This window comes from Chaetodon auriga, chromosome 22 (assembly GCF_051107435.1).
Source record: "Chaetodon auriga isolate fChaAug3 chromosome 22, fChaAug3.hap1, whole genome shotgun sequence".
NCBI lineage: Eukaryota > Metazoa > Chordata > Actinopteri > Chaetodontiformes > Chaetodontidae > Chaetodon > Chaetodon auriga.
Genome location: NC_135095.1, coordinates 1,292,681 through 1,416,518, shown reverse-complemented (window position 1 = coordinate 1,416,518; position 123,838 = coordinate 1,292,681). Strand labels below are relative to the sequence as shown.

The window sequence follows — 123,838 nt, the reverse complement described above, 5'->3', positions numbered from 1 at the left end:
TGTTTTTAAAAGCAGCAAGATGATAGGCTCACAATGACTGATGAGAACAACTGATATCTCAATTGACAGCCCCAGACAATGACGACAAAGAAATTATGAGTGAGTACGTGTGAGAGCAGTGAATGCAGGATCGTATGCGATATAAACTACAAGTTTAAGCATGTAAAAGAATAGTCTTCCTGACTGAACTTTCTCTAGAGCTTCATCTGTCAAATGAATAAATATAATTGGGGTAAAGTGATGCCAGGTAAGAGGAGAGGGACTCATTGTGGTCAGTATAAGTGAACCTTTGTGCTACTTTTTGATCAATTTTTTTTACCATTTTACTTTACTGATGCCAAGTTTATACAGTATGATCTTTATCCCGTAGTCCTGCTGTTGGGATATTTGAGGCTGAAGAGGCTGTGGCTTGACCCGACTGTAAATGAAATGAGAACAGAGAGAGCAGAACACCCAGTTTATCAGCTCCCTGGAGTCTGGCTGTCCCCGGTAGAGCCATCCCTTAACCTCCCTTTAATGAAGGTCCCACAACACCATTTGTCTTATCGGATAGGCTATTAAAAGTTTTAGTGGAGCCGCTCATTAATTCAATTTAAAATTTAATACATGAATTTCAGCTGACTTCAGATAATAAATTCAGAGGATTGGTGGAGGTCAGTCTTGCAGTGATGTACTGTGGCTTTTGATACCAAAAGGGCAGATTTTAAGGCTGCGCCTACAGCACTGTTTGTTTAGTAAAACAATGCACATTGACAAGCTAACTGGAGCTTTAAAAGGAAACCTACATATTGGCAGGTTGTCATTCTGATAGTGGGGAAACCTCTTGTGAGATGTGGCCTGCAAAGCAATTCATTGCCACAAAAAATAGAAATATAAAAAAAATCTCTAGACAGCAATTACTTTTTTCTGCAATAAAAGAAAATAACATAGAATAGTCGACTGACATGCCCTTCTGGGTGGTCCCTGAATGTAACAAGCACACGGAGAGGTTACATATCATGCCATACATCATGGCAACTGTCAAAAAAGAAAAGTAGATGCAGAATGTCACCTTCCATCATTTTTTTTTTCTCCAAGTAAAAGGCAAGTTAATCTGCCTGAGCTGTGGGGACACACTGACAGTGATGAAAAAGGCCAACCTGGAGCATCATTACAGATAGAAACATGTTAAACTGGATGACTTGCAAGGACAAATGCACTTGAATAAAGTCAATGCTCTTCAGCAGAATTTGGATGCCCAACAGTCAACTTTCACCAGACTACATTCTGACAGAGATGGTAGCCATGTTTTCATCTATTGTCAAGCAAAATTTAAGTGCGATTTTGAAATTTTGCAAAGAAAAAAAAACAAAGAAAATGTGAATGATCATCGATTTATGAAAATAAACTGGTTTGAGTGAATAATAGTGAATAGTGAATAAATAAACTAGGTTATTTAACGTTTAGTCTGCGGTATGAGCTATGTTACACATGACTGTATTAAACACAGAAGAGGAAGAATGGTGGTAACCGGAAACAATACTAATCACCTTAGCCACCTCAGAGAAAAATGGAGAGAGTTCTGCAGGAATTTGTTTCATTTGGGCAAGTTGTATTTGTTCTTTCATGTCAGCTAGTATTGGCCCTGTGTTCATGTCCCTGTTGTTGATAATGCCAGCCATGTTATGGAAATATCTAGAAGATGATGATGGAGGAAACAGCTTCTTTTTCTTTGGATTTTCTAGCAGAAACTGCTGATCAGTCATGCGAGTTATGTTCGTGTTACGTCGGAACTTATTCAGCAAACGTGTTTCCTGAAGCACATTGATGCCTTTTCAAAAAAGGCAAACACCACCTCAATCAAGCGTAAAAGCTTTTTTTGCAAAACTGAGTTTTTCAGTTTTTCAGAATTTTGGTGTTTCATCAAGCTTTTCAAATGAGATATATCGAAGTGTGCATAAAAACACCTTGATGGAAACACGGCTAGTGTTATACAAGTTTTGTGGTAAGTGAGTGTAGCATTATTGGTCCTAGAGATTGCTAGGACCAGAGCCTAGGCTCAGAAGAGTAATTTTGTTACTACAACTCAAGAATAACAGACCACAGACCAAGGGGTAAGTTGAACTGCCAGCTTATTTATGTAGACATACAGATAAACTGGCAACACATTGCACACATCACACGCAAAGGAATTGTGTATTCGGTACCTTGAGATCCTTCAAAATAAAGCCCAAATCTGAAAAAAAAGCATAAGCATTCTCCCCTATTTTATCTCAACCATGTTCTAGGTTGAGTCAATTCTGAGTTCTCATATATATATTGGTCTTGGTTGGTCTTGCAGAAGCAGACGCCTATCCAACGTGACTTCTCCTATGGGTGGCTCACCAACCTTATTCTCCAGTTTTGTGTGTGCAAACAAGTGAAAAACCTGTAGAACCTGGCCTGGTGTACAACAGTGGACAGGACCCCCAAAATACAAGTAAATTGTTGGTTTAATCTGAACCATACCCGATAATGGTGGCGCCATCCACCTCGCTTTGCTAACGAGGCTAAACTTGACCATGCCTGTAGTACATAGTTTCTCAATTTGCTTTACACAAGAAACCACAAAACATATCATAACATAAAACTTATTCACACTGTCTTAGCTTAGATACTGGCTATTTCAGCTGCACATTCATCTTGAAAAACAAAGAAATTGCATGCTAATTGAGAAACAAAAATGTAAAAGATAGTTGTCGATTACCAAATCCTTGTTCGAAACAAAACAAAATCCAACAACGTAATCAGGTGAACCCAAAATCCTTCAAAAGTGTTTTTCTTCGTTTTCTTCATCCTTCATTACCTGTTAAAGGTCATTACCATCCATAAAGCACTGTAAACCTGTGTATATATGTTTAAGCCTACATTTTTAAAAAAATTTCTGGCTAACTTAGGTGAAGCATAAGCTAGCTGTTGCAGGAGTTCTCATGGCTCCACTGTAGAGTCCGTCATCGTTGCTATTTAAGCTAGTCACTGTTACATTGCTATATTTATGCTGTAAGGTCGAAGTGCTTATTTTATAATTGTAAAAGCCTATTTCATACAACAGCAAAGTAAGTTAAAACGTTTTTTTTTTTTTTTTAAAAAAAAGTATCTCATAATTCAGATTCCACATGGTAACTACAGACAAAAGAAGGTGAGAGCTGCATGTTGTTTTCGTCATCCTTTTATCATCCAAGTATTCCCGCAGTTAAAGGGCACAACATACTACTTATAACCCTGCTTATATACAAAATGCTCCTGTAAAACAGCACAAATCAGGAAGAGTTACACTTAAATCATGAGGAAAGATAAAAAACCAAAGGGACGTGATAAATTTGATATGGTGGTCTCGCTGGTGGCTGCAGGTCCCTCAGCAGATGCTCAGCTCGCTTCAGCCTCAGGCCAGCTGTAGTCTGAAGGAGGACTACATCAGGGACACACACAGCCTTCGAGAGCCGACAAACTACTGCGGCTTTAAGAAGCAGCTGATTAACAGCAGGATGTTTCTCACCCAAATACTCTCAGGAGGGACCAAATCTCATCAACATTTATTCACAGGACTCAAACACAGAAAGCAATTCATTCAAGACAAAACATTCAATTTTGATCATTTTACCAACTCAATAAAGAAAGGAAGTCAATGCTTGCTTTCCTGCTTTTTTCCAACACACGGTAAGCTTTACAGTCTACAGACAAGAACAAAGTTAATTTATACTCCTATAAAAGTGTTTGTCATATACGCCAAATAGTTTGATTGATATTGTGCTTTATATGCTGCAATTAATGTTATTCCAATCTTGAATGTGAAAATGGCAGTCCGTCTTTATGTTCTCTGGTTGTTTGGTCTCATATTGAATCATGAGTCCACGCTGACACCTAGTGGTTATCTTTTAGGCCTCTTCTTTCAGCATATGAATTTACAGTGTGAACCATAGCTCTAATGCATTGCTGCTGACATTGAAAAAATACAAATAAAATCCCAAATCTTCACAAAACAGCAAAAATTTGCTCCAAATGCTGTGCCCCTGAAAACTTTTCATACAATGTCAACCAAAGCACATCATGTCTAAAAGGAAAATGCTGCATCAAAAAATTTAACTCACTAAAGTGTCATCAATGAACAAAAGTTGGCCCGGATTCCCATCTGAGACCAAAGACCATCATTGAACAGAGATCATTTCAAATGATATATGACCATCTGGTGAGTTGCAGCTGCACCATCTCCATGACAACTGTCCACTGATAAAGACTGCGAGATATTGTCCAAGGTTCCAAAGTTAGTAAGTGGACCTTACATAAAGGTTGTGTGACAAAAATTATTCTAACTGTCACATAATAGCTTTTTTCCTGACCTTTAACCACATCTGAAGGTCTCCCGCAGATGATACAGTTGTCATGGAGATTATGTTACATACTTAGTTGACCTGGTGCTTTTTTGTCAAACTGTTTACAAGTTACATTATGGTTATTTTGTGAAAGACCTAAGTTATAATACAGAATTATTCTTGAAGCATTGTGGCATATCTTGAAACTAGTGTGAGATTCAGAGTCCATATGAGGTTCTAGATCATAACTACAAGACACAGAGGTAATAATTATGAAAAAACATGTCAGTTTATTTAGTGAAGCAGTGTGCTTCCTAGTCTGGTAAGACTATGGCAATACAATCAGTTTGAGGAAAGGGGGACATTGGGGCAACAAAACGTGTTAAAGCAAAATTAAATTTAGACTCTGTTTCTAGAGTTTCCTGTAGAGAAAGAAAGAATTACTGAAGAAAAGCTGAAGACAACCAGCAGCACTGCAGCTGAGGTTTCAGCCCCACCGGGCGTCACCACCACCCTCCCTGCCTCTTACTTGGTGAATGTTTAGAGATGGTCTTGATAGAGGTAGGTAGGGCAACAGCAGCATTACGCTGGGTGCTGTCTCCCAGAGGGACAAGCACAGTCTCCTCACATAGAACCATAATGGATATTGTCTGAATCGGATCAATTGAGGCAATCAATCACCGCCTGCAGGCCTTCCCTCATGGACAGCACAGCTAACAGCAACATGCCCACAGTTTATTACCACAGACAAACTACTCCTCCTACATCACATCCCATAGGAGTCTAGGATCACCACTTCCTCCTAATTCACTGATTTGTAATAACTGAGACAGTGTAATTTTAATCCCATATGGGTTTTTACAATTGGTAAAGTTAGAACAAATAAAATCAGCTTCCACACACTCAGCTGACAGAGATTACAGACATTCATCAGACTATGCTTGTATTAGTATCTGAGAGATTGCTTTGACATTTTATGACATTTATTGTATGCATGAATACATTTCAATATACGGTGTATACAGCCTGCTTAGGTTTGACAGCTGACATAGACGATATGCAAGTTTTCCAAAAATAGTCTTTATTTAAACTCTAGCATATAGAATTTATATTGTGTTGGTACTGTCACAACTCAGGAAATGCAGGATTGGACCCAAACATAGACAATGGAGGCAGAGCAGTAGAGTTCAGTGATTTGCTGTCGAAGCCAGGAAGGTAGGTAGACAAGAATAGGCAGACAGGCAGCCAGGTGCAGTCACAGGTAAAGGGGCAGAGTAGGGTTCTGGTTCTGGTTCAGGGAGCTCAAAAGCAAAAAGCACATGGCAACTTTGACAATCAAGCAAGGAGCGAGTAGAAAGCAGAAGTTTGTACTGTGGAAAGTAACTGTGGTTTTTTGTTTTTTTTGTTTTTTTTTCATACAGTGCTCACACCTGCCCGAGGGGAGAAATTAGAACAGGTTGTGTCCAGGGTGTGTCTACAGTGATGTTTCCCGACTCCTGATGCAGAAGTCAGAGTGGGATGATTGATTTTCTCTGCAATCCTGACTGTCCATTGTAGTCTATTCCTGTCCAGTTTGGTGTAAGATCCACCAGTGTTGGATGTGCAGAGACCAGACTGGATGATTGCAGTGTAGAACTGGATCAGCAGCTGGCAGTCTGTCAGGATGGTGGATCTGACAAACCTGAAGCCACTCCCTTCTACTTCCCTCCAGTCCAAGTCATCTGACCTTCCACTCCCACCTGCCCATCTGTGTCTCTTTTCCCTTGCCATTCACTCTTTCCCCAGCCTCATCTGCTACCTCCTGACTGTCAGGAAAGGTTATGATCCACTGGTGAAGGTTGTCCTGTATTGAGGACTGGGAGGTTTGTGGAGCATTTGAAGCAGAAGGGGACTTCTCACAGCTGAGTGATGTGTTGAAGATATGTGTGAAGATATGGGCCAGCTGATTAGCACAGGCTTTGAGACAGGAGGGTGGATTTGGATTGCCGTTGTGCTTATTCTTTTGATAGTAGCCAATTAAAATATTTTTCCTATACATATTGGCTTCTTTGAAGTACACTGCAGTATGCTGCTATTATGAGCCATTACATATTATGTATACCTAAATAGTAATCTAGTAGTAAATTTTAAAAAAGTGTGAAAATAATATAGAAATAGTAAACCATTGCCTATGAAACAACATTAATCATTAAATAAATTAACAATCAGTTGCATTCATTTCTTATGGTTTTATCTGCAGCTTTCCATAGTAATTTCAAATGAAGACATTTTCCCACAGGCCAACAACAGCCAAAAAATTATTTCCTTTAAAGAAAAACCAAACATGTCCAAAGAGAGCAAGAAGTCAACATATATTAAACCCGAGTTTGCTGCTCTCTGATGCACACTAGTCTAAGCCAGATACTTGAACCTGGAGCTAACACATCTTATAAGATCTAGCAACATTAAATAGAAGAAAAATCAGTTGCATTCATTTCTTATGGCTCTTTATGCAGCTTTTCCACAGTCATTTACCTGTCCTGGTGTTTCGTTTCATAGTATCTTCTTACATTATATTATTTCATTACAGCCACACTGTCTCCGCACAGGAGACAAACAGCTTTGCCCTTCATATCAGTGAACATTTTTTGGGGAGAGGCTAGCTGAAAGTTGACCACAGGTAACTGGCTCCATCAGGCTGCTGATGACTGAGTGAGGCAGGGACTTGCTCATTCATGGGCCTTAGATTGGTGTGCAAACACACTGGCAGTGCATTGTGGGACTTGTAGTACGTGTGGTGAGTGCAATATACTGGCGGGCCAGCTCTAATAATTATTAGATATTATCATTCGGGCCGAAGATAATTCCATTGCGGGCAGGATTTGGCCCGCGGGCCTTGAGTTTGACATATGAATTAGTTGCTCAGATCAGTAATCTACATTTGCACTTTAATTTTCACTATCACCGTGCTTGCAAAATATTACAAGTGGGGTGTTACTTCACATTGCACTGGTATGTATACACCAAAAAAGTCTGCTTTTTCTTTGATTACATTGATAATCTGACCCTCCTCTCCTTTATGCATTAAATGAACACCATTTTACTGAACTGGTTCAGGCACCGATCCCAGGACAAGAGGGAAAGTTAAGATGGTTGATGTTAGCTCAAACCTTTTGCCACAGGATTAAGAAATCATTCACAGGTTCAATACTCAGTCATGCTACAGCATGACGTGAGACTTTGGTTTTAGGCATGCAAAGAGGACATCATAAACCAGATCCAGAAACGATGTCACCTTCTCTGGTCCTGAGCTCAGGAGAAAGGAGAAAACTGTCCTTTGGTCTGACAAGTTAAAATTTGAAATTCTATTTGAAAATCATGGACAACATTTCCTCCTGGCTTAAGAAAAGAGGGACCATCCATCTTATTATCAGTGCACAGTTCAAAAAGCAGCATCTGTGATGGTATGGAGTTGCATTAGTACACATGGCATGTGTAACCTGCACATGTGAAGGCCCCATTAATGCTGAACAATACATAGAGGTTTTGAAGCAACATATGCTGCCAAATTGTTGACTAACTCAACACATTCACTGACTATAAATGGTTCTGTTGTGAGCGGCACCAAATGTCTGGGTGTGCACATCACAGAGGACCTCTCCTGCACAATAAATACTAAATCACAGGCCAAAAAAGTCCAGCAGTGCCTTTACTTCCTCTGCAAATTAAAGCCAGCAACAGCGACTGCACCCATCATGTGCTCTTTCTACTGAGGCACCATTGGCACTGCCTACAACCGCAAGACTCTGCAGTGCATAGTGAATACCACTGGAAAAATCATTGGTGCCTCACTCCCCGCCCTGCTGAACATCTACAACACCCACCCGGGATCAGATTGCACAAATCTATATGTCTAGAGCCATGTGATGTGATATGCTAAATGACCTGTCATGCCAGAATTTTTTTGTCTTGACACACATAGTGTGACATCTCCCACAACGTGTTTCTGAACAGCTCCCATACCAATCAGCTGCTCACTCCAGAGCGCTGTCAGGTAACCATGGCGAAGAGGAGGATGAGGAGGGATGCTCAAGTTGCTACACAAGCCATCATCACACACAGCACGTCTGTCAGTTTGATTGGCAGTTGCTACACCCACCTCACTGATGACAGAATTCATGCGTGATCATGAAGGAAGACGTGCCTTGATTGGTCAGGGTCATACATGTTGTCTTGCCAGTTACATGATCAAGACACAGTGAGAGTTTACGGCACTGAGATTGTTGGATATGACATGGTGACCATCATCAAAAACAAAAAAAATCATGCAGTCTGATAGTCTGTTCTCTCTCCCACCCCTCCCCTCTATACCCAGATAGACTGGACTGTAACCAGTCTATATACAGTGCATTTGGAAAGTATTCACACCCCTTCACTTTCCCAATATTTTGTTATGCTACAGCATTTTTCCAAAATGGATTAAATTCCTTTTTTGCCTCTTCAATCTACACACAATACTCCATAATGACAAATTGAAAAGGTTTTTTTTTTTTTTAGAATTTTTTGCAAATTTATTAGAAATAAAAATTGAGCTCAGGCGCATCCTGTTTCCACTGGTCATTCTTGCGATGTTTCTGCAACTTGATTGGAGTCCACCTGCAGTAAATTCAATTGATTGGACATGATTTGGAAAGGCATAAACCTGTCTATATGAGGTCCTACTGTACTCAAAGGAATTGTCTGTAGACCTCCGAGAAAGGATTGTATCGAGGCGCAGATCTGGGGAAGGGTACAAAAAAAAATTCTGCAGCATTGAAGGTCCCGAAGAGCACAGTGATCTCCATCACTTGTAAATGGAATAAGTTTGGAACCACCAGGACTCTTCTTAGAGCTGGCCGCCCATAACTGAGCAACTGGCAAAGAAGGGCCTTGGTCAGGAAGGTGACCAAGAACCTGATGGTCACTCGGACAGAGCTCCAGCATTCATCTGTGGAGATGGGAGAACCTACCAGAAGCACAACCATCTCTGCAGCACTGCACCAATCAGGCCTTCATGGTAGAGTGGCCAGACTGAAGCCTCTACTTAGTAAAAGGCACATGACAGCCCGCTTGGGGGCAGGCAACCATCTCTGCAGCACTGCACCAATCAGGCCTTCATGGTAGAGTGGCCAGACTGAAGCCTCTGCTCAGTAAAAGGCACATGACAGCCCGCTAGGAGTTTGCCAAAAGGCACCTAAAGGACTCTCAGACCATGAGAAAAAAGATTCACTGGTCTGAAGAAACCAAGATTGAACTCTTTGGCCTGAATGCCAAGCATCATGCCTGGAGGAAACCAGGTACCTCTCATCACCTGGCTAATACCATCCCTACAGTGAAGCATGGCGGTGGCAACATCATGCTGTGGGGATGTTTTTCAGCAGAAGGAACTGGGAGACTAGTCAGGATCGAGGGAAAGATGAATGGAGCAAAGTACAAAGAGATCCTTGATGAAAACCTGCTCCAGAGTGCTCAGGACCTCAGGCTGGGTCAAAGGTTTACCTTCCAACAGGACAATGACCCTAAGCACACAGCCAAGACAACGAAGGAGTGGCTTCAGGGCAACTCTGTGAATGTCCTTGAGTGGCCCAGCCAGAGCCCAGGCTTGAACCCAACTGAACATCTCTGGAAAGACCTGAAAACAGCTTTGCAGTAATACTCCCCATTTAACCTGGCAGAGCTTGATAGGATCTACAGAGAAGAATGGGAGAAATACTCGAAATACAGGTGTGCCAAGCTTGCAGCATCATACCCAAGAAGACTTGAGGCTGTAATCACTGCCAAGGGTGCCTTAACAAAGTACTGAGTAAAGCGTGTGAATACTGTACATGCAATATTTTAGCTTTTTATTTTTAATAAATTTGCAAAAATTTCTAAAAACCTTTTTCACTTTGTCATTGTGGGGTATTGTGTGTTCAATGATTGATCCTGATACAGGAATGTAATCCATTTTGGAAAAAGGCTGTTACACACAAAATGTGGGGAAAGTGAAGGGGTGTGAATACTTTCCGAATGCGCTGTATTTAACACACCAACACTGATGTTTTTTTAATTTTAAATCTATGGATAAAACAGGTGAAAAAGAAAAAAGAAACTCGAGAAACAGTTTATTTCTGATTTGAAAGGGAAGTTTTTAGGGAGCAGATGTCTGAAACAAACTTACTGCAACAATATTGCTTACAATAATGCTCATCAAGTAAAGAACAGTAACATTCTGATGCGACAGCACAGTCTTATGAAATCACAGAAATAACAATTTCTTTGTGACTGAAGGGTTGCAGTATTCAGGCCTCATCTGTAGCCACAGAGACAAAGTGGTACACCTAACACAGGTAAACTTGCAAGATGTGACATGTTCATATTTAAGTATTGCACAGGGTGGTAAAGTCATGAAGTAAGTAAACCTGATTTTTATGTCTGTTCTAGTCAGAAATCCACTCATCATTATCATTATGCCAGCTTTATTTAATGATACAATCACTCGTCGTTTTCAAATTATATACCTTATTTTTCGTCCCCAGATTCCAGCTCATATATAAAAGAGCTCGGCCTGTACCAGGAAAGTGTCCTGAGACAACTTTTGTTGTGATTTGGCGCTATACAAATAAAATTGAATTGAATTGAATATACAGTTGGATCCTGTTGACTTAAGCTTTTGGCAGTTGAGTGAGTGCTGCAAGTTACTCAGCATTTGTGGACTGATAACAAAGTCCTATTTCCCTGTGAAAGAGCACAGCGGAGCCTGACTGTTTTCATGCTGTCTGAAGTTACCTCCAAGCACTGCCAACTAAACAAAGGGGATATATTGTATATTGATGTAGGCCTATTGTCAGCTTTTTGTAGCTTTTGATATGAGCCTAACAGTCACACATAACTTGTTATTGGAATGCATTGCTTCAGTTTGTGCTTATCCTATATTGGGTTTGTCTTAGTTTTTAATGAAGAGGATTTTATGCGTAGGAATAATGCATGTAGAGCAGAAAAATATGAAAAATGCAGTGCAATGATTTACACAAGGATGAAAAAGAAACAGTAATGTTTCAAACCCCAAAAGCTAAAATCTATACAGCTGCACATGCTTTATGAACATACTTGTATGGTGCTATACTGTTGTTGTGATATGCTGAAATACACATATTCTGACTCTTCAATCAAGTGTTTATGCGTACACACACAATAGCCACTGTGGATGACACAAAAAGAGGATTTGATTAATTAGATTTTGATGATTCAAAACATCCAATTTGAATGGATGAATAGGTACTGCAGTTCTGGCAATGGTTGTGTTACTAGGGTCATATGGCTCTGCTGGCAGTAGCAAGTGTCACAGTAGAATTTTTGCTTCTTCAAAGCAATATGTGTGAGCCAGGCACTCCCTGTGGAGGCATTGTGGGCCTGTTTTCCAGTGTTTGAGATCCTGTGGACAAAGTGTTCGGTGAGTCTTCTGGGTCAACAATGCCAGAGGGCAGGAGTTGTGTTCCACAGAGATGGAGGACCCAGAGGGCACTGAGGAACCCAGACAGGAGGCACTCATGGTGGGCTGTTGAGCGATCCAAGAGGGTTGACACACTGTTGTTGAGAACAAGGGAGGAAGGAGCAGAGATCATGGTTGAGCTACAGAGTGAAACATGTGTCCATTGGTGTTGTATAAACCATATGTACAATTATAAGCAGACATCATGTTCCTTTGAAGTAATTACCTTAGAGGCCCACAAACTCTTTCAACACAGCTATATACCATGGGTACAATGTTCATGTGTGCATAGTATCTAAAGTTACACCCACTTGTAACCCATGTTTGCTTAATCATTAGCGTGCATATTTTTAACAGACATTGAGGATGGCCTCATTCAGAATAACAGGTGAGCAACACTAAGAGTCATGCTAACAGCTCTGTCAGGCTGTACTTAGTCACAGCTGAGCTTTAAGCTATGTGCTAACATCAGCATGCTAACACGCTAACAATTGTAAGACGTTAATGATAAGAAGGTATGTTTACCATGCTCAACATCTTTGTTTAGCGCATCAGCATGCCTACATTTACTGTTGGGAATTTACAGCAGGGAAAATAAGTATTGAACGCATCAACATTTTTGGCAGTAAATATATTTCTAATAATCCACAAATACAAACAAATCAAAACAAATAAGTCCATAAATTAACTAATGTGAAATAAAGTGTAATGACACAGGCAAGAAGTATTGAACACATGAAGAAGCGGAGGTGCAAAAAGGCATGGAAAGCCAAGAAACCAGCTGAAATCTGTCAGTATTTAGAATGCAATCCTGCCCCCTATCACTGCAAATGAATATCAGCTGTTTTAGTCATCATTGAGGACCTGTAAAAAGGTTTCTCATTACCAAGGTGTCACACAAGAAGCATCTCATGATGGGTAAAAGCACAGAGCTCTCACAAGATCTTTGCAACCTCATTGTTGCAAAATGTAGTGATGCCATTGGTTACAGATGAATTTCTAAACTTCTGAACGTTCCAGTGAGCACTGTTGGGGCCAAGTACCCAGAATTGGAAAGAACATTATTTCACCTTAAACCAGCCACGACCAGGTGCTTCTCGCAAGACGAGTCAAAAGAATAATCCGAAGAGTTGTCAAAGAGCCAAGGACCACTCGTGGAGAGCTTCAGAAAAACCTGGAATCAACAGGTATACTTGTTTCAAAGAACACAATAAGTAATGCAGTCAACTGCCATGGCCTCTATGCAAGCTCACCATGCAAGACTCCACTACTGAAGAAAAAACATGTTGAAGCTTGTTTGAAGTTTGCTGCACAACATTTGGACAAGCTGATGAAATACTAGGAGAATATAGTGCGGTCAGATGAGACCAAAATTGAACATTTTGGAGGTCACAGCACACACCATGTTTGGAAGAGAAATGACACTACAAATCAACCCAAAAACACCATACCAACAGTGAAGTTTGGAGATGGGAACATCATGGTGTGAGGTTGTTGTATCAGTACATGGTGCTGGCAGACTTCATATAATTGCAGGAAGAATAGAGAAATGTATGGAGACATTCTTGATAATAATCTGCTACCATCCACCAGGATGCTGAAGCTGAAGCGAAAGTGGACATTTCAGAAAGACAATGATCCCAAACAAACAGCCAAGGAAACTCTCAGTTGGTTTCAGAGAAAGAAAATGAAGCTGCTAGAGTGGCCCAGTCATTCACCTGACTTAAATCCGATTGAAAATCTATGGAACAAACTGAAGATCAGAGTTCATAGAAGAGGCCAACGGAATCTTCAAGATTTGACAAGAGTTTGTGTGGAAGAATGGGCCAAAATAACACCTGAACAATGCATGTGACTAGTTTCTTCATACAGGAGGCATCTTGAAGCTGTCATTACCAACGTAGGCTTTCCTACCAAGTATTAAATCATTTTCATGTAGTGTGTTCATAAGGGCTTGCCCCGGGGAAGACCCAGGACATGCTGGAGTGACTCTGTCGCTCGGCTGGCCTGGGAACGCCTCGGGGTCCCCCCGGATGAGCTGGAGGAAGTGGCCGGGGAGAGGGAAGTTTGGGCATCCCTGCTTAGACTGCTGCCCCCGCGACCCGGCCCCGGATAAGCGGGTGGAAATAGATGGATGGATGGATAGTGTGTTCAATACTTTTTGCCTGTGTCATTCCACTTTATTTCACATTACTTAATTTATGGACTTTTTTTGTTTTGAATTCTTTGTGTTTTTGGATTACTTGGGTTGTTACTGACATCTGGTGAAAAATTCATTTCAATAGCCCCTTTAGAAATATGTTTACTGACAAAAATGTTGACGCGTTTAATACTTATTTTCCCAGCTGTACATGTCTCTGGTGATAAACCAAAGTACTAGACTAATTGAAATTTTCCTCTACTGATGGCACTAGATTAAATGTTTGAGGATCATCAATGGTATTTCAGTTCTTCCTGAGAGGAACTTCAGTGTCTGTACCAAATTTCACAGCAATAGATTCAATAGTTGTTGAGGCATTCAATCAAAACAACCACTGTAAATGTCATGGTGGTGCTATGGGAAAAGTCAAGGGATCGCCATGGTCAGTGGGACGCATCCTCTGGGGAAAATGAATGTCTCCACAAAATTTCATGGCAAACCATCCCATAGCTGTTAAGGCATTTCTGTCTAAAGTGGTAGAGTGACCAACCAACTGACAGACAGGCAGTATATGGCAGCAAGCTGTTGTCTAATATCACAGTAATATAATATGAAATGATACCATATATAATAGAATTCCTTCCTCATTATTCCATTTTTCATTAAAAAAGCTAATCGTCCTTGCAATAATTATGAGATTTGGATTTTTGTATTTTAAAGCAGCATTCAACTGGTCCTCAGACTCACAAGACAGTGTTTTTCAAATCTGAGTGAATGTGTTCTACAATCAGAGAAAAATGGGACAACTTGTGGCACAAGATGGGAGATGTGAAGAAGGCATTGAAAATGTGTCCCTAGAGTCTACTGGTAGTGTGATTGTGATGTTGCTTTTACCCATGAAAGGAGCTGAGGAGGCTCAAACTCTCAGCTGTGGGGAGGGTACGAGGAACGGCACTGTGGCAAAAGGCTACTGACGATCTGCAAGAGACTGACACTGTTAGACACAGCACAGATATGCACTGCAAATATTTCAGATTTAAACATGAAAGACAATATAGGCTTCTCCAAAAGAAAGAAAGCAAGCACTCAACACTTACCTACACATCAGTAAGGTTAAGGTTGAGTTGGATTTTTTATTGTGATGGAAAGTTCGTCCTCTTTTTTGAGTTTTGTTGTGTTGAAGGGCTATATTGCTAAGTATACTGTACAAACTTAAACTTATGTCTACATAAGAGATATTATGGAAATAAACATTCCTAGTGTGGAATAATGGAAGAGAATAATGATCAACCACCCATTCACAAAATATGACACACAAGGTAGAAATTCATGGATATTTAGCGTATATATTAACATAACACTGTACAGTTAAAGCTTTAAAATACTTGGTATGTACACGTGCAAGTGGTAAGACAGCAAACAGGCATCAGACACATTTAGTGGTATGGCATTTAACAGTCTGGATGCTTGCACAGCAGGGCATTAGCTCAAAGGTGCTGCTTACAGTATGCTAGGACAGAACTCCCAGCGAGAAAGGTTTGATCACAGTACAACAAACCATGATTCTATAGTGTTGTGTGATATGGTCAGGATTGTAAGGAGACAATTTTAGAAAAGATTGGAGTTTTAGCTTGACAGACATTTCATTAATTTTTTTTACTTTTAAATCCAGTAGGTATAGCCACAAAGCCATTTTGTCTGGCAAAGCAAGATTAGGCTGAAGACCAAGAATGATGCAAGGAAAAAAAGGAAGAAAATTACAGTACATGCAATGTTAGCCCTACAGAAAAACCCAAATTCATTTACTTTCCAGAGGTAGGTGGGGCTCCTTACCATTGGTCCATTATGATCCAACGGTCATGTCATCATGGATGTATCTCACAATTCCAGTCCAAACAGGGCAATTTGTTCCAATCAAAGCTAAAGTGGAGACCGTCTTTGAATTGTGATAATTTACAGTTGGTGTTATGCTAACCCTGTGGGAATGCTGTTCCTGTTGCTCACCAATGCTGTCAGTTAGCAAAAGAGCTTAAGTCCTGTAGTCATCTAATTGTTTCACATTGTAACACAATGCAATCTTTTGCAAACTATATGCCATCCTGTTAGGTTTTCCCTTATCCACGATACCAACCCAACTCTCTCCTTTTGCCATCTTTCCATTTTTTACTTCTACTTACTACTACTTTTACAATTACCCCCTTCTTTTACTTCCTATTGTTACAGCCTCATGTGAACTGACACAGCCAGTTGACTGGCCTCAGGTCAATCTACAAAGGTTTTAGGATTGTGATGATGTTTGTTAAATAATAGAAAAGTTCTAATCCTTGTTGAGACACTGCTGTCGACATACTGTATAGTTGTATATTTAACAGTATAGTTAATAGGGATGAATTTTTTGCCATTTGTGTTATGTGTGATTTTGACAGATGTTTCCTTGCATACGCAACAGAAGCCAGGATTTGCATTCTCACTTTGACACTCTATACTGTTGCAGTATTACTCCTGCTGAAGAGAACAACTGCCAATGGTGTGACCAATCTTGGCATTTACTTGTACTTTGTTCAGTGTGATGAATTTTGCTTTCCAAGTTATTTTAGCTCATTTTCTTCCTTTCTTTTCACTCCATTGTATTTACAGGATTCAGCAATATGTGGCACTTTTTGAGCAATGACAGCTTCAGTTTCTTTCATTTACAGACCAACTGTGAGAAGACCCAAATAGATAAGGTATCTGGTTCCTTCTATGGCTTCTACAATCTTGACAAAGCTTTGTTGGTTATCAAGTTAGTGAGTCTAAAGCTCTTCCAAGATATTCAACTGCCACAGTCACAAAATAAGGAAGAGGAATTTGCTATATGTTTTAGTTAGACCTGAACTTATAGCATTGACTTTGACCACTTTCTTTCGTTCTGAAAAAGTTGAGTTTTGATTTGATCCATTAAAGTCAAACCCAATAATAAAATTATTTCTGACACAACCAGTTGTTTTGATTTCATGGAATGTCTGTATGGGAAAACTCCTTTCATTTGACCATGACAAAGTCAGGTCTTCAAGAACACCCAATGGGCTGTTTGCTTCAAAAGCAAAAATGGAACATTTTTGGGAAAGCAATCACAAAAGCTGTGAATGGTGGATAAAATGAATACTAGGGATAGTACTTCAATATCAAACTGAACAAATACCTTTAACTCTAATATTTCCAAACCTACTTGATTACATGTATTTGCCATATCATTCACCCCAGGGATGGCTGCCAACACCAGAACACCATTAAGCACATGAAACTGCACATCTAGTCTTCCCGTAGGTGTACCATGGGGCAGAAAACAACATTTGACAGACCTCAGGTTTCTCTTCATTGGTAAAATTGTCTCCTAATCAAAATTTAGGATAAGTTGATATGTTGGCAGAGAACATGGAAATGTGTGTGAGTTGTATATATCTGTCTGGACAGAGCAAGGGTATCACAGAGAGGAGATCACACTGGTTTCCATCTTTTACCTTAGCCAAAATACATAATACACTCACACAATATGTTCCTATTCCTTCTATTTAAGTTCACTTTTGAATCACCTCAACTTTTCCTGAACAAATAAAATCTTGGATGTCAATCTGAGTTTCACATGCAGATAAATATACCATAGTATAGCCACTAGTCAGTGATAATCCTGCAGTGTTGCTGACAAGCAGAGACAATGACAGCAGAGACTAAGATTTACCAAAAGCATTCCAACCAGATCGAGAACCATCTCAAACTTCATATGCATCAGATTTTTTTTTTTTTTTTTTCTTTTTCTTTTCCTTAGAAAGCAGTGATGGTTTTGGACCATTAACAGAACATGACTCAAGGTATTAAAGCTCATCACCATTTCTCCTGACAAATCTCAAAATCTCACAATTTTTGAGCCATTCTTTTTTTTTTTTTTTTTTTTTTTTTTTTTTTTTTTTACATCAACTTGGAGTTATTTGCATCATTACTCAGCCACAACGCAACTGACAGGAAATGAATGCTGTTGTATATTAAAAATATAAACTCACCACATGGCATTCTTAATGACCTGTACAGCAGGGAAAAAAAAAAAAACTATGTGCAAACGCATAAAAAAAAACATGATTTACTGACATACATGATACTATATAGTAGAGACAGGACAAAATATTGATGCAGGAATATACTGTTTAACTTCCTCTTGCAATACATTATCATGATGCCAAATGTCAATATTTGTATTAAAATGCAGCAGCAGCAACAGATTCCCCTGCCAATTACACCAGAAGTGGATGTGGAAAAGTTGCATTCAGTGTGTGTGTGTGTGTGTGTGTGTGTGTGTGTGTGTGTGTGTGTGTGTGTGTGTGTGTATGTGTGTTAAAGAGGCACTGAACTAAGACAGTGGGGCAGTAAGCCAGTCAATGCTGTGCTTTGCGTAGATCACATGATGAATTACAGGACTGATGCTGTCTCCTTTGCCTCTGAGGTAAGCATTTGAATGGCAGAAGCAGAAAAACGCATGATTACAGGTTCTAAAATGTAATGGACAGAAATATCCTCCATCTGTTTTCTCTCCATTTTGTGGTCAATCAATGTTGCCAGACCCCTGATAAAGTGATTTTAAAGCTAATGCTTGATAAAGCTAATGCCCCTGGTAAAGCTATTGTAAAGGTAACGCTTGATAAAGTTAACACCCCTGATAAAGCTTGAGACAACTATTTTTAAATGAACCTGTAATTGTGCGTTTGTCAGTCAAAACTGACGGTCGATTTTTCTAACACCAATTGGCTGAAATGAGGTCAGAGACATTGGAGTGTAACAATACGATATAGAGTTTTTGGTATAATTCACGTCATTTGCGACAGTCTACAGTGAATCCTGGCCTTGAACAAAATCTGATCAAATATGCTCTATATTAGTTACATTTCCCTTTTATTGTCAGTGCAGGACTCCATCCCCAATGTCCGTTTTTTATTGCAGTGGCCTTGTCTGTATTTGACTTGCCAGGTGTTTGAAAGTGCCTTGTACAGCTTAGCTATTTCTTTTTTTTTTCTTTTTTTTCTTTTTTAATTTTTACATTAATTATATTTATTAATTATTAATCAAAATAGTTGTTGTGAGGTGATTCCCACCTCTACTGTACATTATTTACACTAGAGGGCAACCATTTTCTTCAGTGAAATAGCACTGAGCACACTGCTGCTGAGCAAATAATAACTCTAGTCTCATCTTTCAGTTTGCGTGGTTTATATGGGCTGTAATATGACTCGGATAGAGGAAACATTTCTTTTTCAGGGTAACTCACATCTTGGAGGTAGTTGAGAATATTTTCTACCATCATACGGGTTGTTATATTTAACATTCTTCCCATACATTTTATCAGCTGCTAAATAACTGATATACCAAAGTTCTGGAAGACCATTACATGTAGTATGGCAGTTCTAGATGAGGACCAGCAAGTTTCTAGTAACTGCTTGTTAATTTAAACACAGTGTAAAAAAGAAATCAGTAGTTGAGAGGAAGAAAAAACACACAAATCTGAAACTATGGAGCATTTTTTAGAAAATGTGCACAATTTGGATTAAATTGTGCAAACAAAGACTACCTGTGTCATCACATAAGGGAAGTGTACATTTCCAGCTCACTAGGTTATCTGATTCAAATTACACATCAAAGTGAGGCTTCAAAGAAATTGATCATCTGACTGTGAGTGCAGTTAAGATCAGCGAGAAACCTGGAGATTGTGAGTCTCCCCGTGTCGGGAACCACGACTGCCTCTGTGGGGGTGAGCCATTCGTGTCTCTAAAACATTTTGTGGTCATACTTTCTTCCAAACTTTCTCTCTAATTCCACAATGCATCATAGCCCATGGACCATCACCTTCATGTACACAACTAATATGTTTAAGTTTGTGCTCATGCCATACATGATTGGAAAGCTAAGATTTTTGTAATTCAATTGATACAAACCATTTAAAGATACAATCACAACAGCAGGTACAATCAATGCCAACAACATACAATTATAAAACTGCAGCAACTCACCAATGTCTCACAGTAATCCACTGATTGATAACACACAACAAAAAGTCTTGTTACATTGGCAAAGGTCCAGATGATCCTATCCAGTAAAATATTTAGCCAAAAACAAGACGATAATCCATGAAAAGCTGTTTTATCATGTCAAATTTGTTGGTAGATGTGCAGAACTTCCACGTTGTCTCTGTTATAACTTCAGTAAGTGTGTAAACAAAGGTGATATGTTGGTTTCAAATGTACGCTGCACTTTTACCTTTTAACAGATACCTCACTTGAACAATTAGGATCTGTTCCTCATTATCTGTTTTCATGTAAAGACTAGCTAATTGCAAATGAAGATGACTGCCGCTTCATATAGCTTATGAAATTGGTAAAAATATATGTAAAATATCCATCTTCTGTATCATCTATATTGATAGCAATTTTTACTGAACTTGGACTAGGGTAAGGCTTCATACTGTGGTCCCATTGTGTTTTCCAGCTAATAAGGCCCAGATCATCTGCAGGCATCAATGTGCAAAAAAATATTCAGGCAGAAATAAAAACCTTATACTACAGTTACATCTCTTACTCAACGTCAGTAGCAGTTTCTGACTGCGGGGGATAAAACTTAAGCATGTGACATTTCAGAAAAGACCAAAATCAAGCATGTACTCCAGATGGTTCAAGAACAGCTTTCAATTTACTTTGGGTTTGCCTTGGTAGGTGTTTTAGGCTAATTTTACAGGAATTTATTGGAATGGAAAGTGGTTGGAAATCACTGATCAAGCCGTAGCATACACAAAATATGAAGAAGACTCCTCATCAAATGCCATTTGCTCCTAAAAATCAGACTGCAGACACATAGCTTCCATGATTTACAGTAAAAAAAAAGGAGCAAAGCAGAAATCTGGAAAAGAAAAATACTGTCAAATGAGTTTTTGCCCCATGTTGCATATTGAAAAACCTGCGTGGAGTAGTCAAAAGGGTGCAGCCATTTACAGTGTTAGACAAAAGTCAATAGTCAACAGACAACAGTAATAGTCTGAAGTAATAGATACAGAAAGAAAGACAAAATGTGGTGATTAAAGGTTCCAGTGATGTCATTGGGGAGAAAAGGAATGTGGACATTGGAGAAAAGTTGAAGGGGACATGGGCAAGTATTAGCCAAGTCTGTATTCTGGACAGCACCCAGACAAAGAAATATCTACTAACAGTTACAAGTAGTTTTTGACTTTGCTGAGTCATTCTCAACCCCACTGGAAGCAATCAGTAGGGTGCAAGCCAAAAAAACAAGTACAAACAAAACCAGCATTTTTAGATTGAGGTGCAGGTGCAGAAATAAAAAATAAAGTAAGCACATTAAAAAAAAGTTTTGTTTTCAGACAGGCATTTGTTCTTAGGCTACACTGTGTACATACTGTATAATAGGCTTTGTAAGGCATACACAGACACAGGGAATACGGTATCATGTGTGCTGAACTGGTAGAATCTCAGATATGATGTTAGATAACAGTTAAAAGTCCATCCCAAAGCATTTTAAGAAATGAGATTGCTGTCAACTCAGGTCAAATGAGAAGATCAGCATCAATTGTGAGTCCAATACGGAGGGGTGGATATACTGGTGACTAGCTTGTCAGCTAACCACATATGATGGGTAAACAAACCATTCACAACACCCTTCTAATTCCAAGTCAAAGATATCAGGAATTTCTGACAGCTACTGTATATCCCAATTGGCAGAAAGAACTCAAAGTGTCAACAAGCCAGTGGCAAAATGGCTGCTGCCATCACTGGCAGTAACAAAAATAAAATCCAATCTGAACTCTTATTCAGCCAATTCAGCAAATTTATTTTAGGGTTGTCAACTATTTGGACCTGTCTTCACTACAAAAATGGAAGACAATAAAATTAACTAAGAAGGTTTGGAAGGCCCCCAATTAACAGGAGGTTTTTCTAATTTTCCCATTTTACCGATGCTGCATAAATGCAGTGCAAAAGTTAGTACTTATCATATCAATCTTCTCATGTGACTCTGGGTACGAAGTAAAACAAGTACATTTCTTCACATTTCAGAATTCCTTTAACTTGACAAGAATTTAATTCTGAGCTTCAAATCTAATTTGATAGATCTGTACTTTCAGTCAAAACGTTACCATTATCTTATACTCATTCTAGTTTGATTGTTGACTAATTCAAGGTTGGATGAGGTGTACCACGTTCCCTGAGTTTCGTGCAGTGCCGCAAACAAGCCTTCATGTAACTTGATATATCCCTTCTGTGTTATCAGACAAACCTCTGCTGATGACCTCAGAAGAGGGTGCTACATTGTGAGTTTATAAGTCTAAAGTCAGCCATGATGGTGAGTCAGAATAGTCTTGAATCACTTCCTCTTCCTGTCAGTGTGTGGATATATAGATACAAAATCACGTGGTTACACTTTCTTGAATCACCTGTTTGCTGAGTAAATTCCCTAATTTCATGGTGGGGTGGGGTGTGGGGGGATGGGCTGAAAGCTGATATACAGCTACTTCAGACTGCTGAGACAAATTGCAGAGCTAACTCCAAGTCATATTATGTATTTGTACAATGAATAGACTGAGATTCAGAGACACACTAGTCATATGCCATGTTTGAGTGCCCTCCACCTCCTTTCCTCTTGCCACAGCCTCCCACTCTGCACCTCTATCAAATCAATTTTTCATATGGAAGGAGAATGTAGTATAAGAGCATCCAAACATGGACATGCATAACTGTGTACATGGCTATATAAGAACAAAGCACTAGGTGGTGCTAGAGATTAACAGAAACAGAAATTGCTAAAGGTTGAGCGGATGGAGGCAACATCTCTGGACAAGAAGTTAAGGTGCCCCATCCTCATCTACAGCTGTCTCATCAGTATGTGTGTGAAATCAAAGCTGAAACACTAAAGGAGTCAGTATGCTTCAAACTAAGTTGTTGGAAGGCCAAGCAGCCTCTCACAATCCTCACCTCAAACCCTAGCAACACTGGAATTTGGGGGGCTGCATCCAGCATTTTTTGTAACTTTTCAAAACTGACAAACCAACAAGCATGCCAGCTTGGCATGACTGCAGCGATTAGCCAGCTGTGCATAGCTCATTTTTTGTAATTCTTCACACAACTATTACCATCACAGATTGCAATGCCATGAATTCCTTTGAGGTGAGATCATCATGTCTCACCCTTCTCTACACCAGACATCTCACCCCACTTTTGTGGGGTGGCCACCCAAAACAGCTATAAACACTTTTGCCTTAAGACATGTTTGGACAACATTTTGTAGATCCTAATTTGTTTGAATCATACTGAACCCCAAAACATCCAAGGGCCTCATCAACAAAGGAGAATGCTTGCACTAAAAGACATGTGGTACCGTGTTTGTGTATACAGTATATGAGACTCACTAACATTTCAAACAGAGTGGATTTTACATTGAATATAGAGGACAATATTTAATGTGTCATGGCCCTCATTTGAACCTATGAAAGTGTCCACCAAGTATCCAGTCAATATCTGAATGTCTCTGTGTTTTAATCAATTCATGCATATGTGGTCTCAACCTGAAGAACCTAAATGCTAAAAACTCTCATTAAAAAGCCTCTATTAATGTCCTTCTGTGGACCAATCAGCGGCCTCAGAATAAAAGGAAGGTGGGACCGCTTGTGCTCCATTTGTCAAATCCCTGAGCAAAGTCACTGAACATTCAGAACCCATTGGCCAAAGCTTAGGCACAGGAAAACAGGAACTGGGAAACAGGAAATCACTCTGTCCTCCTCTCTGTGAGCCCACACTCTTTCAGGTGACAAAAAGAGAAGGATGATGAGAGTTGCAGTTTTAGCGTCAATAAGGAGCCTGGTGGAAAAGCCTTCAAAAAGGCTACAGTAAAGGACTTACAGTAGAGCGTCAGTACCGGGGCTGGTAAGAGCTGTAGTATCTGGGGTAGAGGGGTATGTAGTGGTTGGAATGGTTGTACGAGGTGGAGGTACCCGAGGTGAGGTAGGAATTAGAGGGGGTAAAAGCAGGAGAGGAGCTGTAGTAGGCATGGGAATAGCTGTGGGAGGAAGAAGGGGAGTGGGGGGAGGAGTAGTGGGGCGATGAGGAAGGAGTGTGGAGGACAGAAGAGCGTGTCAGGCTGGACAAGGGTCGAGTTCGGGGTGAGGGACTCCACAGGGAGCGCCTGAGCCCCAGAATTGGGGACCGGTAGGGAGAGGCAGGAGCAGATCCTGGCTGGGTGGGCCTGGTGGTGGTGGTGGATGGAGGAGAGGTATGAGAGTCTGGGCTGTAGTGCCTGGACGGGCCAGAGCTACGGGGCAGAGAGGGGGATAGGTTGACACTGAAACTCTGGGAGTCAACCACAAATGTCCGCACCCCCAGGGTCCACTGCGAGTGAGACAGCCTCAGAGGGGTTGAGGGCGGGGTACGTGCTGACGGAGAGGAGGGGGCCTCCAGAGATGGGGGGTTCTCTGTCACCGGAAGGCCAGCCAATGAGGTGACCACTGGTGATGATGGACTGCGAGGGGGTATGTGTGACGTAGGTGAGGCCAGAGCTGAGGCCAGAGCTGCAGCAGCTGCACTGACCGCAGATGTGCTAAGGGGCACAGTGGAATCATCGGGAAGAACTGACGTAGGACTAGTAAGGCCTGAAGAGGGGAGACTGACTGGGGCCAAAGTTGAAGTGGAGCCTTGGGCTAGGCTGGAGGCCGAAGCAGAGGCTGGAGGACTTACTTTGGGGGTGCTGGTCTTTCTGCGGGTCAGCCTGCCCCCACGGGTACGATGGGTCTGCTCTTGATCGAAGGCCAAATCTTCCAGGCGCTGGGTGAGGGCCAGTTTCTGCTGGATGGCCATCCGCAGGAGGGAGTTCAGAGTCTTCTTCTCATCCTCTGCTGCAGCCAACTGCCTCTGCATCTCATCCAGCTGGGTTACATACTCGTCACACCTGAAGAGAGCAAGGTTTCAGCAGTTTGACAGAGAAACAAAATGAAAGAGAGTTAAAAAGGAGCAAGTACAAATGTGGAAATGTCCACAAGAAAGGTAAAAACAGGCTATCAATTTTAAGTCAAGTAATTTAACATTATTGACTTATTTGCTGTATAGTTGGATGAGAAGATTGATATTATTTTCATGTCTGTGTCTTGAACGCAGACTGTAATGTCCTGAGGACCTCTTTAAACATTTAATTTTTTATGTCTTTGAACAGACAAGATATAACAAGTGGAGTTTTAGAGGTGCCAGTAGGTGGATTTTGTTACTTTTTACTACATTTTTAAGACAGAACCAGCCTAGTCTTCGTGCTAAGCTAAACTAGGCAGCTTCAGGCAATAGCTTTATTTACCATGCATACACAAGAGCCGTGGAGTCGTCTTCCCACCAAACTCTTTGCGACAAAAGCAAACAAGCTTTCTTCCCAAAATGTCAACCCTCAACTTTAAGATTGAAAGTTTGTTGCTGTTTGGGATTGAGGGAAAATGTACACATACTGATACATTGAGAAATTATATCAGCAGTACTGTACAATTGTGTTTTCCTGATTATAACAGTAGATGCCTTGTTATTACAAATTTAAAGGTACAATGTGTAGTAATTGGCCACTTGTCAAAGGTTGCTCCTAACAAATAGAGGACAGCATATCACCAGAGTAACCTTTAACTACTGCTCACTATACTCTTTGCTGTAGCTATCTTTGGCTGTAGCTACAACCTGCTACTCGCTAATTAGTTCAGTTAATGCAGCTAGTGGCCGTATTAGCTGACTGGAGCTACTTAAAAAGCCTACTCTTGATCCAGAGGTTTTAGCCAACTATAGACCAATATCCAACCTCCCTTTTCACTTAAAAATTCTTGAGAAAGCAGTTGCTAATCAGCTGTGTGACTTTCTACACAACAAGAGTTTATTTGTGGATTTCGATTTAGAAAGTATCATAGCACAGAGACAACACTGGTTAAAGTTACAAATGACCTTCTAATTCCATCAGACAAAGGACTTGTCTCTGTACTAGTCTTACTAGATCTTAGTGCTGCATTCAACACCATTGACCATGGTATCCTATTGCAGAGACTGGAACACTTCATTGGCATTAAGGAACTGCACTAAGCTGGTTTAAATCTTACTTTTCAGATTGCTCTCAGTTTGTACACGTTAAAGATGACTCTTCCTGTGCTCACTAAAGTCGGCTACGGAGTTCCGCAGGGTTCTGTGCTTGGACCAATTCTATTCACCTTATATATGCTTCCTTTAGGGAACAATATCAGGAAACACTCAATAAATTTTCATTGCTATGCAGATGATACTCACCTATATTTATCAATGAAGCCAAAATAAACCAATCAGTTAACTAGACTACAAGCATGTCTTCAGGACATAAAGACCTGGATGACCTGCAATTTTCTGATGCTAAACGCGGACAAAACTGAACTTATAGTAATAGGCCCTAAACACCTTAGAAACTCACTTTCTGATGACACAGCATATGGATGGTGTAGTAGGTTGAAAAGGCTACATGTTTATTTTCGTGTGGAAACAGACACCCCCTATTTTTTTTGTTAAATATTTGAACTGATTTAGCATGTACACAGTTGTGGTATTAAGTTGATACTTAATAATGACAGTAGATGGCAATATTGTACCAGTGTGCATACCCTAGGCACTAGGCAGAGTTGTATAACTGCTCTGCTCATGTGCAGCTCAGAATTAAATGAACAACGGCTGGAGCAAGACACAAACTTGTGTTCTCTCTCTCATTAATCCACAGGTATGTTTAAACTTGCTTTTCCAAGATAAGCTCTGTTTGATAACTAATGTAAGGTTATTACAAGTAGTTTTGTGTTATTTAGAGATGATGTTAAGATGTGTAGTGACGAGAGAAAAGTGTATTTGTAATGGCATAGTGAACGGGCAGCACCAAGACCCGCCATTTTGAGTGTTTACTTGCAATGGTTAAACTGTTATAAGAGTAGTATTTTAAGTGAATGTTACAGATGTTTATTACTAGAAATATGCAGAAATGTTTTTTAAGGAATGTTACAGAGTTCAAGTCAGTCAGTTAAAAGTAAATTTTAAACAGAGAAACAGCATATTCAAACTAGTTCTGTTGTTTGTGAAGCATACTCGTGCCATAAATGCCAGATGGTTACGTGCAAAGCTAAAGCAGTGTTATGGTCATGAGAGAGAGATGATGTCTGACTTAGAAACACCTCTTCCACATTCTTTCAGGGGAGCAGAAGATACAACCAGTTCAACTTCAAAGGTTACCTTTCACCTAGAGTGTCTCCCACAGAGATGCTAATTCTTCTTTACAGCTCCACAACAGATACAGACAATAAAACCATCTGGTTGGACAAGTGCCAGGCCCCAGAAGAACCTCCAAAATCAGATAATGCTGATAGATTGTAAATTAGACATTCCTGAAGCAAACTGTTTTTGTATGACTGTGTGCTCCTTTTCCCATCACACCAGGATAATGAAATCTATGTGTTTGAGTTCACTTTGGATCTTCTTACAGGATTACAGTATTTGCAGTATTTTTTTTCGGTGTTTCTAGCTTATAAAATGCCAAAACTGTGATTTTAATTCTCCTAAAAAGTTTGTCTGAGTTTCTACCATGGAATCATACTGCCATCTAGAGGTTCGTAGTGGTTAGGTTGTATATGCTTGACATGAGACAATTATTAGTAGTAACAATAATAGTGCTAATCATTTCGGCAAATATAATCTGCCTTTCTTTATGTCTTTGTCATATTAAGTTAGTTATACCCTTAGTCATCATGTATATTTGGATGAGTATTAGAAAATGTTATCATGATTATTGTTAAATGTTGTCATTATTCATCCAAGGTGTCTGACACATGTTGTGAACGATGTTGAAATGTCTTTGAAAATTGATCATTTAGAATATATGTGATTGACCATAGTGAGAAGCAGATGAGTCCCTCGTAGGAATCATTAGTTAATTCTCGCTCTATAAGGTGAGATCACATCGCTCTCCTGAAGGCCATCCCACATGCACGGCAGCCTATTGGTGATTAGACATGCCCTGGAGCAAATATACCGTCTGCAGCATGCAGCGGATGCTCAGTCAGTTTTCGTCTTTTGTTAGTCTCAGTCTCAGTTCTTTTCAAGTCGTCTTTGTCTTCTGTTTTGTCTTTAGTCTTGTTCAGTTGTTTTTCCGTTCCGTCGTTTTCTCAGTCTTTTGTTGCTGCTCATAGTAATGCTGAGTAGCTTGATTTCGTTCTTCAGAAAACGTACTTTTCTAGTTTTTCTCTTCGTGAAACTTTAATTTTTGCTCGTCACGTTAAGCCGCATGATTTTTTTTTTCTTTTCTCAGTCTTATTAATCTAAAGTCTTGCCATTCGGTCACCAACTTAACCAAAGACCTGCAGCCAACTACTGACCCACTGGTTCGGGTTAAATAACCATCAGACGAAGAAGAAGACACCAGAGATCTTCACCTCCTGAAACATCCCTGTCCAACATCGGTTCTCAACCATGGTTTGCTTGATTCGTCGAGCCACGGACGGCAGCTTGGAGCCCTTTGGGCCAGTTCGGAGCAGATATCTACAGGAGCGTTGCTGACAAAGTAGGCATGCTTAAGCGGGTTTGAATAAGAGTTGGTCCGTGAGGTTATGATACTGTGAGATTGCTTAAATTCTCTCAATCATTCATTCAAGAAACTAACCTTACAATTGCGTCCCCATTTTTCCCTTAAAACTACTTCTCACTATTGCCAAACTCATTCTGCCATTATTTTGCCATAAGTTTCTCTCTGCAGTTGTTTGTGGTACTTCGTATCACTCATATCCTCTGTCGTGCTATTCATTATTCATTCCCATTATTGTGCTTAATTAATAATACTTTTCATACAAGTCATGGTCAGACGGTGTCCTTTTGAGCTGGATATAAGCAATCCCTGTATCGAGAATTTACGCTTCAGATTATCAGACTGGTCTACTGTTGGATCATTTATTATAATTACATCAGCATTAAAATAAATGATAAATGAAATCCCTCTGAGCTGAGGAAGGTTGGTGCCCTGTATTTTATTAATGAATGCAACATTAACTTAGAGGTTTAATAAACTGATTCCCCTACATTATTGTTCCTAAAGTCTCCAAAAGGAGAGCAGGAGCCAGAGCATTTAGCTATCAAGCTCCTCTCCTGAGGAACCATCTTGCAGTCTTTGCCCAGGAGGCAGACACTGTCTCTACATTTAAGAGTAGGCTTAAAACTATGCTTTTTGATAAATCTTATAGTTAGGGCTGGCTTAGGCTTGCCCTGGACCAGCCCCTAGTTATGCTGCTATAGGATTAAACTCTCCGGTGACCTCCAAAGATACACCAAGCTCCTCTGTTCTTCTCTCCCTCTCCATCTGCACGCTTTCACGTCCTACCACGGTGTGTTACTAAATTAGCTTCTTCCCCGGAGTCTTTGTGCTTTGTCATCTCGCAGGTTCCCATGGATAGTGGCTGAATCTGGATTGTGGATCACAGCTACGTCTTCTGCCATGGCCCTGCCTGACACCCACTGCAACTGCTACAACTATTATTACATCCACTGTCACTGTTACTGTGATTGCATTTCTATCTGTCTCTGTCTGTCTGTCTGTCTGTCTGTCTGTCTGTCTGTCTGTCTGTCTGTCTGTCTGTCTGTCTCACCCAACTGGTCGAGGCAGATGGCGGCCCACCCAGAGCCTCGTTCTGCCTGAGGTTTTTGCCTGTTAAAAGGAAGTTTTTCCTCGCCACTTTTGCCAAGTGCTTACTCATGAGGGAATTGTTGAGTCTCTATAGATAAAAGAGCTTGGTCTGTACCAGCTCTATATGGAGAGTGCCCTGAGACAACTTCTGTTGTGATTTGGCACTATACAAATAAAATTGAAATTGAAATTGGAGTCTGCCCCAATTGTGTATTGTTGTTGTATAAACCGCAGGCAACGGAACCAAGCTCAGCAGCCCTGCAGTGAACATCGAAAGACTGGGACTGACCACAGCCTCCAAGACAGAGGGAGGCCTGTTTGACAACAGGGAAAATGGTGCTAATGTGATTTACAGTGACTCTGATCACTCTGGAGACATGGCAGGCCATGACAGGAGAGCCATGAAGAGCAGAGAGAGGAAGGTCAGTCATCATCAGTGTGGAAAAGCAGCTTCTAGTGTCAGAATATTTCTCTTTGAGAACCAAACTAAAGTTGGTGATTTTTGGACGCTGGACAGACAAGTGAGTTTTATTTTGTTTCTGTTGATTTTTGAGGAACTGTATTTATATAAGGTTTTTCTCGTCTAATGACCCCTCAAAGTGCTTTTTACTACATGGCTACACCTGTTCATTATAACCATTAACCACACATCACATGCATGGCACAGCACACGATAAGGAGCAATTCTGGGGTTCAGTATCTTGCCCAAGAATACATCGATGTGTAGACTGCTGAGGCCAGGGTCGAACCACCGACATCCTGAGAGGTGAATGATCATTTTACTTCCTGAGCCACAGCCGCTCAGAAAAACACAGAATATTTCCTTTATTGGCACTTTACTTACTTTTTTAGACTAAAAAAGCTAAGAGACCTTGTGAAACATAGTTCATTTTTTACACATTTTAAACTAAAATTCTGGCCATGTCTTACACATTGCACCTTTAAAGATAAATTAATTGATATTTTGGCAGCTCAAAAGTAGAGAGGGGATCTGCTCTCTGGTGTCATCACTGCAAACAACATGATTCACATTGTCATTGTTAATCTAAAAAAATATTGAGTAGTGGACTTTAATGTCTCCTGTTTCATCTCTGACCTGGTGGCAAACATGGCCCGCAGAGAGGAGAAAGTGGCGGCATCCTCCTTAAGGGCCTTCAGCTCGTTCCTCAGCTTCATCATGGTGTCAGTTACCATGGACTTCTCCGCCTCATACTTACTCTTCAGGTTGGCCAGGGCACCCTCTGCCGTCTGAATAAAACACACACACACAAATCATAAATTCCTCACTTCAGTTTCTGTTTCCCACCATCCCATTTAATCATATGAAAGCTACACTGTACGTATCTGCTGCTATAAAAATCAATGCTTACAGTGAAGCTGGTACATACAACAGCTCTTCAAGTGAGTATTTAGTAGTCTGTACAGGAAGTGACTCACAAGTCCTGTGCAGGCTGACTGATTGTGGCAGTGTAATTGTCCTTTCCGAGACTATACTTTGCACTAAGTGTAAATCCAAATCAACATGTGTCAGAGTTCCGTTTCATGAAATGACTCAATCGATGATGTTAGCTTAGTCTCTGGGAGAAAGGTTTGAGACTGCTGAGTAAGTCCTTTAATCAATGTAATGGTGTGTTTCAGGGAATAAGGATGTGAAGATAGCTTTTAAACTGGTAAAAAAAATATCTATGATTTGTGCTTTTTGCCTTATTGGTTACAAATTTAACCATGACCATTAATCATTTTCTTTCTTTGCAATTTATCATACCCACCATGTGTTCCAGGAACAAAAGAAAGGGGCTGCCTGAACACTTCCTGTATTCATACACTGAGTGACATCTCAGCGATGTCACTGGGATAGACCAGTTATTGCAGGGGTAGTAAATTAGGTTAAGTATGTGTTATTTATGTTGATTGTGATCTCTGTATGTATGGTTGCAATTGTTTGGTATATGGTAAACTACATCAAGTCGTTTGATGTCAGTGAGAATGAATAACTTCATCATTGTAGTCACCCGCCTCATGCATGGTTCCTAATGATGGAAGGGGCTACTGAAATAGTTGCTTTTTGGCTGTTGGGAGGGTTGGATGTCAGAGTGTAGCTGTATGCACATGATGTTAAATTAAGTTGCAATTGTATCAACCTGCCTCTGTTAAAATGTTGAACCAACAATCATACCCAAAACATTGGCACGTTATTCACCTGACACAGTCCAAAATACTGGAACACTTGTCACTATCGTTCAGCTACACTTGTAACATGAACACCTCACATAACTCACCTGTTTGTTAGCCTTCAGCACCAGTCTGAGGGTTGCTATCTGCTCTCTCTTGGTGCTGAGCAGAGACTTGAGCTTCAGGATCTCCTCCACACAGCTTTCCTTGTCCTTGTCTAGAAGAGGGCCCACTTCCCTGGCTGCAGCTCTCTGTCTTGACAACTGCAGAGACCTGTCTACTGCGCGCTGGAGGTGCTTCACCTGGAGGCGGAGACGAGAGAGACAGAGGACTGAGGACAAGAGTGGATAAGAGGATGGAAGACATCCACTTAATTTTGTTGGTCTTTAAAAGGAAATGTGAGAGGTGAAAAGAAGTGATAAGGGATTGAGAGTGGAAAGAGAAATTATGAGAAGGCTAAAAGGATGTATTTCATCTGAGGGAGAAGACAGGAGAGGAGAGATCAACAGAGAGAAAGGAGGGGGACGATAATACACAGCTTTAAAAAGAATAAAGCAGACCATAGTTTTCTAATGTGCCATCTCTTAGGCAAGGACTCAAGAGAGGTAGAGTGGAGAGGAAGGAAAGGGAGAAAATAAAGGGGGGGAAAGGAAAGGAGGAGGGTACGTTGACAGAAAAGTTTAAGCAAGGAAGCAAGGAAAGAAAGGAGAAAGGGAATTCCATCAACATTAAACAGAGAACTGTGTTCTACCTGGTCTCTGATGATGGCGTTGAGGTTGTAGACGTTCATGGGCTCCCTGCGCAGCTCACCAGCTGGTTCCAGGGCAGGTGATGATGATGATGACGATGATGAAGAGGCACTGATGCTGGGTGAGCGTGTAGGAGGTGTGCAGGGCGGCAGGCTTTGTTCAGATGGCACCTGGAGGCCCTCCCTGTCCCCCTCCTTCTCCTTTCTCCCACCCTCCCTAGATAAGGGATCCTTGGATGGAGACTCTGAGGGGCTCCGTGACTCCCCAGGAGTTGAGGCTGTTGAAGCGACAGTGGCCAGCCGCCTGGCAAGGCGTGGTGTGAGAAGAACTTTGCTATTGTCTGAAGACATGGCTTTCAGACTGGCACTGAGGCCCCTGAGCCCTCTGCCTTGTCTAGAAGAAAAACAAAGGGATTTAGGTTTTTTAACCAGTAGAACCATTAACATGTTGGTGGATATCTGCAGCAGATATTCACTGACTGTGGACTTTGAGCCTACCTCTACCTGTTGAAAGACAGACTTTGTACTCATTCCACCACTCTTTTTTGCCAGTTTCATGAATTGCTCTACCTTGGAGTTATCAAAATGAGGTCTGTCAGCCAGTAGTATATTTGAATTAATAAAGCACTGTGCCTTTAAAATATTTTCCTTCCCTGTAACTCCTAGGACTCATTAAAGGCAAATTGGTCCCAAAAAATGGCCATCCAGGTCACAAAGTAGTATACTTCAGAATCAGAATCAGAATCAGAAAAAGCTTTATTGCCAAGTACGCTTTTACACATACTAGGAATTTTTTCTGGTGAAATTGGTGCATGACACATCTATTAAAGTAAGAGCATAAGAATATAACAATTTAAATATATATACACAAGTCTGTTTTTGTTGTTGCTAATTACCGGAAACACAGTTCTGTTTTTCAGAAAGAAGTCCAAGTTGAGCGTTAATGTAACGCATAGAGTTATATTTATATCAGTCAATGTGACAGAATGAGTCCGAGGTGGAATGTGAAGAGCGTCGGGGGGGTTACGGACCTTGTTGATAAGGCTGACAGCAGACGGGAAAAAACTGTTCTTGTGGCGTGAGGTTTTGGTCCTGATGGACCGCAGCCTCCTGCCAGAGGGGAGTGGCTCAAAGAGTTTGTGTCCGGGGGTACTTTAGTGCATTAGAAATATAATTTCAGTATAGAAAAGTGATTACAAGTACTTTTTTGCTTTTTGTGCTTAATTTGAAAGTTTGACATATACTTTACATACATAAAAGTGTACTTTTAAATTGATGTGATTAACTTCTACTTAAATGTTAATGTTAAAATTAAAAATGAATATACTAATTCAGCAATACTCAAAGTGATATTTCAAAGTACTTATAAAAATCTACTTTGTTGTAACTGTAGTATAAAGTATACTTAAGTGTACTTTTAGAAAGTGTACTAAATTTCAAATACTTTTAATAGAAATAATGCATACTCATGAAAAGTATTTATTTTCAAGTTCTTTGTTATACACTATTAGCATGCAGAATTAAAGTGTCCTTTAATACTTGAAGGCAACAAAAAGTAGCACAAATTGCGCTTAGTACGTTCCTCATAAAGCAGAATATTTTTTCACCTGGGCAGACTAAGGACAGTTTCAGACCGCACTGCATTTAACAACAGTCTCTCCATTGTTTTGGAGCAATTATGATAGTACCAGAGAGGACAAAAAAAAAAGTTGATTCTAGTTCTATGAATCAGCTTCAAAGGAAAAAGTAGCCATACAACCCAAGCCCCTACAAGAACAGTTCTAGGAGAATACTAGGTGCCTGACTTACCAACATGAAACTTTTACCATATGGAGACACAGTTCATAAGGACAGGTGTAGGCATTCAGTGCATTACCAGATAGGAGCCAGGTGAAGATGGTGCCTTGGCAGATAGACCACTGGCTTTAGGAACTGTTTGAGAAATGAAATGTCTCATCTCTAGTGGGGAAGAAGTTACCAGACAAACCTGAGTTACCCAAAAATGTGGAGTTCCCTGTCTGTGAGCTCTTCAAGTCCTACCACTTGGGCAGGCTGGGGATATGGAATTCAACTAGGTGATGCTTAGAGCTGTGGCAAGAAGGTTGCTAGTGCTCACAATTTTCTGTTGGACACAAGTATTGGAACAGCTTCAGAAATAGGCCTTTCAAAATTAGCTAGCCCAGGAGATCCTAAATGCAGCCTTTATTTAGGTCTCAAAGGTGCATGTTATTCTCATGCTGGCCTCTCTCTAATGCATCCAACACAAACTGGGCACCAATCACGGGAACTTTGAAAAATCTTGTTCCACCTTTTGATGTTGCATGAGTCCAAGTAATAAAATAGTCAAACCTGTAGTAGTCCAGCATGACGAGGTTGGGCGTCTCATTGTTGCACAGACAGACGTGGTGGTACAGCTGGGCAAGCTCCTCGCTCAGAGTCACCAACTCATCCTGAGCTGCATTCAATGCCCCGTGGCTCTCACTGGCTGCTGACTTTGCTACCTGTAACTCCAACTCCAGACTGGAAACCTGAGATATGAAAAGAGGGCATTCTTTATCTCTGTAACTATCTCTAAATCTATTCAGACACAGTCTGTATGATGTGCATACCTTCTCCTGTCCCTCCCGGCAGTTCTTCTCCAGTGATGAGACCTGCATTTCCAGCTTCTGGAGCTGACCGTTTCCCCTTGGCTTCTCCTCTGCTGCTCCCTCCACAAACTGAGCCAGCCTGTCCTGAAGAGTCTTCACTTCTGCCTTGAGTTCAACCACCTCTGTCACAGCCACACGGTACTTGCACTGCAGAATCTCCAGACCTGGTGTCTGGTATGAAAATACTTGACTTTTGTTCAGTGTTTCACTTTTATCTTCCCCAGCTCTTTCTTCCTCTTCAGACTCCTCGTCATCCCTGTCCAGCTCCATTAGGGCCTCATGGTTGAGCTGAGAGGCTTCCTGGTTGAGGTGGGCCCTTCGATGCAGGCGACGGAGGGCAATGACTTTCTGACTAAGGCGGAGGGCTTTCTCATGCTGCTTGGTTAGGGCCCCCTGAGTGTGCTGGAGCTGAATCTGGGAGTCTTGCAGGCTGGTCATCAGTGCTGCTTTCTCATATTCAACCTGCAGGGGGCAGCGGCAAGATTCAAATAGATAAAATTTAGACTTGGTCTTAAATTGGCATCCCTCATTGAACATGCAAAAATGGAGGGACCAAGTCAAATTCTGCAACTTCATCAGCTTCAATGACTGTTTTTACAAAGACAAGTTTGCACTCACTTCCCAACTGACTGTCCCCGATTCACCTATCACAATAATCAAATGGAGAAATCTGGTCCTGGTACTGGGACTGGGTCGATTTCAATTATCCTCTGATGTGAGCTACACACAAATCAACTGGAGCCCTCCTAAGCTGCTGCAAGAGTCACTGGGTGTGCCTAAATCACTTGAAACCTTTTTGTTTTTCACAATAACCGAGTGAGCCTGCAACAGGCAGTAAGAGGAGACCAGGATTGACCAGAAGAATGAAAGGACAAGACCACTGAACTGGTGACCACAAAAATGATCAATCCTGTCTGTTAAACAGCTGAGGCTGACGAGTCTCATGACATGTCATAATATACCAGCAAAGAGAGAAGGACAGATCAGGTCAGAGAAATGGGAGGGGTACAGTGGTATTCACATCAAAGAGTGGACATGTCAATCAAATATAATGTTCCTCAAATTCATGGCACACCTCTGATAAACAGTTAACGGCATCAATGCAGCAAGAGATGTGATAAAAAGTGGCAGGAAAAGATTACTAGCTGTGGAATAAATGGATATAAACTAGGCAGGTTTTAAATAAATTTAAATAAAAATTGGCTTTTGCTAATGTTTTATGAAGAAAGAAATGCAGTTAGCATGTCTGTTAGGCCTCAGGGATACACACATTTTTTTTTTTTTTTTTTGGTGACGTAAAGACAAAGGTGTTTGTATACAAGAAAACTCCACAGGGTGCCTACAATAATAATGTACAAAACTCACAGTGTTTTTGTGGTGTGCATTATTTTCATACTGGAGTAGTAGTAGTATGTATGTAAGTATGTTTCCATAATTCCGCCTGTCCATAATTTGGGTACCTTAAGACCCACATTAACATTATGTCCAAAAACACAGTTTCTTACAATTTCATAGAACCCCTGTGTAGGAATCCAAATGTGCAGGGCTCCAGCAAAGAGCCCAAGTTTGTCTGGAACATGAGTTAACCCACCCCGTGTCTCTTGTCAGCCTGTCTATTGCCAATAAAGACTAAAATGTCAAAAACGTGATGTTAAAAAAAGACGTAAGGAAGACAATGCCCAATATGTTTGATTGTTATCACTGGTGTAGAAACACCCAAACATGTCAGAGACACATTCTTAACAAAAACTTAACACAAAAACATATTTCTTTCGACCTTCAGAAACAGGGCACCACCACAACCAGACCTGAAATTAAAACAATTTAAACCCATATAAAACAGAACTGTTCAGATCTTTTAAACTTAATTATACCAAGATATCTTCAAAACACTAACCCATATACAGTAGCTGTGATGGCACTTTTTCTCATTAAAGTAAAATGTAAATACTTCCAGTGGGTGTAAAGAAACAATGCTGTAGCACAAAAGTGGGTAATTTAACATTTAAAAACAGCAGCCTAGACAGCAGCAGGAGCAGCAATGAAACCCACCTAGAGAGTGGTCGATAGGGGAGTGTGTCAGCTGAGATATAAATAACCTCTTCCTGCAGCCTGGCAGAGAGACTACAGGGAGCAGGAAGCAATAGGATTAGACCTAGGAGATGCACACACACATGCATGTGTGTATACACACAATATAAGCTTTGTGGTGATCTAAGCATGATCTGATGCACTAAGTAATTGGTTCTAAGGTTTGACTACTGTGTGTGAGAGGAAGTGACAAAGGCAGAAAGTGAGAGACACAGTGTTTTATGCAATGGGGATACTATATGGCAGCGTGGTTTTACAATAAATTATTCAAAAGGCTTGGCTTTTAAAGAGGATTCTGCTACTGGATAATGAATGCAGGCACTGAAGATAAATAATAAAACTGTAACATTTTCCATAATTTGTCACAAATTATTATTGTTGTTGTTGTTGTTGTTATCATTAGTAGTATTGTTATTACTATTATAACTTATTGCATTTTTCAAGGCAATAAAAGCAGAAAAAATGAACAAAAGTAAGCATTAACATTTTAAAATCAGTTCAGACCTTAGATTTAGAGGAACCCAGAGCAATGTTGAAATCTGTAATGTGCTCACTTTTTATTATTAAAGCCCTGGCAGTACAATTCTGAACCAGTTGTGAAAGATGTTTCTCGCTGAGGCAGGGATACAAACAGTTGCAATAGTCAAGTCTATAAAAAATAAAAGCATGTACCTTCTCTATATCACACAAGGACACAAACGATTATATTCTGGAGGAAACAAAACAATGTAGGAAACAAACAATGCTTCCTCTAACTGTAAATGGTAAATGAACTGTATTTGTATAGCGCTTTTCTAGTCTGAAGACCACTCAAAGCGCTTTTACAACTGAAGTCTGCATTCACCCGTTCACACAGACATTCATACAGTAGCGAAGCCACCTGCTCATTATGAGCGTTATCCATTCACACACCCATGGCACAGCATCTGGGGCAGTTTTTGGTGTTCAGTACTTTGTCCAATGATACTTCGGCATGTGGACTGCCAAGGCCAGGGATCGAACCACCGGCCATCTGATGGGTAGATGACTGCTCTACTTCCTGAGCCATAGCTTCCCGATAATATAACCAAAGTAACCTTACACAATTGGACCCAGAGTGTGAAATTAGGCCATATGAATCACTGGTGCTTACTTAAGTGGAGCAGAAAATGTCAATTCAATTTCCTCCATGGTCCAAAAAGAATCAAGTATTAGCATATTGTCTTTTCCTGTCTTAATTTCCCTCTTTAGATTGCCGCAACAGTCTGGTCGTAGCATCTGTCACCTCAGCCGATCATTTCTGAAGTTGTGTTTATTTTGACCCACTGTGAGTTTACTTCTTATCACCATCTTTGTCAGTTACTGGGGCGTGAAAACCCTTTTTTGGATAAAACAGACAAAATAATGTGCATAGTGAGATTAACCTGCCAGGGGAATGAAACTGAAATGAAAGCATAGTACAAATAAGCAATTGAGTTAAAAAAGAAATCATGGAATCAAAATCAAAATGTATTCTAAGCTTTTGACTCATCAAAGTAGCCATCTTTGGCAGATATAACAGCTGAACACATGTGGCATTCTTTCCACAATAGAAATCAAATATTCTTCAGAAAGTTCTTCCCAAATCTGTTGCAGAAGATCCTATAAATGTGTGGAACTGTAGGCTGCTTGGCTTTCGCTCTTCTGTCCAGTTCATCCCAAACCAGCTCAATGGGGTTTAAATCTGGAGACTGTGCTGGCCACCCCATGTTTTCAAGCTTACCATCTTGTTCATTTTTAATGAGGTAGCTCTGGCGTAGCTTGGACTTATGTTTTGGGTCATTATCTTGCTGTAGGCTGAACCCCTGACCAACTAGGCGCATACCAGAGGGTATTGCATGGCGCTGCAGAATGCTGTGGTAGCTGTTTTGGTTCAGGGTGTCTCTCACTCTGTACAAGTCACCGACCCTGAATCCAGCAAAACAGCCCCAGACCATCACACTTCCTCATCCTTGTTGGACAGTTGATATTACACACTGTGGAACCATCCTTTCACCTACTCGATGGCATACAAAGATACTGCGTGATGAACCCAAGATTTCAAATTGATTCATCAGTCCACAATACCTTCTTCCAGTCTTCAGTAGTCCAATGGCAGTGTTTCATGGCCCAGGCAAGCCTCTTTGACTTATTCTGACATCTTAGCAATGATTTTCTTGCTGCAACTCGTCCTGTCAAACCTGCAGCTCGAAGTCTTGTCTTCACAGTTGAAACTAAGACTTGCTAACTACGACAACTATTAAGCTGTGCTTGAAGCTGTTGTCCTGTGAGCCGCCTATCGCGCAAGTTGTTAACTCTCAGAAGCCTGTCCTCTGATTCAGTTGTGGCTTTGGGTATGCCAGACCTCTTCCTGTCAGAGTGTCTCCCAGTTTCTAAGTGCCTTCTGAAGAAAACTGTAGTCACTGACACCTTGACTTTCTTTGCAATTTCTCTTTAGGAAAGACCTACATTTTTAAGTGTTATGATGGTCTGTCTCTCTTCCATTGTTAATTGCCTTTTTCTCGATATTTTTGTAGCAACACACTACTTTCTGCAGTAAAATACTGTTCAACTGATGCTTAGAAGAGTATGGTACCACAGTGTATTCCAACACTGCTTTTATGCAGACAGAGGGGATTGTAAGAAATCAAGAAAAGTTGGAACACCTGTAGGAATTAGTAGCACCAGCTTTCAAGGCTTGATCAACCTTCATTGCTGCAGAACACCTTTAACACCTGAAATGTACATTATTTTTCAGTTTTGGGTAACTTAACTTTTTTTTCACCTCTGGCAGTTCAGCACTTACCTTTGTACCATTTCAAGCTATTCATTGGACTTGAACAACTTGAATTGCCATAAATAACTATAAGATCATAAATTTTACTTTGTAACTGTGATACATAACAGTCTTGGAAAGTACTGACCAATAATGTCGTTCTGATGACAGATGTCATGATGATCAGAAAATGTTCATGTGAGTTGTGTGGAAGGCAATGAGAAACAGTTTGTTTGTTTGTTTGTTTGTTTGTTTGTTTGTTTGTTTGTCATTTGAGGGCCTACCTCCCAGAGGAACACTGCATGTTCTGTAGTATGATCCTCAGAAGAAACCATTTTTCCGAGCACAAGCTTTTTAGGCTCAAACTAAAGCAAATCAGCAAACAGTACATCATCAGTATGTATCTGTCTAACAATTTCATACTGTGCTTGTGCTCCCTTTTGAACAAAGTCCCTAATGCTGGCTAATTCCTTCTTGAAATAATTAATGATTTGTACATGGTTACGGTGGCCCTGAGGTGCAAATCACAACGGCAAATCAGAAAACGCAACGGCAAAAGAGAAAACACAACGGCAAAAGAGGAAACACGACGGCAAATCAGAAAACACAACCGCAAAAGAGAAAACACAACGGCAAAAGAGAAAACACAACAGCAAAAGAGAAAACACAACAGCAAATCAGAAAACACAACGGCAAAAGAGAAAACACGACGGCAAAAGAGAAAACACGACGGCAAATCAGAAAACACAACGGCAAATCACAAAACACAACGGCAAAAGAGAAAACACAACGACATTAACCAAAACGGAAAAGGTAGGCACCCTCGGGGGACAAGAATCGTCGCTGATTGGACGAAACAACCCCCTCTTTCCGGTTCAAAGGACGGACCAGTTCTTTCGTCCAATCAGCGACGATTCTTGTCCACCGAGGGTGCCTACCTTTTCCGTTTTGGTTAATGTCGTTGTGTTTTCTCTTTTGCCGTTGTGTTTTCTCTTTTGCCGTTGTGTTTTCTCTTTTGCCGTTGTGTTTTGTGATTTGCCGTTGTGTTTTCTCTTTTGCCGTTGTGTTTTGTGATTTGCCGTTGTGTTTTCTCTTTTGCCGTTGTGTTTTCTCTTTTGCCGTTGTGTTTTGCACTTCAGGGCCACCATACATGGTTGATCACAGAGCAGACTCACTGTCATCAGCTGCTGTTTGACCTTCTGGATTTCTGTCAGGTTCATCTCACTGAGCAGATCCGTTGTCAACGTCCCCTCAGCTTTCCGACCTGATGCTCGGTACTCTCCATTAGCCCGAGGCACCGACCCTGGAGCTGTGCCTGCTCCAGTCCCTCCCTGGAGGTGGCCGTTACACCTGACAGATCAGAGTACGGTACAGCATCTTTAAAATCTAGGAAATCCACTTTGCTTCCCACATGATAAGTATAGAAAATTAGAGACCAGCACATAAACAGACCAAGGAATATGGCCTCAGATCAGTTCCATAGTCAGCTGACCTTGTGAATGAACATTCAAAATTGGACTGCAAATCTGCTTTTTTCTTATAGGGGGTTTCTCTCCTCCCAAGATTCACTCTATGCTCATAGTCATTGTTTTTCTATTCCTGGATACTATCTGTCATCTGATGTGTAAAGACAGCGATTGCACATTTTAAGATACAAAAGGAAACACAATTTCAAGCCACGTAAAAATGACTTTCAATGGCAACTGAAGCAAATATGATTTGTAGGAAATGTAATGCATGTAATATTAACTGCCAAAATAAAATATTCATACAGAACACATCTGCGAAATGTAAACTGTCAGCTGATAATAACTACGGTGACTACTAGTCCTCCAAAACATGTTTGGCAAAGTAGATCAGTAGCATATAATGTCTTTGAAGGACACAGGATTAACTATTTTCAAGTAAAGCTCTTGTGATCACTAACAATGTAAACATTACATTTTCTTTCCATATTGGTTTCATGTGTGCAATATCCACCTCAATGGCTCTTCTGCATTTGGGGAGAGCAGAGCTGTTGGGGTGGCATTGCCACTGGGTGGAGCGGAGGTGAATGTCAGGTGGGCACTGCCAGTGTAGGCCACATCACACATGCTGAGATGATGGACCAGCTCCCTGCGCAGGTGGTTCTTCTGCTCGCGCTCACTCTTCACAGACTCAAGAGCTTCCTCAAGCTGGGTATCTGAGATGTCCTTCAAACGCAGTGCATCCTTTAACTGGCTGTTGAGGAGCTCTGTTTCCTCCTCCAGCACCTTGATCTCGTGTTTCAGCCCTTCATACTCCACCTAAACCAGTAGTGGACCAAAAAAAAGCTTTACAACAAATCAAAGGAGCACAGACCGTAATGAAAAGTTGCCATAAAGTTGTCACACATTGTAAAATTCTACATAAATTGTAGATTCATACTGGCTATGTCTCCAAATTTGCCATGTTGTTTAATGAAGAGTAGATAACAGGAGAGCAGTATTGTGGGGAGAAACATGAAAAGCTCTAAAGGTTGAATTTTTCACAAATATGTCACTTTGCTGAGTAACTTCATTCCAAATATGTCATTCATTAATATTGTCAATTAGTTCTCTCTTCAGAAACAATTTCTATTGTTTCTGTTTTTCATCATTAAGGAAAGAAAAAAATAAATCTTATAAATCTACTGCAAATGCTCCTTTATTCACTGGCCCTCTCAGTGGGCTAGCCATTGTACATGTTTTACTTGACAACTGTGCCGGCATGGGAACTGAGACATGTAGACAAGCCAAGCAGTAACCTCCAGGGTTGAAAAACGTAGCCAGTGCGGAAATACTAAAAACTGCAGCTCCTTGAATGTCCACTTGAGGCTCAAATGCACATTCAAATGGCCAACTTTACAGCAGAAAAACATATTTACAGCCAAAAAACAGTTTACTTCTCTATAGCTAATTTCCCCACTCATGACAACCGTATGGCAGGTGAATTTTTACATGACTCACTCACTGAAATTATACTAAGGCTTAAAGCTATGCATAATTAAGGGAATAGTCACTAAGACTGACAGCTAGCTGCTAGGCTTCAGCAACCAGGCTTCATTCGGCCTGCCTAAGTTCCATCCATACTCCACCTCTGCTCATTTTTGAAATAGCTGGGAGTTTGGGGAGTCAGGCACTGCCAAGATGGCAAAAGCCAGAACCACTGTCACTGAGTTTCACAGTGGCTCTACAGAGAGCTATGAGTGACATCACAGAGACTATATCCATGTTTTTATACAGTATATGAAGCAAACTTGCCCCTGTAACTGCATCTTACAAGCAATGGAGTGACAGTGTTTCGTTAACAGTGATACTGAAGAGGAAGGACCACACACTTTATATCTGAACTGACCACATGTTGACTTGTGCTGGTAATATTTTTTATTGTCTGATGTGCTGCAACCTAGCAGCTAATTATCTAGTCTGTGCACTTTTTAGCAGTACACGTACCCAGGGAATGTTTGTTTGGAGGCTTGTTCAACAAGCTAAGATGCAGGGCAAGACTTGTGTTCATGTTTGCAAGTTAGATAAGAAGGAAGCTTTTGTGGAAAGCTAATGTGGGTTGTTGTTCAAAGTCTGTGGCTCTTGTGTTGCATAGTGTACCAGGCTGCTGTCTGACTCAGTGTGACCATCTGCTTTGCCGATAATAGAATGCTGACGTTACTTTAAGTAAATACATATAAACTGAAATTATATTATTGGCTGTACACAAGGAAGTTCTTTGTCTGCCTAGATACATTTGGGGGCATCGTCATGAGACCAAAAAATATTGCGTATAATCTTATAATATAATTCTACCTTTTGGGTTCCAATTTTTTCTCAACAGTGAACATACAGAGGGCATATGTATGTGTGGCAAAAACAAAAACATGTGTTACGGCTGCCACCGTTCTTGGGGTGTGTTTGTGTGTGTGTTCTTGTGTCTTGTATGTGTGTGACTGGTTGCAGGTGAAGGGGTGTGGAAACCGGACTCCTCCTCCGAGCCAGCTGCTGCCCAATTGCCTGCAAGCTGTCATTTCCTGCCGTCTACAAGAGTCGTCTCAGCCTGGCAGTCTGCGGCTGGCATCTTTGGTGAGCAGTCCTCGGCACAGGAGAGATCCACTTGTTGTGTGACAGATTTGTCAGAGTTCTGCTTTTGGTATTGTTTTGGCAACCAGACTCGAACTGAACTAGGCTTAGACGGGGACTGATTTGCACATACACTTAGTTATATTGTTTGTTAGCTACACTAGGATTAGGGGTGCTATTTCATTTTGTATTTTGGTTCTTGTTTTTCATCAGAACTGTAGGCCTCGTTTAGGAGGGTTTTATTTCCATTTTGTTTTGAGTGTGGTTTAGGTAAGCTCTTCCTTTTGAAGGGTTCTCTTTCAGTTATAATTAGTTTTCATTTTTGGAGAGTTCTCTTTTGGTTTTGATTATTTCATTAATTTGAAAAGCCCCCAAATTGCTCTTTTCATTGTCTTGGCCTTTTGCCTTTTGTGTATTAAAACGATTTAAAACGCTTTGATTTAAATAAATAATTACTTTTCAACCACTTCCATCAGTTGTTTTTTGTTACTTCCCTACCCCTAGTGAGCTGGGTTGTAACAACATGCAACTTAAATTCAGTTGAATATGTATCTTACATACAGTATGTAGAATAATGTGCTTGTGATCAAAGCAAATGAAGGATGATTGTAAAATTTGATTCTCTATTGCAAGTCTGTCATGTGGATGTGTGTGAATCATCTGTACCTGATTCTGTTTGAGTGTTGACACCAGTTTCTGGAGAGAGATGTTTTCCTCTTCCAGCTCAGTATAGTCCTGGAGCAGCCGTGACTCTCGAAACTTGTACTCCCTGATCTCCTCCCGCATTCGGCTGCGCTGCAGCTCCAACATCTCATTACTCTGCTGAGACAGTCAGGGAAACAGAGCTGGAGATGCATATGGTTTAAAATATAGATAAGCCAAGAAAATGACTCAAATCAGCATGAAAGTGACTGTTTTTTACATGGATTACATAGTTGGGAGTGGAGATGGAAAGACTCGTAAAACCTCTTTCCCATTAAATATGACAAAATCATCTTTCAAGAAATTTTTTCCTGTTCTCTTGAAATTCAAATTGTCAGGCCTGCTGTACATGAAGATAACCTGACTTATAAGATACCCAGCTGGCCCTGAAATGCTATGCTATGCTATGCTATGCTATGCTATGCGATGCTATGATATGATATGTTGATACGATACTCCTAAACACTAAACACTGTACTGTACCTCCCTCAGCTCCTGCAGCAGTGTGCTCAGGTGTTCCTTGTCTATCTGAGCATTGGAGGCGGTGGCTCGGCTGTGCTTCAGCTCCGATTGGAGCTCCAGGAGGCGGCCCATGTAGTAGGCTTCCTTGGTGGCAGACTCCTGCAGCAGCGTCTCTTCATTGGTCTCCCCATCTACCGCTACCTTACGCTGGGTGGAGTACACCTGGCCAAATGCCTGGAACAGGGCAGAAAAGGAAAGGGAGAGTCATCTAGACATGATTAAGACATGAGTTATCTAATATTTCTGTTAAAATAAATAGTCCCTATAAAAGGGACTCATCCAAAAAAAAGTTACATATCTTTGTTGTAAAGAATATACATACTCTGTTCAATCCATGAGTTAAATTCTTTAAAACTTAACAAGTGTCCACCTTTTAACACAACACAAACAGACCTGTGAGTAAAGGTTAAAACATTGTTGTAAAGCTTAATAGAACTATCAACCCATGAGCAACTGTTACAAGAACTAAAGTTCCATTCACCTTCTCTGAACAGGTATGTGCCTAATTTTGGAATTTTCCATTCCATTCATTTAAAAGTTTTCTGTCATGTTGTTTGATGTTGATCACCCACGACACTCAGAATTCCGGATCCTCCCTAAAGGTATTCATTTTAAGGTATATAGGATTAAAACAAATAAACACAAGCACTCATTTTTTCCAACAGCTATTAGCTTGTTAAATATTCAGGCACTCACATTGCTACAGTAATGCTTTACTGTAAAGCACTTTACCTTTCCCTTGAACACAACCCACTATAATATGTGTTTGACTATGTCTTTTTACCTTTTGTCCTTTGTGCTGTCTACTGCTGTGTTGCTCTTTGCCCACAAAGTAATTACCACTTCAACAAACATGTTGTAGCTTCTGATTTAAAAATTCTTAATGTCACTCTCATCAGTTAAATGGATAAAATGTAGAGAGGTTCTAAAAGTAAGAGGAAAGGAGCAATGCCATTATTTGGCATTGGTTTCAAAGCATCTTTACCATGGTACAAAAGTTCAGAATTATTGACCAAACTGTACTTGAAAATACTTCAAAATGTGCAAAGTTCATTATTAGTGACAGCCAAAGATGCAGCTCTGTAACAGTGACAAGTAACACTGAGGTCCAACATATAAAGAGAGGTGAGTCAGCTTCAGTGGCCTCATGATCAGTGAGCTGTTCCACACAAGCAGTTCACCCCCTGCTCCACTGAACACTGAGGAGAGAAATACATTGAACTAAAAATCAATGAGATGGCTCATGTTAGGCAAGAGAGTGAGGGAAAGAATGTGTGGGAAACTCTACTTTAAATCCTTCACTCTTATGTGTTATCTCTGAGAAAAGTCCAGTCAATGTGTGATTTTGCTTATAGGCATGACTGTGCATGGGCTAAACTGTACACTGAGCATTTTCCCACAGGAGCAGAGTGGAAGTAAGTACAGTTTAACATAGTCAGCTGGGACCCACACACCCAAGGCTGTTCTCTGCCCTTCTGCTCACCGAACCAATCTTGTGTTTAAGACTGCACACATGATTAATGAGACTCCACTGAAAATATAACTAACAACACTGTATGACTTTTACACATACAAACATAATGTAGTCTCCTACATTATTGCATATTGTTCATATGCAACCAGGATTTTTTTGGGCCAACGTTCAGAAAGGAGGTTGATGGGTCTGGAGGTGAATGAGTGTGTAACCCCCAAAGTTGGCATGAATGGAAAAAATGACTGGAAAACCCTGCCGTGGGGGGATGTAAGTAGTCAACACATTATTTTTTCCATTAAGTATATTTCCAAAGTTGCTATTCACATGAACTTGAGACCAGACATTCGTATTAACTCAATAAAACTATACAGAAAGATATTGCAACATTCCAATCCATAAAAAAGTTACATGCAATAAGGTGGAATGACACAGACAAAAGCACTGAATACACTAACTGAAAATTATTTTAATACTTGGCCAAGAACCGTTTATTTGCAATGACTGTTATGATGCTCCACCTGTCTTTCCTAGTGTTTTCTTTTCCCATTTTCCCTAGTGTTATCTGGTTATCTGTCTGTTCCCCTGTCTGTCTCAGCTGGGTGTTTCCCTACACTCAGCTCTACCTTGTCGGCAGTGCATCTACCTAATTAGAGCAGAGGATAAAAGGGAGGCTGCCTTTGCTACCTTTTGCCAGATTGTCCTGATCTCTCTGGCATTCTTCTGTGTGTTCCCCAGTTGTCTGCCAGCGCCGTGTGCGCTTTGTGTTTGCCTGCGCGTTCCTCGGTGCCCTTTTATTTTGATTGCGCCTCTTGTTTCTCTTGATTGTTTAAGTAAATTATTATTGTTAATTTATCTCGGTCTCTGGTCTGCATATTTGAGTCCTTAATAATGGCTTAATAATGACGGCTTCAGGATGCTTCGTGGATGAAGAAATTAGTCTCTCACAGTCTTCAGGTGGGATTTAGGCTTATTCTTCCACACAGACGGACAACAAACCTTTTCGGGGGCCCCGCTGGTGAATCATTATCCTCAGCCTTCCACAAATGATCTGTTGGGTTTAAGTGTGGTGATTGTCAAGGCCATTCCAACACCTCTTATTTTCTTCTTCTGGAACCAGTTAACAGCTTCCTTTGCAGTATGCATTGGATCCCTGTTCTGCTATAAGGTGTCTGATCCTCATTGTACATGGCTCCATTCATCTTCCCTTAGATAATTTGGATTCTACCAGCACAATGAGAAGAGGTTTCAGAGGTTTCAAACTCTTTTCAAAGAGTGGAACTAGTAACTTAACCAGTTTATTAAAATTACTGGTAAGACCACTAATCATCAGTTGGTTTAGTGCTTTTTTTGTGTTGTGTTCAATACATTTTTCCTGTTCCAGTTTATTTCACATGACTTTTTTATTAATTGGAATGCAAAGATTTATTTATCTGTGTAGTGTTACTGAGTCAATACCAATGTCTAGTCTCAGTTTCATGTGAAGAGCTGTATTGGAAATATGTTTAAAGAAATAAATGTTGACATGTTGAAGACTTATTTCCCTGATTATATGTACATTATTAATATTAGGTTTGAAACATAATTCAGGCGACGTTACTTTCCCCTCATACAGGATTTCGCCAATTCATAATTGTTAGTTAGGGATGTAAATTATTTGCATGACATGAGGATAAAATTGTCAGCGTTTCTTTTCTTACAATGGACAATGGTTCTAAATGGATCTCAAAAATTGTAAGAAAGCCATCCATGTGGTATGATCGAAGTAAAACACAAGTCAGATGGACTTCATGATGCCATGATGACACTACTCAATATCAGCTAGTCTGGTACGACAGATGTGGAGCATTGGGAGTGCCGGAACAACAATTGCTAGTTTTGTTGCATGTAGTGTGAGAAAGTGTAAAACAGTCAAAAATCTGAGACACTTCACCACATAGAATGTATGATTATTCTTGCCCATAGCCAGATGTCTATGCACAAATGTGCCAAAGGATGTGGCAAAGTGAAAGGGGAACAGTGGAATGCTGTCAGTGCTGCCGTGAAAGACATACCCAAGCATGAACACACTCAGCCAAGTCATGGCAACAATGTATGACTGTGATCACCTAATCTGACACAGTGACCATCTCAAAAGATAAAAATATGATGATGGCTCATACTAGGCAAGAGAGCTTGGGAAAGAATGTGTGGGAAACTCTCTTCTTTAATCCTTCACTCTTCTTTTATGTGTTATCTCTGAGAAAAGTCCAGTCAATGTGTGATTTTGCTTGACAGAAGCGGAAGTATGTACAGTTTAACTGTACTGCACTTTAAATGTATGACTCTATGATTGTGCTGCCAATATATCCCGGTCATCCAGGGAATGTGGAAAAAAACGCAAGACCGTGAAAGGTGACACAATCCTGAGAACCACTACTCACTCAGAAAAACCTCAGCCACTCCCTCTGCTTTTTCCTTTGCCCTATGGAATAGCAAGCCTGCTGTAAACAAAACAGAATTTAGGTGATGGATGTATGGAGGGAACTCAACTCATCAGAAAGACATTTTACGTTTTTCTCCCACCCTCATAACGTACATTCAAGAATTGACGACTTTTTCATGTTCAATTCAGAAAGACACAGAATTTTAAAATGTCAAATAGGGGTTAAGGACATCTCAGATCATGCAGGTGTATATCTATCCCTGCATCTGGACACCAAAGTTAAAAATACAACATGGAGACTAAACACAAGCTTATTAAATAACCCTCTGTGCAATCAATCTATTCAAAATGAATTTAAAGAATATTTAGAACAAAATGATACTGACGAGGTGTCTCCAGGTACTGTGTGGGATGCTGCAAAGGCAGTAATAAGGGGAAAGCTTGTACTGTGGTCCTCAATTAAAAAGAGAAACAGAGGCAAATAAATGACTTGTTACAGGAACTAAGAATCCTAGAAACAGAACACATAGAACTGGATGACCCTGAACTATTAGATCAGATAACACTTACTAAACAGAACCTGAACAGAATATATGATAGTCAAGAGGAGATAAAAGCTAAATTTATCAAACAAAGGTATTATGACAACGGGCCAAGAGCTAAGAAACTGCTGGCATGGAGGATAAGAAGGCAACAGGAGGAAAGGTCAATTTATGAAAAAATATGTCACAAATTAAAAGAAATACAAAAGTCTTTTGAAAAATATTATGTAAACAGATTACTGTTTGCTATGTTCACCATACCAATGTTGAAAAGTAACAATTTCTACAGCTTGTACTGCCCACAAGTGACAAAAAAGATCAATTCATACAGGTTCAAGGCCCTTATGAGAGGCAATTTCAACGATTCAGACTTTGCTGACCTCATTGGTAGTACCAAAAAAGACATAGTGACAAACAGCTATATACACTAATTACTCATTTTAACAGCTATTGTCTACATGTCCTCCAAACAAAACCTTCAGAATCATTAGTAATATGTTGTAACTACATAAAGTATACATATATATTGTAGCTTTAAATACAGGGAATGTGGATGCTCTTAGCTGCACAAGCACAAAGCTTTTTGTGTTTAAAAAATGAGTGTCAAATGTGATGCAATTACAAGCTGCGATTCAAAAATTACAACAAGGAGCACAGTAACATTGTAGGCAATAATCGAATGAAACTGTTTAATTTCTTTCTGTCCTGTTGTCTTTCAAGCTGTCATGGCATCTCAAAATTGTCTGCATACATCTCAACTTTCATTTCTAATCAAGATTACACCTGAAGGCACCATCAGCATCCGACTGGAAACATTTTAAACCACAGGTGGCAATAAAGTGGCGGAGCAACATATCAGGGACAAAGCATTGATTTTACCCATGAGTTCCCTATGTAACATTCCATTGCTAATAAACACTGGAGAGGAGTCACTTGATATGGATTACATGTGCAATGCTGTTGATGGTCAAGGCTCTGCCATAAAAGACATTACTTTGACACAGCACACACAGAACATTAACATATACATGTCAACAGTGGCACTATAATGACATCCATTCAATAGGCTAGGCAATAACTCCAGGTTGTAACATGCCATTAGAGAGAAAAATGACATATTCAACTGCCGTACATCAGCGTGGAATATTATCCTGCTATCATACAGTAGTATTCTCCTCAACTTTGCTGAGGAAAAATTAAACTAAATGAAATAATAATATCAAATATTACGGGTTCTGGTGTTAGTGGAGGTGACAGCTGCCCAGTCAATTTCCTGCCCGCATGGAGAGAAGAGACAGAGAAAGCCATTCTCCTCACACCACTGGAGACAGAGCAGAAACAGGTCACATACACAGGTTACATACACACACACACACACACACACACACACACACACACACACACACACACACATACACTACACAGACCCGCCCCACCACACGTCACACCAACACATAAACACACAGATAAAGTAAAAATACCCTTTACTATGTAACTCAAACTCATTTGCTTAAGACCATGAGGTGAATGGACACAAACCTCAGACAAAGCTAGTAAGAGGACCTTTCAGTTGATATTGGTTTATTCAATCATTATTGGTTATTGTTTGTCACAGATTATCATATTATTTTGGAATTCACCATAGTTCTTGTCTGGTTCCAGTGTCTGTTCTTTCGAGTTAAAAATGAAACAAATAAATACTGTGCATACTTAGTGACCAAAAGAGAATAAGAATCCAAATTCATAAGCACATGTAACTACAAATCTTTTTTTACATCATTCTATAATATTCAAATATTCTGAGCATGATCCCACTCAGACAGAGCCTCAGAGCAAATCACTGAATGTTTCCTCCTACAGGTAAAGGCAGCACTTCATTGCCTTGAGTGAGTCAGCACTATTGTTGGAAAGCAGATAGACTGAGAGCTGTTCTCAACTCTGATGAATACAACTGTGAACATCACCCCTTTTATGACCCTGAGAAAACTAAACCAGACTTAACACATAAGAAATCATTTGCATGCTATAATAACTCATTGGACCTGAGCCCAGACCATGGAGATCTGTTCTCACAGGAGCCTTTTCACAGGCTCTGCAGATCTTTGACTGTGCACTGCACTGTGATCAGCCTGTATCCTCAGGATCTATTTTATATTATAAATAGCTGTTTGGAGTGAACAATTGATTGTTCCTGACATTATTTGATGCTGAAGAAACAGACAGACAGGCAGGGATTTGTCAGAACATAAAGCATTAGTTTCTGTGTAAATGAACTGCTGCTGTATGACTGTAACATGTCATTCGTCATGCCATTCATCCCTACGTTTTTGAATGGGTGTGTAGAAGACTAGAGTTTTATCTACTGCTTCAATGTATGAATAAAAATGCCGATTTTGGGATCATGATGGATCCTGTGTGGAGCTGAGGTAGGGTGAGCAGGCAGTAGCCACATTAGCTTTGTATGGCTGAGATATTGTTGCTGTCGATCAAAGAAAACTCATAGTATCTTTATGCTTTTATATGCTCTTAATGACACAATCATTTTTGGGCATGCTTGCTGCCTGGCAGTAGAAATGGCATTTGGTCAGTCTGTCTACCACTTCAGTCTAGATTGGAGTATTTTGTGAAAAGTATGTTTAAGACCCACACACAGTACCACCAGTGCACAGAGATTTCTGATGTTGACTTCAATTTCAGAATTGGCAGTGACAGATAAGCCACAACACTGTCCACAGTCTAGCTTCAATGTGAGGTCTCTCAGTATATCAGACTCTGCAAGGTATCCAATGAGCAGAAGAATATCACTCAGTTCAGTTGAAAGCTGGAGAGTCTTGCATAGAAACAAAGAGCAATCTGACAATGAATGAGTTTGGGGAGAGCAGCTTAAATACTGGTCTGATTGGGAATGAGAATCAGGTGAGTGGTCAGGTGGGCGTGGCTGGCAAGGAGAGTGTGAATGGAAAAGTGCTGGCTAAGCAGCTGAACAGATGAATGGAAATGGCAGCAGGTAAGAGGCTGAAAGCACTGTGACACATTTTAGCACCAATTGGATGGACTATCATGAAACTTAGCACAGAGAATGATGCTGAGAATGGATGAATGGGAATGGGATGCTGTCAGAAAGGGACATATTTGCCCCAGGACCCCCAAGTAGTTAACGCTGGACCTGCATCTAGGTCAAGAGTGAAATAAGCATATTTATCTCAGTTGTTAAAAAGTTGGAGGTGATTTCTAGGAGGTTTGAACATCCCTGTAGGGATATATATGTGATCTGCAGCTTGCTTCAACTGCTGCTTTGAGACCAGTGTCCTACTTAGCTGACACAGTGCCTTACTGCCAACTCTGACTTCATCCTGTCTCAGTCTGAAAGAGACAAGGGCGAGGGTGAAACAGACAGTGAGAGAGAAAGGACAGGACAGAGAGGAAGAATGGTGTCCTACTAGCCCACTGTGAAAGGACACACTGGCCTCATAGGAGAAAAATGAGCAATGACAGTGATAAAAGGGATTCATCTTATTCATTCATTCATGTATGTGAGAACACCCACAAAGACACAATTCATTTTTTGGTCACCCAAACCTTTATCTATTTCTCCTTCCTCTTTAACTCCATCTATAATTCTCATTTCTCTGTGTCTGCCTGCCCTGTGTCTTTAGTTGGCTACTCTGTCAGCATACTAATGAACCCAGACTGAAGATTTTCCCATAAAATGTTGACATCAAAGTGGGTCAATGGTCCTTCACAGCTGGGTGTTTAGGTTTTAAAACATAATGTTCACCATGTCTGAAATGTATTATTTGCTCCCGCAAAATATTTGATGCTGCAAAATCTGTTTAGGTATTCAGATTCCACACTCATTTATCTATTTAGACATAACACAATGCTTAGGAAGAGCAACATTAAATCATCCCTTGATGATGTTGTTTTACATGTTTAGTTGACATAAAATTCATTTGCCCAAACATTTGACATGGTGTGACCAAGTAGCAGATCGTCCTGTGAATTTAATCTGTGCAACGTGCATCAGCACCGACACAGTCTGACCCAGTCAGACAAAGTTCATGTCATATTCTCATCCAGAGTTACTTTAAATGAGTAAGCAGAAAAGTCTGACTCCAAATGGACACTCAACCAGTCTTGGTAAGTCGTAACTTTGTCCTTGAACAGAGATATGACGAAAATAGCTATACAGGGACTGACTTTTGTTGATTTCCCACATATGTACATCTGAAAAAGTGTACAAAATTAGCTCCCAAAATCTGTTTAAAGATTGACAGATTTGGCTTTAGGGTGGATTTTTGCTTTTGACAAATACACTTCTTGTGCTAAAGCCTGTGTAATGTGATTTCTCTGTGAGCCACAGAAGGAAATAAGCAGAAATATTGCCTTAATTTGTAGGATAGGATCTTTCTCTTACTCTCTCTCCACATTACTTATTATCTATGTCAACAGCTTGAAGATGCATCAATATAAACCTTGCAGCCATGGGAGAACAGTGTCCTCTTTAATGTTGGACTAAGAGGTGAAGGCAGCAGCAGTGGAGAATTAAAAAAGCCAAGGAGAGGAGAAAAGACAGAAAGTGACATAATGTGAGATTTGAGCTGTTAGACAGGTGCACTTGTAGCTAGATGTTTCATTTTGTAGAAGCAAGAATCTATGTTGTCCCAAGAAGAGCTGATGTGTGTGATGTCTTCCGTCCTGTGACGTTTTCCTCTAGTCTGATATAGTTCCCGTAAGACTATTTTCTTTGTTAGCTCAGCTTTCCCTGATCATGCTTACTGCTCAGTTCTACTTCTGGTCATAAAAAATTGGATGTAAAATACAGAGAAGATCCAAACGCAAGACCCAGGAAAAAGTTTTAATGCAAAATTCAAATTCAAAAGATTAATGATGGCAGAAGGAGGATAGGGAGTTAGTAGGCTTGGGGGAAGGTGAAGCCTGGCTGAGCAGAGAGCAGACCTTGGAGTGAAGGTGATGAGGCAGACCTCCTATTTGGTCATTCACTCAAACGGCACCCACCAATGGAAGAGGACAACGACGAAGATGAAGAAGACAACAACGACAACAAAGAAGAAGATGAAGATGAATGAACATGAAGTAATGAATGTGAATATGAGGATGGAGTGCCAAAAACGTATGTGCAAATAAGAGGAGGTTTATGTCGGTCAAAGTCTTGCCTTCTAAAATATGTTATGATGTGATCCAGCATGACAAATCTGCCAGGCTTAAGCTAGCACATAAACATGCTCCACCAGTGACTGTATTTATACTATCTCTGCTATCCGTTTTCATAACCACCCTCTCTTACCGATTGCCTCTCAAAATCACAACGGAAGCATAATGTGTAGCTGATGTGTACATATCCTTCAAGAAATACATGTGTAGTGCTGAATTTCTATGCTTTTTTGTGTTTACAAATCTACAAATCTATGCAAGTGACATTTTCTCATTTTGTAGTCTGATGAAAAAGCAACTTTGTTGCTACGCTGAGAAGACAGAGGTCAAATGCCAGACGGTATGAGCATTGGGGTTCATTTTTTAACAGAGTCAACACTCATTTTTATTTTTATTTTATTTTCAACATGTTCATCTTCACAAATGCTGAAAAGGTGTTTTGCAGTATGTTAAAGACCAGCAATTGGTCAACTTTTTACAAAAAGCAATATGTGCTTTTAATGGTTTTACTTCATTTCACTTGTTCAGTGGAAAAATCCAGTCTGTCTTGGGCTTGAACAAGTGAAATCTGGCTGAATGTCTGAATTCCGCGGGCCGTAAAATGCCCAGGTCTGCTCTAAAACCATGTGCTACTTCAACAGCCTCCACTCTTCTGGTTTCAGGCTGTCCATCTCTGCTGGGAATTGCTCTCATTCAGCCAAGAGCATTAGTGTGGTCGAACACTGATGTTGGCTGATATGTTCTGGCTCTCAGTGTTCCACTTGATCAAAACGGTGTTAGATGTGCACTATTGCCTATCATATCTTAAGAAAGCTACATATTATTTACATGATTAAGATTTCACTTGATTGGAACCAAGGGACCAAGGTCAGCTCATGACAAACAGCCTCAGACTCATTATTACCACCAAACTTTACAGTTGGCACTCTGCAATCAGACAAGTGGCACTCTCCTGCTGTTGCTGCTAAAAGTCTCCACTTCTTAATAACAGCACTTAAACGAAAGGGCAGAAATGTGACAACCTGATTTATTGACAGATAGCATTATATGACAGTGCAATATTGAAAGTCACTGAGCTCCTCAGTACAATCCATTCTACTGCAAAGGTTCGCCAGTGGAGTTTGCCTGGCTGTATGTTTTTCTGCAGGGGTGGAGTGGGTCTCATTTTCAGCCTGGGAGTAAAGTGTTGCCCACCTCAATCAGGAAAACGTTGCTGAGGAAGCCACATGTAACCCATATGTTGAGTGAATTTGAAGTGAAAATTGAAGTTCCTGAAAAACTAACTTAACATCCTACAACCATTCTTAAGTCAAACAGACAGCTACATTAAAACATCTTGACAGATCCTCCTCCTGACTTGTCTTATTTGTGTAATCACCACTGGACTACGATTACAACTGAAACAAAAAACAAACAGAACACAAAATCTAGCAAACTTCACAGTGGATTATAGAAGCAAACAGTTCATAAAACCATCCTGACCTCCATGCAGTTGGTGATTTGTTTTGTGATTTTTAACACTGGGGATGGTCCAATGGGAGCACCCCCCTGCCCTGACACCACCAACCAACACACACACACACACACACACACACACACACACACACACACACACACACACACACACACACACACACATTTTCCAAAGGATGTTGTTGCAGGACATCCAAAACATATCTAGATAAACTATAACAGACATAATAGTAATATTAAAATATATATCAAGATTACACCAAACCCTTGTATTCATAAAAAAATGTATCTGTAGTCATGTTTCCCCTAAAATGTTTTGCTATGTCTCAGGGTTGTATTTTCAGCAGCATAGGTGCTACTGAATGATCATCGTAAAATTACAGGAATATTATAGGAATACAACAGGCAGTATTGCTATAATCTTTTTATCATACATCTCAACATTTCTATATAATCCTCTTGCTCTTCTGCAACTACACATTGCTACTTGTCACTTTGATCATGAAGGTGACTCTATGGACTACAGTATAGTATAGAATTATACATAGTTTTGAGAATATTATAACAAGCAGGCCGGACTGAAATAAAAGACGCAATTACAAATCTGTCTGCTACTTCAGCTCCATGGGCAACACCATGAATTTATCGATACAGTGCACAGTTAGGCTACTGATATTTCAGAGCCATGGTCAGGGCCTTAGATTCTAGCACGCACACACCAAACAAAAAGGATCAAGTCAGGCAGACAAGACTAAAGGTGTGTTCACACCAAACATAAAGCTAATTTTTTGCAGGGCGTGATTACATGCAAAGTCAATGCAAAGATGTGTATTCACGTTACTTACTGTAATTTTTACTGGCGTCAGGCAACAAGAATATGTGAAATCTGCATCATTGATGTAGTCACGCAAGTTGAAAATATTCCACTTAAACCAAAAATCTTGTGTTGTGTGGAGAGGACTGGGCTGAGGACAGGGGCAGACAGCTGCTGCACAAGGGAGTTCTGGAGGAGGGAGCTGTGGGCAGAGCCAGAGCTTCTGGAGGAGTAAACACCCAGACTCAGACCAGATTCCGCTCAAATCGATCAAGTCAAATCAATAGGAGGAGAGCTCAGACTGTATTTTTTTAACTTTTGTGGTCACAATGTGTTTATTTTCAGTCTTGCTTCTCCACCTTTCTGCAGAAGCAAGCCACAGAGTGAACATGCTTGAATGTAGAGAAAGCCTGAAAGTGCGAGTGCACCTGTTTGTGCACCCAGTCCTCCCTCTTTTTTGCACCTACTAGCAATGGAAGTGGTTGAGGCAGTTCAACCCAATAATTAGAAGTGGCATCCATACATTTTTCATATCTCATGGAGTACCTACGAAAGTATGTATGAAAGCCAAAAATGCCACTTATATTCTCATTTCTTCTCCACTACTTCATCTTACTTTATCAGATAGATGAACCTAGTGGTCTGAAGGGGCTTTTTTTGGAGAACAAAAAAAGATGTAGATAATATGAAAATGTCACAAAGCTTAGGTACATATGAAGAATCGTAAAAGCCAGCAGCTAAACAATCTTTCTTTAGTAAATGTGCTGCATGGTGTAGCTTCTGGCCCTGTAGCTTCTGACATGAAAACCATCAGCACACTTCATAACAATTTCCATAAATCAGACATTTACAACAATAATCTGTACAGTTCAGTTTATACTGAACACACAGAACATAATGAACATTCGGATATATGTCCAGTGCCATGTAGTGGTGAAGAAAGGAAATATACTATTTCTCACTGGCTTCCTTCAGTTCACTCTGCACCTTTGTTCTCAAGTCAACACAGAAGATGAGGTGTGTGTGTGTGTGTGTGTGTGTGTGTTTGTGTGTGTGTGTGTGTCTAAGTTCAGGAATCATCATGAAATCATTGTGACCTCATAGCTAATGAATAATTCACTGTGTCCTCTTTGCTCTGAATATGTACGTGCGTGTGTGTGTGTGTGTGTGTGTGTGTGTGTGTGTGTGTGTATGTGCAGACATGCAACTTTTAGACATCCAGACTGCTCTTAAGTGCTTCTGAGAATGTGGCTATGTCAACTAACAGACAGCAGAGAGTGGAGACCAGAGAACAGACTACAGGAAGCAGACAAAACATCTGGGACAACTTAGATAACACAAACCAACACAACTAAAAACTACAGCATCAAAGATTACCATAAATTTGAATCAACCCTCTGTGGCGCATTATCAAATTTCTTCTTAATCACACTTAAACTTCTATTTGACTACTACTTCTACTTGTCTACTTTTTTCTTCCCCAGTATCTGCAGCAGGATCCATGAACCCACTACATCCATGAGGAATGTAGAAAGCTGACTGGGAGTCTGTCTGGTCACAACAGGAGGAGGGAGGCATCCCATTGGCTGTGTGACATCACAGAAGTAACCGAATGTCCCCACGCCCCGTTCTGTTTTTAGCCTCAATGGCGGCTGATGCACTCACTGCATTTTTCATCAGCGCTCTACTCGTCACATCCACAAATGCATTCTCAAAGCTCTTTGCACAGTTTATTCATTTCTTGTGATTTGGTACACTGTAACTGGTACCCATGTTTTCATTCATGATTCGCGCCATCATTTGTACATCACACCTCCATTTATTTACTACTTTCAACATTATTTTGTCCTATTGTACTTTAATATATCAATATATTGTTTTATATTTACATTACTTATGTATTTATTTAACTAGGTATACTGAATATCTTGTGTGCGTATATTTTTGTGAAGAACAGAGTTTTATCTAATCTAATTCCCTGCTGTTCAGCTAAAGAACAGACTGGTTCAAATTTACTTATATACATATATAATACAACTCTGCTGGATGAGAGCATTATATATACACCACGTGAATCCTTTTTAGGGGTGGACCTTTTTGAAGCCCAAACACAGTTCCAAAAATAAATAAATAAATAAATACATAGGAAATCCCCCAAATCCATAAATCCATTGTAAAGCTTGACTGAACCATGAAGCTATCTCTTTAAAGAAATGATGACTCGTAAGTTTTAGGGATAACTAAGGGACTTAGGAATTACAGGTGAGAACAACAAGAGTAAGTGCCCTAATGCTAATTTCTGGTCCAATTGGGCATAGGTACTACGAGGCAGTGCTACGAGGTCATGCATAGAGTGCACAGAGTGAATAGAGAGCTTCTTTTTTTTTTAAAGAAAGAAGGTGTTCAGTAAAGAGCTTGGTCTTTAGCCTTTTCCTCATGATCGAGAAGGACTCTGCAGAACAAATGGAGTTTGGTAACTCGCTCCACCACCAGGAAACCACAGAAGAAAAGAGTCTAGTTAGAGACTGAGGGCCTTTTTGAGTTGGCAACACCAGGCGCTGTTCCTGGGCAGAGCGTAGTGAGCAGGAGGGAGCATAAACTGGAATGACGGAGTTCAGGTAGGTTGGAACAGTTTTGGTGGCAGTTTTGTAGGCAACCATCAAGGACTTATACTGGGCAGCAACTGGGAGCCAGTGGAGGGATATGAACAGCGGAGTGACATGCGCTTGTTTGGACTGGTTGACGAGCAGACGCGCCGATAGTACCAGCGATTGTACTAGGAGTTGTGTTGCATGCTCAGACAGGTAGGGTCTGATCTTCCTGATGTTGTACAGGGCAAATCAGCATGACCAAGCAACAGAGACCACATGCTCTTTGAAAGTTATCAATCATGACACCCAAGTTTCTGGCAGATTTTGAGGGAGTGAGCAGAGCAGAGTCGAGCTGGATACTGATCTGTTGTTGTATAGAGGGACTGGCTGGGATGACAAGGAGCTCAGTCTTTGACAGGTTAAGCTGAAGATGGCGTTCCTTCATCCATGCTGAGATATCGACAAGGCATGCCGATATCCGTGCCGAGACTGTGGGGTTGTCTGGCAGGAATGAAAGGAGTAGCTGCTGTCGCCTCACAGCTAGAAGGTCCCGGGTTCAATTCTCGCTGTGGGCGCCGGGGGCGTGTCCTCCACCATGCCTTCGGTGCCTGCTGCTCGAGGAAAAAGGGCCTTTCTGTGTGGAGTTTGCATGTTCTCCCTGTGTTCACCTGGGGTATCCTCCATAAAAATACCCCCACCAAAAACATGCAAGAAGATCACCACCTGACCAATGGTGACAAAAAGAACTGGGTCCCTGGGCGCCGGTCAGATGGCAGCCCACCGCTCCTGGTCTGCCGCGGAGGAAGGACGACCAGGACAGGTTAAAGGCGGAGGACAAATTTCACCAGTGCATTGCGTGTGTGTGTGCATGTGGATGTTACTGTGTGACAAAAAAAGGGGTATTGTCCCTCTGATTCTTCTTCTAAAAAGCTGGGTATTGTCCACATATGAATGGTATGAGGAGCCATGTGAGTGGATGACTGCACCAAGTGCGGTGGTATATATTGAAAAGACAAGGGGTCCAAGCATTGACCCTTGAGGTACGCCTGTGGACAAGCAGTGAGATTTAGACACTTCTCCCCTCCAAGTGAGAGGGGAGGACTCAAACTAGTGGAGAACAGATCCTGAGAAGCCAAGCTCAGCGAGTGTGGAGAGGAAGATTTGGTGGTTAACTGTGTCAAAGGCAGTTGATAGGTCGAGCAATAGTAGAACAGAGGATTGACCAGTAGCTCTAGCTGATCGTAGTGTTTCCACGACAGGTAAGAGCGCAGCCTCCGTAGAGTGCCTGCGTTTGAAACTGTATTGGCTAGGATCATGCAGGTTGTTCTCAAAAAGGAATTTAGAGACTTGATTGAAGACTATGCACTCAAGAAATCTTGTAAAGGAAAGTGAGGAGTGAAAACGGCCTGTAATTTTCAACCTGTGATGGGTTGAGTGTAGGTTTCTTTAGCAGTGGGGTAACTCGGGCTTGTTTAAAAGCAGTGGGGAACACACCCATTGTAAGTGAGGAGTTGATCATTTGGGGGACAGCAGGGATAAGTGTGGGCGGGATGGCCTGCAGGAGGTTAAAGGATATAGGGTCCAGTGGACAGGTTGTTGGGCAAGAGTCAAGCAGAAGGTTGGAGACTTGCTCCTCTGTGACATGGGAAAATGAGGAGAGTGAGCCCCTGTTAGCTGGTGGTGCTGAGTTGGTCAGGCTCAGAGAACTGGTTACTGATGGTCGAAACCTTATCAATAAAGAAGGATGCAAAGTGATCGGCTGTGAGTAAAGTTGAGGGTGGAGGTAGTGGAGGGTTGAGTAGTGAGTTAAAAGCAGAAAATATTTTGCTACTGATTTTCCCCCAATAATAAGTGGACTTGGCACTTTTCAGATGGGAGGAGAATGTTGATAGGAAAGTTTGATAGTCACTAAGGTCAGAGGGATCTCTGGTTTTGTTCCATTTTCTCTCTGCTGCTCTGAGCACCACCAGTTGCTCTCTGATGACACCAGTGAGCCATGGACTGGTGGGGGTTTTACGAGCAAGTTTGGATGAGAGTGGGCATAGTTTGTTGAGAGAGGTGGCCAGCAAGGAGCAGAGTGTGTCTGTTGCCTCATTCACAGGGAGTGAGGAGAAAACACTGTGAGGAGGCATGGTTGCCGAGACCTCATTGGAAAGCTGAGCCAGTGTGAGGGACTGGAAGTTTTGTCTGAAGGAGACCATTTGCAGTGGAGCTTGAGGATGCTCTGGTACGGACACAGAGAATTGAATAAAGAAGTGGTCTGACACATGTAAGAGGGTGATAGTTAGCTTGGCCATGCAGCAGTTTCGAATTGCAATTAAGTCGAGAGTACTGTGTGTGTGGGAGCAGTGGAGACCTATTTGAGGTCGAATGAGGACAGCAGTGAAAGGAAGTCATGGGGTTTGTTAAGATAGATATTCATGTCACCCATGACAATCAGTGGGGTGCCATCTTCAGGAATGGCTGAGAGTAGCATGTCCAGTTCAGCTATAAAGTTCCCCAGTAGCCCAGGTGGGCAATATAAGACAAATGTATACAGCTTAATGGGAGCAGTAACCTTGATTGCATCATATTCAAAGGAAGAGTTATTGCTTTAATGAGTATTGGTGAGTTTCCAGTCTTTGGAAATGAGTGTGCCCGTGCCACCTCCACGTCCATCAGGACAAGGTGTGTGGGAGAAAGTAGAGTCAGCTGAGAGTGCAGCTGTTGTGGCTGTTTTTTCTGGACAGATCCAGGTTTTGGTTTACAGCAGACTGGCAATTCCATAGGCCAAAGGAAAAAGCAGAGGGAGTGGCTGAGGTTTTTCTGAGTGAGTAGTGGTTCTCAGGATTGCATTGCCTTTTATGCCCAGTGCGTTTTTTCGCATGCCCTGGATGAGCGGGATATATTGGTGGGGCATGGTGTGTGCGCAGGAAGGCAGCAGGAGTAGTGTAAGAGTGGTGGTGGTTACCTGTGTCCTTCCTCAGCGGACTCGTGCGAGTAGACTCAAAGGTCTTTACCCAAAAGGCTCTTCACACAAAAGGGTTTTCACACAAGAAGGGCCGACTTACAAGGGCTGATGGTTTTGCTGAAACTACAGTGCAGCCTGTGTGTCACATACAGGAAATGCCACAGCTGTGCACAGTCACAGCTCATTACCAGGGCTGAAACTGCCCCTTTCAGATAGCCAGTGGTACAGTTGACTATTGGACTTCTCAGCCCAGTGAATGTGTCCCCTCTTAATGCAATTCAGCTTCTCATTGGCAAAGACCTCCTCAACCATTCTGAATGTCTGATCAACTTCAAACACTTTATGATCTGGGCGTAGGTTCACTAGCCTCTGCCTATCCTTCTTCCCCAAAACATCAGAGTGCTATGTCCTCGAGACCAAAAACACTGAACCCCTGGCTCTGGGTTCAACCAGAAATGGCCAGTTGATGAAGTTTCAGATTCAAATACTGGCACTTTACCAACGATCTTGTGGTTCCCAAAAGGATTTCTGGCACAACTGGCACTTTACCAACGATCTTGTGGTTCCCAAAAGATTCTGGCACAAAAAGAAAGTTTAGCGAGTTGAACGCTCCAAAACCTGCAGACGAATACTGTACACAGGTAGTTCACATCATCAGACTCAGGAGTGCCCACATTGGTGGTGTTGTATTGGCATTTTGTGCCAACAAAAAATGCCAATAGCCAAGAGCTGTCCAACTTCTTAGCTTGTGAAGAAATCTCTCTGTTTTCACGTAGATTCTCTACCACAGATCACACTGACCACTCCAGGATTCTACTCCCTGAGGTTGCAGTGGATTCAAAGGGAACTGCCTCTTCTCTTCTTGATCATTCCTGATCTGCCACACAAGCTGTCCACAGAGACGTGCTAGTCAGATCAGGTGTCCAGCTGGACATCATTAATAACATTTTATGGTCGCCCACAATCATTAAAACAACCGCTCTGAACTGGAAAACATGAAATCATGACAAACAATTTATGGAGCCTCCCAGCTTTTCTTTGATCTAGGCCTTTCCATGGAAGCCATTCCCCTAATGGAGATGTGCTCTCAGTTTACCCACCTAGTTGTGCAGAACAATACTGTAGGGGACATACGGTACATACCCAAGTCGATATTATTGGGTTGGTTTATCAATTCATCATTTTGAGATCGGGATCCAGTAGAATGATGCATTCCTCCTCCCTTACTCTCTAACCACCCAAATACACAGGTGGTCAACACTAAACCAACCAAGGCCATTGATATCTCATTGACAACAACCAAATGGTCCTTCAGGTAGTCAATGTCCTGTCACTTCCACACTAGTTTCAACTTCCATGCCACCTAAGCAGGACAGCAAAGGGGGGTCCTTAGAGACACCACCGGAACCAAGGAGTAAGCCATACCCAGACTTTCCAGCCCATACAAGATTCCTCTGGCGTCTTATGAACTGATACAGGAAATCATAGACAAACTGTTGGAAAGAGGAAACATCCAACCCTGACAGTGATAGGGCACTATTGGCCACAATATGGCCAGTCAAACACTTCTATATTGGTGGTCAGAAGATGATCGCCGAAACTCATCACCAACCAGTGACCATCTTCAACATTCAGGGGAGGCATGGTTACTCGTTCTTGAAAATGGTAAATGGTAAATGGACCGTATTTATATAGCACTTATGAGCACTTTTACAACATGAGTCAGCATCCACCTATTCACACACACATTCATACTCTGGTTCTACCTGCTCGTCATGAACTATAGCCATTCACATGTACACTCACACACCAATGGTACATAATCAGGAGCAGCTTGGGTGGCCTCTTGGTTAATGATCCTGCAAAATTTTGATATGGAAGTGTGTCATGTTAAGGACTGCAAAACTGGCAGGAGCGGCAGCCTGTCAGTGATGTTCTGAGGATATTCCTGCCATGACCAATCAAGCCTGTGACCAGATATGACTTAAACCTTTATGCCACCACTACTGTGACCAGAACATCTGCAAAGACATGGTCACTGCATATGTGGACAGCCGCTCCTTCACCATGGCACCCATGTCTGTGCGGGTGTCAGTGTAGTGTGGGTCTACAACACACCATACAAACCACAAATGCTGTCAACATAGCTTATCAAATATATCACTACAAGTGGAGATTCCTGGAATCCAAAAACAAACAGAAAAACAGTGGGCTCACTTACAGAATATAGGACAGTACAGGCCTTTATTGTTAATCTACTGACAGTGACCCCCCAAAACATCTAGAGATTGAAAAATGTGGTGTTGGGTCTTGGCAGGGGGATACATGTTAGTGCACACTCCACCACTGCTGTCTATGACAAGTTAGTAACCCAATATAATAGTTGCTGTCGTCACACATCACACCCCACGGAGTGGTGACAGTGTTGTGAAGTGATGTGTCTGTGTGGTATGATACCATGTCAAGAAGGCATGTTGTCATCCCATTGGAACTCCTCCACATGGGGAACACAGCCATTTGCACCTCGATCCAGAATGGCACAAGAGGCAAATGCTGACCATCCCTCCCTCACTGCAGTCAGAGCTGGCATACTGGAATTCCCCATTCTACCTATGAGGGTTCCCCTTAGGTGAATGACATCACACATTTTGGTGTACACGGATGCATCTATGTCCAGCTGGGGAGCAATGTGCAAGTCTCCGATTGTCGGAAGAAAATGAGAGAATCCCCCATTCCTTACACGAACTATCCAGTTGTCAAGAAATGATCTTCGGTACTGTAAGTGCTAAAGCATTTTGCTTTGCTGCTGACAAACAGATGGGGGTCCCTTCCACAATGATGGACCTGATTCTGCACCTCTTAACACCTCACATTCAGGAAGAGAATCTAGTGGTCATTCTGGTGGCATGAGCACATGTTGATTCCCAACTATGGTGCGACTGCTAGCAGAGAAACAGTGGTTTCCTCCACCTCCCTGTGATAGGGAAATGGCTGTGGACCTGGAAATATTGGAACCTCCCCCTGCAGTGGTGCGCACTATCCAAGAAATGTGAACCCCTTGTACTTCAGCACGGTACACAGGCAGATGGTACACATTTCAGCACTTCTGTATGAAGAGAGGGTAAGATCCAATGTCGTGTCCTCTGCCACTCATGTTAACCTACCTCCAGACATTGCTACATAACGATTTAGCTCTGTCTACAATTAACTCGTATTCTCTGAGTATAGGCATATCCTTTCAAAACCTAGACTCCCTGCTCAACTGCCATTAGCCAAAGAAAATACTGGGGTTTGGGGAGTACGTCCTGACAGTGTTATATACTGTAGATGAGGGCCTGAGAGAGGCAGCTGTACAGGCCATGCCTATACTGATAGGATCTGCAAGTTAGATACGTAACTAACTAACTTTGTTGATCCCTTGACTTTTCCTCTAGCACAATCGTGCGGTTGACAGTTAGTGTTAGCTAGCATCTCCCCTTTAGCTGCTGAGTGGACAACATTTATTTCTGTTGAACTGCATTTTCACTAACATGTCATTTATCTGCGTTCATCTGAGTTTTAAAGCCACAGGATCACATTTCTACACAATCAACAAACTAAGTTGAGTTAGCTAGCTTAGTCAATCACATTTAACTCGTGTTAATTTGCAACCTAATCAAATGTCTGAGGTAAGATGTGATCCTCCATTGAGGACCACTGTAAAATCTACATAAGGGACTTGGCTCTATTTTACCGTTTGTTGTTGAGCTATTTCAAGTTTCGTATTATGTGTCAAGTTGCTATTCTCCCCATCTGGGGAGGGGAAACTTATAATCAAGTTTTGTTTCTCATAACAATATAATAGTTTATAAAAATGAGATCATTGTTTCATAATGATGAGGCACAGAGGTCATTATCAGTCAATCTTAACAATCTTTACTGATCATACCAAATTTATGCTTTCTCTGCTATTACACATTCAGGCACTTCATTGGTATCCCCAAAAGAGGAACAGGGCCAGTGAGGGGATGGTGGTGTACAAGAAGCAACTGATGACCTACATGTTATTTCCCTTATAAAACACCTCATGGACTCTGAGTGGGGTTTAGGCCACAACACACAGGAACTTTCACAAAGGAATAGGCCACTCATGTTATTTCAAGGTAACAAATCTCAGTATTATCTGTTAAGTATCTGTTAAGTTCAGTATAGTTCACTCCAGCTGTCACTTTTAAGCAGTTCCAGGCTTGTTCTTTTACTTGCTTTCTATAGCACATGATCATAATTCATGAAAGATGGATTCTAAAGGCAAGATGCATTAAGTATATGTAAGTTGTACACAAATTGTTGATAACCTGTTTGACATGGTTAATTGTGAATTGTGTTTTACAATAATTTTATTATTTGAAGTACATTAGGTACTGAATGTGTTTGATGCGGCGGCTTTAATAAATGTAATGTGCCATAGGCATCTCTTGTCATTGTTCAAGAAAAAAAGAAACTCAAATCAGGGTACATGGCTTAGGACAAGACTAGAAATGGTGTTTTTTATGGATCATGTTTCATGTATTCTACAAAAATGAAATTATTTTGAATTTTGCCAGTTACTGAATGTGTTGGAGACTGCTTTGACTTTAATTAAAGACTAATTTTGTAAGACATTCATTTGTCCAAGTCATTTCTGTGCTCGCAGTTTTGTTGCAATTGCTCACATTTTACAAGCTGATTTATCCAAAAAAAAAACAAAAAAACAGTTTGATCAATACCAAAAATATTACTCGTTGCTATCAACCAGCCAACTGCTCAGCCTGATTATCTAAAACACTTTATTTAGAGTTGTCCTATTGATTGGGGTATTGTCCTCCTGGAAGAGATCACTCCCATCAGGATAGAAATGTTTCATCATAGGATAACGGTGATCACTCAGAACAATTTTGCAGTTTTACAGAGACCCTTCCCTCTAAGTGTGGCAATTGGACCCAAACCATCCCAGCAAAATACTCCCCACAGCATAACAAAGCTACCAGATCCCCTCACTGTAGGGGTCAAGCATTCAAGCCTGTACCGTTCTCTTGGTGTATGCCACACGCACTCACCCACTAGTCAAGAATATGGAAAGATGACTCATCTGACCATGTCTCTTTCTTCCACATCTCTGTGGAATCATCTTTGTTTTCACCATTGAAATCTCAAGTGTGCATTCGTCTTTGTAATGAGGGGCAGGGGCATATATGTGCAGAAGGTCCACAGACAGTAGAATGAATAGCCGTGGATGCAGGGAGGGGCCAATAGAGAAACCCTATGTACAGTGTCCAGATTTTGTGCTACATTCCTAATGATGTGTTTATTCGTTGCAACTAATAATAATATCCCTCTATGTGTAACTGTCTACAGACTGACACAGTGTGATCATTGACACTCTCAGTCACCTGAGGAAGAGTTTCTCTTGTGATTTTCCTTACATATTGCACTACTTTACAAGCTGTCCACCACAGTTTTCCCATAGATCTAAATACAGATGTCACTTTGCTCGCTGTTCCTATGTGTGACTCAAGCTCCTGTCACGAAGCCTCTTTCAGAGTCACTTACATCTTTTCCTCTTGTCATCCTGATACTAAACCAATCACAAATCAACTGGGCCTGCTCAGCATCTTTATATATGCCATGGAGCATGATTGGGTGTTAACTGCTTAATTGTACCATGGAGTGTGGAACAATCTGCATTCTTATGTTTCTCCACTCTTTTATTCAGATTTTTCCTTTCATATGTTACCCTTCTGTACACGTATTAATATTAACACATCACATCAATCATTTAACATCAACTTATTTGTGAAGTGGTAACCTCTCCTGCCCTGGAACAGTGTAAATGTAACGGCAGACTATAGTTAGTAACGAACGGTTACTTCAAGCACGTCAGTACTAACATTAGGCCACCTTTTATAACTAACATTGCTTTACTTTCTCGAGTTACGAGCAATACCCCTGCTGAGCCCACCTCCTGCAGCTGCTCCAGCTCCAGCCTCAACGCCTCCTGCTCGGCCTCCAGGTCGGCGTACTGCTGTTTCAGGGTCTGATTCTCCTCCAGAATCACCAGCCCGCACTCCGCCGCCCGGATCTTCTCGCGGTTCGCCTCCGCGAGCTCCCGGCTCAACCGCTCCACCTCCACCCGACACTGCTCCACCGTTTCCCCGCATCCTGATCCACCAGCAGCCATCGTCCTCTCTCCCTCCTCTGCCCTTTCCTCCCTGCGGATGAGCAGAGAGCCCCGCCGGAGGGAGAAACAGCTGAGGTAGACAACAAACCCCCACCGCCTCCCTCCAAGGTGTCACACCGCAGCTTCAAATCTCATGTAAAATATATAGTAAAAGAAACAGAAAAACAATAAACATCCATAAAAATTGACAAAGGTCTTTCATCATCGCCAGACAAAGTCATCTTCTGCCATGTGATGCTCTAAATGATGCAGCTTCTCATCTTCCGCTGCCCGCATCACTTTCCCCTCCCTCTGCTCTGTTTTTCTGCTTATTCACCGGCATTAGGACGCCATCTCTGCCTGCAGCCGTGAAGCAAGGCACACTCCCCACTCTCTGTCATGTTGCTGTCTGCTCACAGTGTTTGGATGGTCAGTGAGAGGAATACAGCTCTGCTTCGCATCATGAACCAGAGAATATCGAGAGCTGCATGCGCCCTCTACAGATCAGACTGAACATTATAGACAAGTCTGAGAATGATGCCACATTTCAAGAGGTGACATAAGGTTTGATAATATATTTGTAAAGGGGGAATTAGCATAAAATGCCGTCCTCTTCGGTGTCTGGCAGGAAGAAGTGAAGAATATCCACAACACTGAATTATAGAAGCACTATATGCAATTTTAATAAATAAATAAATTAAATATATCCACGCAATATATTAAATTCAGGTCTATATAGTTATATACGTACATGGAATTTCTAGGCTATAGTTTATAGCTGACTTATAGCTTTTTGTTATAAGGAAAAATATATTGTACACTGTATGTGAAGCTCTGTTACATTAAAAACGTTATAATTTAATAAAAACACAATAATGAGTATTTACATGATGATTAATTGCAACTTCAAACAAGTTAGTGGTCCAACTAATACAATGGAGAAGTGTTTATTCTTGATAATATAATGTTTATATATGATTCCTGGACATGGTGTCCAGTGAGTGTATTTACTTTAGTCTCAATTATATCTTCTATCAGTGGTAGGTTAGACATTTGAATTTCTACATTGAGATGCATTTTGTTGTGAAATTTGTGGTACCCTTCAAAACATTTTTTATAACAGGATTACTGTAGCCTGTGATCTGATCTTACAAAAAAGTATCTGAACAATATGTTGAAAGAAATGTTGGATATGATATGAGATAAATTAATGCATGCAAATAACTGTGCTTTTTAGATGAAATACGGGAGACAGAAGACAAATGTAGCTTACTTTTATTGTGTTGGTGTGATTTATGTGTGAGGAACTGTATTGCCTGCAGGGGGAGGGAAACTGCTTGCACCAGGTCTTAACATGTATCCTGGGTGCTCACACAACCGCAACTGGACAGCTCTAAGTACAGATGTAAATGCAACCAAGGTGGGTTGAGGATGCATTGAGATCCAATCACTCAGATCACATTTGTAGGTGGTTTGGTTATGGACGTGGCTTTGGCCTTGCTTAACACTTCCTGATAGTCATGATGCCCAGACAGCACCATAGACAGATCAGGGCGGAGCTGGGAGTGGCGGAACATTGTGGGACAGTCGCCTGTCTAAGGCAGACCTGGTGGCAGCAGGTGCTCCACCCCAGCATGGCTCCGGTAACCCAGGATGAGAGGATTGTGAGGTGACTTTAGGACATGAAAGAGTGGGTGTTGAGGGAGAGAGGAGGATGGAGTGGAGGTGTTGCTCACCAGTATCTCCGTGACTACTGGTGAGCTATGCTTTGCTGGGCAGCAGGAGATAAAATGGCCAGACTGGCCACAGTACGGATTGGCCTGATGTCTCTCTCTCTCCTCGGATGACAACCTGGTGCGCCCGAGTTATATGGGTTCCAGTCTTTCCTGTTGGGGAGGAGTCAGGGTGGATGATGTACTGGCTATGGGTGTTCCCCAAGGATGAGTAGTAGATTGGCAAGTCGATGTCCCTTTCATCGATGGTTCTCCTGTCTAGGGGCTTGAATGTGGAGATCCACCCTGGTGGCCAACGCAATGACGACATTTTGGGATGATGAGAGATCATACAACACTGGTTCATCTTTTATGTAATCAGCCAAACCATGCAGGAAGGCAACAGCGTTCCACTCACTCTGGCGAGCCAGGGTCCGAAAGTGCACCCCCAGGCAGAAGACTTTGTGGACCTCTGCTGCAAATGGCTATAAAGTCTCACAGGCAGGTGTGACTCTCTCCCATTCGGCCGTACCCCTCAGACATGCCCTTCCCCTCGGGTGGTTGATGGCGAAGGCTAGCTTGGCTTGCTCAGAGGCGAATGTGTGTGGTTGTAGAGCAGGACAGGACAGGATGGAGCAGTTCGTCAGGAGGGCGTTGCATGTCTCTGGGTCTCCATTATAATGTGTGCCCATCCGGGGTTCGCTGATGGGAGGAGGTGGAATGATGAGTGGTGACAGGACATGTAGCGGACCCAGAAACTCTGGCTGGGGATGGCCGGCGGCCATCTGCTGGATCTGGGTGGCTAGCACTGCTAGTCCCTGTTGCTGAGCAGCTGCAGCTTGACGGACTGTCACTGCTCTGGCCACCATCATGGCATCGTGTTGCTGAAGAACCTCCTTGATTCTTTCGAAGCGTTTCTGTGAGGAAGGGGAGCACGCTGGGTCCATGACTGGCCAGATTGTACTGTAACATACTGGTTTAGGACCCAAGAGCAGCACTATCTGAATCTGGAAATCTCTGAGAGTCTTAACTGAGGCACGCTTGGTGCTCTGTTCAAAGTGGACAGCTGATCCAGGAAAAAAGTTTGGTGAACTAAACAGCCAACAGTTCTACTGAATCTTGTTCATTTTGTGCTACTGACCATTGACTTTTCATTCTTGGCTTATATTGAGCGGTTGCTGGCATTTATTAGTGTTCACTTGCTGTGCATGCTTATGTGAATGTCTTAACATTAGGATGTGAGTAGTTATAACTATAGAAGCATTCAAAAAATTACTGCATACATACTGTAAAATCAGTGGTGGAAGAAGTACTCCAGTCTTTCACTTAATAAAAGTAGCAATACCAAAGTGTAGAAATACTCTATTAAAAGTAAAAGTCCAGCATTGAAACTTTTTTTTTACTTTTACTTAAGTAAAAGTTTACTTAAGTAAAGGTACAAAAGTATTTGCATCAAAATACACTTACAGTACAAAATGTAAAAATACTCAATATGTAGAACGGTCCATTTCAGAATAATATTAAGGCAGAGAAATTTATATATATATATGTATAAGTACACACTGCGCGAAGGCCTGTGAATTTCACTCTGGGTATAATCTTATCAGTAATACTGCATCATAATTTATTTGTTAATTCTCTTTTGTATAATTAATCTGAATCGGCAGAATAACTTAAATTATAAATGTAGTGGATTAAAAATGACGATATTTGTCTCTGAAATGTAGTTGAGTAGAAGTAGAAAGTAGCAGAAAGTAGAAATTGTCAAGTAAAGTACTTGTAACTCCAAAATGTACTTAGGTACAGAGCTTGATTAGTTACTTCACACCATTGTAGTTACGGGAAAGCACCCTTTCCCTCCGAAATTTACACAGAAAAGCGGATTAATGCTGTCTCTCCGCCACTACCCAGAAAAAAAATGTATTAAACTTATTAAAAATGTGTTGAATTAAAGTGTATTCAACGAGATCTACTAATGAATGCATATTATGCTTTAACGTTGTACTTGCAACAAATACACTCCCTGCCGCTGTCTGAACTACTGAGACCTATGACGGTGAGATCACAGAGTGTCGCAACTCTCTCTCTCTCTTTTTTTTTTTTTTTTTTAACGGCTCTGCACTAAGCTTACTGCGCCCAGACCATTCAAGACTGGTATAGATGTACGATCACACTCTTCACAGTGAGTAATAACCCTTCCTTCTTTTATACTTTCCTTGCTGCAGGGGGCAGGAATAAAGTTGACATGCCTTTAGCCTGCAGTAAAGTACATGAAGAAGTTGTCCAGGCTTCAAAATAAAAGTTAAAATGGTTTACAAATATTTGAAACTGATTTATAGTGCATTGATTTTTCACAGTTAAACCATGTGTATTCATATGATTATTTATCTCATAATGTTTTACTTATATATTTTATACTGAACTCTTGAACACACCACTATTAATCAGTAGAAACCTCAGGGCTGAAAAAGAAAGCCAGCGAGGGAAATGCCAAAAACTGCAGTTCCTCCAAAAATCGAGTCAATCGCATAGATGTGCATATTAAAATGTCCAACTTCACAAGAAATGGTTACAGCGGGGTCAAAAAACGATTTTGCTCTCTATAGCTAATTTCTTCGTTCATGATAACTGTACGCTGGAAAGACAAAAGTCTATGGTCGGCAGTCAGTTTGGAGAGGTGACGCCTTTATTGTGAAAAATAGCACACCGGAAGTATTATCTTTGTTATGGCTACCGGAACACCGGCCATATTATTTTTGCGGTTGTTACGCCGCGTTGCACGTTGCTAGTTAGTTGCAATGTTGTAGCTATTAGCACGATAGCCATTCCTTCGCTGGGGTGGGGGGAGACCCACCGTTAGTTTGACAAACCTACGCAGTTTATTCTCTTATTTCAGCTATAGTCCAACAGGCCAACAGACATTATTCAACATAATACTAGCTAGTTTGTTGTCGTGTCTTTCTTTTAGCCCGCAAGCCTATCCAGCCAGCTAGCTAGCCGCTACCGTTCTAGTGTCTCTTCCCACAGGCGATCCGTCTCCTGCCCGGCTGGAGGACCATGGCGATGAGACAGACTCCGCTCACCTGCTCCGGTCACACCCGGCCTGTTGTGGACCTGGCCTTTAGTGGAATCACTCCTTACGGCTATTTCCTTATCAGCGCCTGCAAAGGTGAGTCAGTCAGTGAGACATATAATGAGGTCTTGACGTTCAATGCTAGTTTGACGATAGAGGTGGTGCGAAAACGTAATGTTAAATCCGGTCTTTTTACTGTATGTCGCTCTACATCCTGTCTGTTTAATTTCTTTTTGCCTGTAGGGATTATAGTTATGTTCACTACTGCAGGCTTAGGTCGATCACAGTTGTCAATATTTGCAATTAAAATTTGGCCTCTGAAGAATTTGGCTTCCTGAAACCTTCTGCTGCTTCTGGGTGGGGGGCAATTTCCATCCCCAAGTGGGTCCATCCCCCGAAACAAAAAGACAATACTGCACTTTGAAATATGTATTTAGAAATTACAACATTTATGCTCAACAGAGTAAGAGGTGTGTGTGTGTGTGTGTCCATGTGTGCATGGCTACCTGATTTCATCCTGCAACTTGTGGAAGAAGCCAATACCATAGGGAGAAGTGGTTTGTGACTTTTTGCGTGTGATCTACAACATAATTAGTAGAATACTTTTGACTCTTCATATAAAATGATTCTAATTACAAAAACCAATAGTAATGAAATGTTGTATAAGATAAGAATATTTTTTTAAAAAATTCATATATCCAAAAATCTGGTGACGCACATATCCCCCCCAGCTCAAATGTACTCGACACATCTGTGTGAGACACCTGTTGAGTATCAAGAGGTTTTGTCACACCTGTTATCTGCTGATGCACTGCCAGAAGTTGTAACCTTTGTATCCTCCCTGCATTTCTTCTGTCAGATGGCAAGCCCATGTTGCGCCAGGGAGACACAGGGGACTGGATAGGAACGTTTCTGGGTCACAAAGGTGCTGTCTGGGGAGCCACTTTGAACACGGACGCTACCAAGGCAGCCACGGCTGCAGCGGACTTCACAGCGTGAGTGCAGAATCCAGTCCTGTATACAGCTAACAGACTCCTGCAACCAGTTTCTTGAAACAAATCTAAAATAATCCAGTGATGCTGAATACTTCTCTCAACCGTGACTTTTTTTTTTTTTTTTTTTACATGAATTCTAAAACTGAGCGCTGTGAGCTGACAGGTTAAGAGTTGAGTGTTGCATTAACTGAGCCCCACTTCAGTCACCCTGAAACCTGAGTTTACATATAATGTGATCAGTAATCATAATCTTATTTTAATCAATAAATTTCATTGTTAGGCTTATGATGGACAAGTTAGGTAGTTATACATATAGTTGTCTATTTTATTCCATGCCTTCTACTTTCTTGTCATATTCTGGCCACCTACATTACCCTCAAGTGTAACCTGACTGCTGACAGTTCAGTCACAGATTTGGACATGCTATGCTAGTATTAACTGATGCAGCCGGGACCCTCTAGCCTTGAGCACAGATGAACAGTGAGCTACAGAGGTCTGCTCACTTCTCCAGCACAACGGTCCGGTATTACACCCGCGTTATTGCTGATGCAGCAATCCACCTGTCCATCTCGCGCTCCATTTTACTGTCACTTGTGAAGAAGATCCCAGGATACTTAAACTCCTTTGCTTGGTGCAGCAAATCACTCCCAACTGGGAGGCAGCAATTCACCATTTACAGGCAGAGAACCATGGCTTCAGACTTGGAGATGTCGACATCCCAGCTGCTTCACAGTGCATGCTGAAGGTCACAGTTTGACGAAGCCAGCAGAATCTGCAAAAAGAGAGATGCACATCTGTGGCTCCCAAACTTATGGTAGAAATAATAATATGGTAGAAAAGCTAAACCAAATAAACTTCTAGTACAATCAGAGACAGAATATGGCACTACCCTATGTCAGCCATCCAATTAGAGCCACACCCTTTGCACCTCCTGATGGTCCACAGGTACTGGTGTTATGTTACCTTTTCCTCTTAAGAAATCAACACTTACAGGAAATTTGCCATGAAAACAAATGTTGTCTATGTTGCCACAGACTGAGAATAATAACTCTGAGCCATAGAATTCTACTCTAAATAATTAAGACTTTGAATTAATTGTATTTTATGATAATAAAATTCTCATTTTTGTAAATGAAGTTTGTTGGCTTTGGCAAGAGCAATGTAGCAGCTGTTTCTGGTTAAACAAAAAGAATCTTACTCTTTCTTTAAGAAAAAGATCTATCTCTATAGGGATCTTTTCAGAAATGTTCTAATAATGTAAGCCTGTCAGTTTCAAAAACAAACACTTTAAGTGGACGTACAATGCAGCCTGTTTGGCAGCTGCCAACTGCAGCCCTCTCACTCAGTACTGAACCAGTTTCAAAAATGATGTCCTTATTAGTCACTTACACTTCATGACCTCCTCACACATCAACACCTATTGAGCCATCAACACCATCACTTGTCGTGTGACCCCAACAACTCACATGATGCTGGGTGGAGGTATGATCCTGCAAGACGACAGTTGCCTGGTACTTCCCACCGGTCAATTACAACTGAAGAAGCCTTTTGGATGAGAGGCAAAATGTCTTCTAGAACCACAAGCAGGTTCAGTTGCCTTTGGAAGCACTTCAAAGCGTGTTCATGTGTTTTGTGGAAGTAGCTTTGGAAAGAGGCATAGAGGGGAGGGGATTTTTCGCTTTTATGCTTTATAAATCTTGCTTACTGTTGTTGTTTTCTCCAATGTTACCAACCCCAACTTTAAAAGGTGACCTCTGTGCTTTTCAGAAAGGTGTGGGATGCAGTGAGTGGGGACGAGGTCCTCACACTGGCACATAAACACATTGTCAAGACTGTCAACTTTACACAGGTCAGTGCAGTGTCTTGATTTGGTGTTTAAATAATATGCTTTGAATCTGATCATTTCTGTACATATGCTGTATGTCTTTATATGGATGTGATCAGTTGGGATAGTTCTCAAACTGCTCTAACTCTCAATATACTTGTGCCCCTCTTCTCAGGACAGCAGCTGTCTGCTGACTGGTGGAAATGACAAGCTGCTGCGCATCTATGATCTCAGCAACCCTGACGCAGGTAGGTGAATGTGTCAAAGAGTAAACTTGCTCATACGAAGATAACAGTGGGTACATGTAGAGTTTCACTTATCTGGTGGGGTTTTAAACATGCTTCCCCTTAGGGTTTCTTAATCATTCCCTGTACATTTTACACTGTCTGCTACTAATGACAGATCTAATTTAAAATCAGGAGCAAGTGAAAGTCTGAAGGTCGATAAATTCTGAAAAGAGGATGGCCATAAAGTTGTCCCAGTCAAACCATGGCATTTGTGTAGTATCATTTATGTCTTCTCATGCAATCAACTGTAGCATATTTGTGTCCTTAAGCACCTCAGGAGATTGCAGGTCACACCTCAGCCATAAAAAAAGCCTTGTGGTACAACAACGACAAGCAGATCCTCTCTGCTGCTGAGGACAAAACCATACGGTAAGTGAGTTGGCTTCCTCTGCTTTTCATTTGTGTCATTGCCCAAAAAAAAAAAAATTAACTCATCAACCTGACTGTGAATCTGCTCTATGCTGTCACAGAGACAAACTTGTCAGCTGACGAACCACTAACTTCTCTGACAGCAAACACATTAGAGACCTTTTGGAAGTTATAGTATGTGTGTCTGTGTCCAGGCTTTGGGACAGAAGCTCCATGGAAGAGGTGAAGACACTGACATTTGACACTTCAGTGAGCAGCATGGAGTATGTAGCTGATGGAGAGATTCTTGTGATTACGTATGGGAAGACCATTGCTTTCTACAACGCTCTTAGGTACACTGCACTTTCATTATACACATCCTGGAAACTAACATGTCCACACTCATAAATACAATGAAATTCTTTCCAGACAATGAAATTAAATCTCTATTTGTTCTTTTGGGTGGTTGAAAAAATACAAGATACATGTCTTCTAATATTGCTGATACATGGAAACATTCAGCCTAGTCTGTTATGGTTCACAATCACACAGTAAACTTGTTTTTCCCATCTGCATTACATGAGATTGTTGATTTCAAATTGATCCACTCTGAAAACCTATTCTTCAAAAGCTTTATTATGTACATCTGTGTAAGGGCAAAACTGAGACATTTGATTTTTCAAATGTGTATGGAGTTGCCAACACATCCTCATACCTAAACGACTGCATAGGCTTGTTGCCAATGACTCCCAAACCAACATATACGATCATTAGAAAGTACAAGCAATAGGTGTTCCGGACCTGCATCATCACATGGTTAATGTTGGGAAGCGGTCGCCAGTTCCACAGGTTTACGCAAAGACTACGACTAAGACTATGCTAAGACTACTCGCTTAGGTTTCTGTTGCTTACATTGTATAACTTTAAAGTCCCTGGCCCCTGCAGTCTTCATGTCAAAGTGTCCTTGGACAAGATACTGAACCCCATATTACTCCCAGTGCTGGTGTGAGTGTGCATGAATGCTTATTGCTCCTGATGAGCTGGTGGCACCTTGCATGGTAGCCTCTGTGACCATTGTAAGAATGTGTGTATGGATGGGTGAATGCTGTTTTTTTTTGTTGAAGAGTGGTTCAGGTGGTTGAAAAGACTAGAAAAGCACTATTTACTTGCAGTCCATTTACCATTTGTATATTTGACCCATCCATCCACCCCACCTCTACCCTATACAGACTTTCTTGCTCTTTATACTTTGTCGCCCAACTTCATCTGGTCTCCTTTGCTCCTGTCATAATTATGACGGCCACTCGAGGTCGCTGCCTAACATAAATGTGGGTCAAAATAATCAGCTTGCACAGACGACCTATATGGCCATTTTTCTGGTGGGAATCGGTTGGTAGTTACCTTGAGCTTCTCCACAGTAACATAAATTAACTAATTTTGTTAATATTCCAGCCTTGACTTGATCAAGACGGTGGAGGCTCCGGCTCCTATCAACTCAGCCTCCCTCCACCCAGAGAAGGACTTCTTTGTTGCTGGTGGAGACGACTTCAAGCTCTACAAATTTGACTACAGCACCAAAGAAGAGCTAGGTGAGCAGCAGAGAGAAACTTTCCTCAATGTTTTAGTCCTGTTAGAGTGCTTTTAGCTTTTATGGTAGTGACTGCGGTTTTAGGAAGAGAATGACCTGCTTTCAGTGTGTTAGGTTGAAGGTAGTTTATGTACAACAAAAATAAAAAAGGTACATAGTGTATAAAAGCCAAATTTTAAAAAATCTTAATTACAAACGCTTTACAGTTGATTCCATGACTGATCATGTCACGGTATAGAACATGATGTCTAAATGTCAAGTGGTTTCCTGTCACAGTAGCCAGGAGAAACTACATCAACAAATAAAAGAAATCACATTTGTACCACTCCTATCTAAAACTGTTGCTGTCTTTCCTTTATGCAGAGTCTTATAAGGGTCACTTTGGTCCAGTGCACTGTGTCCGCTTCAGTCCGGATGGTGAGCTGTATGCCAGCGGCTCTGAGGATGGCACGCTTCGACTGTGGCAGACAGCTGTAGGGAAAACCTATGGCCTGTGGAAGTGTGTCCTACCTGGTAACAGTCTTTGGACATTCATTTGTGTAGTCATAGCTGGTCACAGTTCTGTGATCTGGAACAAGCTGCTTGAACAAAAATCAAGATCTTTTCAGTAAACAGCTCCCACCAGTGCTAACTGCTGAAGCCAGTGTGTGAAAGTGGCCGTAAATCCATTTTCTCTGATTGCATGGACATCAGTGAGAAAACTTCAGACAACCTTTTCTCTGGGAATGCAAAGTCAAGTGTTTTATAGAATAAATTAACATGTCAGTATCTGATTACACTTCTTCTGATGTCTGTCATGAGGGCAGTTTTTAATATTGTTTCATGAAGGAGGTGTTAAAGCTATATTCAGCAGGGGTTCTTAAAATTCTTACTCAAAGGTCTGCATCTGATTTTTTTTCTTTTTTTTCAAGGTCAGACATCTGGAATGATTGGGAATAACCAAATAACATCTAATCGGTTAATTGACATAACATCTTTTGTGATTGGGCTGTCATGAATCCGAGGCATGCAAGCTCACACAGTTAGTCCATGTTTATTTCTGACTCAGACTTATTCTTACAATTACATTTATGCTACTTGTAGAAATTGTGTACTAGAGAAAAGGAAACGTGTGTGTGTGTGATTTAGGAGCTGATAGTAAATTCTCTGGTGTAATGTTATTGTGTGAACTCGGCAGTAGCAACACACACCATCCTCTCCAGCAGTTAATGTCGCCAATGATGTCAGCGACAGGAAAATAACCCAGAGGGACAGGTCTGTTGTGAATGAGCTCCAGCTACTCTGTATATTCAGTGGCACTGACAAATTATTGATTGACGGAAAATGTGTTTCAAAATAGATAATGTTACACTTCACAATGTATTGTAGCCTATTCATAACACAAGGTGGCAGGAGTCCTCAGCATTTCTGCAAGGGTCAGAATTTTTGTCAAGTTTAAAATTGCAAATTTACATTTAACCTTTTTAGTTGCCATGTGTTTATCCCACCCCAGTGCCACTTCTGCCCAATCCACATTTGGGCTAAAAAAAAAGATAAAATAGGTCTTTAATGCAAAGTGTGAAAGAAATCTGCCATCAGCAGCTATTAATGGCTGCTCTGACTGTGTCTTAGATCAGTAGTTATGTCTGACACCAGTTTTGTGGCATATCCAAGTATCAGTATGATTTTTCTAATTCTTGCTGGGTTTTTTTGTGTGTGTCGTGCATTACTCTTTAGAGGACCTGGGGGCAGAGAACTCTGAGCAGCTGTACACCTCGACCCCTGAGATCAAAGCCTGAGGAGAAAGCAGTGCTGTTTAGGAACAAAATGAGAAAAGAAAAGGAAGAAGGAAAGGAGACGAGCGGAGGGGGTGTTCCAGCATTCTATCAAACCCCAGCAAGGAGCAGAGTCCAGAGCATCTCCATCCATCAGGAACTGACGTGGATATTATGACTGCGTTGTCTGTCATAGACCAACCCATTACGCACCGACACACACATACATACACACAGTGATTTTATGCAGTCATATGGACAGTATGGTCTGCAGAGTAAAGCAGTAGAGCTGTGAGTATTTGCTCATCGCTGCCTGTTTTCTCTCTGATCAGTCCAGTTCTGTCTGCTTCAACTTATTTTAACTCCTCTAAAGCCCCGAATCCCAAACCACAAGATGCTAAGATTGGATTTGCTTTCAAAGTGAAGGTATTTAATGAGCTGGACCAAGACTTTTGTTTTCAGTTCATAGTTACAGGAATACTAGAGATTGTTGCACAGTTTGTGCGAAGGTTAAGGCGCTTTTATTTCTTCAGAACATTGCTTTGAGTAACTGCTGCTGTTGTATTGATTGAGTATATAAAATTAAATGTCCAAATAAAAGAAAATATTGTTTTGTGGAAAGGGAAGAAACGTTACTTTTTTCCATTTTTGGTTTTTGTCTTCATTTGTGTCCAGTGATGAAATAAACAGATGCATTACTGTTTTATTTGTAAGTAATGCGCCAAAAACAAACTTGAGTTTGGTGTTGTATTTTCTTTTTTGCATCCGTGCCAAATCGAGAATAGTAGGGTCACGTGGTTAACAAACACAGATAATTTGTAATGTTCAGACATAAACATTTATTTCACTCCCACACTAAGCAACATTGTGAAACGGTGGAGGACTGTGTAAACGCCATCTCCTGCGGTTTCATTCTTCTCTGGCTATCACTGCTGATTAACTGAACGGTGTCACAAACTCGTGACGTATAGTTCATTTTCAATAGTTGCACGTTTGTTCCGCCAATGAGGAAGCCCGTTCTCACAGCATCTGACCAATTGGAACCGGTCTCGACAGGCAGTCACTTCCGGCCTCTGTCATCCATGAATATCCGCACCCTCGTGTAGATTTTACTCTAGGCACTCACCAAGGATCAATTTCATTTGGATATTGGCCAGCGTGGAGAAGGACACAAGAGGACCTACTGAAAGTGAGAGTCATTCTCTATTTGTGTTCCTTCTTTTTTACTTTCGGACACATTTTTACCCCCCTAGCTATTATTTGTGTTACGAATTAAATCCAGTAAGAGGCGCTAGTTAGCCATTCCGCTCAGAACAAACCTCCCCTCGGTTCATTCCATTTTGCCCTCGATATTAGCTAGCTGACTTACTCCGGAGACCCTAACTGCCCCTCCATCCGCACGCCGACATGTCGGAGTTCCTGGACGACCCATCTGTGCTCACCAAGGATAAGCTGAAGAGCGAGTTGCTGGCCCACAACGTGGAGCTTCCGAGCGGCAACCCGACCAAAGACGTGTATGTGCAGCTTTATCTGAAGAACCTGACCGCTCAGAACAACAAACATGTCACGGCCACGACTCTGGACGCTTTCTCCAGCGACGAGGAGCTGCCGCCGCCTGTGGTCTCCAGCAGAAGTCGCTCCTCCGGCAGAGTGAGTCTGATCATTTATATCGAAATGAACCGAATTCCAGGCTCATTAGAAGCGTAACGTTACACAGCCGTAGCAGAGAGGATGGTCCAGGTTTCGTTAACTAAGATCTAGTAACTTCGCTTTCCTCAGAGCACCACAGCTCTGTGATTTATTGTGTTCAGGTACCCAGATATAACGTTAGAAATACAACAGTTACGACTGAAACTAAGCATAATCCACTGATTACTTTTTGACTAATCGATTGTTCGTTTCTAAAGTAGTCTATGTCCAAAATAACGACAAATTCATTTCAGAAGTTCGCGGGTGCATCCGTCTGCTTAAAAACTTTGACCAACATGCAGCAAACCTCAACCAATCAGTGAATCAGCTTATTCTTTTCAGTATAGACTATACAGCTGTTGGACCACAGGCTTCCTTCACCCACAAGAGTTTTTGCTCAGCGTCCCCGCCCAAAGCAGTCCCATTGCTCTATGTGCCAGGCGAGGAGAGCAACGTGCAGTATGGCTTCACTTGCCCCCATTCATTTAAGCCCCGAGTTCATTATCTTTAAACTGGACTGCCAGTCACTTTCCCTTGGCACCCACGCTATTTTCTTTAAGACCTTCTGATGGTCCCTGTTGGGAATTCATAGCTTTAAACCGAAGTCTGGAGAATCAGTGTGGCCACAGCCTTATCAACCCCAGGCCCACAAACTACATTCACACGTTTCAGCTTTCACTTCCCTCCAAAACGCTTCCCACTTGACTTCGGCTTGAAGTTGTCAGAGGAGCGTCTTCGCTGTTTTTGGTAACAGCAAAATTGCAGCAACTATAAATCTCCACTGAGTGAAACATATTGTTATCAGTTCTATCTGAATTCCAGGCGGGTGGGGTTTCTCCCCCTCAGTCAGTCTATCGTTTTCTCTTTGACATGATGATTTAATCAGTTCGTGTCTTTGTGGGCCTGTTGAGTGGACACAAAGAGTTGCTGCTTTACCTTTTGTTACATGAAGTGAAATCACACCTAGACGAAGTGTTAAGCACAGATAGAGAAGCTGATAGGTGAGCGAATGAATGCAGTTTCTGCTGGACAAGAGTGCTGAGATTGTTTAGCTCTCAACTTCAAGCTTTTGTGATGGGTGTGGGGGCGTTTTTTCGGCTCGGTACCTCCTTTGTTTTAATGATAATAATCCTCCTCCAGACAGCAGCTGCATGCATGCTTCAGAACCCTCACACAGGAGCAGGTCTTGCTCTGGAGACATCCTTCATATTTTTCTTATTGTTTGCTCTGTACGTTTGGTCACCAGGGACTCAATTGCTTACTTCATGTTACTGATTTTGTTTGACTAACAGAAGCAGATAAAAGTTTAAAAAAGAAAGAAAGAAAAGAAAGGTGCGTGCTCACATTTTTACACTTATGCACTTATAACTAGATTACATTTTTATTTTTACTTGGTATTGAATGGCTCAAATATTTGTGTCGTATTTGAGAGGATAAAGAGAGCCAACTTGAGCAAATGAAGAATACAGTTATTTTCCACACTGTATTAAATCACCAAATTGACCATCTTCACAAATTCAAAAGTTTTAGTTTTGTGTCAATTGTAATTTTAATGTTTCATTAGTCGACTTTTTTTTCTTTTAGATGCTTTAGTTTTTAGGTTTTCAGTAGTTTTTCTTTTTATTCAAATTATTTAATTATTGTTTATTTGTTTGATGCATACTTGTAATTATGTTCCAATTATAGTTTTTTTGATTGAGTGGTGGTGCACTATGCCTCTGAGCTTGTGTGTGAATTTCTTAATGACAGACGTTGAATATGCTGGACGGCTGTGGCTCAGGAGGTAGAGCGGTCGTCGATCCCTGGCCTCAGTAGTCCACATGCCGAAGTATCCTTGGGCAAAAACTGCCCCCGATGCTGCGCCATCGATGTGTGAATTCATATGTACGTTGCTTTGGATAAAAGCGTCTGCCAAATAACTAATTGTAATTGTAATTGTGAGTGTAACATGCTGCTACACCACACTGTAGCAATTAATGTAAATGTGTGTTACCTGCTCTGTGCGCATTTTTGGATGCAAACAGGTGTGCAGACGGATGTGTCTGGTCCGGACTCCTTTGGGGGAGTCTGTACATGACGACTGAAAAAGGGTGTTAGCAAAACATAGGTGTTGAGTAACAAATGGCATGTGTAACATGTGGGCGGTGACAGCGTTCATGTTTGTCTCATTCATTCACTGCTGCTAGTAGTGTGCCAGGTGTTACACTGCATATTTCTTACGTCTGTCAAGATTTACATTCATGTCACTTCTTCTGCAAGCTCGCTGTGAGTTTATTTGGAGTTAAAGGTCATCTGACTGTTTGTTTGGAGCAGCGGCTCTGCAGCGAGGTGTTGACAGTGATGATGATCAGTCTTTCATGATTTTTCAGATGATGAATTACTGCTCATGAGGAGAGGGGATGTTGTTTATGTTTGGCATCCCAAACCAGACGTGTCTCACGCAGTGACGCATGTAGTTTTGTAAAGGGAATGTTGAATCTCTAAATGACCAAGTATGTGATGTGACACAGATAAAGTAATGATGTACTAACAGGGATGCAGGGAGGTGGTGGGCGTACCCTGATGGTGGTAAAACATACGTTTCACTCAGGTTTACTGTTGGTTTACTGTGCATCACTTCGTTCTGGAGATGTGCTCTAATATGAAATAAGAAACCAAATCACAAAGTCGTACTTTTCATTTATAGTCAGTCACATGGCATACAAGTTATAATGTACCCTCAGTTAATGAAACTGATGATGATACATTGATTGGACCTTTAAAACACAGCATTACAGTTAATAAAGGGAAATACCGATGGTGTCACTGAGGTTATCTCAGTCTAGGCTTGGAGTTGGCCTGCAGCTAATGTTTAATGTGTCTTTCGGTTGTTTCGTTTAGTTGTTTAATTCATAGAAGATCTTGCAATGCTGAATGCGCTTTCCCAAAGCATGAGGTGAATTTTTAATCAATTATTATTTGGATAAAAAGAAAAAAGAAAAATGTAATTTTTCCCAGCATTTTATTAAAAAAAAAAGAATATATCCATATTCACCATCCTCTTGTACAGCAATCACAATAACAGAATGAAATGAAATAAATGTACTGAGAATAAAAGGGAAGTGTGACTATATATATTTGATCAGAGTTCTGTTGTGAAGAAAGAAAGGATTCACTTTCGACTGTCTCGGACTCATCCGTTTTGATGGACAAATGCACGTTTACAGATTCATTAAAAAAGTGTAACAGACAGAAATACCTTCCATCTGTTTTGTGATAGATCAAGGTTTACCTGGGGCATTAGCTAATCAAACATTAGCTCTAAAATAGCTTTATTAGGGGTCTGGCTACATTGGTCTGTCACAAAATGAAGAAAAAAGATGTGTTTCTGTCTGTTGCATTTGCTTTTAAATTCAAACCTGTAATCCCGCGTTTGTCCACTGCACCGTTAGTCTCTGTCTAATGATGTTGGTGTCCTTTCCATTAATTTATCACATGAGCTACACAAGGCGCGACACTGGCGGCTTACTGTCCCATCTCAGGAGACTTTGTCGCAAGGTATGCCATGCATCATAATATAGACCCAACCAACTGATGATGCTATTTGTTGCCAACTGTTTTGATAATTGATTTATTTGATTAGTTTTTACAGTCCCAGTCTGAAGTTAGGGTGATGAATTTCTTAGTTTCAGCTCAAATTTGTGATTTTTGATAGACCAGGGAGAAGTTTTGGAGCAGCTGGTGTCGCTGTCTTAATGCTTTTGCTTCTTCCTTGAAGAAATACTTTTCTTAGGTACAGGAATTTTGTGTGTCTGCGTCTGTGGTTAAAAGTCGAGGGCTGTGGAATGAGGTGGCGTGTGTAATTAGTTTGTCCCTTGTTTCTGAGGTAGTGCAGTATTGCAGCCTGAAACCTGATGCTCATGTATGTGAGAGATGATTGGCTGCAGGTGGAGGTGGCCGTGCAGCTCAAACATTCATTCCTTACATTTTTGAAGTGGTTAACTGAAGTCAGAGAGGCTTTTTGAAATGAACCTTAAAGGCGTGCATACTTTGTCTTTCATGCTTGAAGTTTCTTGGTATTGGTGAGATTTAGAAGAACTAGCTGTAAAGTAAGAAGAATGTATGACACTGAAAACGCACATGGTTACGGTTAATCTCAGCAGAGTAAGTTATGACTATCCACACATACTCCATTGTTACTCAGCCAAGTAGTAAGTTACATCATGCAGCAGCAGGTCCTGGCATGTCATGCCCTCAAACTACTTCATGCATGCTCTAGTGAGGAGTTGTAAAGGAAAGTCTGGCAGTGTTTGTAGTGAGTTTGCTCCACAGAACTCAGGCCAAGCTGAGCTGTGAGCACAGAGTTCAGCTATGCCTTTAAAGGTCAGGGTGTGGTCTGCAGAGGCTGGATCACAGACGCCTTCTTCCCTCCTCTTCTCCCGCTCTCTCCAGCTCTGTCTGCTGTTATTATGAAACCGCCTGGCTCACATCCAGACCAAACCCACTGAGAGCCAGACACAGAGTAAGACCACCTCTCTGTGTCTCTAACGTTTATTACATGCTGTGAACCATGGTAGCACCTCGGGCCTGACAAATGAAGCCAACGCAGAGAGCCGAAGCTGGCTCCAAAAGCCAGTCAATCCCAATAGACCTCCATATTAAAATGGAAGTTTTACAGAAGAAATAATCATGTTCACAGCCTGGTATGAATATATATATATATATATATATATATATATATATAAAAAAAACTCACTAGTTTCGATTGTGTTAAGGGATAAAGCTATGCATAATTACAGGCATGGGCACATTGAGTGACAGCTGGCTGCTCGGTTTCAACAACCAGGGTTCATTGTGCCCACGTCAGCACCACCCCTTTGCCCATTTTTGGAAGAGCCAGGTATTAATCGGAGTCTGATGGCTGGAGCCACTGTCACTAAGCTTCACGAGCTCTTTAGAAACTGTGACGTCACAGAGACGGCAAGCTGAATGACTGGCAAAGACAATACTCTCTCTGGCATCAGTGCTTGCTTATTACAGCTACATCTATCTGTGTATCAAGAAGGGATGCACATTTTGAATAGTCCCATGAATCAAAGATGCTTTAATGTAGATTTCATTATAGTGCAGTTTTTGGTCAAATCCTTTATTTAGGCGTCTCTCCAATCTAATGCCAGTCTGATCTGATCTGACCATCCTTAAAACAATTCACATTTTCACAGCTATGATTCATTGGTGTAGAGCAAATGATATTGTCTGTGTGCTTTTCATAAGAAAAATAGAGACTTATTGTGGCTGCAAAACTGTTTTGTAACTTCAGCTCATTTACTGCAAGAGCAAAAACACACGTAGTACAGTGATAGTCTGAATATAGTGTCCACATGGGCCCTGGTACAGGGAAATTGAATTGAAATGTCAATGTGAGCTCACATTGTGCAGGAAATGAAGTGAAAACATCCCATTCTTCATTCTACGCACGATATGGAAAACCATACTGGTGTATGTGTTTGGGATCATGCCATCTTCAGCTTGTGGGTACAAATCATGTAGATTAATAAGTAAAAAAGATGCACAGATTCTAGTAGTCAGAGTTACAGCCTTCCATCAGAGAGACTGGACTGTGGCTTTTACTGTGAAGCAGCTACAGGAAGCGTTTTGCTGTGCTGACTGGTGGCACTGCATGCTGTTCTTTTTCAACTTTTTAGAAGCACAGTTCAGTATTTTGAAAATAGGATGACTCAAAGCATGGCAGCATGTGTAACTGGTATGGTCACATCATGTTTGAGCAAAATATTTTCTGCACACACACTTCATTTATTCAGCAGCAGAGCTCCCTTTGGCTGCAAGCTGAGGAGGAGAGGAGGGCTTCATTTCAGAGGCAGCTGGCTTCAAACACAAAGTCATTTCCTGTGGACTGGTGTATGAGGGCCAGCTTCAGCCCAGCACATTCTTTACTATCAAGAAATGCCTGCAGCATCTCCTCAGAAAGTGGCACTTTTTCATTATTCATCAGGAAATTGAAGGAAACTCCTGAGGTTTAAAGCTCTTCATGCACACAGTCACACATGATTTGGAAGATAAGCTTCAACCCAAGGTGTTTCCCCCATGTCTGTTTATCAATCATGCATGAAATGAAGCAGGTGGCTGGATTTGTTTTTAAAAATGGCATTAAAACAGGCATTCGGTTAGGTCAATTCAAAGTAATGTTGTGTATAATTAGCAACCTGGTAAACAGGTTTCTGTAACCGTCTGAAATCTCGACAAACACAGCTTTCTTCTGAGAGACAATGAACTTGGCCAGCAAAAGGCAGTTCACAGGAGGAAGCTTGGAAGTGAACATGTGGATGGGGTGAGACAGTGTCCTTTTGGGCTTTAGGGTGTGAACTGAGCAGCCATTATCACAGTGCTTGAAAATAGAATCATCCCAACATTCCATCACCCCAGAGAAGGCAATGTGCTGTAAAAATAGACAGAAATCTTTGGACTTCTTAGCATGAGAAAACATTATTATTTTTTTTTTTTTTTTTCTTGTGAATCTTTGTGCTTTAACCAAGAGAATGTCACGTGTGAACACTGTATTATCTTAGCAGGCCGTGTACAAACAGCCCACACCCAGAAACAACAGAAACTGTTGTCTGACTATTTTAGTTTTTTTAAGAGTAGAGTTTATCATTGCATCACCAACCAGGCTGCCCTTCCCTCCTCTCACAGAAAGCTACCAGGAAAACAGACAAGGTTTGGCCTGATGAGCTGGATGTGACTCTCCTGACCGACCAAGCGCTAAAGGATGAGCTGCTCAAGCACGGAGTGGACGTGGGGCCGATTGTGGGTGAGTGCTCGCATTACAGAAACAGCAACAGGGTCATATGAAGTTAAAGACTGAGTTGACATCTGTCCTCTGCCCTCCATACACAGATATATGACTGCACTTCATACACTCAGACATGGTGTGTTACTGTCACACACTGCACACAGGTGATGGAATTCACAAGTGCATTTGACATGTTGCCTAATAACCATTCTGGAAGTGATTGCTCTGGAATGTGTTGGTCAGTAAGTTTGCTATGTTAAATTCACAAGCTGCTTTTCTAATATCGGATCGCAGTCCTCGCAAACAAATAAAAAGCATGTCGCTAACTCACAACATCTATCACTTTCTCCGTATTTGTTACATACAGTCCAAATGCTTCTACTCTGCTGTTTTTTCTACCAATCTCAAAATACAGTCAATGTAGTTCAACACTACCTGCAGATTTTTCACATTAAAAGCCCACCATGCACAGGAGGAGTTTTAATGTGAACTATCTATAGCATGGTTGGGGAAACTCTGACCTTTGGGCCATGTGAGATCTGGCCTGCAAGGCAATTCATAAAGCAATTTTTTTTCAGCGATAAAGAAAATAATATAAAATAGTAGGAATACAAAACTAATGAGTTGCATAGTATTACCAAAGCATTAATAATGGTAAATAGTCATACTGAAGATTGAAGAGAAATGAAGAAAACACAATAGTTTCTCTTCCATTCTTTGCAGTTCAGCGTGTATATACTGAAAATTAATCATACATCAATGTAGTGATAACTTCCATTTCACCAGAAAATACACACTTAACTATGTATATTATATCTGGCCAGTCCGGACAGACATGCATGTAAACATGACTGGTTGGCGGACACGTACAGGTGACTGTGTTATTTGGCCTTCATAGTGGACATAAGCCAAGAAGCTCTCAGAGTTGAGCCTCAAGCTCCAGCCAGCTTCTCACAAGCAGTTCCACCCTTTGCAGAGGTTAGTGTGATATGTGTCTCAGTAATTTAGTATGGTGCTTGAAGGGTGTGGAAATGGAAATGGCCCTTGGTAGAAAAAAGGTTCCCCACTACTGGATTAACCACTGTTGGAGAAAGTACTCAGATCTTTCACTGAAGTAAAAGTTGCAATACCACATTATAAAAGTACTCAATTACAAGTAAAAGTCCTGCATTCAGAATCTTTCTGAAGTAAAAGTACAAAAGTATCAGCATCATAATATACTTTAAGTACTAAAATTGCGTGCAGAATGCCCCATTTCAGAATGATATAAATTGTTTTTCTGGATTATAATTTTTGATTCATTAATGTGTCTATCACTATAATGTTGCTGCTGGTTAAGACGGAGCTCATGTTCGTTACTTTATACTAGACTACCGGGTGTCTTAATCTATAATAATAAATCAGAATTTAATAGTTGATTTTATTTTATATTAGTAATAATAATAATTTTAATCTGCAAAGTAGTAGTGTATTTTGAATAGATATACTTAAGTACATTCCAGCACCGGGATTAACACAGGCCTTGGCTGCAGTTCCTTTACGTCTAAAGTCTCTGACAACAATTTCCAGCATGTGTCTGCAAGAAACAGGTGATGGCTTTCAACACGCTTCAGTCATGTTACTGCTAACAGTTAGTCGAGGGTTTAGACTCAGAGAATGACTGGCCCAGGTAAGTGACGTGCAAGAAAAAATCAATTTTTGATAAACTACACAATTGTACAATGTACAAAGTTGCCTTAGTTACTGCTTAGTTCCTGTCCAGTAACTTTTCTGATCAATTCTGAATAATTCTGATAAACTGAAGGATCAAGTATTCCTTTATGGGTTGAGAAAACTCTGTGTCTTAAACTAAATAAACCAAAGTCTTGGATTAGTTCGAAAATGCATTGTCTGTTTTTCTGAGCTCAAGGAAAGTTTAGCTTTTAGAGATTTGTAATCCTTACAGGGCAGCAACACTACAAACATATGATGATTTTCTTGAATATCATTCATTGCCATAGATTTACCTGGCCAATGGTATATAAAGCAGTTAGTTAACTCAACCATAACCATCTACAGCAGTAAAATGTAACATACACATTAATGCAGCAGTAATATTCATTTATTCAATATCAAAGAAAGGGTTACCTGGGAAGAAAAAGTAACCGATCCTTTACAAAATACTGGAATGCTGGAAGTCAGTTACGGCACGGGATGCTGACAGAAGGTCAGTCTGTATTGACATCATACAAAATCTGCGATAGTCGTGATTTTTGTATTAAATTAAATGGGCAGGAAAAGTTATATCTTATAGGTCTAACATTTTACAACAATATGCAAATATTTGACACTATAGCAGACAGCAAACTTCAAACGTCAAAGCAGCCACAGCAACTGCACATGCCTGAGGACTACAAAGAGATGAAAAGGAGAAAAAGTCAAATGTATCTGTAAGAGCTCCCCAAAGTGAGCGCTGTGGGCCCCCTGCTTCTATAAAGAGACAAAGAGAGTGACTTCCCTCAAAGAACTGAATAAGCGAGATGACCAAGTGGTGCTAGGGGTGTCCCAAACCAGAGTGGGGAGCAAGCTAGTAATTATATTATATGGATTTAGGTCACTCAGCTGATCAAAGAAATACTGTAGCTCCTTACTAGGCTGAGTATGTTACTAATGTTATTCCGACCATCAAAATAATAGTCAAAATGTACATGTTCTTGCTTGCCTAGTGTGCTTACCTCGTCACTTGACATTCTTCACAAAAGGGTAACTTTGTTAATCTCAGTGTGTATTCTGGGCCCGTTGTTTCTGTGTTTCACAATACCTTGCTGAGTCGAGAAGGGAGTGGGAAGGTGTGGCAGATAAGCTCGTTTGTTTCCCTCTGGTGTGACATCTAGTGGCTGAAAATCTCACATAAATATCATTGAAGGTTTGTGATTCAACTCGAGCAGGAACAGTGGTTTCAAATGTGTGTTGTATGGGAAGCCAGGGTCAAAACAATGAATTCCCAACCGTATGTTATGTTATATTAATGCTGATTGGCTAGGCCAGTTTGGGACTTCTTGGATTTTGACCAATTTACTGAGTAGCTAGAATGTTCTAAGAAAGATTTTATTACCTTAAGACATTCTTGAAGGGTCCTGAAGGAGATATAACATCTTCTTAAAGAATAATGTTGTGCAACGCAATGTATGATGGTCTGAATGGTGGTGGTGATGGTGCCTCTGCACCTTGGTATGGAGCCTCCTGTCTGCCTGGGTCAGGGTGGTCTCGGGCGGCGCTCCCTAGTCATGAGCTGGGGGCTCTCTTAGTGTGGATGGCCCCCAAAGGTGGCTTATTCCTTGCCTTGTCTGTATGGGTGTGTGTGCGGGTTTGTTTGTGCGTGCGTGTCTGTGCGTGTGTGTCTCTATATGTCTCTGTGTGTATTTATAGGGGCGGGAGGGCTGGGTTCTCTTCTTTGTTGTTTTTAGCCTCTGTGAGGCACTTTGTGTTGCTTTTTAAGTATGAAAAGTGTCATATAAATAAATAAAGTTACAAATGCAAAACACAAGTCTGCATTCACGCATTGCACACATACACACCTTCATAAGTCACGTGCTAATTACAAGCGTTATCCATTCACACACGCTCACACACAGCACCAGGAGCAATTTGAGGTTCAGCATCTTGACCAAGGATACTTTGACATGTAGACTGGGGGATCGAAACGCGACCTTCTGATAAGTGGAATGACCACTCTACCTCCTGAGCTAGTCAGTATTGATTGTATTGTCCAAACATTTCCTACCATTGCAACTTCACATTAAAAGTACTTAACTGGCAAAACACGAGTTGACCGTAATTATGAAGTCATCACAGGGCCGTGCTTCCCACAGAATGACAGTGTAACTATGGCAGGGATGCTATACCTCTTGTCTGTCACTGAACGCACTGGCTCACCTTGCTACCCCTCTCTCTGTTTCTGTCTCCATTTGTGTCTGTTCTGTTGACTATGTCAGCAGAACATTTCATAAAGTTGCCCAAAAACACAGCTTGCGTTTTGCGGGTGAGATGCGTGTGGAGGAGGCATGTTGTTATTGACGTAGACTATTGAAACAATAAAAAACAGCAATTGACATTGATACCAACCAAGTACACTTACAAGCTTTTACAAAGCAAAGGCATGAGTAATCCTACATTAAACAGATTGTCAGACCACAATCAGTACATTAATAGCAAGGACATATGATGGAAAAAGACCAATTATTGCCTGGCCTCTTTGTTAAACTGACGGTTTGTTTTGCTGCCCCTTGAATTCTTGGACCTGTAGTATTAAAGTGCACTTGCTGTCATTGCCAGTAACCACGTGTTGGCAAATCAACCAAGACTGAAATATTAAGGATTACAACTTAAATTTGTGGTTAAACTGATATGGACATTTGGGTTCACACATTCTGGGTAATGTCTGGAAAAGTTCTGGGTAGCAGTGAATACGGCGAGCGACAGAAACCAATTTTCAATCAGGCATGTAAACAAAACTCCTTTATGAGAATTGGTAGATTTTCATGTACACATGTGAGTGCTGACAACCGTAAACCACAGCATCTCCATAAGAATTTTGGAGAAATGATAATAGTGAATTACTAACCAGCCCTAATTAAGGTTAGTACAAAAACTCCACCAACAAGCTAGTATTCCATCTAGAATAGGCTGGGCTGGTCTTAAGTCAGGCTAGTGATGGTTCATTTCTAGTTATTGAGGAGTTCCCCCTCACTGCCATTTAGACACTGACATGTTACATCATTGTACGCAGGTTTCATTAAAATTTCTCCTCTCTGCTCATCCTCCCAGCATCCACCCGTAAATTGTATGAGAAGAAACTGCAGAAGCTGCTGGATGATGGTCCTGCACAGCCGCCACTGCCGCAGCTGATTATCACGGAGATTATCACAGAAGTCAACCACAACGGCAACTCTGAATCAGACATGTACAGTGACAAGGAGGATGGTAAGAACAGTGTTAACACGATTCATAATGATTATGTGCATGACAACGATAGATTTAAGGTTCATATGCCAAAATTTAAAGGTAATTTACAAAATAAGTGCAGTATGTATTCACTTTTTGGTACTTTTACTTTGAAGTGCTATAAAATGTTTTTTGCAGGGGACAAAGGTGATATTATGTATTGCCATTGGCGCATTGTATAAGAATGTTATTTAGGCAACATGGTAGGCAGATTGAAAGGTGTTGCCAGCTTTTAAACATTTACACTTAAATTGGCACGTACTTTCCCAAGCAAAGTACACATTTTCAGTTTCACGTCCTAACTCCTTGGCAGCCACTCGTTGGAGTTCGCTATGAAAATCAACTTGCAGAGACTTGAAACTTGCAGATAGGTAACTCACCATAATTAATAATGCATAGCCTTTATTTGTTTGACAAAACAGTGTTGCAACGAGCGTAATACATTTGTACACTGGTGATAATAACATAATGGCTGTCTGAAGGGTGAGAAACAAACTAATTTACAAAAGCTAATCAGACTGTTCTATATTTTGTCAGAAGTGACAGCAGCACCGGAACCAGAGCCTGTGTCAGAACCTGAACCAGCTCCAGTGGTGGAGAGACCACTGAGAAGCCGAGGGAAGACGTCTGTCACCACCCGCAGCAGTCAGAATCACATGGTAAGAAACAGCTTTTCAACAAGTCAGCTTCATGGTAATTCTTCAACTTAAATTACTCACAGCTATAAAAAATCAGTATATTAGTTAATACACCTTTACATGGACTGTCCACAACCATTGGACCTCTTGAATAGAGGCCATTTGGGACCATTCTCCAGTATGCTATCTGTTGTCATAGAGATCATAATATTAGTTTGTTTATGCCAAATGTGTTATTCTGCTGCTGTTGTACATACTGAGCTCATGAACTGTGTTGATAAAGATCTGTCTGAGTGGTCAACTAATTCAAATTCACTAATGTCTATGGTAGCAGTGGTTTGGATGTTGACACTGTGTCATTTGTGTACTTGGCAAACTATAAACCTGAATGATACAGGAGTTGTATATTTCCTGGTAATTACAGGTTGAAGAAGCCTATAATTGAAAGCAAACTGTAATGTTTCCATTCTGAAACACCTGCAATTTGCCACCTTTGACACTTCTGTACTACACTAAGCAGTGCTGACATTCACTGCATATGAATTTCACACGCAAGTATCTATGAAAGGCCAGTGTTACTTGATGATATCTGACAGCAAACACACTGCCGTCCCTGTTCCTTACCCATGTTTAGTATGATGTCCTCACGAGGAACAGCTACATATACAATAAGGTAAGTTCAATGAACTCTCATGTGTTTCCCTTTTTGGTTCTGGTAGTTTGGGCTGATGTGATAGTTATCACTTAAATGCTGGTGCACATAAAAAACCAGATCAAAGCTGCCTGAAAAGGTGGGTCTCTGTCTGGATCTGGTTCAATCTAGTGTTCAGAGTTTTGGGTGTGATTTGAAGGCAAAGCTGACTAAACTCTGGATTTCTTGATAGCTTTATGATTTTAGCTTGAATTCAACAGCAAAACCTAAATCTGCTGATTGTCAGAGTAGTCAAAAATATCCAAAGTAATATACATTTACATAATATTGCAAAGAATAATTTGGTAACCACGCATGTATACACATCACGCTGAGTGTGGAGATTTCCCCATGCTAAATTCAAAAGTGAAAAGCAGTTAAAGCTGTGTTGAGTGTATGTCCTACTCCTTGATTTTTGGCAGTTCTTTAAAATCTGAGTGAAGGGTGTCACACAGTAACTAGGCACCCACTGCTTTTGACCTTTCACCCTTACAAAGATAGACCTTTTTGTTGAGAGTAAGATGCTTTTTGTTTAACCAAAATCAGGCCCTACATTGCTCTTGCAAAAGGTACCAGACTCCATTTACAGAAACGGTGATTGTTATCATTGTAAAACACACTTCATTTGAACTTAACAGAAACAAAAAACTCTGTCCTGGTTCATCTTTACACTGCTGTTTGAACAAAGCCCTAATTCACTGAAGTGATGCAGCTTTTGTTGGTGGTCAGAGCTAGCTTTTCTGCCCTGCCTAGCTTGACTTTTAGCTCAACCTTCTTCTCTTCACGAGCTAGATCTTTGAATCCCTCATTGCCTACCACACTGATGGACACCATTTGGATCTCAATCAAATGGCACACCAACTGGGTGATGGCCTGGGACCAGAGTGCATCACTCCCTCACATTGCATGTACTTACTGACTATAACTATGAAATAGCAGACTTTTATTCTTGCAGAGTAGAAAATGTGCAGTGCTACTCATTTCTAGTTACACTTGCCAAAGCTCAAGCTAAGACCTTGAGGTTCAGCTCTAAAAGGTACTTGGTAATGTCCACCATGAAGGCCAAATCACACAGACGCTTGCTCTCACTGAGCTTCCACGCCAGGTTTTCCTTCATCTCTAAGAATTATTCCAGACAAACAGATATTTTAGAACAATTTTACTTTGTGTGTGTGCAGCTCCGCATCAGCAAAAAGGCACTCCTTCACAAATGCTCCCTCTGAATGAGGTTTCAGTTTCTTAGCTATTATGTTATAAATTGCTTATTTATTCTACAAGGAGAAGGCTTGGCTGTGTTGGCCGCATCAAACAGGCTACTTTAACGTTGGATCTGGTATTAGTTGCTAACTAACAATATGCTAGTGGAGTAATAATAAGCATATTCCAGCAATTAGGACTGGGGATGATGTTATGACAGCATAGCCAGCTACTTGCTGGGCTGATGAAGAACTTTCACCATTTCTCGCCAACATTTGTCTTTTTTGACGGACATGGCACTCCCTTGAGAAAATGTCAAATAGGAAGGGGTGCTGTTGCCACAGTGAACTTTTCCTCTTTTGTTGTCCCATCTGACAACAACAACCTCAGCATCCCTTCTCCTCCTCCTCTTCACCATAGTTAGCTGACGCGGTCTGGAGAGAGCACCTTATTGATAAATGCTCAGGAACCGTCTGACAAAATCAGCTCTTCTACTTAACTAAAAGCATTACCACACTCTGTCCTTTTTTTACAAGTAGAAATCCTGTATTCAAAATGTAAAGTAAAAGTACTGAAGTATTAGCATCAAAGTGGAATGTAAGAAAAGCAAAAGTGCAGAATGGCCCATTTCGGAATCATATTGTATTGCATTATTGTGTTCTTCACTTTTGTCACTTTCAATGTAAACTGTAATAAGAAGTATAATATTTGCAGTCATTATGTTGTGGAGGAGAAAGTGAAGTAGCAGAAAATGGAAATACTCAAATATTAATAACTCAAAATTGTACTTAACCACCACTTACTCAATCCTGACTAAAACAAAAAAAAGGACTAAATATAATTTTAAACCAACTACAATGGTCAGTAAGTGTGGGTAATGTGTACTGAAGAAGGTGGGATGGGACACGCAACAGCTGGGGCTGATTATACAGTTTCCTCTAACACTGGCAAAGGAAGCGGTTTTTCATTTTATGGGAGTACAGTCACACCCAGCTCAGTGTGAGCCTCTAGGTTCAGTGTATCAGTCCTGCATGTCAGACTCAAAGCACATGATGTGGATTAGCTGCTGCCATGCACATGCTGGATGCTTTGGACTCCTTCAGACTTTTCTTCAGTGCTTCAGTCCTTATGTCTGTTCCTTACCCCCATCTGTTCTCTCTTCCTTTTCTTCTGATATTCAGTGACCACCTTTCAATACAGTTGTCATTGTTATCATTAAACCCTCCACCCTGCCATTACATTTTGTACATTAGATATTCACAATAGTCCAAAGTTTTATCAGAGTCTGCGTTTGAAGGGCCACTTTTGGGAAATAGCAACATGAACTCATCTCCCTCATGTGAGTTGTGTAATCCAGCTGTGTGTTGCTGGTTGCCCCTCTGATTATGATTATGATTGTGAGCAGCTCCTCCTGCTGTTCAGACTGCGACTGTGCACCTGTTGATCTTAGACCTTGGGGACCAAGACGCAAGTGAAAACTGGGGGGCTGCCAACAATGATCTAATGTGAGGTGTGTGAGTGTGTGTGTTTGGGTGTTTTCCCCCTGCTTTCTAGTTATGAACTTTCCATTAAAAGCACTGGTGGTATTCAACATTTTATAGGTGTGTGGCACATGTTCCCATTGATGTAATCACATTATGTGAAAGTAGTTTATTGAGTTTATCACATGACCTTTGCTGTGGCAAGCAGTAAATTCCCCTCTCGCTCTAAAAGAAATGTTGAGTGGATTTTAATGTTACTCTATTTTGTTTGACTTAATTTAAAATTTGCTTCAACCAGCTCAGTTGTGTTTTTCTTTCTTGGTCTTAGTGTGTGTATATTGCAAATATTGTTGGGTATTTTAATCAGGACTGGTTTTCCTCACTTCAGGTTTTGGTGCATTTATAGTTTTCTTCTCAAGTTACTTTTATTTTCTATATATTTTCTGTATAGCGCCAGATCACAACAGAAGTCATTTAAGGATACCTTTTCAATAGAACAGGTCTATACCTTGTCCTTCTATCAAACAAACTAAATAGCCTTAAGTTATTTATCTTACTTACACGACAGCATGTCATTTCTACATGGTTGTGCGTTTACTATTCTCCTCTGCTTTCTGTAGAGCGGGCACACACACACACACACACACACACACACACACACACACACACACACAGAGACATATGTACCCCCCCCCCCCCCCCAAAAAAAAAGTAAACCTAGGGGAAATACTGTCTTATCTTGTAATTGTTGCTCGTATATTTATATTAATGTTGCTACGTTTTGATTGTTGACTGTATGCTGCATTTCTGTTTTTTTTTTTTACATTGTAGTATTCATATTTGTGAAGGATGGGAAATTAGCAGTCATAGTGCAGACATACAGTTGGTTAACAAAATGTACCATTGGAGTTTAATCCACTACAGCAGTGACTGACAACTGTTGGCCAACGGGCCACATTCAGCCTGCCAGAGATTTTCATTCAGCCTACAGAATATTGATTAAATTAGAAAATGTGCATATCTAATTTTATTGACCAGTGGAAGAGGCCCAGTCTGTCCTAATAGTGGTCGTCGATTCGCTTGCCAAGCATGGCAATGAGCAAAAAGTCCATTATTCATAGTTCACTTGCTCTACAGAACCAGATTATTTGCCAGGTCCATCCTCTGTTCCATGGACCCACCATCAAACAGCTCAGCTGGCCATTCAGTGTAGCTGACAGCAGTGCACAGAGATAACCCTAGAGTTGTCAGAGAATCACTGAGCTTGTCTATTAGAGGTGTCACTTGAATTTATCTTCGTTGGCCAACTGTTGTATTGAGTCTCAATCTGAGTACTTTTGTTTGCTTCCTGGGATCCCAAAGAGAAGTTTTTTTGTTCAGATAAGGACTCATGCAATTGTAGTTGATCTCTGGATTTTGTATTGAGTACTGACTGCCTCCTTGGTGGAGGTCTGGGTGTATTTTCTAGTATAGTCATCATTATGGATAAGAAAATGTAAATATTAAATGATAATAATAATAATAATAATAATAGTCTGGCTCCTACAGGGTCTGCTTAGAAAAATTCTGACCCTTGGACAAAGGTAGTTTTGGATCCATGTACTACAACAACACCATGTATACTTTCACAACTTAGGGATGTCAACGAATGTTCTAAATTTGAATACTTAATCAAATGTTTAAAATATCTAGACTGCACTGCTGGAGTGGATACACTGACTGCACTGCATGATGGACAGGAGTGAGAAAAAACAGTGTTTCCATTGTCCAGTAATTACATTTTGTTTTAAAAACCTGTTGAAGTCCAACATATTTAAATCTCATAATGTCAGTTGGAAATAATTCCAGAATTACATGTGAAAATATTTGTCTCTATGTGCGGTTTCCCTTGCTGCTTCTCTGATGTCCGGCCGCTCTCCCTCGCTCCTCTCCTGGTTCAGTGAATGAAGGGTTTCTTCCAACGAAACCAGAGTTGGTGGTGGTTGTTGGAACAGTGAAAGGACAAATCCAAAATGATTTTGGTGAGCTTTATTTTGTTTCTGATAAGTTTGAATGAAGTATGTGCCTGGAGGGATTACATTGCAGTTGCTGGCTGCAGCGCTCACATTCAATACTGGAAAATCTTCACAAATGACTCACACAAAGACATGACAAAATAGAGTCCTTAAACACTAGTAAAACTAATTTTCTCCCTTGTGTGCAGGACATGGACATCTTCCAGGACACGTGGATAATTGTCCTGTCTTTGTGTGTTCAACCATAATCATTAAATATGAAATATTATACCCATGAAACTGAGCAGGGTGAGCCATCTCAGTGATCATTTATATCAACATTTCATTAATATTTCAGGTAACATCAAAAAACAACATTCACTGCATTAAATGCAAGGGTGATTCAGCACATAAGGATATGTACTGAAGAATATCTGGACTGAAGGTAAAGCAGACATAAATGATCAGTCAAACAATGACATCCGCATTGTCTGCTGGTATGCACATACAGTGTGTGCAGAGAAACCAGTTGATGGATGAGGAGGATGATGATGAAGTGCCTGTCTTGCAAGTAAAGTGCAGATCCAGGAGGTTATCCCATAGAACGGTGAATACTGTCCCTCCACAACCCTTCCTCTGCACATCCACACTGTAACACACTGACAGTCTGACCACTTTCTCCTGTGGTCAGGGATCAGTACATTGAGTACAATGGTTTAAACTGGAGTCAAATTCCTTGTATATTCACACATAAATGGCCAATAAAGCCAGATTCTGTAAACCTGCCTCACACCTAGCCTTAGAGATGTCAAGTCTCTAAGGCTCAGCACAGCAGGTATATCAACAACAGAGAATGGTATATGCAACAGTTTTTGGTGGCTTTGATGTAACTGCGGTCTAGATGTGATTCAGTATGACACTGCAAATGACACAAAGGACATATTTTTTTTTCCTACTTATGAATCTGGTTCAGATTGACTAAAAAACATTTCCATGTGGGTTTTCCATTCAGACGTAATAGATCCAGTACAATGATAAGGTGCCAAAAAGCAAACCTGAAATCTCCAGATCATCCTTCATTCTGTCTTATTCTTTGCCCTTAACAATATAATTATCCTCCTATAATTATCTCTGTCCTTATCTCCTGGTTTTCTTGTCCCTGCAGTTAGTGCCTGAAGATCTCAGTCCTACATTGTCACACCAGGTCCAGTTGCACTCAAACAGGAAGGTTCATTACAGGCAGGACAGTCCAGCTTGGGCTGAACCTCGCTCCACCTCATCTAGACTTAGTCAGGTAGCTCTGAGCTGTGGCCACTGGGAGACACTGTTCACTCACTGATACCTGCATGGGCTCACTAGTCTTTTGATTCTAATGTCTGCTGATGTGTTGAAGGGATGAGTGCTTCCCCTTCTAGGATACACAGTTTTCTCTCATCTCAAACTGGGTGGTTGGCAAATATGTGTGTTATCAATGAGGCTAACTGTCACAAAGGGTTTTTTTTTGTCATAATCAAAGACCAGCACAGCCATCAGGAACTTTTGGGATATTTTGTACTTTGCCAGTTATTTTCATGTGTCACTCTTTGGTGCAGCAGGGGACACTCTGTCCTGTAATGTGGGTCACAAACTGAGGCCTGATCCAGTGGTCAGGAAGACCACCGCTTCTCTGGTCCCTCTGTCTGTCCCACTTTCAGACTGTCTCTTCTTGAAGGTATTGATTGTGTTGCACTTAGTTGTATACACAAAAAGTGAGAGAAGTCTAAACCCTGACTACTTTCACACCTGCACACACCTGACCAATCACTGTGTAATGGGGTGACACAAACAGGCACTTTGTTTAAAGCATACTGGCACAGCATTGACATGTGGGTATCAACACTCGGCGTGTTTATGTTTGAAACCTGTAGCTCCAAGAGGAAGAACTGAGACTTTGTCTTCCCAAACCCAGTGAGGATCCAGTCACTCTGCTCAACACTGCTCTGCTTGAGGTTAACCATTTGTCTTTGTCATTTGTCTTAGCTGAAATGTATGTTATACAGAATCACATGCAGTGTGTCCACAATGGTTGAGTAGCTCTTGAGTGAGTTGAATGTGCAACCAAATGCAAGCACACTCACTATGACTATGTTCACTCAACATAACACGATTACACCAGCACACACACCCATTCACCACACTGGTGATGAACTGGGAGAAAGGTCTTATGTAAGGTAGTGAACAAGACTGTGTGAAAATGTGAAGTTTTCTATTCAGCTTACCAGCCTTCACACAATACACGGCTTTGTTTTTTAACCTGAGGCATCTAATCACAGATGGTGGGGTGCTTCATTGTTACATTCCTTTATCTTCCCATATCTTCAGTATATTGGCCATGTAGTGAAGCCATCAGTCACAGCTTCAGTCCTCTGTTAATGTCATACTGGATGTGTTCTGTCACATTGCTGCAGTGCACTCAGAAGCACCTTGATAGAGTCAATAACAATACAGACCAACTTCACTGGTTGTTGCAGGAATACAAGTACCAGGTGGTGATTCTAGTTTGAAGTGGTCACATGTCACAGGTGTCCAGTATCAGGCAGGAGGCCCTCTGCTGGTTCAAACATGCACCTACAGGTGATTGCAATGAAGTAGTGTGGGGAATTTTCCCTTTGCACTGGGATCTGTTGAGAATACACAAGGACAAAAAGGCCTTGCTGAAATTCACTGGTGAGATATATTCATGAATCATTGGTGTTTGCTCCTTAAATAATGCTCCTCATGGTTGGTTTGTGTTTAGGTGGAGAAGATCACAGCCAGCAGTGAAACTCTGAAGGTGGAGAAGAATGATGTTTTGAAGGAGCTGATGCCCAATGACCTCAACAGTCCAACAGGAATCACGTAAGTAACCAATGTCATTATCTGCTTTTTTATTGTCTATAAAATGGTCATACATAAGGACAAGGACCCATTACAAGTTACTAGAGCCTAATGTGAAGTTTTCAACGAGCAGTCAAATATCCAAGGTATTGATTTATGATACTCTAGCAACTATGGCAACAAGTGAAGCTGTAACCTGCTTTTTTTTTTTAATTTATTTTGAACCTCTGAGCTAGCTGTAGAGGATGCACACTCAAATTAGTTTCTCCAATGTAATTCCCATGCAGATGCATTTAAAAGTTTATGTTTTAGACAGATACATTGAAGAAAATAAATGAAAGAAGTGATTGCCAGCAATTTAGTATTGCACTGCACTCCCCAAATTGTAACCCACACTTCCGAGACAGAGCTGAATAATCCTGATGACACCCTTGTTCCTTGTGTTGCCAATATCATTAATAAGCCAGCACTGTAGGAATGCACAAATCCACCTTTTTTTCCATATGGCAATTCCCATACCTCAACTCATGGTATCTGCAAATCCAATACCAGTGCTCTCTTTTTTCCCCATATTTAAAATCTATATTCCTCCCTGCATAGAACTCATTGGGATTTTTTTGGTGTAAATAACATGAGGTCAGAGATTGTTGTGGCACTAAAAACTGAGCAGCAGCCCCTTGTGACTGAAAAAATGTAACTAGTTGGAGATACACCGAATATTAAAATGACATCGAGAAAGAAACTGTATTTCATCCGGCTCAGTTATGTGATGGCTGGTACCACCAATATCCGCTGTGGTTGATTGTAAAATCCTTGCCTCTTGTAGTGCCACCTGTCGACGACCCATTAGAGGAGCGGCTGATCGCCCAGTGAAGTCCAGTGGCTTGTGGGATGATGAAAACTCCCTCCTCTCTCCAAAAACCACCAAGATGACCTCATCCTACATGGAGAGCCGTACTGTCAACAGAGTCGCTAGCTTGCCTCCCTCTGCCTCCTTCAATTCCTCTACCTCCTCTTTCTCCACCTCCTCCTCCAGGCATCTGTCTGCAGCTACCCCTGCAGGTCAGACCAAAGCAGCGACCCGCAACATGTCTCTGTGGATAAAGCTGTTTCTGCTAGCCGTTGTGGCTGCTTTCCTATTCTTGGTTTACCAAGCCATGGAGACCAACACCATCAACCCATTTAATGCCCCAGACACAGAGGTGGCCAGTGGCAGCACAGCATAGAAGTGCAGGAAGGGTCTGAGATGGAAAGAGAAGCCTGCCTGCTTTTGTGTGTGTGTGTGTGTGTGTGTGTGTGTGTGTGTGTGTGTGTGTGTGTGTGTGTGTGTTTTGTGTGCGCGCGCGCGCGTGTTCATCCGTGTTTGTGCGAGCGCATATGTGGGCGTGTGAATTTTCATTGAAGCCATTCTGTTCACGGGCGGTGTGAAATTACCTCTGGCATCCTTTCTTCCTCGGAATTTGATTGTTTCTCTTTTTCCTACCTACTTTTGTTTTTAAAATCAGTTTTCAGTGAATCACTTAAAAGAAATGAGGTGGCCATTTCAGTGACACTTCAAGAATCTCCATGACACATTGTGAAAGGACAGTAGCACCTCTGCTGCTGTTTTGGTCCATTCTTGATCTTTGACTGTGAGGTTACGACAAAGCCAGCCACTACTCAACTCTGAGAAACAGTAGTTTTCATAGAAATATGTGGACTCACTCTTTATTACTGTGTTCATTTTTTATGTCATACTTTCATGGTGCGTGTATGTGTGTGTTTGCATCAAATGTGTGGTTGAGATTTTTTTTTTTTTTTGACACCTTGCCTTATTGTCTGTTAGTCATTAGGAACAGCCTTGCAGATGGAATTTGAAACTGTAATTTTGTACTTTAAAAAGAGACAGGGAGGCTTGTTATTAAAATCCAATTGCTTCTAAATCTTATTAGACCCTACACCAATATTTTCTTAAGGTTCTCTTCTAATAAAAGGACTTTCCCTGTATATTCTATTAATTATGTATTCATTGTCACAAATATTGAATATCAACTCAATAAACTATTATGTTGTTACTGTGCCTGTTAGAGCATTTTATTGATGAGGATGTAACCCGTGTGTGCACTGTAAAAACTTCAAGGCACTCAGACTTGAATACATTTTTTACTGTAAACTTAAAAAGTTAAGTCTCAGGTGGTAACTGCTGTTCATCCATTTCACTTTGTCACAACTTAGTTTTTTTTTTTAGCTTTCAGTTATTTCAGGTGGAAGTTAAAGACTGTACATTTCTTTAATACTTTAGTATTAAAATATTAAGTATTATAGTATTTTCAGTTTGAAATAACAAAAGTTAGGAGTCTTTCAGGTCTTGTTTAGGACCCTGGAACTTCTGCTGTGAACAATGCCTGCTGGTTTGTGGTAATTTCACAACTTTGTTTTAAAATATGCATTACTAAAACAAACATTTGTGTTTCCATTGTGTGTTGAGGAGTTTTCTATCCAGTGATAGTTTATTCTGAATCTACAGATAGCCCTGGCAGTTACACAGCACAGGAAGGACAACTGAAGCTTTGATTTTTTTAAAATTTATTTTTAATTTTGTATGCATTCAACAATTGATATTTGTCTTTGCATCATAAACAAAATAACTTTTCCTAACAAGAAGTGAAGGAGCGCCCGTCCACCCGTGCTTCACGTGAAACTGAATGCACAAGACTTTCACGTAATCGCAACCACACCTTGGGTGTGTCCAGGTGTGCGGTAACGTTCCTAAGTGATCATCTCTAGAGGGGGCTTCGCGCTCAACCGCATTACTGAGGACAGGAATAGAATCGGCGGTCAAAAGGTAATCCACTTAATGTTCCTCTCACAGTTTGCCTTAAAGACCCGTTCTCACACGCTCACTCGTTCTCTCTGCTATACACCTAGTCATTCTTTTACCCGAGACGTTAAACACTTCGAATTCCAACAAGCACCGCCTTCGTTTAACCACAGACCAACTCTGTGATTGGACCAGAGGTGGTGATTGGCAGCTCTGAGGCGCTTTCTTACAGGACATATAAATTGACGGACCCGCCCAGGCTTCTCGGTGACGTCACGAAAGGACAAATCGATTTACCGCGAGGTCATTCGGCCTCTCCGAGCAGCCGGTTCCATTCAAGCGGAGGCGCCATCTTAAGATACTTACAGAGTGAGTGCAATAATTCATCTAATAATATGTATATATGAAATATTACATCGCCAGTCATTATGGAGGGCGTATTTTTACGGACCTGTGATCTCTTCTATGTGAATGTTTACGCGACTTCTACCATTTGTGACCTTCCACCTTGGAGCGGTCAAATTAGCTTAGCATGTAAGTTAGTTAGCATAGCATTTTAGCTAGAAAATACCAGGCAGGCAGCTTTGGAAACCTGGACTGCGCATTACAGATGAAGAACAGCAGTGTCCTGTAACTTGTGTCGACATTACATAAGTATTCATGTAGCCATCTTAGTAGTAGTCATGTGTTTATTCAGCAATGTAAATGTTAAGCTAAGCGTTTCCTGTTCACGGTCATACAGACACCTCACTAAGCTAACCAGCACGTGACACGGCATCCTTCTGTGTGATTGTGTGTGAGAGAGAGTTGGTGGGGGTAGAGTGCGTTACCAGTCACCGCTGCCAGTTAGCTCGAGCTAACATTATTTCTTGGTCATTACGCCGCAGCTCCGCCAGCAGGCAGGACACCACCATGTACCCGACCGCTTTGACGCAGCTAGCCCGGGCTAACCCGTTCAGCGCTCCCTTGTTCACCCTCCAGAAAGTGGAAGAACCCCAACAGAGCTTTCATGGACAGAGGACCCGCAGGCTAGCAGCAGCTGCCACCGCAGACGGTAACCCCGGCGCAGAGTCCGCAGGCTGGCTAAAGGGCCAGCGTTAGCTGCATTAGCCTAGCCACCAGATTCACCAAGTTGTGGCTAACTTCACTGCGTTGTTCAGCATAGATGCATTTAGTGTGACGTACAGTGGTCTTGATGCGTGTTGTACATTACCGCTAAATGAATTTAAATGTTATGAACGATAAAAGATGAGATAGTTGAGACAGTTAGCTGCCAGGCCTTTGCTGCATATAAGCTAACGTTACCTGTGGAGGACAAGGAAGGACAAAGTGGCATCTTGACTTTGCACTGCATTGCTTGTCGTACTTTCTTTCAAATAACGGTAGTTGATTCGAGATGAATGAAACTGTTTTTGTGGAAATCTGTAGTTTTTTTTTTTTACATAATGGAACACAGGTCCAGAAATCATTTGATCTCAGACGGTGAGATTTTCAGGGGTCGTGGAGAACACGTTGTACTGGCATTACATTTTTATGACGGCTTGTAATAACAGTAGCCAAAATTGCTTTGACATCAAACTGTAATGCTGCTAACTATCTAGTGACAAATATTCAAGTCTCTCCTTGAGTTTTGTAAAATTTCCATTAACAAATCCTCAGTGCCCAGCAAGTTTTAAGTTTAAGTCTTGATCCTCTTCACCCCGACTTTTCTGTTTAAATTTTTTTCCACATTCCATAACCACATTTGTGTAAATTCTTCTCAATTTTGTGTTTTACAGTTTTTACAATTTGGCTTAGGCAATGTGAAATGAACATTTAAAATGAGATGGGAAACCCTTTTTCTTATTTTTTTTAGATAAATTGCCCCCACGTTTCGGATTCTGTTGTATTCCACGTTTTACAGCCAATTCTGCTTTATTTATCCTTCTGTGATTCTGTCCATGTTTTATGCATTGCTGGTATCAGGGGACCATACATTGTCTCCCTACTGCAGCTTTTGGTTTGCAAGAAGTCTAGCTTAAAGTGAAGGCACTTTCTTTATCCAGCTGGATTGTTCAAACTCTTAGACAGTTAGACGTTCAAAGACTCTCACCTGTGTTTCTTCAGAGGGAGACAGTTGTGAGTTCGGCTCTCAGAAGTATTTCGTCCTGTGCGGCTTTGGTGGAATTCTGAGCTGTGGCACCACACATACAGCTGTCGTTCCTCTCGATCTGGTCAAATGCAGAATGCAGGTCTGTCTCTGTGGCTCGGTGCCTTGTTTTTTAACGTCTCGCCTCATCCACACAATAACCGTGCTGATTTTGTTTGTCTTTTTGAAAATCCACCAATTTGCATGGGAGGCATGGCGTCAACTCAGTTGTGAAGTTGTTTGTCGTTACGTATTGATTCCCATGATTGTGACTTGTTGGAGTGATCTTAATATGGCTGCATGATTTATGCACCAGTGTTCTGATGTGTTAGATGATTTCTGTTTGCCTCACCACCCTCAGACCCCCCACTCAATCCACACTAGAGGGCTCATGTAGGTGGAGGGTCAGGACAGATGGATCAGGGAATGATATGTCCTGAATGTTGACTGTGTTATGACACAATCAGGTGTTTGTCTGTCAGGATGATCTAAATACATGAGATACGCAACACATGTTACTGACATCTGACAGCCATTGATTCTTCATTAACATCTGACTGACTGACCTTGTACTGCCAGTTAAAATATTTACCAAGAAGTCCTACATTTGATAAGGCACAGGTGTTATGATTAAGAAAAACATGTGGTACAAGTGTAAAACGCAATAATATACCTTCGGTGGTGCTAATCCATTACATTTTTGCATAAATGATTTTATTCACAACTTTGTAGGACCACAGTGATGTTTTGCATCACCAGTGGTTGCATGTAAGGTAGGAGACAAATTAAAAATGTGGTGATATGCTTTAGAAAAGGGTGAGCAGTCGTTTCGTTATTTTGTAGTGATTTACCTAACTGACAACACACCAATGTGGTCCTTCAAAGTCCATACTTAAATCACTTGTGTACAATAATTTTATCAACCTTGGGTTTGTTCTCTGAATAAATGGTGGCACGTTAGTGGCAGAGCCATCTATAATGGAAGAGTTCTGACACTAAATTCAAACTGTTCACATATGGCACATAGGCAAACTGTCCTCAGGAAAGATTTGGTAGTTTTGCCTCTGCTGTGACAACTCTTCAATTATGTGGCTCTGTTTTGGTGTTGATTTTTGTCCCGTGTTGCATGTGATTATGCATGTTGCATGCTGTGTCCCCTCCCTTCTACCACAGAGGATGTCAGCTGCGAGTTTGGCTCCTCAAAGTACTATGCTCTGTGTGGCTTTGGGGGTATCCTGAGCTGCGGCCTCACACACACAGCAGTGGTGCCCCTCGACCTTGTCAAGTGCCGTTTGCAGGTTTGTATGGAAGCTCAACCTCACAGCAGCAACAAGGAGCCTGTAACTCCTCCAACCTCTCAGCCATGGTCCTCATGTGTGATCCTAAGTGCTGTAGTTGCACACAAAATTGAAATCACTCCAAATTGAGCAGGCTGCTTTCAAAGGGCTGTGTAAGACAAACCCTATTCACTATTTTGTGAATTGTATATGTATAAAACCTGCACATTAAGTGTTTCTGTAGCCTTTGCTAAATTTCGTTTTTGGTGCTTTCGGGGAATGTTAGGTTCTAGTATTTGTGGAAAATGATATTCTCTCAAAACACGTAAACATTTAAGGAAAAAATAGATTTGAAGTCCCATACCGGCTCTTACTAAAGGCGACTCACACCATGAATATCTGAATATCTGCTTAGAACGCCAGATCCCAGAGCTGCCAATAAATTTTTATATGTTTCCTCACACTGTCATGTTCACCTCCTCAGGTGAACCCAAGTAAATACAAGAGCATTGGCAACGGCTTTGCAGTGACTGTGAGGGAAGATGGTGTTCGAGGCTTGGCAAAGGGCTGGGCGCCCACCTTCATCGGCTACTCCATGCAGGGACTGTGCAAGTTTGGCTTCTATGAGGTGTTCAAAATCTTCTACAGTGACCTGCTGGGAGAGGTGAGTTGTGAAACACCTGTTGGCAAACAGCTATCTATACATCTAGTTTTTACATGAGTACAGGTGCTCATCATAAATCTTGGGGTACATTTTAAGACCAAACCTTAACTGAAAATGGCAAATATCTGTGTTATAGTTTGTATTTGTCATTAACGAGCTGAACTTTGATCAAATTAATTTTTCAATAGACTGCAGTTAGATATGGTTATTTTTATGCAGAAGGATTTATGTTTTGAGGTTGTCCATACATACGGGCATTCACCTGTCCTTCCATCCCATTCTCAGGAACGTGATATTTCAGGAACGCCTTGATGGCATTTCTTCAGATTTGGCACAAACATTCACTTGGACTCAAGGGTAAACTGATTAGATTTTGGTGGTTAAAGGTCAATGTAATGTCACAAAACATGTTTTTTGCCATAACTCAAAAATTTATACTTTAATCATGACAACCATGACATTTTATATCTGAAAAGTCAAAGGTCATCTTCACTGCTGCATCATGATTTTCTGCAAAAACACTTCTGTGGCCATTATTCAACACCTTACCTAAGCAACAAAAGGGGAGATTGTGACCACGTTTCCAATTAGGTGCAATACTGAATTGGTTACACTACTCTTGGGTGCCCGTCTTGAACTAGATGTGCTGCTTGGTTGAAGATGTGCATGTGAAGTATCCCCGTTTTACAATTTGTAGATTCTTTTCAGCCACATTCATATTTGAAGCACACACACACAAGTTCATTGGTTTTGCTGATCTTCAGCTGATTGTCATTGCATCATGTGATGAAGCTCTCAGTCCTCCATACTCCATTTATTAAAAAAAAAAAAAAAAAAAAAAAAAAGAGCCAAGTGAAGACAACATATTAATCACTGGAAAATGCTCACTTGAATCATGCATTATAATTTCTATTTAGCCAAAATTATACTTAAATAGCTTTTCTTAAATTCCTTTAAAGTCTTCACTACATAAATCCGGAGTGACAACTCACATGCAAACATTGGTGTCTTGGCAAATTAAGGCTTTTAGCTTTTATAACATATAGAGTGTCCAGACTTAATCCAGGTTCCTGACATATCATGATCTGGAAACCACATTGCACCAAAGGTATAGTTTTGATTGGCAGTTTCTTAAGTACTATTTGTTGTCTTACAGGTGCTGAGTAATGTAAGAGAATTCCAAGCGATGCGTGTCTGTCACCTAATTTGTCTGACCATTTGTTGTGTGCTTTCCCCCAACAGGAGAACACCTACCTGTGGAGGACGTCATTGTACCTGGCTGCCTCAGCCAGTGCAGAGTTCTTTGCTGACATTGCTCTGGCTCCCATGGAGGCTGTCAAGGTTCGTATCCAGACCCAGCCAGGCTACGCCAACACCCTCAGACAGTGTGTCCCCAAGATGTTTGCAGAAGAGGGGCTCTGGGCGTAAGTGTGCTACCTTCTCACAATTTCTCAGCATTTAGTTTAGTCATCAGTCACTCTCACTAAGTGACAATAAGTAAGTAATTATGAATGATGGCGTTGACTAATAATTAGAATATTGATTTCTGATGACGGAATCCTGTGCAGGCAGGGAGCTCCTAGTACTGGCCAGTACGTGTCAAATGATCATATATTAGTATTCTTTTTTCTTTTTCGGTCAGTAGGAACACCATTGCAACTTCGAAAGCCATCACTCTGTCACTGTAGTAAAAAAAAAAAATCCAGTCTGCAGTTTACTATATACCGATATTAGTCTTTTAATGGCCAGTGCCGGTATTCAGAGAGCAGGGCTGCTGATTGCCACTATGTAATACTAGTATCATGTTGTTATGCATCTGATAAAACATAATTTAGTCGTAGGGAATGAGACACAGTTGCTGAACTTACATGATCATTTATTTTAAGCTAATGTTATTCTCTGCATCATCTGTTAGTCGATCTGCACTTTAGTGAAAAATACAGTGTTAGTGCACTTAACAGCAGATAGCAGCATCTCCTTGTTTCCGAGAGTGCACAAAAATGTGTAAACTTACATAAATGCATTTATTAAAACAGTGTTAGTTCACACAGTAGCACCTGGCAATATCTGTTTTTGGTCACAATGAACATTTATTCAATACTAATATATTGGGATGCACGCTATTTATCAGACCGATAAAATATTGGCCAATTAGGGGAGAAATTACGTCATTTTTAATCGATCCGATAGGTACATTTTAGCCGATAAAAGGGTCCGATAAATTTATTAAATTAGGGAAACTGTTTGCAAGCTGAGGAGCCCCAAGTAGGCCATGACGCGCTGGTTACGTCATTTATCGCGCCTTACTGACAGGACCCAAGCCTGGCCCACGACAAATCTTATTGCTCACCTGAAAAGTCTTCATCGGTTCAAGCGGTTTTGAAAGAATACGAAGCAGCTGCGGTAGCAGCTAGCGGTGCTAAGGCTAAAACTACACTAGTAGTAAAACTCGTCAATATCCGTACTCGTGCTGAAGGAGAATCCTCATTGGGTAACCGACTGTATTCACGCTCTGTGATTGGCCAGTCACACACAGCATCCGCCCCTCCCTACACGGACACGTCTGTAGCTCACGTTGCTCTCCTCAGTACTCCTTAGGTTTTCTTCAGCTCGCCTCTATGTCGGTTTGTATGATATTTAAAGTTACTTGGTGAACTTGTTTCATAACATACGAGGTGCATTTGACAAGACAGAGCTGAAAACCACTCGTGCCGCGTCGGTCACTGCCTCCACTCCGGTCGGGGTTTTTTTTTTTTTTTTTTTCACCGCCTGCTTGCTCTTAGTTTGGCAGGTGATATAAAATCAGTTGGAAAACTTTGCTCGAACTGAACGCGGTGCTTTTGAGAAGAATACAGTGAACAAGGCTGACATATTATTTCCCTGTTTGCCATCATTGGATGTTTGCATGAATCACCAAGTTCACACAGATCATTAAAAAATAAACAGTCTTACAGACCATTTACACACATATAGCTGAACACACAAAGTAGCCTATATTAATATTTTTATTGTATATCAATTTCAGACTTAAAATAATGTACTGATTTAAGCCCCATCCATTTCTGTTAGGCCCCGCTCACTCCGAGTACAGATACGGATACAGATAATTTAGATGGTTGAACAGATACAGATACAGATAGTGGTGTACTCGCTCATCCCTAGCTAAAACAACAATAGTGTGGATGTCCCCATTCAGCAGGCGTTTGAGAACAATTTTTGAGGGATGCACTTTTTTGTTTTGTGTAATGATTTGATATGTTAGTGCATTTGATTTATTCATTTCATATGGTAGATGTTTGGCCCATGAGTATCTTTGCTGCTGTTATTGTTATTTATAGCAAATGACGACAAATATTTGCGTGATATGACATGGAAATAAATTAACATTTGAAAGAGCCAAAATTATTTGCTGTCATGGATAGACCAGAGCTACTAAAATGTCAGTTTTTCATCACTGCATCCTAGATTTGTTATTCTCCTGGATGCACAAACTGCAGATTATATGAAGACGCTTCATGCTTCTTGTGAACTCACACTTTCACTCCTCCTTCGTTCCACTCCAGTTTCTATAAGGGTGTGGTGCCCCTGTGGATGAGGCAGATCCCCTACACCATGATGAAGTTTGCCTGCTTTGAGCGCACTGTGGAGATGCTGTACAAGTTTGTTGTTCCCAAGCCCCGCAGTGAGTGCAGCAAATCTGAGCAGCTGGTGGTCACCTTTGTGGCTGGTTACATTGGTGAGTAACAACATCTGAACAGGACAGTACGCACACCTGGTGGTTGACAAGTTGCCAGTATTCTTTTGTGGAACTTCTCTCAACATGTGTTCGTGTAAAATTCAGTTATTCCAGCTGATTGCAGAGTCCAGTACTCTAATTTGTTTTGTTTGCTCCCTGTCTGCAGCTGGTGTGTTCTGTGCCATTGTGTCCCACCCTGCTGACTCTGTGGTGTCTGTGCTGAACAAGGAGTCGGGCAGCACTGCTTTCCAGGTCCTCAAGAGGCTGGGTCCCAAAGGTCTGTATCAACGCTACACAATAATGTCAACAGTAACATATTTTGTATTACGAGGCTCTGATCAACACGCTCCTTAGATCCACCTCTGGAGGATGCTTTGCTCTGAGTAGAGCTCCTCAGCAGCTTTCTGGCTGTACAGTTGGAGGTGCTTGAGTCATTGGCGTGTGAGAACAGTCTACCTGTCCCCCAGCCCACATGCAGTACTGGCAACCCTGTCCTCTGCGGACAGGGAGCTCCCAGTTCTGCTATCCTGGGAGACGGACATGCTGCTGATAAAAGACCAACTGACTGATAATTTTTGTTGATGTCATCCTAAAGAATACACTGTAGCATCTTGTTGCTGTAACAGGTCAGCCACAATCCAACACACTACAACTGAAGTAACAATTCATGCTGTAGAAATGCTAAATATAAGCCCTTTTTTTAATATCAAGATAGACTTCTTAATATGCTGTAAATTCAGCATGCACCCCATACCTGTTACATATTTATTATTTTTCCATGTGAATGAGGTGAACAAAATATTAGAAACACCTTTGGTATGAATTGCAACACCACCAGGTAGTATCAGAATTGCTGTTTCTTTGTGCACTAAAAGAAAAATACAGAATAAAGAAAAACAGAAAACTAAAGGACTACTTGACAAACTAAATGATTAAGTTCTCCCAGCCCAGAGTAAGGTGTGAACCTCTGAGTTCTCTGGGGGTCAGGAATGTGCCTGAGTGATGTTCTGTGTTTCCTGTTTAGGTGTCTGGAAGGGTCTGATTGCCCGCATCATCATGATTGGTACTCTGACTGCCCTGCAGTGGTTCATCTATGACTCTGTCAAGGTGTACTTCCGCCTGCCCCGCCCCCCTCCCCCTGAGATGCCAGAGTCATTGAAGAAGAAGCTTGGCCTCACAGAGTAAAGTACCCCCATTCCGGTCTCCATCCCTCCACTGAGCTCCCTTGAACCCCAAACTTCCACAGCGCACACAGCAGTTTTCTATATTTAAGTCCTCAGCTCCTGCTGCTCTGCACAGAGCACAGGGCTGCTGCTACTCCTGTATATTTAAAAACAGAAAAAAACAAGCAAGGAGAGAGGATGGAAGTGTCACTCTTGGCTTATTAGGAGTTGGACAGAAAGTATATCTCAGTAGAAACACCTGTCTGGTTTTATGATTTCCTGTTATTAGAAAATTGTTGAAATTCTAATAAAAGAATTATGGCCCTTAAACATTGGCTGTCAGTTGATTTTTTTTTTTTTTTTGTTTACATTAATTTTCATCAAATCAGTTACATTACAGGTCTCGGATGAATTATCCAAGTAATGCAACCTTTGTCTGTTAAATCATGATTCAGCACGGAAGGAAGACTCAGATTTTGTACTTCAGCACCATTACAATAAAAAACATACTAAACTTTGTCTTGAGAAAACTTGTCAAGTACTGTAATGAAAGGGTGCTTTATTATCTGTACTGTGGATTCAGTTTTCAATTGAAAGTAATCCCTTAAAGATTTTCACATTGATTACCAAATCTGTGGGGCTTGTTATGCCTCATTTGTGTGAACAGCTGTGTTTAGAGGCATTGTACTATTGTGTCTGTACAGCCCTTTTTGTGAATGCAATGTCTCAGGGTGCCATGACTCAGGAACAGATTCAACAGGGCAGATGGACCATGTTTCCCATTTGGTCAGATGCTGAATTGGTGACCCTTGGGAGTCCACCTTGAAACTGCTGATTGTATAGATCTTCTGTGCTGCCGGATTGAAGATGTATGTGAAGTATCCACATTTTACAGTTTGTAGCTTTTTTTGCTGCAGCATCTGTATTTGAAGCATTACTATAGGTGGACTACAATACTTCTGCTTCACAAGCTCATTGGATTTACTGCTACACTTAATACCTCTTATCAATTACTTTCAAAGTTTTCATGACATGCAATGAGTCTGTACAGACAGATTAACTCCAGTTTGACAGGTTGGTGGAATCATACAGCCGGAGGCACTCATTCAACTCTACCAACGTAACGCATAAGCAAGCAACTCAACTATGCACGAAAACAAAGGAACTGCGGTGCAGGAAAAATGGCAGCAGGTGCTCTGGACTGATGAGTCAAAATTTGAAATATTTGGCTATAGCAGAAGGCGGTTTGTTCATTGAAGTGCTGGAGAGCGGTACAATGAGTGTCTGCAGGCAACACTGAAGCATGGTGGAGGCTCCTTACAAGTTTGGGGCTGCATTTCTGGAAATGAAGTCGGAGATTTGGTCAGGATTAAGGGTGTCCTCAATGCTGAGATATGCTGGCAGATACTTATCTATCATGTAATACCATCAGGGAGGCATGTGATTGGCCCCAAATTTATTCTGCAGCAGGACAATGACCCCAAACATACAGCCAATGTCTTCAGCATAAAGTAAAGTATAAAGAAGAACAAGAAGTCCTGGAAGTGATGGCATGGCCCCCACAGAGCTCTGATCTAAACTTCATCAACTCTGTCCGGGATTACATGAAGAGACAGAAGGATGTGAGGAAGCCTACATCCACAGACGATCTGTGGTTCTCCAAGATGTTTGGAACAACCTACCAGCCGAGTTCCTTCAAAATCTGCTTGCAAGTGTACCTAGAAGAATTAATGCTGTTTTGAAGGCAAAGGGTGGTCACACCTAATATTGATTTGATTTAGATTTCTCTTCTGTTCCTTCACTGCATTTTGGTAATTGATGAAAATAAACTATTAACACATCTTTGAAAGCATTCTTAGTTTACAGCATTTTTTCACACCTGCCAAAAACTTTTGCACAGTACTGTACATACATACATTGTATAGACATGATATTTAGGATTCAGTATATAATGTCACTATTTGTATAGTACTTTTCATACAAACACAGTACTTCACACAAAGTATAGGAAGGCTGTGTGTGAGATTGTGTGTTACGTTAAAAACAAAAAGACATCCGTACATTGTCACACAATGCCACACTGTGAATTTAATTTAAATTAAATATATATCCTAAATTGGAATATGGAAAATGGGATTTCTTGCCGCTTAATCGTTGTTAAATTGATTTCCACTTGTCTCCTGTCTTCGCCAGTTTTTGTTTCCCACCACTAGAGGGCGTGGTTACTCCACAGCTTTGTATCTGCTGGCTGAAAAACTTCATCCTTCCGTTGAGTGGGGAACAAAGGGGTATTCTGATCCTTTTCTTAAGTGAAAAACATATTACAATAATGGGATATTTTACAAATCCAACATTCAGTATCTTACCAAGAACTTATTTTCTGTCATTAGGCTACCGTAAACAACAATTTCAATGTGTTTTTAAATTGTTACAGGATTTTGTAGAAATGAGTGTATCTTTAAAGAGGAGAGAGGCTGGTACCAGAGTTTGAAAAGAGAAACCAAATGATGGACTGATCTCAGCTTTCCGTAGCTTTGGCTGTATTCCATTCTGGATTTCTGGATTTTTCATGCACCCACTGATCCTGCCAGCGTTGTAGTATACTACCACTTCATTATGATGCAAGTCGTAACTGAACCGTTTTACTGTCAAATTTTAGGGGAGGAGAGGGGCATCATGAAAGTCACACGCCTCATTTCAAATTAGGTAAGAAGCAACTACTGTGTGTGTGAACAGTAATGTATCACATAGAAAGAGGAAGGTGAGCAAATTTACCTTGCCTGGGTCTGCTGTCGTTAGAATCCATTTGTTGGCTCATAAATAAGTTGTTTATACACTGGCAACCATTGTGCTGTCTTCTGTTGGAAAAAGGACGCATCTCAGTGCATGTGTTTGTGCCCAACAGGGCTTGCTGACAGGATAAGGTTGCAAGGGGTGATGGGAAATGGATTCCATTTATGTTTTCTCTGTTTCTGAGATCATAATGTCATTGCTATCTCACTGAATAATACATCAACACTATGAGAGCTAAAAAGGTTTCTCAGAGATATGATTTGCACATCTCCTGTTTTTCAGTCGCATCACAGCAGTAATTTCCACATGTAACCTGTAAATTTGTTCCATATTTGCAATCTGCAGGCCCGGTGGCCTGTCTGTCCCCCCGTAAGCATCGTTCTTACTGCTGCCTCTCATACAGCTTGAATACTATCTGTGGTTTATTTTTGGGCTCCATCTCCAACATGTCTGACTGCTGATGCAAACAGCTGCAGGCTTCATCAGGGACAGTTAGGCTTCAGCCTTTATCATCAGGTCCAAAACTGTGCAAATTCAGACAAGGAATATCTCAATATTACAGCCCATCAACCTTTACCTGTAACAGCTATCTCTATTGTGCCAGGTATTACAGTCATGATTATTAGTTTTGATTGACCAAGGGAACAACACTCGCATGATTTTTAGCTATGTACATATACATTCCTCTTAGTGTTTGTATGGACTCTGACAGTATGCTTTGTTTTTCATTTTTCATTATTATTATTATTATTATTATTATTGTTATTATTATTATTATTATTATTATTATACTGATATAGTGCTTTTCAGGATACTCAACAACACTTAGGTTATTGAATTTTTTTGTTAAAAAGAGGATAGTCTGACTTTTTTTGGGGAGACTTTAGAGGGTCTTTCCATTTTTTCTTGATGATAAAAATCTAATTGTCTTGAAAAAAGATGCAGAGAACACCAGTCCTGTCTCTATATCAGGAATTTGAAGCATACTTGTATTTTTCATAATATTTCAGTAGTTAATAGGACCAGTATGTCAGTTTGGAGAAACTTCCACTTTCCATTTTTAACAGCCTGCAGCAGCTCCAACCCTCATTTTCTGCATAGTAACCAAAAGTAGAACTACAGTAAAGTTAAATGTATCGTAAATGGTTATCTTATTATACAAGTTCAGTGTCACATGTTGCTAACTTGTTCTGGTGTAAGATGTAAATCTCCCCAAAATTAATAAATCAATTAGGCCGCTAATTATATTTTTGTTGATTTTCATTTTATTTTATTCATTTGATGAATTATTAAGTCTCTAAAATGTCAGATGATTTTGAAACCGTCACATTTTTCATCCCCCTTGAGGTTGCAGGCCTGACTTAAATGATAGAAATTCCTAGACAAATTCATCAAATGACCAAATCCAACTGCCATGCCTGGGACTTCTGGGGCCCCTGGGGTTCTGGGGTCCAGGGACAGTAGTCCTCTCTTCCCCGTTGCCTTGTCAAAGAGGAAAGAAGAGTGCAGATTTTGATATTATTGTGATACTTGCACTGTAGTTTATACTTTTACTGATCTCACCATCTTTACTTGGCAAGTTCACAGGTGAGGAGGGAAAGAGTCAACAGCATGTCACTGCTCCACAGAGAGACACAGCAGGGATGGCGGGAACAGCATTGGCGCATGTGCGAAAATATTAATCTGTGCATTCATGCATCTAGTCATTGTTCTTCCAGCCCCGTGGTGAGATTTGCAGGTCACTCAGAAATAGCAGACAGTGTTCCTGGTCACATGAACGGGGGGCCCGGCTTGGCTTGCTGTGAGGAATTTACAGTGGGAAGAATCCACTCCAGAGCAGGCTTGGGACGTAGCAAGGAAGAGGCTGGAAAAGTCAGCTGGACTACAGACTGAACAGGCTCACTGTAAGGACAAGCTTGTACTGAGTCCATGGTACACTTGTCACTGCATACAGCTGGCTGTCTGTAGTTTCAGAGCAAAGACTGTGAAGCTTTTGCAACCAGTGCTTTTTATTTGCATTCAATGTTAATGGTACCAAAGGATGTCAGGAAATGATAAAGCGAGAGCTGAATGTACCAAGTGCAAAGTAAGGTTTTTTAATAATGCTCTGCATCACAGTTACAGTGTCAGGGTTTCACTGTGGCCTCATTATGAGCCAAATACTAAAAGTTACACACCCTAACCCTAACGTATCCTTTAAACACACAAAAAACCTCCGACAAAACCAGAGCCGTCTGCCTCCACCATTTGGGTTTAGTCAACTGTTTTGTCACACAAGACTCATTTTACCGAATGGTAGATGTTGATAAAGGTTACTGACTTTATTTAAATACAAATCTTTCAACTATCATATCATTACAAGTACAAACTACTACAGTGGGGTGTCTTCCCAAAAATACCATTACAGAGCTGTAGCTTATTCAGAATGCCACTATAGGATTCCATCCAGGGCCAAGAGAACAGAGCACACTACTCTAATTCTAAGATCTTTACACTGGCTTCCCCTTACAAAATAGATTTTAAAGTGCTGTTTGTAGTCTATAAGTCACTGAGTGGTTTATGCCTAGAATACATGTCTGATCTGCTTAAAGAACACAAACCAAGCAGGGCTCTTAGATCCATGGACCCGGGTCAGCTAGTACAGCCCAGAGTCCAGACTAAACATAGTGTAGCAGCATTTAGCTGTTATGTTGCATGCAACTTGAACAAACTGCTAGAAGATCTTAGATATGCCCGAGCTGTAGCAATTTTTAAATCCAGGTTAAAAGATTTCACTTTTTTTTCCTTAACCGTGTTCTAATTCTACTCTGTGGTTCTCTATTCAGTGTTCAGAGGAGACAAACCCACAGTTAAGGCTACTCACACTATGTTTTTATTCTATTCTGTGTGCTTTGTGTTTTCGTTTTACATAATCTTTTTAATCTCTTTTAAATTACTGTTTTATATACTTTGTACTTTCTTTTAACCATATTTTATATATGGTTTGTTTTCTTTTCCTTTAATTTATGTAAATCATACTGAAATGTCCCTGTGTATGAAATGTGCTGTAGCATTAAGTTTACTATTGCTATATCCTCCTGACTACCAGTAGTTCAAATTTGTTCTCTGTGGAGGACATTTGTTAACCTGAATATCTCCCAACCCTCTGCATACTACTGAATTAACTCCTTTTGCTATCTACTGAGAACATTTAGGGCTTTTCAATCATGATCCATAAAGGATTCTTCTTCTTCTTCTCTTTTCAATGATACCAAATGTGAAGGGGTGGGGCTTTGGTACCTTTCTCTTTTTCATTAAGGAAGATGGTGTCCATCAGTGCAAAGTGTTTTCAGTATTCAAATTACCTTACTTACTTTTTCTGTTTCTAACTTTTTTCTCCATGATGTTCTACAGCTCTGATATGCTCTTAAACATCAGGGAATTATTGCCAGCCACTTCATCTCCAACTATTTTGAATAGATCGCAGGAAATCTGTAACTGCGTGCTCCCATAAGAAACTGGAGAGGCTGCCCAGCACACAAGTGCCCTGTCAGCAAGCCAGTGCTCTCCACAAGTGGAGGAAGGAATGCACCACTCACATCTGTCTGCATGCCAAACATACATACATACCAATACCAATTATCAGAGTTGACCGGGGACACTGCAGCAGGTGGGAAATCAAAGAGACATGTTTTTACATCAGTCACAATTGGTGTGGGGATGCAGTAAAAACATATCAATATTGCTCCAGTGCTCTCAAATCCATTTTTATCAAGCACAGACCATATTTAAGTGAGAAATCTCATCTGTCATCCTTGCAGGTGTTTATATTTCCCTGCAACCTGCCAGCACAGAAGCTCAATGCTTTCTGGTAGAACCAATTTCCTCCGTGGAAAATTCTTGGTCAAACTCAGTAATTGTCATGGGAGATTTCAACTCCTGTTGTGTATTACATGCATTACAGTAAGGTGATGGACTCCAGTAGCAACTGACATGCTTCAGGACTGCATGGAGTGCACTGACTGGAGTGTCTGAGAGGCCACTACACACACCGACAGCTCTGTCTCATTTTCAGCCAGTCCATCTCTGAATGTCGTGTGCTGCCCTGTTTCAAAACGTCCACCATCATCCCAGTTCTTCCAAAGAAGGATAGAATTATGTGCTTGAATGACTACAGACCCACTGCTCTGACATCTGCTGTCATGAAGTGCTTCCAAAAATTCATCCTGTCTTTCCTCAAACCAATCACAGACCCCCTTCTGGATCCTTTACAGTTCACCGACAGGGTCAACTGCAAACTGGACAGTGCTGTCAACCTCAGCCTCCCCCCTTGGACCAACACCTGAACACACCCAGCTCCTATGTCAGAGCTTTGTTCATAGACTCAAGTTCAGCCTTGAATACTATCCTCACAAATGTGTGTACATCAAGCTCTTATAGATCTAAGTACCCCACCTTATCTGCAAGTGGATTACAGACTTCCTAACTTACCTTCAGGAAGCCACAGGTGTGGCCTGGCAGTCGCCTGTTTCACCCCCTCACCACCAATATCAGATATCATCATATATGTTCTCCCTTTACACCAATGGCTGCACCTCCAGCCATCCTTCCATCAAGCTGATCAAGTTTACTGATGACACCATGCTCCTGGGTCTCATCAAGGACACTGAGTTGGCCTATGGGAAAACTGTTGCAGCTGGCAGCATGGTGTACAGAATAACCTGTCTGTTAGGGCACAGAGTCCACAGTAAATGATACGATGAAACTAGTTAGTTTGATGCTTAAGCTGTGTCAACGTTTAGTTGTAGTAGGGAGACATAAGGTTGATCTTAACTAATCTGGTGTAAAGTCCAAACAAACTAAAATATTGCCAAGGAAAATTACATTTTCACTGACTGAAGCCAATCAGTGAAAAAACACAATTCTGAATGGAGTGTTTTATGTGTTGTCTCTCTTGCCCAATCATCTTTGAACACTTTGCTAAAAACAGGCTAAAGGCTAAATGAATGTTAATCATCAAGCAACAACCAACAGATACATAAACTAGGACAAAGCCTCGGGTTTAGGTGATGACTAGGCAACCTTAATCTACAAAAGTGGTAGTGGTATTGAATGGTGAACGTTGTAACGTTGTATGAAAACATAATGATAGCCTACAGTGGCAACCAAATTAGTTGTTCATTCAAAAGGTATTTAACCCCATATAATTTGCTTGCCAACACTATGACACTAGTGTCTAATGTCAAACTTAGTCAAGTTCCAGCCGTATAGGTGTGATGCTCTGTTGATATTAGTTTGTGTGCTGTCACGTAAAACATGCTGCTGATGTGAAACAGCTGGTATAATTCTCTCTTCCTCATGCTCCAAGTTATCCCACCTTTCAAAACTAGTAGTAGTAAATTAGAAAAATTACATTCAAACTAGGTTACATTTGAACTTACACATAGCTGGTGCAATGCTCCAAGTTATCCCACCTTTCAGAACTATGCGTCATGCCAAGCTTTATTCTACTGAGGACTTTACACATACTGAGGGCTAAATGTAAAATTTAAGTTGTAACGTATATCTATGTTGGGACTATTTCAGATGGTACAACCCCTAATATGTTAGTAGCACAGTAACAGCAGTAGTAGAAAATTAGAAAAATTACATTCAAACTAAGTTACATTTGAACTTACACATAGCTGGTGCAATCCAGTGCTAAACAGTTTTTTCCCTAAGTGCATCATTCTCCTCACCAACCCATCCTAGCTCCCTCCCTCATCCACTAACCCCCCACGATTGGCCATAGCTAATGTCCCCCCTCTATATAGCGCCAGATCACAACAGAAGTCATTTAAGGATACCTTTGCTATAGCACAGGTTTATACCTTGTCCTTTTATTAAACAAACTAAATAAGCCTTAAGTTATTTATCTTATTTATTCGACAGCATGTCATTTCTACCTGGTTGCGTGTTTACTATTCTCCTCTTCTTTCTGTAGAGCACATACACACACCTCTACATACACACTCACACATGCATGTGTGCACACGTGCTTTCACACACAGATGGACAATGGACTGTGCAATATGTGCAAATGTAGCATAATGATGCTGATATATTGTATTATTCCTAATTTGCATGCAAATGTCAAACAGTGTACATAGTATACAACAGCATATTTTATTATTGTCAAAGGTTCATAATTCTTGGATATAACCTTTTGACTGAACCTTTACCAAGCAAAGCTACTCTGATTCTGATATCACTGTCAAATCATAGACCTTGACAGTAATGATGTCTGGGGTGTTTTTTGGGCTAAAGTCACAAGCAGCTTTATATCCATTGTAGTTTAGGCTGCCAGCTGATTGTGGTAGTTTTTGAATCATTTTCGCCAAGAATAAC

The 123,838-nt window shown here is 41.0% G+C and overlaps 4 protein-coding genes and 1 non-coding gene across 12 annotated transcripts; 4 read left to right on the top strand and 1 right to left on the bottom strand.

Annotated features, from left to right (window-relative positions):
* Positions 1-10,434: 10,434 nt before the first annotated feature.
* Positions 10,435-69,445, bottom strand: LOC143314681 (protein bicaudal D homolog 1-like). 5 transcript variants are annotated; one of them, XR_013075815.1, is made up of 13 exons: positions 68,813-69,170; positions 45,356-45,568; positions 44,837-44,992; positions 42,081-42,385; positions 41,276-41,450; positions 35,198-35,698; positions 34,938-35,116; positions 32,592-32,982; positions 31,948-32,142; positions 30,765-30,916; positions 24,709-24,919; positions 14,852-14,951; positions 10,435-11,912 (listed from the first exon to the last, which is right to left on the bottom strand). XR_013075815.1 is itself a non-coding variant. In XM_076721738.1 (13 exons), exons 1-12 carry the CDS (start codon positions 69,029-69,031, stop codon positions 14,882-14,884), a joined length of 2,748 nt encoding a protein of 915 aa, XP_076577853.1. In that variant the 5' UTR covers positions 69,032-69,445; the 3' UTR covers positions 10,435-11,912; positions 14,852-14,881. The 5 variants fall into 5 exon arrangements, 4 of the variants coding, with proteins under 4 accessions (XP_076577853.1, XP_076577852.1, XP_076577850.1 ...); XM_076721738.1 differs by having other exon boundaries at positions 14,852-14,935; positions 44,837-44,989; positions 68,813-69,445; XM_076721737.1 differs by having other exon boundaries at positions 14,852-14,935.
* A 4,024-nt stretch (positions 69,446-73,469) lies between these two features.
* strap (serine/threonine kinase receptor associated protein) lies at positions 73,470-81,326 on the top strand. Its single transcript, XM_076721739.1, has 9 exons — positions 73,470-73,891; positions 74,655-74,790; positions 76,558-76,639; positions 76,791-76,863; positions 77,172-77,271; positions 77,466-77,603; positions 78,703-78,839; positions 79,202-79,351; positions 80,555-81,326. Exons 1-9 carry the CDS (start codon positions 73,780-73,782, stop codon positions 80,614-80,616), a joined length of 990 nt encoding a protein of 329 aa, XP_076577854.1. The 5' UTR covers positions 73,470-73,779; the 3' UTR covers positions 80,617-81,326.
* Positions 81,327-81,654: 328 nt separating this feature from the next.
* tmpoa (thymopoietin a) lies at positions 81,655-104,969 on the top strand. 2 transcript variants are annotated; one of them, XM_076722661.1, is made up of 7 exons: positions 81,674-81,781; positions 81,949-82,242; positions 88,972-89,089; positions 93,878-94,033; positions 94,592-94,713; positions 102,832-102,932; positions 103,738-104,969. In XM_076722661.1, the coding sequence occupies exons 2-7, from the start codon at positions 82,000-82,002 to the stop codon at positions 104,135-104,137; spliced, it is 1,140 nt and encodes a 379-aa protein (XP_076578776.1). In that variant the 5' UTR covers positions 81,674-81,781; positions 81,949-81,999; the 3' UTR covers positions 104,138-104,969. The 2 variants fall into 2 exon arrangements, with proteins under 2 accessions (XP_076578775.1, XP_076578776.1); XM_076722660.1 differs by having other exon boundaries at positions 81,655-82,242.
* Positions 104,970-105,994: 1,025 nt separating this feature from the next.
* On the top strand, positions 105,995-115,009 carry slc25a3a (solute carrier family 25 member 3a). 3 transcript variants are annotated; one of them, XM_076722076.1, is made up of 8 exons: positions 105,995-106,080; positions 106,599-106,765; positions 109,013-109,137; positions 109,601-109,780; positions 111,023-111,204; positions 113,344-113,516; positions 113,683-113,793; positions 114,541-115,009. In XM_076722076.1, the coding sequence occupies exons 2-8, from the start codon at positions 106,624-106,626 to the stop codon at positions 114,699-114,701; spliced, it is 1,074 nt and encodes a 357-aa protein (XP_076578191.1). In that variant the 5' UTR covers positions 105,995-106,080; positions 106,599-106,623; the 3' UTR covers positions 114,702-115,009. The 3 variants fall into 3 exon arrangements, with proteins under 3 accessions (XP_076578191.1, XP_076578190.1, XP_076578193.1); XM_076722075.1 differs by lacking the exon at positions 109,013-109,137 and adding an exon at positions 107,818-107,942; XM_076722078.1 differs by having other exon boundaries at positions 106,018-106,080; positions 107,818-109,137.
* On the top strand, positions 113,857-114,059 carry LOC143315570 (small nucleolar RNA SNORA53). The gene has a single exon (XR_013076140.1). It is a non-coding gene; the product is annotated as a small nucleolar RNA SNORA53 (small nucleolar RNA).
* Positions 115,010-123,838: the final 8,829 nt, after the last annotated feature.

What these genes read in the sequence shown, in the direction of transcription:
- strap (XM_076721739.1), top strand. Translation starts at nt 73,780, where the DNA reads ATGGCGATGAGACAGACTCCGCTCACCTGCTCCGGTCACACCCGGCCT. An exon ending in CCTTATCAGCGCCTGCAAAG is followed by an intron (nt 73,892 to 74,654) that starts GTGAGTCAGTCA and finishes TTCTTCTGTCAG; the next exon opens with ATGGCAAGCCCATGTTGCGC. An exon ending in GTGGAAGTGTGTCCTACCTG is followed by an intron (nt 79,352 to 80,554) that starts GTAACAGTCTTT and finishes ATTACTCTTTAG; the next exon opens with AGGACCTGGGGGCAGAGAAC.
- tmpoa (XM_076722660.1), top strand. Translation starts at nt 82,000, where the DNA reads ATGTCGGAGTTCCTGGACGACCCATCTGTGCTCACCAAGGATAAGCTG. An exon ending in GCAGCAGTCAGAATCACATG is followed by an intron (nt 94,714 to 102,831) that starts GTAAGAAACAGC and finishes GTTTGTGTTTAG; the next exon opens with GTGGAGAAGATCACAGCCAG. An exon ending in AACAGTCCAACAGGAATCAC is followed by an intron (nt 102,933 to 103,737) that starts GTAAGTAACCAA and finishes TGCCTCTTGTAG; the next exon opens with TGCCACCTGTCGACGACCCA.
- LOC143314681 (XM_076721735.1), bottom strand. Translation starts at nt 69,031, where the DNA reads ATGGCTGCTGGTGGATCAGGATGCGGGGAAACGGTGGAGCAGTGTCGG. An exon ending in AATGCAGAAGAGCCATTGAG is followed by an intron (nt 41,451 to 42,080) that starts GTGGATATTGCA and finishes CTGATCTGTCAG; the next exon opens with GTGTAACGGCCACCTCCAGG. An exon ending in CGGGCCATGTTTGCCACCAG is followed by an intron (nt 24,920 to 30,764) that starts GTCAGAGATGAA and finishes TGCTCTCTTCAG; the next exon opens with GTGTGACGAGTATGTAACCC.
- slc25a3a (XM_076722076.1), top strand. Translation starts at nt 106,624, where the DNA reads ATGTACCCGACCGCTTTGACGCAGCTAGCCCGGGCTAACCCGTTCAGC. An exon ending in GCAGAAGAGGGGCTCTGGGC is followed by an intron (nt 111,205 to 113,343) that starts GTAAGTGTGCTA and finishes GTTCCACTCCAG; the next exon opens with TTTCTATAAGGGTGTGGTGC. An exon ending in CTTTGTGGCTGGTTACATTG is followed by an intron (nt 113,517 to 113,682) that starts GTGAGTAACAAC and finishes CCCTGTCTGCAG; the next exon opens with CTGGTGTGTTCTGTGCCATT.